The sequence below is a fragment of the Lethenteron reissneri genome, chromosome 13 (genome assembly GCF_015708825.2).
Source record: "Lethenteron reissneri isolate LAM-NWPU_2019-01 chromosome 13, ASM1570882v1, whole genome shotgun sequence".
NCBI lineage: Eukaryota > Metazoa > Chordata > Hyperoartia > Petromyzontiformes > Petromyzontidae > Lethenteron > Lethenteron reissneri.
The window spans coordinates 3,050,582-3,171,186 of NC_083791.1; the positions used below are offsets into that span (position 1 = coordinate 3,050,582).

General features: G+C 43.8%; 1 protein-coding gene across 1 annotated transcript; it reads left to right on the forward strand.

The window, feature by feature from the left end:
• The first annotated feature begins 44,153 nt into the window (after positions 1-44,153).
• Positions 44,154-107,433, forward strand: LOC133342004 (alkaline phosphatase-like). The gene is given in 11 exon segments (XM_061550863.1): positions 44,154-44,316; positions 53,123-53,371; positions 54,729-54,958; positions 70,655-70,832; positions 79,836-79,920; positions 79,922-80,006; positions 87,429-87,633; positions 90,323-90,457; positions 101,702-101,893; positions 104,325-104,429; positions 105,025-107,433. Coding segments are annotated over 11 exon segments (1,779 nt in total). The 5' UTR covers positions 44,154-44,213; the 3' UTR covers positions 105,237-107,433.
• Positions 107,434-120,605: the final 13,172 nt, after the last annotated feature.

A 120,605-nucleotide genomic window follows, 5' to 3' on the forward strand; every position in this document is an offset into this window, starting at 1 on the left:
CAAGTCGTGTCTGAAAATAACTAATAGCTCAGTGGGCTTTACCTGGTAAAATAAAAAATATAGTAAAAGTGTATTTTTTTTACTGATTTACTTTCCTTTCCTATACATTGCACTTCCATCTTGTTTTTGTATTGTTTGCTGTTGTAACTTTCTGACCCGTCCCACTCGACATCTCTTCTGAGCTCATCAGATTTCTTCAGGATACATTTTTTTAATTCTGATTCTGAGTGACACCTCACATGAAAATCAGAAAATTGAGAAAGTATTTAAAAGTGGCAGTTTGAGGGTACAACATGAGCCAGCAGTAGAGCATGTGACTCGAATTCTGAAGGTTGCGAGTCCAAATCCTGGATGGAGGTTGACTAAGCTCATCATGCCTCATTGACAGACAAAACATTTACTAATTTGTGGGGAAGTCAACAGTGATTATTCTACAAACTATCCCTAATCCTAACTCACACCATACAAATGTGGAATGTCTCCACCACTGGCTCAAGGCTGTGAAAAGGAAATGAGCGCTGCCTCAATGCTCATTTGAGCAGGAACTTACCCTGGACTATTTTTGAATGTAAATTAAATATATATTATCAATGAATCCATATCATGTGAAAGCTTTGCAATGCAATTTCCATCGTTATCCACGAGCTACTAACAATGATGATTGTCGCACAGTGCTTGTTAGACCAGGGATACATTTTGGTGTAACTTATATATATATTCTTATATTATAAGATGACTAAAATATCATGAAACATAATATTTCCTGTGAAAACCTATCCATAACAAAAAAAAACGATGCGCTTTGCACATCCAAATACGTAATCTACAGAATTCTGATTTGTAAAGCAAGTTATTACATTTGTTGAGTATGCTTTTATTGAAAGCGTGAAAGGAACATTTGAATTTAAGTAAAATGTTTTTTTTGTTGTTGCTTTTTTTTCCTAAGCACTATAGTTTTAATAAACACCAGGGAGTCTGTGATTCGAGCACTTTTTTTTCCTTTTTTAGATGGAGTCAGCGGGATACATTATGATTCTTAATCCCTTTAACTACTTGAACCATCTGGGATAATTTGGAGTGCAGCATTGAAGACTTCATCGAAAAATATTGCATCCTTTTTGCACAGATTTATCAAGCAGTTTTCCTTTCATATTAAACAAGCAATTTTAACCCTCTGCTGCCTCATTTTTCAATATAGCAGACATTTTTGTTAAATGTGGCATCCAACTTAACGTTTGTGTGTTTTGTCAGAAGGAATCTCGACATTGACATGGGTTAATTTGTTTCCTAGACCCAGAAGAAAATGTTATGTATTAAAACTGGCTTACACTGAATGGTATTGGAATTAGCAAGTGCATTATGGAGCAGAAAACTTACATGGAAAATGGATGCCCTATGCTCTTGGGGTTAATGCGTATAATCACACCAACAGTTCATTTGTAAATCGTATTATCATTAGATCAAATGGAGTCTGCATGGGGCCAGAAACAGCTTAGATGCATCAGCAAAATGAAAATGGCATAGTTCTTCATTATATACTTTAAACGATACTTATAATGAAGCTTTATCTATTCACTCTTGTATATATTAGATCAAGCTACTTGATGTTCTCAATTATCTGTGGCATAAATAAGATATAATATATAAAGCAATAATTTACACATTTTTTAATCCACTGCTGAATGAAGAACTTTCCATGCTGTATCATTCATGAGGGGTTATTTGAGTATACTTCACCATGCTGGTCAGTATGGGTTGGTGAAAGGGAAACCAGAACCAGTTTAGATGTCACTCACTCACATGAGTACTGCTTTGTGAGGACATCAACATTGGTTGTGCTATGGAAATCCATACTCTGGCCTTGGGAATATGGAATTTCACCACTAGCTTGGGTCTGTAAACAGAACATCAATGTACTACCCATGATCACTTCAGCAGGAAACCACTTTAAATTGTATATCTTGCCCAACTTTTATACGATACGTGAAGTCAGCGATGATGTTCATGATTCAGTTCAGTTTCATAAAAACATAACAACCTGCTCTTGTCTGGCTGTTTATTTCATGTTTATTCCGGTCAGCCTTCAAAGCTGGCCTGGTATGTATACACACGTGTACGTATGTGTTTTCCAGTGGTGCCCCTCAAACCAATTGTTGAGTGAACTTACTTCGTGTTATTTTTGTATCGCTCATATGCATTTTGAGCCCAACATTTGGGTTTTTTTTTTACTAAGGTGTAGTGTGTTATTTCAGAGACGTGCACACACTATTGTTTGAGGCAACGCATTTAATAAACAACCTCACTAATCACTGAGTTCTAAAGTCAAGTGTGGCGATACTGTTCCTAGACTATTCGCTATGTGTGTATGAGTTAGCTGAACGAACGGGCCAGCCAGCACATACGCTACCTGACCCACGATCCCCAGCTAAGACTCTACGGCGAACGAGGAGCGATGACCCCTTGAGTTGATCCACACGAACGAGCCCCGAATCCCCGAATGCGCTCCCCTTTATCCCCTGGCCCCAGCCCCGCCCCTTGCCGAATCAGGACCGGCGCCCCCGCTTCCGGCCAAGTGTCTTTAACTCCTCCAATCGAGACACCGCTTCAGGTCACGTGCCATTAGCTCGTCCAATCGGGGCACCTGGCGCTCCTCCAGCACTGTGGCTGGCGTGACCCACAGAGACATGTGTACTCTTTGTTTTTTTCGGTAAAGTCACGTAGGTAAAACAATCAATAAAATAAAAGAGATAAAAACAACTAAATTAAATCACGACGTTTCGGAGGCAACACAAGCTTCCTTCATCAGGTGTAAAAAAGGCACAGCAAAATAACTAGCGAGAGTTGTTTGTGATGAGACATTGTTATATAGGGTACTAGCGGTAAGTACCCGGCATTGCTCGGGCGAAAAAGGCAGACATACACATGGACTTACACACAGACATCGACCGACACACATAGAAACACATCGACTTAGACGCACACACATACATATGGTTAAACCCAGGATAGATCGTTAGCAGGCCAGCCTAAATGTTTGTAACCGGCGAAGATGTTCCATTAGGGGGGTGCACGCTTCGCAAGCGTAACGAAGGAAGGGAATTACCGTGGCCGAGAAGACCTGGAGCTTCATGCGCAGCGAGAGACCAGGTAGCTTCCACACAGCGTAACGCAGCCGATGAAAAGAGAATAGCGCTCGACTGATTTGGAGTGAGACCTCTGCTGTTAAACCAGAGCCGGTCATGAGCACACTGGCCAGGTATGGGAATCTCTCCGATCTCTCCATAGCAGTGAGCAGCAATCACCAGAGCATGGGCATACATAACATGGTTGAGCAATAGGGAGGCATCCCTTGACCGCACACGGGCATCGATCAGCCTCCCATTGTATCTGTACCTTATGGTAATTCCTGGGGTACAGCTATTGAAGGCTTCACGAACTACGTGGTCAAAATAGATGTTAAATAATGTGTAGCCAGAGGACATCCCTGTCACACCCCAAGGTGTAGAGGGAATGGCTCTGACTGACGGCCACGTAGTTTGACGTGGGGCCATTCACCATCATGAAGGTCCTTAAGGATCGTGAGCTAAGTTTGAGGGACTCCGAAAGCATGAAGAACAACCCAGAGGCCAGGCCTACTGATGATATCATAGGCCTTGAGCAGGTCAATAAAGCACATACATTCACTCACACGCACACATGGACCTACAGACACCGTAAGAAATGGACTTACACTGACTGACATGGATCCATGCACACAAAGCGACTAACACAGATGCCCATGGACTGACACACACACACATATGGACTCACACACGCATAGACATGCACTTTAGATACACACACATGGAGTTACACACACATATATCGACGTACACACATACAGCGATTCGCACACACATCGACTCACACACAGACATACGTGGACTCACACACACATTGACGTAAACACACATATGTACATACACACATCCATATCGACTAAGACGCACACATGGACTTACACACACATACATAGACTTGCACACACATTGCCCTACACACACATACACATATGGACTGTGACACACAGACATCTACTTTAGATACAGACACATGGATTAACACACATCGACTCACACACACGCATTGACTTACACACACACATCGAGTGATACACACATGTATGGACTTACACATGTGGACTAACACACACATATGTACTGACACACACATACACATCGACGTACACACATACACATCGACTGACACACATAGACACACAAACGCACATTGACTTACACACTCAGATGGAGCCATGCACACACATTGACTCACACACACGCATTGACTTACACACACACGCATCGAGTGAAACACACATGTATGGACTTACACACACATGTGAACACACACACTGCGACTGGTACGCACACAAATGGACTGACACACACACACACAAACACTTGTAAGTACACACATACACACGGGGCGTTGTCTGTTTGAAAAAGACAGGCACACACATGGACTTACACACAGACATGGACCCACACACATAGAAACCCATCGAATTACACGCACACAAACACATATGGACTCACACACACAGACATCGACTTTAGGCACACGCATGTAGTTTCTGCACGTGAACATTATAATAGTAATACAGTATTAGGCAACTTATTAGTTTCATAATAGAAAAGAATGAAGCAGAGTTATGTGCACACAAACATTATCATTGTCATATTTGTAAATTTATTTGTTTAATAATAGTAAACAATAAACCTGAGTTGATAGCGAAAGATTCAATACAATTGTACTTTACATTGGCGTGGTGACGCCTCCTCCCGTGCAGAGCCCGCGGCCTTGCCTAGATTGGCAAGCCGGAGGAGGTGAGACGTTGCCAGGCTGTGAGCTGGGCCGCTACCCCCGCCCCCCCCCACCACCACCCCCCCCCCGCCCGAGGCAGAATAATACTATGTAAGCGCTTAAATAATATTAAATTAATACATAAGGACTTTATATCAGTAATTGCACTCATTGGGATGGGGGGGGGGAAGAGGACATCACACTGTGAAGAGAAATCGGTAGCGTGATGTGTATATCTATTCCATGTTAAACGCGTACAATAAAATGTCCCCCGTGAGCTGGAGGCAACGCGCATCACTTGGCAGGGTCCGCCCCCCCCCCAGGCAATTGTCGTGAGTTTGTATGGTCGATGTTGCACAATATGTAAATAATTAAAATAAGAATGCCACTAATTCGTTAATTAAACGACTTTAAACTTTACGGACGTGAAAAAGGAATAGCCTATTGCCACCGCCGGTCTTAGGGCGTGCCGGCTGGCAAGTTATTTCGGTCTTAAACCCCAACGTCCGAGAGCCAAATCCCCCGCAAGCTCGAGCACGCGGAGACTTTTAGATAAAAAGAAAAAGAAAGAAAAGAAGAGGAGGGGGAGGAGCCAAGGAGGACGGGTGCAGAATGGGGGGGGTTGGGGTGTGGGTGGAGCCAGGAAGGTGAAGGTGGTACTACACGACGGAGCCACGGATGGGGGAGGGGGGACGCAGAGCGGGGGAGAGTAGCGGTTGAGGTTTAACATGGTTAATCACATCTTTCCAATGATTGTTCAATTTGAATCCATCTTCTTGGTTGAAGTTATGTCTATGTTTGTATATCTGTATGGCCTCATGAACAAATCTTTGGTGGTATCCAGACGGCTTGCAAAGTACCATAGCATCGGAGATAACAATATCATGATCACCCACAGCGTTGTAACAATGATCAGCAACGGCAGAATAATTCGTTCTGCCGTGTTTCAAATCTGATTTGTGCTCGCTAATTTGGTCCGAAATATGTCGTTACGTCTCCCCGATATAGTAGTCACCGCAGGTACAACTAAATTTGTAAACACCGGGATACTCTAAGTCCGGAATGACATCCTTTATGGATGGGATCAGATCACGGATTTTGTGTACTGTATTGAACCGGACCTGGATCTTGTGTTTGTTTAGAATTTTGGAAATATTTTTGGTAACGCCTGCTATGTATGGCAGCGTGATGATTTTGGTTGTTTCTGCATGGTGGGAGAAACAGCTTGGCAGATAGTAAGGTCTAAGTATCCATTCATCTTGAGGGCCAGATGTACATGTTTCAATTCACTGGTCAGGTGGTGTTGGTCAGAGATGCAATGAGCCCTATGGTATAGAGTTTTTATGAGGGAATTCTTTTGAGCTGGGTGGTGGTGGGTATCAGGCTTCAAGTAGGAATTTGTGTGGGTGACCTTCCTGTTAACAGAATGTCCCAAAGAACCATCAGGCCTCCTCTCAAACAAAACATCCAAGAATGGCAGCTTGCCATCTTTCTCCACTTCCATGGTGAATTTAATGGATGGGTATCTAGAATTGATGTGATTCTACTAACAGCCTAATGACAAAAACCAACAAGATCATCACTAGTTCGACTTCCCTAATCGAACCAACCAAACGTCCCTCCCTAAAACCCTTGGCTGCAAGACCTCCCAGATTCTATGGTCTTCCCAAGATCTATAAAGAAGGTACCCCACTATGGCCTATTGTGTCCACGATCAACTCTTCTACCTACAAGCTAGCCCATCTTTTATTGGATACTCTGTTTCCCTTCACTGGCAAGTCCACCTCAGCAGTACTTAGCCAATGTCTTCATGGAAAAGTTTGAATCAGACGCCATCCAGACATCCACCCTGCGTCCTTCCCTGTGGAAGAGATATGTGGATGATACTTTCGTCATTTGGCCACATGGCCTCCCAGCATTGAACCATTTCCTAGACCACATCAATTCTAGACACCCATCCATTAAATTCACCGTGGAAGTGGAGAAAGATGGCAAGCTGCCATTCTTGGATGTTCTGTTTGAGAGGAGGCCTGATGGTTCTTTGTGGGGAATAATAGCCATTTTCTATACTTTTTAAACATAAGCAATTATGAAATAACACTTACTACCCAGGAACAAAAATTGTGTTACATAGTGATATCAAATACCTATTATTCTTAGACTTAGTAGACTGAAACAACCAATTACTCAATGAAAATGTACGCTACCATCTGTTCATAAATATATAATAAAGTAAAAAATTTTAAATAGAACAATTATAATTACATAAAGTAACAAGATACATATTTGAAAATGAAAATCACTACAATATTATTGTACTGTTGTTTGCATCTCACTCTGCTCTCACTGTGCACTCTCACTCTCTCTTGCTGTCTCTCTCATGTGGTCTATTCTCTGCTATGTTTTTCTCTCGTAATAACCTATCTCTGCCACACTCCCATAGCGAATTGCACATCACTCTTTAAGCCAGAACGTACACCTGGATCACCCAGCATGGCTGGCGTAAAAACAGGAAGTGAATTCGGCATAGCAAGAAACACTACTACCCTTACCTTTCACCCCAATAAATGTTTATTTTCATTTGCTGGCAGATACATCCAATATATGAATAGGTCTCACATTTTCCTGGCAGACATAAGCTTAATTCAGGTCATTACGCATCAGTTTGCATGAGCACGATGGCTCAAGCCTCTTCCATCCCATCTGACCCCAACTCCCAGTCTCCATCTCACAATACCACACTCCTTAAAATGATTATTAAGACTTACAAAGTGACTACGGACTTCGCTCGTTTTCCTCAGCAAGAGTGTTTTTTACGTTGCAGTTTACCTTCATTCCCAAAATGGAAATCCACCTATCCAGGATGTAAATTCACGAGCATGCATTCATGAGCACAGTGCCATACTAAATTTTTAGTGGCCACGGCTGGCCACAAAATTAACATGGTACTGACCTACCACAAATTATTTGAAAATGGGTCAGACGTGTATTATCCCCAACCGCAATAAAAAAAAATTGCGATGTTTAGATAAGCGTGGTACTAGAGCTTTTGGCTCAACTATACACAGGAAATTAAAACAATGGTCTTGTATATGTGTGCCCAGCATTATTTCAACCAAACAATCACAGGTACATAGTTTATTTGCATGCCATCAAAATACATTGCCACCAAAATCCGGCGAGGGGAGAGAGGGGATGGGGTGGCATCGGTGGGCTAACGTACAATACTCAGTTGCATTGTATAACCATTACATACGGTGTCTCTGTTAAGTGACTTTCATTTGGCCTTCATAGAGAACGCCCTATTTATAGTGCTGGTCTCCACGACAGATAGCGGCTGGGCATCAAGGCTGCTTCTCAGAGACACTTTTGAGTGGCAGACTCAATACGGGCGACTTCCGACAGCTGGCAGGCACGAAGAGGTGGGGGGCTTCACTCTGCTGTCTGATGGGCTGCCTGGCAGAAAACGAAGGCAGAGAAAATTGAACCTATTTGTCAACACGCCACCGCCCTGAGCAGCTAAGTAACCGTGATGATGCGTGATGTATGTGGGAGGACTCGTGCGGTGATTTTGCGCCAAAGGAAAATGGCAGGTCTCGACGAATGACGTCCTTTACTTTCAGGATGGCACGGAACCGACCGCATGCGGCAATGTTGAGTTAACACTGAAAGAAAATTCACAAGCACGATTTCTTCATTAAAAGTTGAACTGACTTTGAAAGTTGTGTAATTGTGTATTTGGTATCACTCCTTTAGTCGCCTTATTTATATCATTTTAACCACTTAGTTGGAAGACAATGATAGTTTTCCTGATGAGAGACTGAATCACCAAAGTTATATGGATTTTACACAATTAAATTTCCAGTACCGATCTAAGGTATTGCTTTAATTGAAAATACGTTTTGATTGACATCTTAACTTTGTTCAATAGGTTATTATTATATCTCTTCTGAGAGCGACAGCAGAATTATTATTAACAAACATTTTACACAAAGTCTTATTCCTCCTCCCCCCCCTTTTGAGTATAGAAAGATTGTTTAATTTTCACCAAGTGAAAATGTATGCAGCCCACACCTCTGTACTCAAAGCTGTCCACTTTCACCCCAATTGCATAATAGTAATAGTTTGGAATCTGAAATAGCAATTATGTTGATAGGATTCACATCATAGCTAATAGAGGTCTGCTGCACTCAACTCATGTTGACCTTGTTATGTATGTATGTTAAATTTCGTTCGCACCGTACGTAGCCAACCATGCTAATTTGGAGGTGCGGGAAAGACATCAAACACAAAAATCAGTTTTGAATAAATTAGTTTCCAATCTAGTATTTAAAAGTGCCAAACTCCAGTGGATTCCTAATGTGGGAAAAAAGAGCATTCCAGATGGCCATAGAAGCGCATTTAAAAGCACGTAATTCAGTGACCATCTTTGTTAGATGGTTAGCCAAAAGCTTCTGCGAGGATGATCGGAGTTTGTGTGATGGTTTATACTCTTTGACGAGATTAGCAAGGTATTGTGAAACACAAGATTCATAGCTATTCCTGTAGGTGAGTGAGAGGCTCCGGGTATAATTCTGCACATGCAGCAGAACACTAAGTCATCAATGGCGACATGGTAAGTTGAAATCCTGGGCTTCCACCCAAGTTTTAATCAGCCTTGTCATGTGTAATGAGATTGATGGTTCTCAACCTTGTCACCAAAGTCTTTACAGGGAAAACATGTGTAAACAATGTGGTTGTACCTTTAATTTGCTTCAGTCCAGCAACAAGGGCTTAGGTACAACGGGAACAGCAGGCCTGTTTGGACCACTAAAGAAAGCTCAGTTGTGTGCAAAATTCTGTGTCGTTCTACTGATATCAGATATTGAATAAAGTAGTTAAATTGGTCTTGAATTCAACACTGGAGCTCGTGAGAACTATGGCCGAGGTTAAGGCCTGGTGCTAGAGGGTGGGAGCCAATGGCTAAGTCAAATGTATAATTTATGGATTTTAAATGCTTGCATATGTTAAGTTGCATGGCGCCTTTGTATTCGTCAATTGTTCTATCTCTAAGGATTATCCGATTAGATATTTTAACAAAATAGAGTTTCAAAGCCAGCCATGGCATGTGATGTCGTGGAATATCATCGGGAGTGGAGTGAACGTATGGCGTGTGACGTCATCGGCTTGGTCTGCAATGCTGATCGCTTAAGCACCGTTTTAAATCGCCAAGTTTTGGGAAGTCTTTAAATACATTTGCCTGGTTTTATCAAAGACAACGTTTGTGTATATCGGAGCATCTATGTGAGAGCCATAAGAACCCACCAATGTGACAAACAGACAGAGCTAATTCATAATACAACAAATGTTCGATTACATCATAATCACGATATAACCCAAAGAACCTCCTTGTGAATAATATTGGTCGCGAAAGCCTACGTGTTAAACAGACAGGGGATAATGTGTTCACGCTTTCAACTGTATTAATACACGACCAGTTAGAAACACCTAAGTCCTCAAAATCCTCAACCCGAGGACACTTAAGGCCAGATCCCTGACGCCAAAGTCAAACATGAGGCCAGGGTCAAAGGTGAGACCTTTAAAAAATGCCGTCGAGGTTATCTTCAGGCCAAGGATTGGTCCCAAGGACCCACTACTGATTGAAGAATGCTCTGCTTTCTGCCCACACGTGATTACAATATACCCAACAGTGTGACTTCTGAATAAAATACACTGGACATCAATTTTAGTGGAGAAGAAACAAACAATGTTTTATCTCAAGTTTTAGGTTTTATTAATATGGTTTAGATGACATGCCCAAGATCTATTTCCCCAAATATATGCCTTCATGTGCAGGCATTTACTATCTAAAATGTATACATTATAACACAACAGTGTGCTATTGATTATTTCTAATTGCTTATACACGATGTAACTATGAGTTAAAGGTATTGGATTATGGTTAGCTTAGTTACATAGTCGATAAACATTTCAAATTGACAAATCGATAAGCAAATGTTATATAGAATGTGGAAGCAATGTAAGCTACTCATTTCGGTAGATTTACATTGGACTTGTTTCACTAATACAAGGAACCCGTGCTGGTGCATGTGGCTCATGCATAACAATGGCGTGTTGTTTCAGGACAGCAGGATAAAATATGTTCCCTCCACCTGTATAAATTGGGAGTCTTTACTATAAACAACTTGGACGTATCCCTTTGGAGCGGTCTAAGGTTGTGAAAACAGTAACTCATTTCCATTTGCTGTAAGGGTTGCAAGCCCTGTTGTGCAGCATCACAAATGCACACATACACTATAGCCAGATGATCCATTCAGGAATTGCAATTAAATTCCTTCGGTTCCACCGTGAACAAATCCTGCAGGGATCACGATTTTTCAATGAGAGAATTCGCTCGTTAAAATATTCATACATATCTACATACATGAATGAGCATCCATGTATATACATTCGTTACATATGTGAGTGAGCGAGTGAGCAGCCAATTATTCGGTGGTCTGGTAGTCCCAGTAATATTAGTGGGCACAGTGATAGTTCTTGCGGTGTGAGTGGTAGTCCCATTGGTACCTGTTACAGTCCCAATAGTCGACCGAAATAAAAAACGGCCGACATTGGCCAGAATCGCCATTGAAATGTATTAAACTAACATCGGCCGTACGTTTAAATAGTGATATCACTAGGCCAGCCAGCCAGCCCCCACGGGTCGTACCTTCTTGCCGGAATGCTAAGCTGGAAAAAGGTGTGAATTCGGGTGAATTCTTCTACACAAGTGGTGCTCAACACCTGCGACCGTGGAGTGGAACAAACATTTGAGCACGTGGTCATCTGCTGACTGCCCATCAGGGCCAGTGAATAGCAGCATCAAAGCGATCCATTCACTCACAGGCAGCGCCGTTGAATGGCTAAAGATCATGAACGTCAATTGATAATTTTTGTTTCTATTCACAAAAATTGTTGTTCTACGCAATAATCCATGCAAAAGGAAATGGCCCATTCTGTACACTATGCACCAACAATAAGTTTCAATGGTGCCATTGTGTTCTGGCCAAAATGGTCCATATTTTCCAAATTTGACAAATTACATGCAAACTGCTGACTTGAGATTGCAAATAAAACAATGCTACCCACTGTGAAATTAATGCAGACTGTGTCTGTGAAACATAGCACCTTCTTGCTGTAAAAATGGGAAAATACCAACTATATACTAAATTATTATAATTATTATATATCGTAGGCGGTGACTGTTAAGGCTTAGTTGAAATCAAACTCAGCAACAGCGGAAAATCCAGATTAAGGGAATATTCTATTCCTTGTTTGAATGTTCTCATGTCACTGGGGAATACACATAACTCCAGCTGTGTATAGTACATACAATACATATATTTACATGTATGAATAGATGTATATTTTCCATTGCACTAAATTTTAACCATTAACGTTTAAAAGGGAGGTCTGGACCGCCCTACTCAAAATTCTGCCGCCGCGACCCTCACCAGGACAGGCCAACTGAGAAAACGAACGTTTAATGTTTTCAAACATTAATTTTAAATGTTTAAAATGCATTTTTTTTAAAGGTAGTTTTGAAAAAAGTTCTTATTAATGGTGTTTTAATGTGCAAGTTTTGTTTTTGCAATATATAATACACCGTTAAAACTGCTGTGTGAAGCTGTGGTGCAGTAATCGGCACACAATGAACCCGGCGACTTGAGTTTGATTTCTGGCCACGGCTATCATCAGTGGCGAGTGATGTCAGAACTATTACTGGGCCCCCCCATTTTACCATCATGGTTGAAGTATGGTCAAGCAAGCCCCATGACCAAAAGATAGGGGTGTCCTTCATCCAGCAGTGGATTGACAAAGGGTTGTACAGTTTTATTATGATGTAAACTGATGTTCGTTTCATATAAATTAGGAATAGAGGTGACGGTTCGGCAGTACATAAGTCTCTCATTTGCAAAGTGGATGAACACTTGGTGTATGAATACCTGTATAAATAAATGGCAAATTGCGCAAAAACAGAGACTGATTGATTTAACCATTGTCTCATAGAGTTTCGTGGCGAATCCCAGCTGATATCAAACCAGTTCAACACCCACTACTTACTGTCAAATGATAAGCATGACGTCTAGCGTATAATCATGTTGTTGCCATTAAATGTCGTTTTTTTTTCTTTCAAACAGCGCGGGATGAAATTGGTTCTTACACTAGTGTTGGACACTTTGAATAATGAACATGGAGTCTGCAGTGCATGCACTGCTCAAAGGGTAAACGAGAATATGGTCAGAATATATGTCTGTGCGTGTACATTTGTGTATGTATGTCAACACTTGACTCTGCACAAAGGCACTGCATTCATTCTAAGCTTCTGGATCATGTGGAAATTGCCAAAGGAATTTCAGATATCATACGGGAATTCGCAAAATAATTCACAGTGACCACATTGCTAAGACTTTTCCACGATCGAACAAATTCCCTATGCTGCCTAATAAGTGTGGCCTGTGACACTTGGGAATGAAGAATTTTCAATGGGCACTGGGAAATTTAAAAGACAGCAAATTTATTTTGTCAAGTCAAATTCCCAAGAGAATATTGATGGAATTCCTGATACCATGATGCAGTTTAGAATTTTTGTCACTTATTGAATTCCAATATGTCAATTGCGCTTATAATAATGCTTTTGGAAAGGGAGTCGAAAATGACAGCCACAAATTCCACGAGGACCGAAAGGTTGATTTTCTGCGCATTTGTGAATTCCCGCAGGTATTTTGAAAGAGGTTTAATGTGGAGAATTTAAATTCATCATATATGATAGGTGAATGGGTGGCTCAACAGTCGAATATCATTGTAAGGATATTCAGCCAGCCCCTCAAACGTCTTGCGGATCAAGACCCGAGTCACCCCCAGGGTTTAAAAAAAAAAGGTCCTCGTGTGTGTTGGCTTTGACGACCATGACCCAGTCGATGACTGTCACTTAAAAACTCGTGGTAAATCCCGAATTTGTGCATTGTTAGACTTCACCCGGCATTTGGGAGGCACAAACTGTTCGAGAAAGAGGCGGGTATGCACTTGAATAAATGGCTGCAGTGGCTGTATTCTACAGGGAAAGTAACAAAGGTTTACTGGGACATTAAAAGGTCATCCCACAGAAAATAGTCTCAAAATGAAACCCATTCATTCCGCATTATGTTAATAGTGGGCTCCCGTGCAAAGAAATTGGAATAAATAATTGCCAGGAATGTGCAAGGAGTCTGCAAAACATGATCTGAAAATTTTATTCAATTCAGTGCTCATTCAGATCAACAATCTCTTTTACAACAGCGATAGGGACACAAATACAATGTTTATCACCCAGTATTACTATTTTTATGATTATATCAAAATCGTCAACAATGACAAGGACACAAAGAAGTGGGGTATACATCCTTCAAGTGACCGATCCACAAGGACACAACCTTTATGATCAGCTGCGATCTGCGAAGCAGGAAAAAGACAGGACAGTATTATGGAAAGAGGAAGAAGAATATCAGCAAAATATATAAAGAGAAAAATATATCAAAACATAAAGGATGGGAGTAAATGAGTAGGGTGGTGAGGTGTTAACTACCTGGTATGCAGGAGGCCGTGGGTTTGATCCCGACCCTTATGCCTGTATATCTGGAATTTGCATGTTCTCCCGTGGTCAAGTGGACTTTTCGCCGGGTCTTCCGGTTTTTCCCTCCACATTTAGAAACATGCTTTTATAGTATTTTGCTGGTATCAATTTCCACATAATAGGGCACTTCATCGAGCTATCATTTATGGCCAGGTTTCTGAAAAATAGCTACGTAGCTCAGTGGACCTTACCTGATAAAATAAAACATAGTTTAGTTTAACAGTTTAATATGGCTGTTGAATTTCACTGCTGCTAATATGCAATGTTATGATCACGCGCCATGACTCTGAACGGGACATATTGACCTCTTGCAAATGATGTCACAAGATCTTTAATGCCATCATTACTGCTAACAGTGCACTCGGGCCATGCCTCTCAACGTTTGATATGTTTCTGTGATGAAAAAACTGCTGGTCACGTGCAAACTGCCTATGTGGTAAGCTAAGACAACCACTGTCAATACAATAATTCAGTGTTCGTAAAGCACCATTCACACAACAATCACAGGGCTTGCAAGGCATGAAGATAGCTATATTTACCAACACACAAAGGTGTGATGTGCATGTATAAAAGCTCTCAGCTTTTTTCAGACCACCAGCTTAAAGGAACTGAATGTGTGGCCGGTTTGTCATTAGATCACCAAATGAAAGAGTCGAGAAAATGTGGCCACCCCAACAACAGGCACAAGTGAAACAAAGCGACAAATGCAGACTGATATCGTCCTCGTTAGGAGTCATTAGTACGGTGCAGTCGTGAATGTTTGCTACTGCCCTATTGCCTCTGGGAGCCCTATATATGGAGAGAATATGTACCATCACACTATGGGCACCACCTTTAGCAATTGTATAAAGGCAACAATAACATACCTGTCAACGCATACGAATTATCCATAATGCAGCTTTTTGGGTTAGATCGTGTAAATATATAAATGTGTCGTTAAACCCGCCACCACCCGACACAGCCAATTAGTAAGGTTTGTCACGTAAACAAAATAATGACAATTCGTTACTAGTACAGCACATCGGTGTGTGGGAGAGCCAAGCCACAACATTTACAATCTGAGTACGACATTTCGCCAGTGATTACAACTAGCTTCATCGGGCGATAGCCATATTTGTGGAGAAGTCCACCTGTTTCGTTCCACGAATTTACAAAGTCGCGGGACCGTGTTTAGTGAATAAACAAGCCACTTATTTAAGCTATGACGAGTCTGACCGTGGCCGTGGTTCCCTTAATCCCCTATTTCCCAGAGACCCCCAAGAACCTAACCCCAGCGGTTGGCGAGGGATTTATGTACTTCCCAGGGGCGGTTTCTTCATTAGGGCGATTGGGCGACGCACCACCAATGTCATTCAACCACAGTCACGCTAGCCGTCACTGTCAGCCTCTAGATATAGTCCAATCAGCGTCATGTCACGTTCTGTGGAGTACCGCCTCTTTTGGGGCGATTTCACTCCGGCTGAGAATCGCCCCGAGTGGCCCCATAGACTTACATTCAAAGATCTTTTTTTTCGAACGGGGGCGCTCCCATGCATTCTCTATGGCTTCCGGGAGGGCGAGCCCTAACATGCTTACGTCATCATACGTGCTTACGTCATCATACGTGCTAACGTCATCATACGTAAGCACGTTTCATCCAACAATATAATTTATCGCTACCTAGTGGAATCTTTAATAAAATAAACTTGAGTGGTTTGTTTTAATAGTGAGTATATAAACAAACAAGATGTATTGTAAGAGTCACTTTATTTTTCATTAATATTAAAGAAGTAAAGTTGCCTTTACATGCTTAAGCTGTTAATTTATTCATTGCATGGGTGGACCTTATCCTTATCAATCATCCAGACATTTGCCCCCCCTGAGAGATTTTGCAGGAGCCGCCACTGGTACTTCCGATTAATCAATTACTGGATTATATTAATTATTTCAGTGCTAGTTAGACCATTTCAAATTTAAATCCCAGTTATCACTCAATGCAGTCTCCCCTCCATCCAGGTTAGATGAAATTAGTACTGCTTTCTGTAAGTCAGTCGTGCTTGTCCTTTGAAGTGACTTCCGACCACCATGCCAATGTGGAATTTCCACTCGTAGCTCAATACCTTCAAGCAATAGCGATGACCATTGTCCCACATTCACTTCAGCAGGCGTTGTCTTATACATGAGCATTGAGAAATAACTTTTAAAACCTTGCGGTCTATCCATCTACCCTCATTGTATGAGTGTGGTTAGAGTATGATATCTCTTGTTCAGGCATTGGTGCTCAATTTTAACCAAGACACATTAACATCGGCCCAATTACAATTTCCATTTATTTTGTTGAAGGCTTCACCACCGAAGCACCTGTGCCGAGTGCTTAAACCTCACGAAAATATATGGCTCTGTAATCACTGATAACGTGCAGCCAGCCATACGCGCCATAGTCTTCATGAAGCCAGACAGCTGTTTGCAATTAGCTGAAGCTCATTCCATCTCTATAGGGCTGTTTATTGTTGAGGCCCCCTCCATGGTCAGCGTTAAGTCAAGTTGACAGATATCACAACGTCGTTACACAAAGCAATACAGACCTCAATTTAACACGTAGTCTATGTCACACCAAGCGCTAGTTAGTTACTAGTCTATGTGACACCAAGTACTAGTTAGTTACTAGTCTATGTCACACCAAGTACTAGTCAGTTACTAGTCTATGTCATACCACGTATTAGAATTTCACAGGAGATCCGTAATCCCAAGTGAAGATGTTTTTCCCAGTTGGGCTGTGTGATGAGCGTTTCCTTTCGCAAACATTCGCCATGCACTACTGCGGTGATCTTCAGAAGTTGAATAGATGTATTTTAGACCTCTTTTCCCCGTAATGTTTCAGTCTAAAAATGCACTGTTGTCATGTCTGTCACTTAACGACCCCAGGTCAGCCTCTGCAAACGTTTCTCAATGGGTTCTCAAAAAGTCAGTGATTTCCTGCACAAATGAGTATTGAAGTGGTGCTCATCTCCTGGGTTTCCAGCCCTGAGCCAGTGACAAATTTTGCATTTCCGTGGTGAGAGTGATCCTATTTATAAGGCTATCACTGTTGACTTACTCTCAAAGTGGTACAAATTATGTCAACCCCAGAGGGATGATGGGCTAAGTCATCCACCAACCAGGATTTGAACTCGCAAACTTCCAGCTTAACTGCTGACTGAGCCATCTACAGTGAGGGAAAAAAGTATTTGATCCCCTGCTGATTTTGTATGTTTGCCCACTGACAAAGAAATAATCAGTCTATAATTTGAATGGTAGGTTTATTTGAACAGTGAGAGACAGAATAACAACAACAAAATCCAGAAAAACGCATGTCAAAAATGTTATAAATTGATTTGCATTTTAATGAGGGAAATAAGTATTTGACTCCTCTACAAAACATGACTTAGTACTTAGTGGCAAAACCCTTGTTGGCAATCACAGAGGTCAGACGTTTCTGGTAGTTGGCCACCAGGTTTGCACACATCTCAGGAGGGATTTTGTCCCACTCCTCTTTGCAGATCTTCTTCAAGTCATTAAGGTTTCGAGGCTGACGTTTGGTAACTCGAACCTTCAGCTCCCTCCACAGATTTTCTATGGGATTAAGGTCTGGAGACTGGCTAGGCCACTCCAGGACCTTAATGTGCTTCTTCTTGAGCCACTCCTTTGTTGCTTTGGCCGTGTGTTTTTGGTCATTGTCATGCTGGAATACCCATCCACGACCCATTTTCAATGCCCTGGCTGAGGGAAGGAGGTTCTCACCCAAGATTTGACGGTACATGGCCCCGTCCATCGTCTCTTTGATGCGGTGAAGTTGTCCTGTCCCCTTAGCAGAAAAACACCCCCAAAGCATAATGTTTCCACCTCCATGTTTGACGGTGGGGATGGTGTTCTTGGGGTCATAGGCAGCATTCCTCCTCCTCCAAACACGGCGAGTTGAGTTGATGACAAAGAGCTCCATTTTGGTCTCATCTGACCACAACACTTTCACCCAGTTGTCCTCTGAATCATTCAGATGTTCATTGGCAAACTTCAGACGGGCATGTATATGTGCTTTCTTGACCTTGCGGGCGCTGCAAGATTTCAGTCCTTCACGGCATAGTGTGTTACCAACTGTTTTCTTGGTGACTATGGTCCCAGCTGCCTTGAGATCATTGACAAGATCCTCCCGTGTAGTTCTGGGCTGATTCCTCACCGTTCTCATGAGCATTGCAACTCCACGAGGTGAGATCTTGCATGGAGCCCCAGGCCGAGGGAGATTGACAGTTCGTTTGTGTTTCTTCCATTTGCGAATAATCGCACCAACTGTTGTCACCTTCTCACCAAGCTGCTTGGCGATGGTCTTGTAGCCCATTCCAGCCTTGTGTAGGTCTATAATCTTGTCCCTGACATCCTTGGAGAGCTCTTTGGTCTTGGCCATGGTGGAGAGTTTGTAATTTGATTGATTGATTGCTTCTGTGAACAGGTGTCTTTTATACAGGTAAAAAGCTGAGATTAGGAGCACTCCCTTTAAGAGTGTGCTCCTAATCTCAGCTCGTTACCTGTATAAAAGATACCTGGGAGCCAGACATCTTTCTGATTGAGAGGGGTCAAATACTTATTTCCTTCATTAAAATGCAAATCAATTTATAACATTTTTGACATGCGTTTTTCTGGATTTTTTTGTCGTTATTCTGTCTCTCACTGTTCAAATAAACCTACCATTAAAATTATAGACTGATCATTTCTTTGTCAGTGGGCAAACATACAAAATCAGCAGGGGATTAAATACTTTTTTCCCTCACTGTAACCAAACATTGGGTTCTAAATGGGGAAATAATGCCAATGAATAAATAATGTACTCTAACAGTTTTCACTGCCAAACACAGGTGCGTAAGGACACAAGGTTAACCTTTATAGGCATGTTGAATCTTAGTTCGAATGGTTATAGCTGCAGAATGTGATTTATATTATTATTATATTACCTTGAATTGCACATTTGATTAAACTGTGTAGTCATGAGTCGTAAAAAATACAAATATTTGCTATTTATAGCTCACTTAACTTTTAGATCATCCTCAAGTAAGGCCCACTGAGCTATGTTGCTCTTTTTCAGAAGCGACCTGGCCATAAAAGATAGCTCAACAGCATGGCTTATCATGTTGAAATTTATAGCAGCCAAATACTCTGATCAACATATCAAAATTGTGAAACGACTGAGAAGCTATACTAATGAAATCCACCTGACATGCTTCAACTGCCTATCTTAAATACACATGCAGAAAACACTCGCCTTGGCTGTCAGCAATTAACTCACTGTCGTGGTAGCTTCCTGCCAAATAAACTCTGAGAACTGGGTTCAATGAATCGATTGGACGTTTTTTTAGCAATAGATGCTTCCTCCAAATTATTTAATCGCCTGCTGTTTACCAAACTTCTGCAGCTGTCCTACCCCAAGTCGCCAAACTCTTAAAATAAATAAATACGAATATAACACAGCCTCACAGCAACGCATTTCAAATCCTTCACCTCAATGACCAATTATTTACACAATGGCTAATAGGGCAGTCATAACAAAAATCGCATTTCAAATCATCATGGAAAGCCTGTAATAAAACCATAAATACGTTAAGAGGGACTAAGCTGGATGCCTTCCCATCAATTGCAAGTCTTCAGCGACAGCTGTGGTATTTGAGTTGGTGTGTGAAAGTGAGGGTGACTTTCAGACCGCAGTCCACTCACTGGCATTGACTATATATCTTGTATTCTCCGCAGGGAATGGATTCTTTGCTCCGCTGCAAGTTTCCTACCACCACTCTCCCATTGACATATTTAGTTGCTTCCTCTTAGTATCTTTCACGCGACGGTCAATGGTATAGTGTATAGCACAATGGTTCTTAACCTGGGTTCGATCGAACCCCAGGGGTTCGGTGAGTCAATCTCAGGGGTTCGGCGGAGGTTAAGACACACACCCGACTCGTATGATTCGTGATGACACGTCCGGCTTGGCCATCATTGGCTGCAAGTGATCACGCTACATCGCTTGGCCTATCTGTGCTATAGGGAATTTGGTGCGCTCGGTAATCGACTTGTGACTGTCGTGATGGTACGTCGTGTGATTTCTTTCTTAATATTTTAATCCCTTCATACTAACTATGTCGAGCAAAAAAAGAAAGTGGTCGGACGAATATGTACAATATGGATTCACATGTATAACGGAACGTGATGGGAGTCAGCGTCCTAACTGCATGATATGCAATGCCAAGTTGAGCAATTCTAGTCTAGCACCAGCAAAACTAAGGGAACACTTCCTTAAGCTGCATGGAGATGGGGAATACAAGACCACAACGCTCGCTGAATTCAAGGGGAAGAGAGCCAGATTCGATGAAAAGGCTACTCTGCCTGTTCTCGGCTTTGTACCCATCAACAAACCGATCCTCACAGCATCGTACGAAGTTGCTTACCTGATCGCAAAGCAGGGCAAACCACACACCATTGGCGAAACACTCATAAAACCAGCTGTGTTGAAGATGGCGAATATCATGCTGGGAAAAGCGGCTGAAGTTAAGTTATCCCAAATTCCTCTTTCAAATTACACCATCAGCGACAGAATAGAGGACATGAGCAAAGACATCTTGGCTCAAGTAGTTGCAGATCTGATTTCAAGCCCGGTAAAATTCAGCCTGCAACTCGACGAGACCACAGACGTTTCCAATCTAAGCCAGCTTGCTGTATTCGTGCGCTATGTGAAAGACGACATGATAAAGGAAGATTTTTTATTTTGTAAGCCTCTTGCAACAACAACTAAGGCAGCCGATGTGAAGAAACTTGTGGATGACTTCTTCAAAGACAACAATCTTTCGTGGGATATGGTTTCTGCAGTTTGTTCGGACGGAGCTCCAGTCATGCTGGGAAGAAAGTCTGGTTTTGGTGCGCTAGTGAAAGCCGATGCACCACACATCATTGTTACGCATTGTATTCTGCACAGGCATGCATTGGCAACAAAAACCTTGCCTCCATAACTGACAGAAGTATTAAAAATTGTAGTGGAATGCGTGAACTATGTGCGAAATAGTGCTCTGAGGCACCGCATCTTCAGTGAGCTGTGTAAAGAAATGGGCTCTGAATTTGAGGTACTTCTGTACCATTCTAACGTTTGGTGGTTATCCCGGGGACAGGTGCTGAATCGTGTTTTTGCCATGCGTGTGGAATTAGCCCTGTTTTTGCAAGAGCACCAACATTGTCATGCAGATTGCTTCAAAAATTCTGAGTTCATTCTCATTTTAGCGTACATGGCTGATATCTTCGCATCTCTCAATCATCTCAATCAGCAGATGCAGGGCGGTGGAGTCAACATCATTGAAGCGAAAGAAAACCTGAAAGCTTTTCAAAAAAGCTACCGTTATGGAAACGACGAACAGAGAACGATAACTTCGCAAACTTTCCCCTGCTGGACGACTATGTAAGTAAGATCGAAGATGTATCTGGAATCAGAGACATTTCTGTACCCGCGGAACTGAAGCAAGCAATTGCCACGCACTTAGATGAGCTTGCAAAGTCTCTCGACGGATACTTCCCTACAAGAGAGTCATATCCAGCATAGGTGAGACAGCCGTTCACGTTTAGTGTTGAGACAGCAGATGTCAATGATGAATACCTCGACGAAATAATTGAAATTCAGCAGAGCCAGGTTCAACAGCAACTCTTCAGAACAACAACGCTCTCAACGTTTTGGTGTCAACAAATGGTAACGTACCCTGTTATTGCTAAGAAAGCCCTGGAGATTTTCATACCGTTTGTTACAACATCTTTACGAGCAATCCCTTTCGAGGATGCTGGACATAAAAACGAAGAAAAGGAACAGACTTTGTTGCGAAAATGACATGAGAGTGGCACTTGCCAAGGTGAAGCCGCGCATTTCTGAACTGGTCTCTGAAAGGCAACAGCAGAAGTCACACTGATTTGCAGTAAGTATTCATTATTATTTTTTTGTTTTTGTGTGAAAATCATGTTTTGCTGGTTTTGTTCTTTGAACACAGTGATGTTGATGCACGGTTCATTTTGTGCACCAGTAAAACATATTCCTATGTTTTGAATTTGAAAAAATCATATTTTATTTTTCCAATTAAGAAGGGTTCGGTGAATGCGCATATGAAACTGGTGGGGTTCAGTACCTCCAACAAGGTTAAGAACCACTGGTATAGCAGATTGTATAATAATAAATAGTATAAAATTGTAATGTTTAATACAATGTATAAGGTAATATATAGTATCTTAATTGTATAGTGAATATACAGCAGTGTGATATACAGTAGGATGGGTAGAATAATACATAGTGTAATATTACAATGTATAGTCGAAGGTATAGGGTGGTGTATAGTAATACAGTATGTAATTTAATGTTGGGTTTGTCTATGGCAGTATATAGTACGGGGTAGACCCGTGTGATGTAAGAGAAAAAAGTTTAGCTGGAAGCATATTATATTTTTGCGACGTAGAATTGTAATGTATTACTTACTGTTAGTAGCTCAGCTTATTGGAGAGTATATTTAGTATACTGATGATACTATGTATTTTATACTTTAGTTTTTTACGTGGTGGTTTAGTTAATGCAGCTACATACTATTAACATTCCTTCCCTTTATTAATGCTACCCCTATCCCCTCCCTTTGATGCTGCTAATCCTTCATTATGCACGGGCATAATATAACTTTGAAACCCCCCGCCCACCTCCTACGCATTTCACAAGTAGTACTAATCCAATATCTGCATTTACCATTGATATGCTAAATTCTATTGATATGCAAATTATTTTGTCAAGGCGCTCTTCCCCCTCCAACCCAGCTTAAATATACGCTCCATACCTGGGGTGTTTCATTCAGACGCTTTCTTCCCGACAGACATGTTCTTCACCTGAGGACGGCTGCTTGCGTTGTGGCCGAAACGTCGTGCGAATTATTTAATTATGTTTAATTTTTATTATTTTATTATTTCCCTTCTACGTGACTTTACCGAAAGAACCAAGAAGATGAATCCCTGCAGTCACGAAAGCTTTAAATCGAAAATTGAGGTGTGATATATTGGATAAAACATTGAATGAAACCTACAACTGAAAATGAACACACTTCAGGCTTATCAGAGTGTTATGCCAATTTTTAAAAGCTTATTTTATTTATCTGCATTAAAACTTTTTTAGTAAAATATTTTTTTTGCGAAGTTTCAGGTGCACCACGGAGAAAGTGAAATTAAAGCCGGGACGTGTGACATTACGAAATGTGTCATGTTTAGGATTTCAAACGAATGCGGATTACGGAAGCGAATGGCGACAGGGTTTCCTGCTGCGATAACAGCGAAGTCAACAGCAGGACGTAATCACTTTGGGCGCATGCCGCAGAGCTTCCAATTACCTATTGTAGTGTGCAGAGGCTGCTTTTTTTGAGAGCCACACTGCAAGCGAGGACTGATCTCCTCGATGTTATAATTACTATCAATGCTGCGCTTGGCCGTGCCTAATTAACTCTCTCACCTACAATTCCCCGAACTGGAGGATGAAATAAAGTTTCCGTAAAGTAGCGTTGTACCTGTTTTCACGCCAATGATTATGCAACTTCAATGTGCAACTCAGTGTGTGGTGAGCCTCGCCTCCCGGAGGAAAAGCTCACGCGAGCGTGGGCACTCAATTTATTCTGGAGCCTTCTTCACACGGACACAAAAGTCGGTTGCACATGGGAAATATTGCACGCGCAACTTCATTGCCTCAAGGGTTAAGTAGCCAATGGAAGGAGAAAAAATCGTGTGCAGGGGTCTGGCTGTGAAAATACATTTCTCCCCCCGTATGTGGCCAAAGCATTCTTGAACTAGTGTACAAACAGATGTCACTTAGTTTCGAGTAGAAATGGATGTAATACCACAAGAAAGGGATTGTGAATAAATAATTAAAACGTTTCAGTTATTGATAAACCTGACATGAAACAAATAGTGCAAGCATGCCCATCGTACGATCAAAGTTGTCACCAGCATGGCCATTGCAGTCGTGTTATTTCACATCAAAACGTAATGCCATCATTGGAAATTAACACATTCGCGGTAGTACATTTAGAAGTTTTTTTTTTTTTGCATATTTGTGCTGTATTAGCGTCCTTCGGATTTTTGTGCTGTCCATTTTACTAAGGACACAACACCTTTTTCACAAAGCTGCAAAATCCGTTTGCACCATTTGCTACAAGGCGAACTTGTAGAAATGCCCAGAACTGTATTGTCAGGACAACATTGGCCTTAGAATGCATTTTAAATAGTTCTTTGGAATAATAATAAAAATACGCTTTTACAGCACTTCTTTGTGTGCATGCTTTACAATGAAAGCATGCATGTGTAATCAGCGACTTCCGAGACACAACGTGTAGAGGGCTTCTTATTTATTTCTCACACTTGGGCACAAACACTGGGCGATATATAAACACGTATCTACATAGCTACACACAGCCGACCTTTCTACATAGCCCCATCGTCAGCAGTATAACTACATAGCTGGCTGACTAATGTAGCGATGACAATGATGGGAGCATTGCAGAGGATCGGCCATGTAGCCGGACGATGAAGACAGATGACGGCGAGCAACGACGCAGCCAGGACCCGGGACCCCGCGAAAGCCCCGAACCTTCGGGTTACGTCCCCCCTATATACTTCCTGGCGTGGCCAAATTCCGCCTCCGGCCATGCCTCCTTCTAGAACCTTCGAGCAGGTTTCTGGAGCTTTTACCTTTAACCCAGTTATGCCCCCCTTCTAGTTGGTTATTATATAACGCGCCCATACCCGTAATTACCCATCCTGGCCTGTGATTACACATGCATAAACTCTGCACATAGGTGTGTGAACAGCTGTGCACATACAGTGAGGGAAAACAAGTATTTGATCCCCTGCTGATTTTGTACGTTTGCCCACTGACAAAGAAATGATCAGTCTATAATTTTAATTGTAGGTTTATTTGAACAGTGAGAGACAGAATAACAACAACAAAATCCAGAAAAACGCATGTCAAAAATGTTATAAATTGATTTGTATTTTAATGAGGGAAATAAGTATTTGACCCCCTCACAATCAGAAAGAATTCTGGCTCCCAGGTGTATTTTATACAGGTAACGAGCTGAGATTAGGAGCACACTCTTAAAGGGAGTGATCCTAATCTCAGCTTGTTACCTGTATAAAAGACACCAGTTCACAGAAGCAATCAATCAATCAGATTCCAAACTCTCCACCATGTCCAAGACCAAAGAGCTCTCCATGGATGTCAGGGACAAGATTGTAGACCTACACAAGACTGGAATGGGCTACAAGACCATTGCCAAGCAGCTTGGTGAGAAGGTGACAACAGTTGGTGCGATTATTCGCAAATGGAAGAAACACAAAAGAACTGTCAATCTCCCTCGGCCTGGGGCTCCATGCAAGATCTCACCTCGTGGAGTTGCAATGATCATGAGAACGGTGAGGAATCAACCCAGAACTACACGGGAGGATCTTGTCAATGATCTCAAGGCAGCTGGGACCATAGTCACCAAGAAAACAGTTGGTAACACACTACGCCGTGAAGGACTGAAATCCTGCAGCGCCCGCAAGGTCCCCCTGCTCAAGAAAGCACATATACATGCCCGTCTGAAGTTTGCCAATGAACATGTGAATGATTCAGAGGACAACTGGGTGAAAGTGTTGTGGTCAGATGAGACCAAAGTGGAGCTCTTTGGCATAAACTCAACTCGCCGTGTTTGCAGGAGGAGGAATGCTACCTATGACTCTAAGAACACCATCCCCACCGTCAAACATGGAGGTGAAAACATTATGCTTTGGGGGTGTTTTTCTGCTAAGGGGACAGGACAACTTCACCGCATCAAAGGGACGATGGACTGGGCCATGTACCGTCAAATCTTGAGTGAGAACCTCCTTCCCTCAGCCAGGGCATTGAAAATGGGTCGTGGATGGGTATTCAAGCCTGACAATGACCCAAAACAAACGGCCAAGGCAACAAAGGAGTGGCTCAAGAAGAAGCACATTAAGGTCCTGGAGTGGCCTAGCCAGTCTCCAGACCTTAATCCCATAGAAAATCTGTTGAGGAAGCTGAAGGCTCGAGTTGCCAAACGTCAGCCTCGAAACCTTAATGACTTGAAGAAGATCTGCAAAGAGGAGTGGGACCAAATCCTTCCTGAGATGTGTGCAAACCTGGTGGCCAACTACAAGAAACGTCTGACCTCTGTGATTGCCAACAAGGGTTTTGCCACCAAGTACTAAGTCATGTTTTGCAGAGGGGTCAAATACTTATTTCCCTCAATAAAATGCAAATCAATTTATAACATTTTTGAGATGCGTTTTTCTGGATTTGTTGTTGTTATTCTGTCTCTCACTGTTCAAATAAACCTATACCATTAAAATTATAGACTGATAATTTCTTTGTCAGTGGGCAAACGTACAAAATTAGCAACTTCCCTCACTGAGTGAGGGAAAAAAGGTATTTGAGGAATCAGCCCAGAACTACACGGGAGGATCTTGTCAATGATCTCAAGGCAGCTGGGACCATAGTCACCAAGAAAACAGTTGGTAACACACTACGCCGTGAAGGACTGAAATCCTGCAGCACCCGCAAGGTCCCCCTGCTCAAGACAGCACATATACTGTAGGTGCAACTTTGCAATTTCTTGCTCACACCACGACTGGTGGAAAGGCCTTCACTCAAGGGAACAGTACCATCACTTTACTCCACCACACGTGACCTGCCAATTGACTAAATGTGGTGCACCCACGTGCACTGCCGGGTGCATCGTGGCGGAGCAGCGATTAAAGAAACCTGCACCATTGTTTCAACTGCCGTGCCGGGAGATCGATTCGAACCAGCGACCTCTGGGTTGCAAGTCCAGGGTGCTCACAATTACACCACTGTGGCAGAATTCCTAAAATATAATTGACCTAAACGAAAATCTTCGAAAAATACTGTATTACAAAAGTTAATACGTGGTATAGTCTGCCAGGTGGCACTGTGACAGCGTGCTCAACTCGCAATAAAAAGATGTTGGGTATACATCCTTGTTGGGGATCAGCCCAGTCCCACTCATCCCTATGGAGTTTATCAATGTGTAACACTTTTTTGGAAGGAAATAATGATTGTCATATGGAGGGACTGGCCCCCACCAGAGGATCAAGGTTAACCTTTGTAGAAGAGTGTCCCACCCTACACTCGTTTGAGCAGGGAGTAATTTTGACTATTTTTTAATATTTGGCAGGATGATTGATCACAGTGATGATGGTTGCAAAAATATCGCGTGTCGAATGCAAATAAACGGGTTGTTGACACTATTGATAGAAAATGCAGTGTTTTTTGTATTTATCACAGGCAAGCATTTGCAGAGTACTTGGAGTAATGCGTTACTAAGCTGCTCTTGAAGAGAAGTATGAGGATGTTTAATGCTACGATTCAGACAAGGGGGGTAATAGGTGGTTTTATATTTGCACATGAAAGTGCACATTAAATAAGTTTGGACACAAATTGGATCGAAAAGTTACCAAGACTTTGCCTTACTGAGTTCATTTTCCAGGGAAGAGAGCTGTAGGGTATTATTAGGTGTGGTCACAGGAACCAATCACGCTCTGTTCCACGCTCATTCCGAGATTGATTACTTGGCATTTAGAAGAAATTGAGGGAGACGGCAGCAGATTAATGGCACACAGTTTACATCAGACACTCTCGGTGACACTGATTACCGTGGATTCTCAAGTTCCAGCTGCCAAGGTCATGGATAACAAAGATTGTGAGAAACCGGTGAGTGATATCCTTGTCACTCTTGCATTAGGCATTCTTACATGTATTTTAAATGTCTTGTGTTTCCCCCTCGGGGGCTTCATTTGTGTCGAAGTAAGTGGCACTGAGTGATCAGGCTGGAGATGTAAGATGCTACTAATGTACTCCCATTAATCATCGCTTTTTATACCAAAACTTAACAGATAAAAAAATACAATTAAACTTTAAAAATAGTGTAACGGCACTATTTTTCAGTTTACAATCCCATTGTAATGCTCGATACAGCATTATATGCTTAGGTACAAGTAGAAACGGAATTATCTGATAGTGTACATGCCTAATACTGTGAGGTGTAAGATTACAATGATTAACCAGGATTAATAACTCCCACTTGCCGTGGTGCCAGTGCAGAGCACCCTAAAGAAGCTGTGATAGTTTCTCAAGAGCTTCTCTATTCGTGTGTCGGTGTTAAGTAGCAATTTTGGTAAAACAAAAATATTCTGCATATTTTCAGTACAATATATTAGATCTATAACCAATATTTACGAGGCAAACCCAATTGAGAACTTTGATTTTTGCAAGGGATATGACATCACATTCACAATTTATAATGTCGCTATAATCTATTTGCAGTCGTTAATACAATTTACTTTGTAAGTAGTTTTTAAAAATATATTTGATCCGAGGCTTTTGCATTTGTATCCAATGACCTAGTGTTACAAACGATGACACCACATGTTAGTCGATGTTCACTTTTGAGTAGGCAATTTACTTGTACTAACATCCAAATTATTGGCACTGTTTTCAGAGCATTGGGCTCACATTTGCAGTGTTGGAAGTTTAAACGAACTTCAATGGTTGACATGAGCCTATAACCCAGTCGAGGTTGGTAAAATAAGTACAACTTTATGGAGAGCTAGTGGTTATGTTCAGAGACTGCCAGATGAATGCAGACTTAGTTTTTTTTACCACTGATTCAGGGTCCCCAATAGAAAATAAAAAGTCAGTGATTTCTGGTCTAAATGAAGATGGAGGCATTTCTCATCTTCAGTTTACAGTCTTGATCCAGTGGTAGAAATTCCTCATTCTTATGCCATGGGCAGGTCGATCTCTATGGAAAGAAAACCGTTCACTTCGTTAAGAAAAAAACGCGTAAAACCACTAGCAGAGCCAGTGGGGATGGGGGGGGGGTGGCACGTGCCCCCCCAATGATCCGATCGAAATCCCTAATTTCGATCGGATCATTGGGGTTTATTAGTAATAAATCGGCATTTTGTGACCCCCCACTGCCACTATGAAGCATATTATTACGTGCCAGGGACTCTATGAGATGATAGGACAAAAGTCTGAGTCCATAATTGGCAATAAGTAACGGCAAAGCAGTTATAAGTGACTCAGAATTGTGCGCAGTTGCGTATACAGTACACGACTTCCCTGAAGGCATCAACACCTTCAGCGAGCGCGATGCCGATCACACAGGTTCGAATTCGACCCTCGATCGATGGCTGCACCATCGCGGCACAAGCGTCGAATTAAAAGCAAGGGACAAGTCCGTACTTACTAACAACTCCTTTATCATTTTTTTATTGCTGGAGGGGTTGCCCCCCCTACCTGAAAATCCTGGCTCTGCCATTGCGTAAAGCGATGGACTGAGTTAATCCTCAAGCAGGCTTTGTTGTCGCATCCTTCCGATTGCAAGCTACTCGCTCTGCTGTTGAGCCACCTGGCTGATTAGATAGCATGGCCCAAATGTTTGAGCGTAGATACATTTTTACTTTTGATGTTGAATACTAATAATAAAATAGATCCTTGGTCAAGCTGCTGAGATATAGTGATGACTGTATGGAGATGAGTCATTCATTAATTATTTCGATATTAAATTAAGTGATGTCCATCACCAGAAATTACGTGACAAGAACCTTGATTGCATTGGAATACATGAAATGACTGCTGGCCCATTCTGAGCAAGCACTTACATCAATCAGGCATGCACTGTCACTCCATTGTGGAGTGCACAGCCACGCACACAACTCAATTAAAACTTTTTTTTTTTATGGGAAACAGTGGTTAGCACACTTCGCTCAGGACTATATGCCCAGTGTTCTATTCCCAATACAGTAGAACCTCGGAGATCGAACGCACTAGAACTCGAACAAATCGGTGTTCGAACGATATTTCCGAAGAAATATTGCCCCGGAAACTGAACGAAATACGGGGGTCGAACGGGCAATCGCGACTTGAAAGAACCTGTATGGCTGAGACGCGTATGGCCAGCGTGCATGACGCTTGCCCAGATATGTATTCATTTATTCCATGTATTTATTGTGTTTCTTATTTTTTTTGTATGATTTTATGCATGGAATTACTGTAAACTTCGTGTAAAAATGCTTTATAATGAGATATTTCTTGTGTCTGGAACCAATTAATGTCGTTTACATGAATTATTATGGGGAAAATTTGTTCGGTGTTCGAACAAATCGGTGTTAGAATGACCTTCTGAAACGAATTAAGTTCGATCTCTGGGGTACCACTGTATACGATTGTAGCTCGCTGCTTATTGCCAAAGGCAGTTGGATGGTGGTGGTGTTTGCCTGTGTAGTGATGCCAACACACGTTCTTGCTTCTGGACACAACGCGATTCCTAGGCCCGGGCTTCGCTTATTGCAGCTTGAACTTCGTCTTCTCTCCACCCTGTGCTCTCCCCTTTTATATCCCTCGAGCCCTCTTTCTCGAAGGTTCGCTCACCCCATTTCCCTCAGCCAATCATCGTCCTCCTTCTGTAACGGTTGTTACCCTGACAGTCCACCCTCGTTTTCCCGCCTTTTACGTTTGAATTTTTCAACCAAATCAGTTCAAACAGGTCCCTGCGGGGTGGGCTGGTAGGAACGAATAACCAAAGAATATAAACATAATGTATTATTACACTTGTTTAGCCAGGAAAGCCTCACTGAGTGTAAAGGTTTTTGTAGGGTCCTGCCAAGTGTTTGCAGTAGGGGGCGATGTTGCTACACCTAATCGGACGATACGAAGGGAGAGTTTGAGGCCTAGTTCTAGGCTTTAGGCCTAGCTGTAGGCTTTAGGCCACTGTGAGTTAATTTATAATTAAAATGTTTTAATTAAAAGCTATCTCAGGGAATTATAAGGGAATGTTACACTTGTTTAGCCAGGAAAGCATCACTGAGTCTAAAGGTTTTTGTAGGGTCCTGCCAAGTGTTTGCAGTAGGGGGCGATGTTGCTACATGGACGGACGGACGATATAATCTATTGTAGGCTGGTTCACTTCGTTCCTACCAGTATTATCTGGTCTTACTCTTTGGTTATTTCGGTAAAGTCACGTAGGTATAAAATAAAAATAAATCACGACGTTTCGGGCGCAACACAAGCGTCCGTCATCAGGTGGGACAACCACAGCAAGAAACAATTGCCGAATTTAATTTATTTTATACCTACATGACTTTACCGAAAGAACCAAAGAGTATGGATCCCTGCAGTCACGAAAACTTCAAATATCTGGTCTTAACCAATCCTCGTTGAAGCCTCTCTGCACCAATCAGAGCATTGACACACTTCCAGACTGTCTGTTTTGTACGCGTAACGTGTCAGGTAAGTGGTCTGTTATTTTCGATCTTTACACCTGTAATGCAGCACTGTGGAGGTGAGGGCTGGGGAATAACACGATTGTTGCGAAAATCATTTCCCAAAAGGCATCAATATGCCATGCCCTGACTTGCCGGGAGAATGTGGCATGGCAAAAATGTGGACTGTTCTCTATTTGTTCTATCGGTATGGTTAAAGGATGTTGCACCATCCAATATGTGGGTTTCTCTGGATGCGCTGTTTCTTCCCACACATACTGTTTTATTGACTGAAAACAACGTAATTTATAGAGGACTGCAGAGCTTGGGCCATTGTCATCCCAATTATCTGTCTTCTCCTCGTGCCTCTTGAGTCATTTTCTCCATTCCAGAGCGAGTTAATACCGTGCAACGAATTAAAAGTTGAAATTATCATTATAGCTGTGCACGGTTTATAGACTGAGTAAGATTAACCATTATTTGCATAATTAGAGTCATCATTCCATGGTCTATCCACTGCTGAGTGAAGGCCTCTCCAAGTCACCGTCACCTCATGATTCTGGGACGTAGCAATCCACTTGGCACCTGAACATGAATTGATTTTATCGCCCCATCTCCTCGGTGGAAGGCCACTGTATTCATTTATTGGCTGAAAAATACAGAATTACAGTATAATAAATATGCAAAGTTCAATATAGTTGGAAATTGTGTACATTATTTGTAAGTTCTTCAACTGTGCACTTGTATATACACATATGGGTGGTACTGTAGTTATCGTGCTTGATTCACAATCGGAAGGACACGAGTTATGATACTGGCTGACGTCACACTCATCATCTCTCTGGAATTAAAAATGATAAACATTGTTTTGAGAAGTTAATAGCAGTGCTGTAGATGGAGAGGCTGACTCAAAACGTAGGAATGTGGAATGTCCACATCTGGCTGAAGGCTGCCAATGCAGATGTTTAATAGCCATTGTTAATTTTAGCAGCGATACACTTTTATGTTACTAAAAGTAAGAATGTAAGGTTCGACACACCAAAAGTTCTAAAATTATTGCATGAATTCTGCTTTTTGAATTATGTTATGGGTTTTAGTTTTTTTCAAATAACTGGTCGAAATATGAAATGTGCAAACGGTCATTGTTTTGGCTTGCATCTGTCTTATGGAAGAAAACAAATCCAACCCAATCATATTTTATTTTCTATCTCCTATAATACAAGGTATTTTGAGGAGCCAAGCCACAATGCAATATAGACTTTTAGCAATCAAATACCTAAAATATGTGTGATCGTAATTTTCAAATAGCGTACTGTCATGCCTTTTCACAACCAGGGCACCAGCCTGCTGCGGTGAAGGGTCCCAATCTGGTAATCGTCCGTCTTGATGTATGGAATTCTTGTCAAGTGATAGATGGAAAATTCTAAAATTATCCACTGTGGCTGAAGGATAATGTTTTAGCAGTCACATTTTAGCCCAGCCTTTCATTCAAGGAAGCCTCTTCACATTATTAGGACCATTGGGCCCACAGTAAATTATGCCTTTGTTGACTTCTGGAAACAGACCCGGGTGGATGTTTAAATGTTCAATCATCAATAATCACGTGGACCCTGAGTCCTGAGATTTTGCTCAAAAGGATCAACCAAATCAGTGACTTCCTCCAGCAAAGATGTTGTCAGTCTGTATCTGCCACATTGAGTATTATCAGTAAGATAATATCATTGTGGAATGTCACAATGAGGACTGCAGATATGCCTCATTATTTTAGCTTCTAATATAATGCAGCAGCTTCATATCCATTTTATTTTTAGAAAATTCCCAGATTTACCCAAAATCCGAAATACAACCTACCATTGCCAAGAGTAAGATTAACCATTATTTGGCCAAAAAAAGAATTCCATGAGCATGTTCTGTTCCGTCGAATAATAATAATGTGCTCCCTCTTGAATGTCATCCATTAGTATTTGGTAAAACAAAGGGTGTGCTTGAGAGACAGAGATAACATTTGCATCATGAAATGTTGCCTATGATGCGTAGACCTACATGAAATTGCCTGCCTCATTAAATCACCTGTCTAATTAGATGCAGTTTTTATTTTAATTTGTCATTGCCAAGTTCTCTCTGCCAGACCAAGACCTCCTGCATCTAAAGTTGATAATGCAAAAAATACGTTATTTTCTGAAATCGTTGTGCGACAGAGAGCCTCAGTTATTAGACATCATTGAAGTGAACCTCGGCAAGGCAGCCAATTCAAAGTGTGTCCCTGCTCAAGAACATATGGGGCAATAAATCACCTCCATTGGCAGCCCTGATCCAGTGGTGAAAATTCCACATTTCTCTGGCAAGAGGGATTCTCTCGATCGATCACTCCTGCAAACTCCCCATGAAGTGGTCGTCTGCGAATGTACACAGAGGCACATCCATTAATATATAGTGGTGTGCCGTCCTTCGTTCCCAAACATTCTCATTTCCTAGAGGCCACACTCCGCCCACCGCACCTTCTCATTAGCTGCCCCCCCCCCTTCACGTCCAACGCGTGACGTCAGGGGGGAATGGGCCCAGCACACGATGGGGAAGGGACCGTGTGGGTGCTCGGCGCAAGGGGTTGTGCACGTGCGCAGGCGAGCACTCGGAGAAGGGGTTGCGGGTGGGTGGGGCCCGCTGAGGGTGGGGGGACGTTGTCACGCACGAGGGGTGGGGGGGGGAGCACATGAGAGTGGGGAGATGAGGATGTGCGAGAGGGGTCACTGTGCAACTGGTGTTTCCTATAGTGTGTATATGGTAAGTCCTCGCTTGACGCGTGTTCACACTACACGTTTTCGCTGTAACGTGATTATTCGATTCGGGAACACGTTTAGCACATTGTGGAACGCACACCGTCGTATCGGGCAGAACACGCCTGTTTCTGAGCGGTCGATGACAAACTAGTTTCTTGAAGTGTACGGCTGAGAGGTATGATATAGAACGCGGTGGTGTACCCTCAGTTATTTGTCCCACCATTCTGGTCTAGGCGAGGCCGGGGGCTCTGCACGGGACTAGGCCTCACCACTACACTCTGTGAAGTGAGTACTATTATAGAGTCAGTATATATGACTATAGAGTGGGTAGATTCTACTGTACAGTTTGTAGGTACTGCTACTGTAGAGCGGGCGGTGGGTGGGTGCCGGTATAGCAGCCCAGCCACAGCCTGCCAAGGTGCCATCTTGGCCGGCTGGGCAATCTAGGCGAGGCCGGGGGCTCTGGATGAAACTAGGCCTCACCACGGCACTGTTAAGTACTATTTTCTTGCTTCCTTCACTAAACTCACCTAGATAGAAAACTAATATTTCAAAATGAAGTGAGGAAATATTCAAATAATAATGTGTAGACAACTAATCTTTAAAAATTAAGTTAGTTAATATTAAAATAATAACGTGTGTGTCTAGGTCCATTTGTGTATGTGAGTCGATGTGCATTTGTGCGTTGTTGTGTGTGTGTAAGTCGATGTGTCTGTGTGTGAGTCGATGTGTGTGTGAGTCGATGTGTGCGTGTGAGCCTATGTGTGTTTGTAAGTCGCTATGTGTATGTGTAAGTTGCTGTGTGTCTACGTCGATGTGTGTGTAAGTCGATGTGTGTGCGAGTCTTATGTGTGTATGAGTCACTGTGTGTAAGTCTGTGTGTGTGTGTAGGTCAATGTGTGTCAGTCTATTGTGTGTGTATGTCTATATGTGTGTATAAGTCCATATGTGTGTGTAGGTCGACGTGTGTGTAGGTCGATGTGTGTGTAGGTCGACGTGTGTGTGAGTCTATGTGTGTGTGTGGGTCGATGCCTGTGTGTGTCCGGCAAAACAATCCCCTATCTTCACGTCATGCCGGACGGGCAACGCTGTCATGGGCAGTGCTTTTCCCCTCATGGTGTTTGTGACACAGCGGCCAAAAGGGTGCTCTGGAAGGTTGCGAGGGGTTGGGAACCGCTCCACCTTCAATTAATTACCGCTAAACCACGACGGAAAATTTTAATTAATAAGCTTGTGCCGGAGGCCCCGGGGGGACGTGTCCACAACGTCTCCTGGCCAAACCCCATTTGGTGGAGCCAGGAGACTGAATCCTTACCCTCGGGGCTCCTCCAGAAACAGCAAAAAACCACTACGTGTGGCCACGTAGAATGTTTCAACACTCACTGCGGAGGAGAGGCTGCCACTCCTCTGTCGGGAACTGGACCGGTAACGCCTGGATCTCTGTGGTATTCAGGAGGTTTGTATTCAGGAGGTCCGGTGGATAGGCTCTGACTCCTGCCACCATGAGGGGTGGACAGTCCTCGTCTCCAAACAACAGGGAGTGGCTCTTCTTCTGAACAAAAGGATGAAGCGGGCGTGGGAGCGTGGCGGTGAGATGTGGGAAGCTGTAAGCTCCAGGCTATTTTTGGGCTCGCCTTCCCATCAACCAGAGGTGAGGAATGGTGGTCGTGGTTACTTATGCCCCCACTGAAGACGAACATCCGTGGAGGGATGCAGGCAAGGCTGATGAGTCAGATGCCTTCTATGACCTCCTGTCACAGGTACTAGCTAAAGTGGCCCCTTGGGATAGAGTCATCTTGTTGGGTGATTTCAATGCCTGAGTTGGTCATGATGCTAGCACATGGTCTGGAGTGATTGGAAGGCATGGGCCAGATCAGCTCAATAACAATGGCAGGAGGCTGCTAGATTTGTGTGCAGCCCATGGGCTTGTAATTACCAACACGCTGTTCCGGCATCGGTACATCCACACGACATCATGGATGCATGCCGGGCCCAAGCAAGAACATCTGCTGGACTGCATAGTGATGGAACAGCAGATGCGGGCCCATGTCCTTGACACCAGGACCTACCGTGGAGCTGATTTGCCCACTGACCATCATCTGTAAGATGTGCCTGTCATTCTTCCACTCCATTGCTAGGTGTACAACTAGGACCCCATTCAAACCCTTAATGGCATGGTCTCAGCTAGCTGATGAAAGTTGCAAGGGAGAATTTAATCATCGCTTGCGGCTGGGGTTGGCATCGTCCCCCACTCCTCCTGATGTCGAGGGGAAATGGGCGAGGTTTAGGACTGTGCCTCATGCAGCTGCAATGGCTGCTTTGGGTACACGGTCCAGACCTCCCCAGAGACCCTGGCTGACAGAGGATGTGTTCAAGCTGGCTGAGAAAAAGCGACAGCCTGCTCTCATCGGCTACAGCATCCCACGTCAGAGAATGAGGAGGCTTACCGCAGCCTTCGCTCGGAGGTTCGGAGAGCCATGAGGCGCTGCAAGGATGGGTGGTGGCCGCGGGTTGCTGAGGAGATGGAGTCTGCCTCAATGGCCCGCAATCACAAATCGCTCTTTATTTCCATCAAAAAAGTAACCTGCAGCACCACACTTATTACCATAATTAGGGGAAAGAATGGTGATACAATCGGCGACCCCCAGGAACAGGTTTGCAGACTTGCTGAGCATTTCTGTGAGGTATTGGGGGAGGGGACATCCCTCAGCCTGGATAACAACGTGGGGCAAAGTGGGAATGACCTTGCCGAGGCTGTGGTGCCTCAAATATTGGAAGAAGTCACCCCCTGCGAATGGCTGGCTGAGGTGCCATATGTTGAGGAAGTATTTAAGGCGATCCAGAGTCTGATCAGGAAAGGCACCGGGCAGAGGTGATCTCCAAGTGAAATGCTGAGGAAGAGTGGCGTTTGTGCACAGACTGTCCTACATGACATCATAACAACAGTCTGGACCAATGGACGGGTTCAGCAGGACGGAAAGGATGCCCTGGTGGTCCCCCTCTTTAAGAAGGGGGACCACACAGACTGTCCTGGCAAGGATTATTCAACATCGCCTTGCTAGGCACGCTGAGGAGAGGCTTGCGGAGCCTCAATGCGGTTTCAGGAAAGGGCGATCCTGCACAGATGCCATATTTTCTGTCCGTCTGCTACAGCAGAGGTTTAGGGAATTCCAACAAGACCTACATCTCTGCTTTATTGACCTGGTCAAGGCCTATGATACCATCATTAGGCCTGGGCTCTGGGTAGTTCTTCGTGCTTTCGGATCACGATCATTAAGGACCTTCATGATGGTGAGCGGGCCCGGGTATAACTACGTGGGCGGGAGTCAGAGCCATTCCCTGTACACCTTGGGGTGCGACAGGGATGTCCTCTGGGTCCCACATTATTTAACATCTATTTTGACCACGTCGTTCGTGAAGCCTTCAATAGCTATACCGGGGGAATTTTCATTTGGTACAGATATAATGGGAGGCTGATCAATGCCCGGGTGCGATCAAGGGATGGCTCCCTATTGCACAACCATGTTATATATGCCGATGATCTGGTAATTGCTGCTCACTAAGAAGAGTTGGAGGCGCTGAACCTGGAGCTTACAACTAAGAGGTGTGGCCTTACCATCAGCCCCACCAAAACTAAGCACCTGCCTGGGTATGTTGTAACATCGTACACTCCACTCCCACAACTCCCAATTGGTGATAGGACAGTTGTGGAGAGAGTGGAGAGGTTCCCATACCTGGGCAGTGTGCTCATGACCAGCTCCAGTTTAACAGCAGAGGTCTCACTCAGAATCAGTCGAGTTTTCATTGGTTGCGTAATGCTGTGTGGAAGCTACCTGGTCTGTCGCTCCGCACGAAGCTTTAGGTCTTCTCGGCCACGGTCATTCCTCTCCCTTCTCTACGCTTGCAAAACGTGGACCCCCCTAATGGAACATCTTCACCGGTTAGAAACATTTAGGCTGGCCTGCCTACGATCCATCCTGGGATCAACCAGGCTGGATTGTGTGAGGAGCTCACAAATCCCTGAAAGATCTGGGCAAAGTCCCATCGGTGAGCTCCTCCGGCAGGCAAGGTTGCGTCGGCTGGGCCATGTAGCCCGCATGCCCAGCCACCGCATGCCTAAACAGCTTTTGTTCGGCCGGATCGAGAGGGCGAAACGGGCATGGCACAGGCTAGAGAAGAGATTGAGTGATGTGGTACAGGAGGATGTGGAGCTGAGTGGACTTGCCGATGACTGGTACCAGCGGTGTCAAGATCGGCCTCTGTGGAGTAGGCTCTTGAAGGACGCTACTGGGCAGTTGGAGGCAGTCACCCTCCAACAACAATGGAGGGTGGAGGAGCGACGCTCACAACAACGAGCGGAGCGCCGCGTTGCGAAAGCACAACAAGTTGGCACGGTACAGGGCAAAGGTGTTGCATCAGCCAGTCGTCTCAGTCGACCTGTGGCATCTGGGTCTGCCCTGTGACCTCCTGCCAGCGGGCATTCGACACTTCACGTGGCCTCAAGGTGCACATAGCCTGGCACAACCGTCGTGGTGATGTTACCGCCACTTAGTGGCCAATGGCGGTTGTTGTTGTGTGTATGGCGATGTGTGTGTGTGTCTTTTTCGCCCGGGCAACGCCAGATACAGTAGAACCTTTGGTCACGACCATAATTCGTTCCATAACTTTGGTCGCAACCCGATTTGGTCGTGACTCGAACCTAATTTCCCCATTGGATTGTATGTAAATACGATTAATCCGTTCCAGACTCCTACGAACTGTATATAAATATTATTTTTTTAAAGATTTTTAAGCACAAAAATAGTTAATTATGCCATATAATTCACAGTGTAATAGTAAAGTAAATGTAAAAACATTGAATAACACTGAGAAAACCTTGAACAACAGAGAAAACTAACATTGTCGCATCAAGGTTTAGAATCGTTCAACAAGATGATTGTTTCGTCTGCTACATCAGTCGGTCGATTCTGAGAGAGAGAGAGAGAATATTCGTATGAGCAATTCATGTTTCTATTGAAAGTAAGTTAACAGTAATATTTGGGTACAGTATTGTTTTTGGAAGCATTCACCGTAATATCGTATGAACGTTTACTTCACCGCATCATCGTATGAATGATGCGAGAAGAGATTAACGGGTTCTTATGTTAGCGATTTACGTACTCAGCGCTTTCGCTCTCTAAATTACGGCTTGAATGAGGGGGGAGGGGTATGACTACACTCACAAAATGAATATCTTACTAGGAATTTTATATAACAAAAGTTATATATATAATATAGTAAACTAAATGTAATATATATGGCGCGGAAGGGGAAATCGGCCGCGGCCGTGTTTGATCGTCACCCGAGTTTGTGTTCGTGACCAGATTAAAAAATGTTGTTAATTTTTTGGTCGTAACCCGATTTGGTCGTGGTCAGAAGCGTTCGTGACCAGAGGTTCTACTGTACTTCTAAAATAAGAAAAGGGGGTGGCAGGGGGAAGTGGAGCTGGGGGGAGGGGTGACCCCTGGTTCCTGGCTCAGTTCTTGGAGCTGTGGTTGTGGTTCGATGATGCCTGAGCACACGGGAACTCAGGACTCACATCTTTGTGGGCTGTGTAGAGCACGGGTCCTCACGTTTGTGAGGCGTTGACGTCATCACGTCCATTACGGCTGTGACGCCTTTGCCCATGACGTCATGACGTCACAGGTACCAACCAATCAGGAATACCGGGGCGCGCGATAAATCATGGGACTATGAGGGGGATTTAAGTGGGAGAGGACGATCATTTTGTCTCTGGGCTACAGAGGAGGAGGCTGCATGGAGAAATCTGTCTGCCTGCGTATGTGGCGTCTTATCAACGCCTAAACGGGCGGTGTATTCACACTACTCGCATACCTGCTTAGAATAGACAGAATTGTTAACTGGGAATGGTGAGGCTGCGGGTTTGCACAAAGGATAGGAAGTCCGTTAAAATGCCACGCTTCATATTAGGATTATTTAAAAATATATATGATACATACAGAAGCTGTGTGAAGCCGTGTGTGCGTTAGTTGCTGCCTCTGCGTGTTCTGTGTTGACTGTTTCGGTTACAGTTTTGTGCTGTAACAAACTAAACTGTCAATGCTGTTGATAATTGGTTTTTTACCCTTCTATCTGGCAACAAAACTGTCAAACTGACACCTTTTTACAAGGAGTCATGTTTGCATAGACCGCAATACCTGCAGTCATAATACAGACAAAAGAACATAACTCTGATAATGTGCACTGTCCTTGAAGTTGATTGGTTCACACCCGAGACAGCTTTCCTTAAAGCCTAGTCTCACATGGGTTGGACCAGATGACGCCAAAAGGCTTTAAGGAAAGCTGTCTCGGGTGTGGACCAATCAACTTCAAGGACAGTGCACATCAGAGTTATGTTCTTTTGTTTGTATTATGACTGCAGGTATTGCGGTCTATGCAAACATGACTCCTTGTAAAAAGGTGTCAGTTTTGTTTCCAGATAGAAGGGTAAAAAACCAATTATCATTTTTACTGGCAAATGAGGTTCCCATAGTGTCAATGCTGTTGTTTTATATTTAATAAATTCGTGAAGCTAGTCCACTGCGTGAGTCAGATTGTCCCACAGACGCGTCTCGCTAAGATGATCAACCCATGCCACAATGACGAAAAATTTAATTAGATTTTAAAAAACTCTACGAGATTATTTTAGAGGAATAGTACTGGTAAAACACGTCACTGTGAACCGATACGGTGAGCACTCAGAGGAAGATATAATTTAATAAATGTAATTATCTTCTTGGTTCTTTCGGTAAAGTCACGTAGAAGGGAAATAATAAAATAATACAAATAAAACATAATAAAACAATTCTCACGACGTTTCGGCCACAATGCAAGCAGCCGTCCTCTGGTGAAAACCAGGTCTGTCGAGGCGACAGCGTCTGAATGAAACAGCACACGTGCTTGGAGCATATATATAAGCTGGGTTGGAATGGGGGAAAAGAGCGCCTTGACAAAAGAATATGCATATCAAGAGGCGTTTAGCATATTTATGGGAAATGCAGGTATGTGATTAGTACTACTCATGCCCGTGCATTATGCAGGATTAGCAGCATCAAAGGGAGGGGATAGGGGTAGCATTAATAAAGGGAAGGAGTGTTAATAGTATGTAGCTGCAGTAACTAAAACTACCACGTAAACAACTAAAGTATAAACTACATAGTATCATCAGTATACTAAATATACTCTACAATAAGCTGAGTTACTAACAGTAAGTAATACATTACAATTCTACGTCGTAAAATATATATAATATGCTTCCATCTAAACTTTATATATTGTGTTTTATTTATTTTTATTATTTTATAACTTCCCTTCTACGTGACTTTACCGAAAGAACCAAGAAGATGAATCCCTGCAGTCACGAAAGATTTAAATCGAAACTCCTTCCCTTTATTAATGCTACCCCTATCTCCCTCCCTTTGATGCTGCTAATCCTGCATAATGCACGGGCATAAGTAGTACTAATCACATACCTGCATTTCCCATATCCCTTCCCTTTGATGCTGCAAATCCTGCATAATGCACGGGCATGAGTAGTACTACTTACATACCTGCATTTACCATAAATATGCTAAATGCCTCTTGATATGCATATTCTTTTGTCAAGGCGCTCTTTTCCCCCCTTCCAACCCAGCTTATATATATGCTCCAAGCACGTGTGCTGTTTCATTCAGATGCTGTCGCCTCGACAGACCTGGTTTTCACCTGAGGACGGCTGCTTGCGTTGTGGCCGAAACGTCGTGAGAATTGTTTTATTATGTTTTATTATTTTATTACTTCCCTTCTACGTGACTTTACCGAAATAACCAAGAAGATGAATCCCTGCAGTCACGAAAGCTTTAAATCGAAATGTAATTATCTCATGGTTATATCACGTTATAATTATCTGCAACAGTCCTATAACTATAGTTTATAGTCAAGCATAACGCTGATGAAGGTGAAGTAGCGAATTAAAGTTACAGCAATTATAAACAAGAATAGCAAGAGGTTAATCAATTTCCTGCATTCCTTCCCTCAGTCTGGCAAACCATGCAAATATCTCTATTCCAGCCATGTAGTCATGCAGCTTAACAGACCCTGGGAATGACCCAGCTGTCTGCACGAGCTAAAATTTGGCATTCAACTCTCACTATTCATGTCCCTTACATTTTGTGACAGGCTTAATTTCCGTCGTCGGCCGTCAGTTTTCTTGCTGAAAACTCAGCTTTTGTGCATTTGCTGAGCTTTCTTTGAATTGCCATTTTGATACCTGGCCATTACCCGGGAGAGTCATATAAAGAGCCACACTCCCGTGTGGAATTGTAGAACTTTGTGCTGTGTCAGTTGTTGCCTGTCACAGTCATGTTTCAAAGTTCAATGCAGAACACCTGATGTCGCATACCATATGCGATGTACAGATGCTTCGCGTTACCGCTTTGGAACAACTCGCAACTCCAACACAATGCCATCTGCATTTCTGAAAGTAACCTTTTATAGAGGCTGTTGCTGAATTTTCCATATGCTGTATCAACGACAGCGATGTTTGCAGAAAAATGGGTAGTCACAACACTGTGAACCCCTGCCCTTTCTACTAAACCACTCACGGACTGCTCAATAGCCCTAGTGGTCAACATTGCTAGCCACTGTGACACTTTCATGGATTCAGTGGCTTTACCCTTGTAAAAGCCCAGAAAGGTATAGCTTTCCCAATATATGTCTTCTGTTGTAAACTGGGCTTAGAGATCATGTGATGAGAAATAATAATAGGTTATACCCTTTCTGGAAATGCAACGGTGATGTTCAAACACCAAATAGATACATTTTTCAAGGAATCAAGTCTGCATTAACCACACGTATTTGTGGCGAAAATGCAAACAAACATGATCTGATAATATTCTATGGTTCTTTCGGTAAAGTCACATAGATATAAAAAAAAAGAATAACAATAAAATTACGAAAATAAAGTGAAGATTCGTATTCTTTGGGTCTTTCGGTAAAGTCATGTAGATAGTTTCAAAGAAAATAACAAAATACTATGATATTTCGATCGCAACACAAGCGTTCGTCACCAGGAAGAAAATAAATGACGATTGCTTGTGTTGTGATCGAAACTTTGTGATATTTGTATTATTTTTTATTCACTTTATTTTTATAAATTTTTATTATTTTATTGTTCCATCGACGTGACTTTACCGAAAGATCCAAATAATATCCTGTTTAAAATAAATGTTCTCTGTCGCAGAAAAACAAACAAATATTCGTGATTTCATGAATGTAATGTAAATAACTTTTTTCATTATATTAAATGTACCCCCCATAAATACGCTTCAAAGCATGTTTACCAGTGGATTTTGAGATTGTGTTAATCCGGGGAACATTTCAACAATAACAAAGTTGCTTCTGAAGGAAAATAGAAACAATCTACGAATATTGCATAATGGACCATGTGACACGATGGAATGCTTCACCCGGTGAACTTTCACTGTGACGTTTGAACTGTGAATGGTGCTGTTTGTTTCGAGTGGGTCAGCGTTTGAGCGGAAAAACAATCCTTCACAGCATTTTTTGCGGGAGAATAGGAGTGCTGAAAAATGAATTTAATGCGCTTCTTCACTCTGTTAACTTCTGCTCTCTCCCCGATGGGAAACAACTCTTCATTTGAAGTCGACCCAGACACCCTTGAAGATATCGATGGTGGGTGAACATTTTAATTAAATTCTATATTCATATCGGTTGACGCTTTGGCTTTGGTAAACAATCACATGGTTAGAGAGTTAAAATGTTTAATACCGTGCAGTTACAAACACAACTTCGTCGAACTTGTCAGAGATCTTTATTAACATCTGCGTTGTGTGTGTGACATAGGCGGTGCTGTTTGTGGTGCATGAGATCTGCCATCTCGGATGTTTTGTGTCGAATCGAAGCTTCAATGAGGGCATATCAAATTGCTGTTTGTCATTCCCTGTATCCACAAGAGTCTTGAAGGTGATTATAAAATTTGTCATTGGAGAAAGCAGGCATTTTTAAGTGCTAGCATGCTATTGCAAACACTGTACTTGTTTATATACGATCTGGGCTTTAAAACAAGTAGCCACCAAGCAGCGTTTGACCGTAATGGCCTTGAGAAGGAGAAAATCGATATCAGTGCTGATGTTTCTGCTTTTCTAACAGCTGAATAAGCCTTTTCTAGCATTCTTCAATAGACAACCCTGCAAGGATGACAGCTTGTATACATTCGTCTATTTATTGTTATTAGAACCCAAAATTGCCTCTTGACACTTTGGCGATAATTTGCACACATATAATCACTCTTATTGTACCACTTTGATGTCCATTGGAAGGGTAACTTATCAATAAGGTGGAGGAACGTAATTTTCATAAAGCCTTGTTATGTGCCTCTCACCTTTCTCATCCAAAGATAAGGAGGGGCAAAGGAGGGGCAGACAACCGATTGAAATCCTACGTTCTCTAGGTTATTTTGGACATAGGCCACTGGGTGTCTCAATTTGCCTCCATCTCTCTTAATCTTCATTCGTAATACTCTGTTCTATAAATTGTGTTAAATTGTGTTAAATAGCCAAAAGCCACCCTGCATAGATTGTTTGAATGAAACGTGCACAATTTGTACATTTACTCATTGAATTATATTAATGTTTTTTTTTTACTGGTATCACTGTGTACAATGTATATAAATTGTGCTACACCAGTTGAATAATGGCATATGTCAAAGCTTCCAGTATGTCTAAATAACAAATTAACACAACCCACCATTTGAAACACCTATCTCTGAGTGGTACACCAACCCGATTTCGAATTTGGTGGATTAGAGGCATGAGCCACTGCAACGTCAGGGTGAAGAGGTGTCATCACATCGCATCATCACGACCTTCTATCTGCTAGATCCCACAGCTGGTGCAGAAGTGATAACAAATCTATTAGAATATCCACCAATAGCCGGGTGGCGGTGGAACATGCTTGTAATCCAGCACTCTGGCGTCGAGGGTTGGTGGGTCACAAACATGTTGTGAAACTCCCTTCCCGTGGACATGAAGGTGCCATACCCTGGATTGCCTCGACAAGGCGATACATAAAATGTGGACTCCACCTGTCCCTTCTGGGAAACTTCTGGGTGCTGCAGTTTTCTTCAACGTGTAAATGCTCATTCATTGACCAATAACACCTTAATATCTAGAGGACTGCAGAGCTTGCAGGAGATTTGCGACAAGCTCACCGCATTGTTGCTTTTCCCACTTGTCCGTGGTCCCTTGCACCTCTGAGTCATTATCTTTGTTTGACATTGAGGGAATACTGTGCAGAGCATGATAAGTTGAAATCATTATAACCTGGCTTTTGGTCTTACCCTCTGTTTCTGAATGCCTGGATGTGATGCCACTGTCTCCCACACTAGCATGCTCTGTTCAACACGTAACCACCAAATGCAACTTAATGTTTTGTTATTTCTCTCCATAGCAGTTAATTTAGAACAGTGGTGGCGCTAGGCATACGTGAGCTAATCAAAAGTGCAAAGCCCCCAATTGCTCAAGGGGCCTCAGATTTATAAAAAAAAATTATTAGGCATGCCCCAAATATCAGCTCATTATCATGATATTTAAAATGATTGAAATTGCTATTAATTAGTACATTGGCTCCATTATTTTATGCAACTGTGATGCAAACTTAGTGATGAAATTTGTCCGGCAAATAATGTGTGTGATCATATAATTCGCTCAGAAAATAATTTCTGGTTAGGGCCCTCAGTGGGCTAGACCACCACTGCTGGTGTGGAGCATTGCTCTCTCTCTCTCAGCTGCAGACAGATGGCCTTTCCGCAGATTTCTGTGACTGCTACTTAAAAATCTGTGCAAATGCATCCCTTTCCCTAACTTTGTATGCTTTTATATGTTTCATCAAATGGACCTCCTTTGCCAGTACCAAATTATGATAATAGGTTTTTCACCTTTTATCTGGCAACAAAACAGGTGTTAGGATGTTAAAACACCAAACTGAAACCTTTCACAAGGAATCATGTCTACATTAACCACAATGCTTGTGGTCAGAATGCGATCGAAATGTCATGATTTTTTATTGTTTTTCTATCTACGTGACTTTACCGAAAGACCCAAAGAGTATGATTTCCTGCAGTCACGACAGCTTTAAGTCAAAATCTTAACACCTGTTTTGTTGCCAGATTAAAGGGGAAAAGCCTATTATCTTTTATATGTTCTTAAGTGCATTCCTTTCTTATGATAACTGCCCGGCGTCCCAGCATGCCTGCTGTCCAATGCAGTGGTACAGCTACTTTCCTAATCGGCATGAGAGGGAGTAGTGTAGATGGGAGACAACATTGATCCTCCGCTATGCCTTCACACCAGGTGCATTGATTGCAGGTAGTTGCTTCTATTGTGTTCAGAGTTATGTTCTTCACCACATGCGGTGCATAGAAATTGAATATTTTCTGCAGCAGATTTCCCTCATCTGTTCTAAATGCTGCCATGTGGGACGAACTATACTTTATGCCCAAATAAAATCTCAGTTGTAAAAGTGAACTGGATGTACTCTTTGGTGGGATTTAGATCCGAGGTGTATTGAGTCGTATATTTCACTAAAATTAACTACAATGGCTAAAATTTAATGATAACATCTCAAAGTAACACTCTCTGAAACTTTAACTTATTTGTTATCACATTTTGGAAGACACATTTTACTTCTACCCACTCGTTGTGCTATGCATTGTGTCAAATGTATTGTTATCAAAGCACTGTGTTATTCACAATAGTTTCACACGTTCAAAAATAACTTCGCGATTAAACCAGGCGGCATGTGTTTGGTATAGCATGTTTTCTGAAATGTTTCGGTCAAATTAAAGACTTTACCTCAGCTGACATAGGAACGTGTAATTCTACCACTGGCTGAGGCTGCTAAGATGAGCTCTGCCCCTCCCCCAGTAGTTACTTGAGAAGGGGAGCAACTTTGAATTTGTTTTGTTGCTTTAATAAAAAAAACTAAAGAATATCGAGCTTGTAAAAGTTTCCAGCAACCTCACTTTTCTATGTAGCACAAGTGGGGCAACGGTGGCATGCAATACGTTTTATTTGCCAATTAGGTAGGACCATATGTGCCCGTGTGCGCCCGTGTGCCTGGATTTGTCACCCCATTGTAAGCTCAGGAAATTACGTTCCAGGAAAGATTAATGGGAACAAACATTGCATTGAAAGTTTAATTAAGATAGAGTTAGGTTTGCTGACTTTTGAAGATGTGTTATACTGATTATTAATACGTTCAATTGATCGTATTAGATTAAAATAGTACATATATATAGGGACAGACAATCTCGATGAAGTTGTACAAGGGCACTGGATATATGTACAGAATTCACTTTAGACATCAAAATATGCCTTATAAGCTATATGTTGTATTCTTCCTGCCATTGTATGATGTGGTTACAGTGCTTCATTCACAGTTGTAAGATTATGAGTTAAAATCCCAGTCAAGATTCAGTCGAGCCCATTTTCCCTCTGGGGTTAATACACTCCTATCTACGTGGAAAGTCAACAGTGGCTAATTCATGAAATGACCGGCCCCTCTCATATGAATATGTAATCTCCACTACTGGCTGAGAGCCACCAATAGTATGTAGTACTGCACTACAATCAATTGTGCAGAGACACATTTAGAATTTGACTTGAATGGACACGCGTGTTTTCACTAATTGTCATTTATTGACGATTGCAGTCGCCACTGCCGGGACTGTGTGCTTTGGGAATGGGAACATTGTGGGGACATTATATTCTCAAGTCCCCTGTACTCTGATGGTTTGTTTAACCACTGATATCAACTAAGCCAATGCCCCTGTACTATGACCTGGGGCTAGGTTACAGTTGTGTTTTTTTAGTGGTGCTGTACCCTACACATGGATTCAGCCACAGGCAAAATATATCAATTACAATTAAACAAAGAACTGGCTCATTAATGGATTATTTGACCAAAATTCCGTTGGTCAACGTGAAGCAAAGATATATAACAGGATGCAATATTTCAGTGTATCTGTTTGGCAGCGTCTGTACTGTATATTGATGAAGCTGTATATGAAGGAGATTCTCATATATGTCCGTGGGCTCTTGCGGTGAGAGATGATAATTGGCTTGCCTGATAGTGCAGGTCGTGGGTTCGATCCCAACCCTGATGCCTGTATATTTGGAGTTTGCATGTTGTCCCCATGGTCGTGTGCATTTTTCTCCGGGTCTTCCGGTTTTTCCCTCCACATTTAGAAACATGCGTGTTAAAGTAGTTGGCTGCTATAAATTTCCACATGATAACCACTTCGTTGAGCTATCATTTGTGGCCAGGTCGCTTCTGAAAAAGAGCTACATAGCTCAGTGGGCCTTACCTCGTAAAATAAAAAAAGAGTTTAGTTTAAACGTGAAACATTCTCAATAAGGAAAACTCAATTCAACTCATGTGGATTGGGAGTAAGAATAACAAGTATCTATCACTTCACATTAACATTAAATAATATTTATTCCATCAATGTATGTGCATTTTGGACCAATGTTTTCAGCAGTATTTGTTTAACCAGGTAAATTCTGTACCAGTTTCAACTTTTTGAGTCTCATCAACAGAATTATTCAGGGCTGTTAAACGAAAAGTTTGTGGGCTGCCTAATAAGACATCGTGTAAATTATTTACTCCCATGGTGGAAGCAAGTCCTTCTTTAGAGTCATTACTGTTGACTTCTTATAAAGTATTACTCCGTTTGTATGGAAAATTATATTGACTGGGTTAATGTAGATTTTAATGTATGACCTTACAATTGAGTCAGGGAGGTACTTTAACTACAGAGATGCCCTACTGAATAGAAACAGTTTGAACCAAGACTGCTTGTGGGTAATGGAGGACTTTATTATTATCAAGTCACGCGACACAATTACGCTGACAATATATACTAGCGCTATAGTCCTAAGCACTGCTTTCGCATGGAGTGTTTGACAAGTCTATATTTACTGAACCATTGCCCTGCTCTCTTGTGGTGTAAGCATGTTTACAAAGTGCTGTTCATTAACTCATAAATGTCCTTGTGTAAACAGGACAGCAACAAGATTTTAATTTGAGTCCATCATATGTTGTTGCCCATCTGCAACGGATAACTTTGCATGATTAATAATGTCTTGAGTTTCAGAGCCGTTTGATTTCCCATGGGGAAATGTTGTGTTAATAGTTAACCAATCATGTGAAATGCTGCTACGAAACTTATGTAAATCATACAGGCCATTGTAACGTCAATTATAACCGTGTTCCTGTCGGCTGCATGAGTATTTTGGGGCTGCTGAGGCCAAGTAAATTACAACTTTTGGAATTTGACCACACCTCGGTTAATATCAGCATGCCAATATGATTATTCTAAACATAAAAAAATTAATGTTGTACTTAGCAGAATTTCAGATCATACAAATTAGATTGTCAAAGCAAATATTGTTCGCTTAGTGGGGCCTCAGTCACCAGAGTATTAATGTAGGATACTGTGGTGGGAAATTACATAACAACACTATTTCTCGACTCACTCCAATTGGTCTCTATTACCCATCACTATGTGCTGTCCCTTTATGCACTGTCATTGGTGATTCGCCACATGCGTAAAATGTTAAATATTTTTAAATGCACGTTAATCCTGAGTTCAAAATCAAATGAGGGACACGACCTCGAGCTGAAGATAGCTTATCGCTCTGCGTATTATGGAGGTGCGTTGAGAGCAGCTGTGCATATTCAGTAGAACGGTCAATATGCCAAGCACTGATGAAATCTCCACTGCAACAGCTGACAAAGCATCATTACCGTGCACAGGGGTCAGTGTTCCAAGGAACATTCTGGTCATTGTGCTGGGCACTGGTGGTCTATATTGATCACGTTCGACTGAACCATAAATAATGCATATCTAATTTCAATATGCTTTTCCCTGGATATTGAATTTATTAAGAGGTATAAACTCAGGCAATTTGTTACCTTTTTGTATCGTGCATTTTTAAAGGTAATGTGAGCATGATGTATCGTGGAATGTGCACTCGTGTACACATTTAAATGTTTCACCACACACGCATTTCACAATTAATAAATAATTACTAAATAGTCCCCCCTTTTTAAATGTCCCAGTGACAGCCCTGAGCCAGTGGTGGTCATTCTCTAATCCCATGGTCAGAAGAGTAACAAAATGATTATCTTCTCATATGGAAATACACTTTATTATACATTTTTTTAAATCATGCACTTTGGAAGATCATGTGTAGTTGTCAGGGCAACATTAATTTGCATATCCACGAATAATTTTCTTTTCTTTGGTTTGTTTCCACATTTTTGGAAACTTTTTGATCAATTTTAGCCAGTTTTAAATCGAGTGAGCCCCTCATATGAGCACAACTTTATACTACATCTTGGTACACTATTTGATCATCTTTATCAGAGTTATGCCCCCCTGTTATGGGAAGGACAGGCAGGCTTACAAATGGATGGACATAACCACTGCACACTTTCACCCTTAGTTGGACAGCCCTACAAAACATACATCTATAAAAAAACACGACCTATTTAAACCATCCCCCAACATTACCAATACTGACTTAATGGATAACTAATAATGTATAACCCTGATGGGAATGGTGTGGTGGATCAGTGAGGCAATGGTTAGCACACTGCAGTATGAAACTCGTAGCCTGAGTTCGATAGCTGGTCACGGCTCACATCAGTGGAGTAACATCTGAACTGGTCCTGGCCCCTCCTTCACCAACCTGCATTGACCAGCATGGCCAAGCATGGTCAAACAAGTGCCGTGGCTAAATGGCACGGGGATGACTTTTCCTGGCAGTGGATTGACAAAGGCACAGGAAAACACAGCGATTCCGTTTTGTAAATGGTGAAAAAATTACTTTATTTAAATGGTGCCGTCTGTTACGAGCCTTGATTATGAGCACGTCACCATTGTGCATTGGTTGCACAGCATATGAGTACTAGAGACAGAAGAGTTCAAATCCTTCCCCCACACATAGCGCGTGTCTCAATGTAAGGTGTAATGTTCCTTTATATGTTTCATTGGCTTATAAAAGTTTTCAAAAATGATGTGAAGATAATAATGTGCGCCACAGTATTCCGTGAAAATGGAACACTCACGGTGACATATTTCACACCTGTGTAGCTTCGCTTGCCATTTTGAAGTGACGCACGTATGAGACATCTCATCCAAAGTGTTTGCTTTTGTGGTAATCTGTCACTGGGGTCTTGATTGCAGAATGTCACTCACGAAACACTCGCCCAACTGCACACACAAAAATGCAAGATCCCCCCCATTTAGCCTGATAGACCATAGGTACAATTGCTGTCGGTGAGCAATACATCCACCTGTCTTTTCCTACCCCGTGTTTATCTTTACATGCTACACCATGTACACAGTTCTTATATTGCATTGAAACACACATGATAAGTAATGTTACCCATGTGCTAAGTACCAAAACAACAATGTGGGGCTGCACATTTTGATTGGCAACTGAGATGCGGGCCACCCTGACTCATGGATTTTCCACCACTCCTTCAGGGCCACCAATGGAGACAAAGTAAAGGTGCAGCTCTGCAATTGCTTGCTTATGCCACTGCTTGCAAAAGGGTCTCCACTATATGTGACGTACATTCTTATATTTTCTCGTCAAGGAGCATAAATAATCACGCAAACTCCGGTCATCCTCGCAGTGGCTTTTGCCCAGCCTTTGAACAATAATGATCACTGCATCACACGCTTTCAGATGTGCTTCTGCAGCTGTCTGGAACGCTCTTCCTTCAAATTTAGGAAGCCACTGGAGCTATGCACTTTTTTGTGATTTTATTGCGATAAAACGGGCGCCCGGCCCAATATGCCGATTGACATTGGAGGAGAACAGAAACCTCGCGAAGGAGCTATGCACTTTTAAATCTAGATTGAAAATCTATTTATTTATAACTGTTTTTTGTGTTTAGTTTGTTATCCTTCCCCCGCACCTTCGATTAGCATGGTTGGCTACATACGGTGCAAAATAAGTTCAACATACATATACATACACATGAAGCTCAAGAATGTATCTGGGCTACTCTTCCATGTTGACCAGACATGTTGGAAGAGGTGGGTGTACCCACACCTTACCCCACCATACACCACCTACAAATTGACGAACTTTTGAACCCATTTATATTGCTGGGTGGACAGAGGTGGTGGGAGGTGGTGGTAGGATTTAAGAAGCTTCCACCATTGTTTCAACTGCTACACCAAACGTTTTTATTTAACCAAAGACCTCTGGATGGAAAATACATTTCGCTAACCATTACCCTATGGCAGTTCACTAATGAAGACTATCACCACCCAAAAGCTTGTTTGAAAACACACTTTGACTTGGTTCAACGGAGAACATAACCACGGCAATCTTGTTTCAGCAGGTCGGGCACTTTAATGCACCCAAGCACCCTCTATGTCCTTTCCACCCCTACACAGATGCCTTCCCTCTGTCCAGAGGTCGTGACAGCAGCCGGGCCATGGCCATCGAAGCATCAGGTGAGATCCTGGGGGAGGAGCTCTCTGCCGGTGCGGTGAGCGCGTGCACCCTGGATCCAGACGCGGTGCGCACAGGCTGCGGGGGCGGCCCCAACCTTACGCAGGCTGAGTGCCACACGAGTGGATGCTGCTGGGAGCCCCAAGGTGACCTGGAGCCGGCGTGCTACCAGAGGCACGGCCTCCCATCGGGTACGATTAATGCACAATCTATTACCCACATAAATGGTTTCAACGTAGCAATTCATTATATTATAGTTCTGGAATTGTCTAACCACAATCTAGGCTCATTTTAACTCTGAAATTTCCTAGGAAGGTTCAGTATCAAATTTGTAAGAAAGACCTGGGTATAATACATTTTACTTTCTATTTTACCAGTTAAGGCCCACTGAGCTATATAGCTCTTTTTCAGAAGCAACCTGACCACACATAATAACTCAACGAAGTGGCTTATCACGTGAAAATGTAGAGCAGACAAATACTCTTAAAGCATGTTTCTAAATGTGGAGGTAAAAACCGGAGGACGCGGAGAAAAATCCATGCAAACTCCAAATATGCAGGCATCAGGGTCTGAATCAAACCCATGACCTGCATACCAGACAAGGAAGTTAATATCTCGCCACCGTGGCGCCCATGACCATTGGTGGTTTGTGGGAGTGGAGGAAGGAGGTGGGTGGAGTGCTGTGGATGCAATTGGAAATCTTTATAATGAGCAGGTAATAATAATTGTCTTTTTTTTCTTTTACATTATTTTTTTTCGAGCGGGGCCCTGCCTCACTGGCCTCTGGTCACCACAGCTCTGTAAAGTCAATGACATTTTGACACTCTATTCAGGCGACTATATTTAATTCTGACAATCAATTGCTTTATTGATTGGAAGCTTGTTATGCGCCACAATATCAAGTGGATATTTCCACAACGTAAACAGTGAACGCCTCGGTGCCTGTTGATATTGTGCTTGTTAATAGTTTGTGAAAATGTTGACCATTTACTGACTGCAAAAGATAAATCGATAGTAGTTCGATTCCAGGCCGTGCACAATACCAGTGGAAATTGGTATCTGAACTTTTTTCAAGTATTCCATTGGGTGGCCTGGTATGGTGTGACCAACGTTGGCACTGGTGAGGTAATGAGGGTCAGTTGTGGTCTAGCAAACACCATCATATTGCGTCAAAGAGTGTAAAGTCATGATGACGATGATTTCCCGCTCAACTGAGCATTGAGGAGGCGCTCTTGTCCTCTTTACAGGGGTTGGCTACGATTAGTGCGGCTGGCCACATGCGGCGCGATATAAGTTCAATGTACATTCATATAGCTGTTCGCCAGCGGTGGAAACTCCTTAATTGGAGTAACCGGTAGCAACATTCGTCCCCTGCTTACAGACAATTTCCCACTTGCGGTCAAGTGCCTTATTTATCTTGTTACATACAGGGACAAATTACCATAAGTGGGTCCCCTCGGCAACAACAAAAAACTTTGCGCCTTCAAAACATTTAATTCTCTAACAGGTGCAATGTACATGCGAGTGACATTGTTATTATAATTACAGTGGTGGAGGATGCAGCGTATTGGCAGCAAATCGGCATCACAGCCTTAAACCAAGCCCTCCTGACCCAACCGATTGTGAGGACAGCAAAGAATATCATCCTGTTCATAGGGGACGGCATGAGCCTTTCCACAGTCAGCGCAGCCCGCATCCTCAAGGGTCAGATGGCTGGACACACGGGAGAGGAATCCCACCTCTCCTTTGAAGACTTCCCACACACCGCACTGCTGAAGGTAAGAAAAGTGACAAGTTAAATTCGTGCATGTGGAATGCGTATATTGAGAGATGAAGCCCTTTACAACAGAAAGATATGGCAGGCTGACAATCCATGAGTTTCAAACAAACAAATTTACTTTGTTTTACATTTTCAAGCAAACGCAGTGACTTTAGCAGGACTTTGATATTTTTCAACTTCATAATGCCCTAAAACCTGGCCCTGAACAGCTAAAAAGTTATGTTATTATCTGGCCCAAACTTGTCTCGCCACCTATCCACACTGTGGCTCCGGACTCACACCTGATTGAGCAGCTTGTCAACTTTAAATATCGAGGCATTATACAGGGCTTGAAAATGCCTTCTTTCAAGACCCACATTGACCACATGGCCAACAATAAAAAAAAAGTTTTATTATTTTACAGAAGCAAACACCGTATTCCACATCGACTCCATCTTTATATAGTTAAATCCACCATCTCGCCCATATTTTATTACTGTGACAACGCCTAGCTTTTTAATCTACCTTAAAACGTCTCACTCCATTTTACTAATCCACTCTGCGTTTTGCCCTTTTGTCACCTCCTACGGACCTCATCATTGAAACCTGTAAATGTACTCAAAAATGTCCCCCTAGATATCTGGAGAGACCATCATCACTTTGCTGTCTTCATCCTAAAGGTATTCTTAAACAAATCCCGCTAATTACCTGAAGGACCACTTAGTTCCTCGAACTCCCTCCCGTAGCCTCAGAAGTGCCTCCTTATTAATACTAAATATCCTATTTGACAAATCTTTGGTAAAAGGTATGTCCACGTTGCTGCTCATCTACATATTTGTTCCCTCCCTCACACCACCGCTTTACTTCCCTATTAAACCAAAACATAGGGGGTACTTGCACCTGTACCTAACTTTTTATGGCACTTCTTGCATTCAAAATACATTTGCAATGATTTTGTATTTGCATGTGTTTCACTTATGACAGTTAGGTACCTCATATGTTAGTGGTGCAATATTCCTTTAGGACCCTCTACTCGTTTACTGCAATATTGATCCTTTGCCTTTGTTGCCACTGTGCTCACGCAACACGGATCTCCCATGTACAATAGCTGGACACCTGGTCTCAACTGGATCATCCGTACAATAAATAAAATAAACTAGACTTAAACTTCAAACACTGAATAAACCCGGAAAAGAGGGGGATTAGGGGAAGTAGGCTCGGTTAGCTCCTAGGTCACTTGCTAGGATTGTTTGTTTTGCCCCACTGGACCGTTTCCACCATCCTGGGAGTTGAAAGTCTCCCCCTCCTTGCATAGACAATCCTCTCTGAGGGCAAACCCATCCCTAAAAAATTAACCCGTGGGTTACTAAATATAATTTATTTTTTCCTAAAAAGTGTAAAATTTAGGAAAAAGAAATTCACGAAAATAAATTGTCACGCACAACGAGTCTGTGTGCAAAATGTCAGCTCGATTGGACCACGGGAAGTGGGTTAAAAAACGACCGAAAGATTTGCACGGTCGTAAGCGTGCAAGCAAGCAAGTGAACTTAATATAAAGGATTTAAAAATAGAGGGCACGGGAATGAATTGGCCTGCATGGAAAGCAACCGATATGGAAAAGACAGGGGGACATGCTTACCAAGAAAGGGAAAATGGGCTCTTTTTTTTCAAGCAGATACTGGCATGACATGATATCCCGCAGTCGCACTTCTACAAGTATCTACACGTTAGGGACGCCGTTGCCAAAGCCCCAAACAAGAACTTTGCCCACATCACTCAGCCCGTTATGGACTGGCTGGTAGAGGGAAAAGGAGAAGTACACATTGGCGAACACGTATTATCTTCCCGACATATTAGACAAAAAATCAAGAAAGTGTGGAAAAAGTTTCTAGGACAAGACATCCCTTGCAACTCAGTTTATAGACTCCAGGGTATTGCAAGTTAGGGATGACATTCTTCACAGATGGAATTCTTTCACAGATGGAACTGAGTTGCAGCTGTAGTGATTGTTACATTGGGGAAACGAAACATCATGTCTCTGATCGTGTCCGCGAGCACAAGTCACATCTGAAACACGGCAAAATTGAGTCTTCCGCCGTTTCCGATCATTGCTACAACGCTGTAGGCTCTCATAATATTGTTTTTTTCTGAGACCAAGCTGCTCTGCAAACCCTCTGGCTACCATGAAAGGTTTGTACACGAAGCCATCCAGATTTACAAACACAGACATAACTTCAACCGTGATGATGGGTACAAACTGAGTAATCATTGGAAAGATGTTATTAACCACGCAAAAAATATTTAACTACACATATTTGTACCATCTTATTTGCCAGGTACTATTCTACTTTACCGAGTGTTGACATCCCCAGCGTTTAACACCTACTGCTTTTTTGTATTTGGATTCTCAACCCACACCGGTTTAGGTCGAGGTACACCGATTGTTCTCTTGCACATTGACGACGTTGGCCAATTTCTCTTGTAGCCCCGCCCACCACCCCCACGTGCCATTCCCTGGTTACCACATTCAGATAAGCCCCTCCCCCCTTAACTTGTATTTAAGGGCTGGTCTCTTGGAATTTTGCCTCACTTAATGCAGTAATTTTAGCTGTGACGGTCCCACCTGATGACGGAAACTTGTGTTGCCTCCGAAACGTCGTGATTTATTATTTTATTTTATTTCTATTATTACTTTTAGTAATTTCATTTTTTACCTACGTGACTTTACCGAAAAAACCTAAGAGTAAGGAAAATAAATCTGGATACCTTGGCATAGATCCCTGTACTGTCTTGGAAGCGACGGAGCACCTTAGCTACAAGCTGAAGGGAAAATAACGAGAATAGGAGGACACGATATTCCCCCCCCCCCCCCCATTTCCTTGGGAACCCCGCATAATAAGCAATACCAGAACGACAGGAGGAAAGAATGAGTGGTGAGTGCGAAGTGGAGGACCGGGCCATAAACACTATGCTACGACTATCACATTCTGAGTGATTGTTGTTCCCACGAACAAAAAAGGCAGAACCGGGCACTGTGCTTGTTATTTTTCTTGTTTTATTTGCTCTATTTGGTTATTTATCCCCCCTCCCACCCCCATCCGCACCCCCCTCCTCTAATCTTCCTCTCCTGATCTTCGACCCTACTGTTTGTAGGGAAGAGAACCCGGTGAACTTTAAACCTGGCCCCAATTAGGGGAGAATCGCTCAGAGAGCCCGGCTTCCATTCACATGTTCACTGCGCCATGAGTTTGTTGACCCTCTGTTGTGTTCGTGTTGCGGGTTCAGTAAATAATAAATTAATCAAATACATTTCCCTTTGAGCGTGTTAGGCCTGTTTGTCGAAACTCTATGCGAGTACAACATAGAAAGATTGAGTAGAATGAATATGTTAGCCAGCTGGATTTTAGTGGACTCGTTCAGCAGGATGGCGTGTACAGTAGCCTTGCTCTCGTTCTTGTCAGTCCATCATACACGAAGTGCACAATTTCTTAAGCATTGGAAAGTGATCAATATCTATGATGCCATTCGTCACGCTGAGAATATCACCTATTACAAAGGCCGAAAAGAATGTGCTCACACCTTATATTACACCGTGGTCATCACATGGGTAGCTGGATAAAGGTTAGCGGCAAGTGTGTTTGCCACTCAGAATATGTGTATGGTGGTGACAGTTCCATGCCTGGGGCTGCAAATAATTTCTGTACAGATTTACTAACACATCCTAGCCTCCGTAAAATAGACATTAAAGACCTTTTGACATCATTTGTACAACTAGGCCATGTGTGCCAGTGTCAGGACCCAATATCCTAAATGTGAAATGGCACTGCTCCAATTTGTTAAATAGTAACAGTGCTGTAGTAATGACGACCACTGTATTCCTATGGCTGCAGTGTCCTTGCAAAATAAACAATTGACCTCCAAGTTAAATACGTAAGATATATCAAGTGATATTCAGTCGTACCAGCTGATGATAATAATACTATTCAGACTGTTGCTCATACCCTTTTATGAGCTCAATACGTGTTTTTGTGAGTGTATAGATATTTATTTTCCTCCCCTGTCCCCTCATTCCCCTCTGCAAACCTTTACTCAAAACTCATCAAACAATTATTGGCAGGGCACAAGAGAATGTTTCTAAATAGGAATTCTTTTTACCTTTGTGTATTTGCAAATGTATTTGCATAGTTTTAGCACTTGACCACCCTGCCGCTACATTGGTTATGAACCAAGTAACAAAGATACATTTTCATTGGATGTATTTATGTACGTGATTTTGCACTGTTTTTGATTCAATATATAATTAAAATAGGCTGGAACATTGCTATATCAATAATATAAATTTGTAGCATGGAAGAATGCAGTTCCTGAATTTGCTCATTGGGTGAAACGTTCATCAATGCAAAATGCCAAACAGAATGAGAAACAACTTTAAAACACAGTTGTAGAAGCGAACATGGTTTTGTCTGTGCTTCCAAAGAACAATATCCTTTTGGGCAGTTTTTAAGTGGTGATTTTATATATTTTAAAAAATGCTTTGATATTAGTAAATACAAATAACGCATGTACCTTTTGTTAATTCATGTCATTTTAGATTGTAATGTTTTATCAACATGATTTTCTATAATGCTGTTTATGAAACAAGTAAGGCTACAATTTATGACCTCTATAAAGTAAATAAATAAGCAACTATAATCGACAACGTGCGGAGAGACACGGGGATATAGATGGACACACAGGGTGACGCGTGAGAAGAAAGACAAGAGGAGGAACGAGTGAGGGAGAGAACCAAGAGGAGAGACAGAAAGGAAAGACGTCAAGAGAGACTAACGAGAGAATATTCTATAAGAGACATGAGCAGTGAAAAAATTTGAAAAGGTAGATTGTGAGAAATAGGAGAGAGAAAGAGACTTGGAGCAACAGACAGAGAGATAGAACACAAGGCTAGAGAGACATAGTGAGAGCTAGAGTGATAGGGCTAGAGATGCGACAATAGAAAGGCATGGGGAGAGGAAGACAGAGACATGCACGAGATTGGAGACATACATGAGGAGAGAGAAAGACATGGAAGACACATACCTCAAGTGACCCCCTTGATTGGGGATTATGACCCAGCGTTTGATTGACACTAGCCTATACCATGAATGATTGACACTTGCCTATACTGTGAATGATTGACACTGGCCTATACTATGAATGATGGACACTGGCCTATACTATGAATGATTGACACTGGCCTCTACTGTGAATGATTGACACTGGCCTATACTATGAATGATTGACACTGGCCTCTACTGTGAATGATTGACACTGGCTTATACTGTGAATGATTGACGCTGGCCTATACTGTGAATGATTGACACTGACCTATACCGTGAATGATTGACACTGGCCTATACTGTGAATGATTGACGCTGGCCTATACTGTGAATGATTGATGCTGGCCTATACTGTGAATGATTGACACTGGCCTATACTGTGAATGATTGACGCTGGCCTCTACTTTGAATGATTGACACTGACCTCCACTGTGAATGATTGACACTGGCCTATACTGTGAATGATTGACACTGGCCTATACTGTGAATGATTGAAACTGGCCTATACTGTGAATGATTGACGCTGGCCTATACTGTGAATGATTGACACTGGCCTATACTGTGAATGATTGACACTGGCCAATACTGTGAATGATTGATGCTGGCCTATACTGTGAATGATTGACACTGGCCTCTACTGTGAATGATTGACACTGGCCTATACTATGAATGATTGACACTGGCCTCTACTGTGAATGATTGACACTGGCTTATACTGTGAATGATTGACGCTGGCCTATACTGTGAATGATTGACACTGACCTATACTGTGAATGATTGACACTGGCCTATACTGTGAATGATTGACGCTGGCCTATACTGTGAATGATTGATGCTGGCCTATACTGTGAATGATTGACACTGGCCTATACTGTGAATGATTGACGCTGGCCTCTACTGTGAATGATTGACACTGACCTCCACTGTGAATGATTGACACTGGCCTATACTGTGAATGATTGACACTGGCCTATACTGTGAATGATTGACACTGGCCTATACTGTGAATGATTGACGCTGGCCTCTACTGTGAATGATTGACACTGGCCTATACTGTGAATAATTGACACTGACCTATACTGTGAATGATTGACACTGGCCTATACTGTGAATGATTGACACTGACCTATACTGTGAATGATTGACGCTGACCTATACTGTGAATGATTGACACTGGCCTATACTTGAATGATTGACACTGGCCTATACTGTGAATGATTGCCACTGGCCTATACTGTGAATGATTGACACTGGCCTATACTGTGAATGATTGACACTGGCCTATACTGTGAATGATTGACACTGGCCTATACTGTGAATGATTGACACTGACCTATACTGTGAATGATTGACACTGACCTATACTGTGAATGATTGACGCTGGCCTATACTGTGAATGATTGACGCTGGCCTATACTGTGAATGATTGATGCTGGCCTATACTGTGAATGATTGACACTGGCCTATACTGTGAATGATTGACGCTGGCCTATACTGTGAATGATTGACACTGGACTATACTGTGAATGATTGACACTGGCCTATACTGTGAATGATTGACACTGGCCAATACTGTGAATGATTGATGCTGGCCTATACTGTGAATGATTGACACTGGCCTCTACTGTGAATGATTGACACTGGCCTATACTATGAATGATTGACACTGGCCTCTACTGTGAATGATTGACACTGGCTTATACTGTGAATGATTGACGCTGGCCTATACTGTGAATGATTGACACTGACCTATACTGTGAATGATTGACACTGGCCTATACTGTGAATGATTGACGCTGGCCTATACTGTGAATGATTGATGCTGGCCTATACTGTGAATGATTGACACTGGCCTATACTGTGAATGATTGACGCTGGCCTCTACTGTGAATGATTGACACTGACCTCCACTGTGAATGATTGACACTGGCCTATACTGTGAATGATTGACACTGGCCTATACTGTGAATGATTGACACTGGCCTATACTGTGAATGATTGACGCTGGCCTATACTGTGAATGATTGACACTGGCCTATACTGTGAATGATTGACACTGGCCAATACTGTGAATGATTGATGCTGGCCTATACTGTGAATGATTGACACTGGCCTCTACTGTGAATGATTGACACTGGCCTATACTATGAATGATTGACACTGGCCTCTACTGTGAATGATTGACACTGGCTTATACTGTGAATGATTGACGCTGGCCTATACTGTGAATGATTGACACTGACCTATACTGTGAATGATTGACACTGGCCTATACTGTGAATGATTGACGCTGGCCTATACTGTGAATGATTGATGCTGGCCTATACTGTGAATGATTGACACTGGCCTATACTGTGAATGATTGACGCTGGCCTCTACTGTGAATGATTGACACTGACCTCCACTGTGAATGATTGACACTGGCCTATACTGTGAATGATTGACACTGGCCTATACTGTGAATGATTGACACTGGCCTATACTGTGAATGATTGACGCTGGCCTCTACTGTGAATGATTGACACTGGCCTATACTGTGAATAATTGACACTGACCTATACTGTGAATGATTGACACTGGCCTATACTGTGAATGATTGACACTGACCTATACTGTGAATGATTGACGCTGACCTATACTGTGAATGATTGACACTGGCCTATACTTGAATGATTGACACTGGCCTATACTGTTAATGATTGCCACTGGCCTATACTGTGAATGATTGACACTGGCCTATACTGTGAATGATTGACACTGGCCTATACTGTGAATGATTGACACTGGCCTATACTGTGAATGATTGACACTGACCTATACTGTGAATGATTGACACTGACCTATACTGTGAATGATTGACGCTGGCCTATACTGTGAATGATTGACGCTGGCCTATACTGTGAATGATTGATGCTGGCCTATACTGTGAATGATTGACACTGGCCTATACTGTGAATGATTGACGCTGGCCTATACTGTGAATGATTGACACTGGCCTATACTGTGAATGATTGACACTGGCCTATACTGTGAATGATTGACACTGACCTATACTGTGAATGATTGACGCTGGCCTATACTGTGAATGATTGCCACTGGCCTATACTGTGAATGATTGACACTGGCCTATACTGTGAATGATTGACACTGGCCTCTACTGTGAATGATTGACACTGGCCTATACTGTGAATGATTGACACTGGCCTATACTGTGAATGATTGACACTGGCCTCTACTGTGAATGATTGACACTGGCCTATACTGTGAATGATTGACACTGGCCTATACTGTGAATGATTGACACTGGCCTATACTGTGAATGATTGACACTGACCTATACTGTGAATTGGTAAACTGAGGCGCATCTTAGGTATGTGCAACTTTGTTAAAAAAGTGGAAACGAAACTAAAACTTAACTATATTTTTATGTTACTAGGGAAGGCCGACTGAGCTATATAGCTCTTTTTTAGAAGCGACCTGGCCATAAATCATAGCTCAATAAAGTGGCTTATCACGTGGAAATTGACAGCAGCCAAATGCTCGAATGAAAGAAACGTACAAATGTATGTTTAACACGTAGGCTTTCGCGACCAATATTATTCATAATAGAGGTTTTTTGGTTAGATCGCGTTATTGATACATGTGTAGTAAGTATATGGAGGCTTGACGACAGGATCGGAGGCACACTTATTTATTACACCAACACAGTTATTTACAGGTCACTGGGCTACAGGGATTTCTCGACAGCTAACCCCTCTAACCTATACCAATTCCTCCACTACGGGACTAGGGGAGGCTATCTGTCCCAGCTTGGTTAAGCTGGGATCCCGGCTCCCTGAGTCACCAGACCAGCTTCGTCTGGGCTCTCGGGGCCACGCCACCGGCTTGCCCTGGTCGGCCCTTATAAGGACAGCGAGCCAGGGGAGCTCTGGGGCCTACACTAGCTGGTCTTCCGTCTTCTCTGGTTATAGCTGAGTCCCGACTCCCGAGCCTTTCGGCTCATCACCTTTTATAGGACTTGCCCCCAAGGGGGGGGCCCGTGGGGGATACACATGCGGACGTCGGTGCGAGCGCCACCCTTGTGTACGGCCGTAACCCCGCCCCTTGTGTTTGTTGGCCATCCGTGGCCATGCATAATCACACCTCAACATTCGTAGACATGCGCAATTACACCTCTACATCACCCCCCCCTGTACAGCTCGCAGCCGTCCCCGGCTGCAAAAAAAAATCAGAATAAAGGTGCATCCCTCACAAAAACCCCGTGTGTGCCTCGCGTAATTTTTAACAAGAACAAGAACAACGAGAGGAAGAGAGAGAGAGAGAAAAAAATAACCCGACGCACCCCCCCCGGATAACACCCCAAAACCAACATATATATACACTCCGGACGTCACCTTTCCCATCGTCCGCAAGGCCCCCCAACGGCCGACCTCACAACACCCCTCCCCTTTTGTCCGCAAGGCCCCCCAACGGCCGACCTCACAAAAGTCTGCGCGTTTTGGCGCGCGTTCTCGCGGCGGGTCCGTCACAAGGGTCCGGCCCGGCACGCTCAGTGACGGTCGTTGACGGTCCGGGTGCAAGAGGGTCAGGCTCCGCTGCCGAGTGACCCCCGACCCCTCCGGGAGGGGTTGGTGGGCGTGGGCCCGTCACTCCTGTTTCACCTGGGGGCGGAACAGTTGGCGTCAGGTTAGGCGAGTGCAGCGACGACGGGGAGTCGGCGACACCCTCACACGTTTGGCCATGCGTGTGTGTGTGTGAACCCCGGGGCGGCGTGACGAATGGTTTTAACCTTGAGGGGTGCACATACCACCGGCGCCTCCCCCATTTGACGCGAACACATTGCGGCCGCAAAACCTGCACGACCTCCACTGGCCCCCGCCACGGCCGTACCAATTTCGACGAGGTTGCCAGCGGCACCTGAGGACAGTGCAACCACGCCCTGTCCCCTGGTACCCATTTGACCACCTGCACCCGCCCCAACCGAAGCCTCTCGTTCGCCTTCTGGCGGAGTTCAGAATTTTGCACGGCCGCTTCCCGCGCCTCAGACAATTGAGCGATGTTAAATTTAACGTGTTCGGACAACTTAGACTTCGCCTGGAGCGCCGAGAGCTTCAGCTGGGTCGCCACAGGAGGGTTAACTTCGCGCCCATACATTAAAAAGAAAGGGGAAAATCCGGTGGCCGCATGGGGAGCCATTCTGTAGGCCTGCAACACACCGGCTATGCGGAGGTCCCAATCCGTCTGGGATACCGACACCTGCTGGGACAGCATGGACGTGATGGTCCGATGCAGCCGTTCCACCATCCCGTCAGTTTGTGGGTGATACGGAGAGGTCCGAACCTTCTCCGTACCCAAGAGGTCGCACACCTCACGTAGGAGTTTACCAGAAAAATTCCTACCCTGGTCAGTAAGCAGCCGTTCCGGAGCACCCTTGTCGAGGACATAGCCCTGGACAAAGGCCTCCGCGATGGCTGCTGCCGATTGGTTCGCCAGGGGCCAGGCCATAGGCCATCTCGTGAAGTATTCAACCCCCGTTAGTAAATACCTATTGCCCCTGGGTGTAGCGGGAAATGGGCCAAGTATGTCCAGAGCGACGAGCTCGTTAACCCTGGAAACTTTTATGGACTGCAGCGGAGGGTTGGATCCCCTAGCAGGTGGCTTCCTCTGCGCGCATTGCGTGCACGACCCCAAGAGGTCCCCCACGTCCTTTTCCATGCCCGGCCAGAAGAAATCTAGCTGGAGCGTGGCAAAGGTCTTATGAACCCCCAAGTGCAGAAGCCGCTCATGAACAGCCCATACCACCTTACCCCTTAAAGCAGCAGGCACCACGAGCCGCTGGCGCCGGGTTTTACCATTCCAGTGCATCAAAAGTCCCTGGAACAACCCCCACGAGTCAACGTTTTCCACCCCCTGGCCAATCCCCCCGGCGCGACGGCGCAGAGCGAGGAGGGAGGTGTCCTCCATTTGGAGGCGACCCCATTCCGCGACTGACAACCCCAGCAACGAATCCCTCCCTTCTTGCTCGATAGGACCCGAAACCGAAGGTGCATCGGCAGCGGCCACGAGGACCGAATCGGTGGTGACGTTCGGAGACCTACAACGCCCCGAACCCAAGAGGCACGCGCACTCCGAAGTGGGTGGCAATCGCGACAGGGCGTCAGCGTTCGTGTGGCGGAGACCCTTACGATATGTGGTGACAAAGTCATAGTCTTGGAGAATCTCCAACCATCGAGACAACTGGCCCGATGGTTGTTGAACCCGCAGGGCGTATTGTAGGGCCGCATGATCTGTACGGACGGTGAACCGCCGACCGTACAGATACGGGCGGTACTGCTGAATGAAATAAACAATCGCCAATAATTCCCGACGGGTAACGCAGTACCGCTGTTCGGCTGGAGACAGTACCCGACTACCGTAAGCCACCACATGCTCTACGCCCCCAATGAGCTGGGACAGCACGCCCCCGATGCCCGTGTTACTTGCATCTGTATCGAGCAAGAAGGGTTGTGAAAAATCCGGGTAATTCAACGGCGGCGCCCCCACCAAAGCATTCCGGAGGGCGCGAAAAGAAGCCTCCTCCTCCGGCCCCCAATGAAACCTGACTCCCTTGGACGTCAAGGCATGCAAAGGTTTCGCAATCGTAGCGAAGTCAGCCACAAATCGCCGATAATACGACGCGAACCCAATGAAACTCCTGACCTCTCCCACAGAGGTGGGAGTCGGCCAGGAGCTGACGCATTCCGTTTTGGCGGGATCAGTGGATATCCCCGAGCGCCCAACAATGTGACCCAAATATCGCACCGATTCGCGGAGTAAATGGCACTTCTGTGGTTTAAATTTCAAATTGGCAGCCCGCATTTTGAGAAAAACAGCACGCAACCTCTGGAGGTGTTCCTCGAAGGATTTGCTAAAGACGATGACATCGTCTAAGTAAATCAAACACGAATCCCATTGCAACCCTGCCAAGACCAATTCCATTAACCGCTGAAAAGTTGCCGGCGCAGAATGTAAACCCATCGGCAAGCGGTTAAATTGGAAGAGACCCTGCGGTGTCCGAAAAGCAGTCTTAGGTTTTGATTCGTCATCCAGAGGAAGCTGCCAGAATCCAGATAGCAAATCGAGGGTGGAAAAGAATCGCGCCCCCGCCAAGGCATCGAGCGACTCATCCATTCGAGGAAGCGGGTACGCATCTGCCACAGAGATTTTGTTCAGACGCCGAAAGTCGACACAAAACCGCAGTGATCCGTCGTGTTTTTTCACCAAAACGATCGGCGCGCCCCACGGGCTATTGGAAGGGGAAATGATATCGGCGGCTAGCATGTCATCAATAGCCGATTTGACATGATCCTTTTCGGCGGGACTCAACCGAAAGGGATTTTGGCGGATTGGCGCGCTGTCACCCGTGTCAATATGGTGTCGCAGCAATTTAGTACAACCAATATCAAATTTGTGTTGACTAAAAACGTCAGCAAATTCGCTCAGAAGAACTCGCAGCTGCGCGCGCTGCGAGTCGGACAGGTCCACTGAACCCGCGCAAAGCGCATCCAGCCAACCGTCATCACAGTCCGAATGCGGTCGCGACGGAGGATCGGTGGATACCTGACCCACGAGTGGTTCCTCATAGGGTACCGGCGTTGCGTGTGCAAGCACGGTCCCTTGAGGAACCACGGCCGTTCGCGATCCCACATTAAGGACTGCAATGAAGGGGTCCCCATCCCCCCTCACCATGGTCTGAGCCGCGAGCAAATCTGGTCCATTTACCCCGGCCCGAGATGGTCCCAACAAGACCCCCCGATCCGCAACCCCTTCATTAAACGGCCGACGCAATCTAAGAGGGACGAGCATCTGAGCCCCCGGAGGCACGCGCACAGTTTTTGTGACGAGCGCCTGCACGGTGGCAAACGCCCGACGCTCCGTGGTGGGGGAAGACAGAAATGTAACGCGTCGGCCCGATGGGAGCTCAATGCACCCTTGGTCAATAAGGATGCGGATGGGCATTTTGGCCAGAAAATCTGTCCCCAACAGGCACGGAACCGCGAGTGAGGAGGAAACCAAAACAGGCCCGGATAATTTAATGTCCCCAATGCAGATAGTGGCGCGGATTTGGCCAATAATGCCCAGAGAGCCCCCGTTAGCGGCATAGCACGGCACGTCAACAGGGAGCAAGGGACGACTTTGAACGGGAAGGATGTTATAAATTAAATCAGATATAATGGTCGCCGATGCCCCTGTGTCAATTAAAATCCGCACCTCTACCCCATCAATGTGACCGACCACGACCGAAGATCCCGCCGACGCAGCAACGACACGATGGGCGAGCTCCGACCACTGACCCGGTTGGAGCGCCCGCCGCATTACCGAACGATCGCGCGCGACGGATGGGGAATTTGGAGCCTTGTTTAGTTGGGCGCGTGAGTGTGTGTCGGATGTGTGCGTGGGCCAAACGTGTGAGGTGCCGCGACTCGCCGTATTTCTCTGCTGGAGCTTGGGAGGAGACGGCGTGGCGTCCTGGCGAGGTGTCGCCCCGCGCTGACGGGGAGCCCGGCATCCTGACGCAACGTGGCCTTGCAGGCCACAGTTGTAGCAGCGTGTGAGCGCCCCCGATGTCCTGGGCTGCTCCTGGCGGCTCGGTCCATTCCGAGCCTGTGGTACTGCCGCTCTCCATTCCCCTCGCCGCTCCACCCCGCAGACCTCCTCCGATGGGAGGGCGGTAGCCGCCATGGCATGGCTGGCCGCCCCCTTTGCCGCCTTTCGACGAAGGGACCGCAAGCCCCCGTGGATGTGGCGCGCGACCAGCAGGGACGACATCTCTGAGTCGTCTTGAGCCAGGACGTTGACGTCCAGCTCATCAGCGAGTAGCAGCAGCTTCTCAGCCACCATGGCATCCACTCCTTCCTCGTCCATCCTTGGGAAAGCAGCCTTCGCTAGAGCCAGGAGAGCAGTCCGGAAGGCCAGAGGTGATTCGTTGGTGCCCCGACGCCGATCGTGGAAAAGCTGCCTGCAGTCCGAAGGCGGCCCATAGACGGCTGACAGCAGCTGCAACGCCAGGTGTAGGGTGGCGCGCTTTTCCCTCGGCGCCGAGGTGAGGGTAGCCAGGGCGTCGTTGTCCAGCATCGCTGGCAGCGCGCGTAGAGCCTCGGCGTCCGTCCAGTTCGCCATCTCCTGATGAGCGATGAACCGTCTCTTGAAGCCGCCCCAGTCTCCGTCTGCGCCTACGAATTCTTTCAGAGGTGGCAGACGCTGCTGCAAGGCGACGTCCGTGGCTGTAGATCGCTCTCCGTCGCTCCCCGCCGATGATACAGTGTGGGCGGGCTGTGCACATGGCATCGCCGGTCGCTCCGATGTTGACGCGCCGGCCGGTGTTGATGATGTCACGGCTTGTGCTTGGCGCTCAGCAGTCACGTGACGCGGGCCGGCCCCGCCGTCCGCTCGCACTGTAGAGATGGCGGGAAATTTAACCGCCAGCCGCGTCGGGGTGGCGGGAAACGTTGCCGCGCGCCGGCTGCTGTCGTCGACCCGCGCTGCCCCTCCAGCCCCCAGCCGCGTGATCTCCTCCAACGCAGCGGCGGCGGCGTAGAGCAGTTCCGCCAGGCGGGAGTGGGCCAGCCGGAGTCCTTCAGCCGACGCATCCCCCCCCTCTTGTCGTAGCGGCACGGGCGTACTTGGCCCCGGCTGCTCCGATCCGACCCCGGCCATCTCTGGTGTTGAATCGGCCGCGGCGTCTTCCATCTCCGACTCCTTGGTACGTGTCGTCCCTCGTGTGTCCATCGTTTGGACGTTTTACTTCTGACACCAGATGTAGTAAGTATATGGAGGCTTGACGACAGGATCGGAGGCACACTTATTTATTACACCAACACAGTTATTTACAGGTCACTGGGCTACAGGGATTTCTCGACAGCTAACCCCTCTAACCTATACCAATTCCTCCACTACGGGACTAGGGGAGGCTATCTGTCCCAGCTTGGTTAAGCTGGGATCCCGGCTCCCTGAGTCACCAGACCAGCTTCGTCTGGGCTCTCGGGGCCACGCCACCGGCTTGCCCTGGTCGGCCCTTATAAGGACAGCGAGCCAGGGGAGCTCTGGGGCCTACACTAGCTGGTCTTCCGTCTTCTCTGGTTATAGCTGAGTCCCGACTCCCGAGCCTTTCGGCTCATCACCTTTTATAGGACTTGCCCCCAAGGGGGGGGCCCGTGGGGGATACACATGCGGACGTCGGTGCGAGCGCCACCCTTGTGTACGGCCGTAACCCCGCCCCTTGTGTTTGTTGGCCATCCGTGGCCATGCATAATCACACCTCAACATTCGTAGACATGCGCAATTACACCTCTACACATGTGTCGTAACTCTCCATCACCCGACACGGCCAAACAGTAAAAAATGTGTCACGTTAACAAAAGACAAATAGTTCACTACTTTAGCCCACCGGTGTGTTGAAGAGTGAATCAACACATTTATGTTGTTGAAAATACAGTGTTGCATAACATTTAAAGAATCCACAAAACTGTATGTAACTGAGATGTGCCCTGTAACGTCACGTTTATACTTTCTGTTTTAAACAAAAAAATTTCTTCATATAAGAAATATAGCATTTGTATTCATCAATTATTTCCTCGCAGACATACTGTGTGGACAGGCAAGTTCCCGAGTCTGCGTGTACGGCCACAGCCTTGCTGTGTGGGATAAAGAGCAACGCCAACACCATCGGGGTGTCCCACAGTGTGCAGTTCGAAGACTGTGGCACAATGAGCCCCCAGACCCAGGCCGACTCCATCCTCAAATTGGCGGCTCAAACAGGTACCGCTGCGCGGCAAAGGCGCACCCGAGATGCAAACATGCACGAGCGAGGAAATACGTGAATGTGTGAATGCACGCCCCTTGGTCCCTTATGGGAAAAATGCAGGGCACGGCCAAAAAACTACGCTTTTACTTCCTTATGGAAATGTCAAGAAAATAATTAAATGCATTAACTGGTGTTATTTGTTATTATCATCGGTCGGTAACCATATGAAATAAACTCACTGAAGCACATGAAGTATTGCCTCTTGCAAAGGGCGACTTGGGTTACATCTTGTCATTTTATATATCTGCAAGCTATAAAACAAAAACATTTAAATGTAATATGTAATGCTTGCCCTGAATATGGACTCGGTCTGACACTAGGCATTTCAATTCTGGCAACAGATGAGCACTACTCTACATCTTCCCTGATAAAGCAGCCAAACACTAGAACTATTTGACTCAATTATGTTTTGATTACCCTATGAGACTGATCCCCACCATAGGAATCAGGAATTTCTACCAATCACTCAGGAACATCCAACTTTCATTTGAGCACGGTGCATGGAGACACGTTCACCTTTCATCATTATTGTATTATTTGGAGAATATACCAGATGTAATGTCCACACCAAAAAATGTCACATCAGCTCATTCTAATTCATGGTTGTCTCATGTTATCCAACACTCATTTGATACATGTAATATTTTAAAAAGTTACTAAAGTTTTGCTTATGCAATATTCTGAAGTAACCAGCTCCAAGCAATGCAAGTGTTGTGTCTGCATGTCCAGTGTGCTCACCATTACATAGCTGGGTGGTATTATTTTAGTGTGCACAAACCTGAATAAAAATCTGTGTGTTTACAGAGCTGTCTCGTCCTAACTCAAGATATCATATTATGCTACTGTTTAGCCCTGAATCATGTGCACAGTCGTACACTTTTTAAAGAACGTCTCAGAATATTCAATGTTTGCTGGCGAATGGAATAGCATGTGCAATTTCCCATGAAACTAAACATTCATTTATGAATGTATGCTTCATATTAAAGAAAATAACTGCTCAAAGTTAACCCTTCACCCCACAGTAGGGGTGTACATTTTTTTTTATTGAAACGCTACACAGTAACAATTTGGCATGTTCCCTACCTTTGAACAATGCCATTCACATGGATAAAGTGTCAAGCGTTCGCAATGAACGAGTGCAATTTAGTGCACATTTATACAGAGGAATCTGATGAGCTCTGAAGCTCTTTTTTCACAGATATCCAAATATTGAAGAGACAGCACTATTTGCAAACATAAACCGAAAATAAATAACCGTCCTTTTTAACACCAACTTCATCATTATCAGCAGTAGCCATGATCTATCCACTTTTGGGTGATGGTCTTCCACATCGTTGCTATCCCTATCGGTCCCTACAATGCCACATTATATATTGTACCTCCGATTAGCATTGTTGTTAAAAATACATATGCATCATCACTCTGTCCCCAAAGTGGTCATCCTCTTAATGTGTGTTCTCTCTTTTGGCTGCCATTCTGCCACCACTCCCATCTATAAGCCATCACTCCTTACAGCAATGTACCCGAGCAAAGCACGCTCAGCATTTTCGCAATCAACATTTTCTCTAATTTGCATGTGCTCCTTTTTCAGTGTCATTTCCAGCACACGTCTCTTTGAAAACCTTTCCGATGTCTGCCCGTGTTCTCTGTCAGAGTTCATGTTTCCGATTTATATGTCAGAGCACACAATTTCGATTTAAAGCTTTCGTGACTGCAGGGATTCATCTTCTTGGTTCTTTCGGTAAAGTCACGTAGAAGGGAAATAATAAAATAATAAAAATAAAACATAATAAAATAATTCTCACGACGTTTCGGCCACAACGCAAGCAGCCGTCCTCAGGTGAAGACCAGGTCTGTCGGGGAGACAGCATTCAGACGCTGTCTCCCGTAACCTCGTGAGAATTATTTTATTATGTTTTATTTTTATTATTTTATTATTTCCCTTCTACATAACTTTACCGAAAGAACCAAGAAGAAGAGCACACAATATTCACTGATTGAAAAGCATTTTCACCAGGCACATCAGTCTGTTTCTGTTAATTATCAAATAAATAAATAAAAGTTCCCAAACCACTCTATCCTGCGCTCGATTATCTACTTATTCATACATTTTATTGTTTTACCTCATAATTGATTGAGCTATACATGCTTTCTCGCCCCAATTATTTATTTTTTTCCAGTGCTTTTGTACGTAACTTTTGTTTTGCTCATACTCGATCTTCGGCTCCACTTTGTTGCTGTTAAGGTTTTTTTTTCAATCAATGCCTTTAGTTCATCACCTTTTGTTGTAAAATGTGTCATCAGCGTATCGGAAATATGTATTACTTTTGTAGTGGTAATGATGGAGACTCAGTCTTGTCTGGCGGCAACACGTTAATTTGTAACGATAACACAAGGTTCCTGACACAAAGGGGTATAGCCTCCAGGCTAGCGTGTCCTACTCACTGGGACGATCCTTATATATCTCAGCCCTCCGGCTAGGGGGACCTTGGGGAGGCTAGCTTGACCCGACCCAGCCAAGGTCCTCGGGTCCCAGCCACTGGCCCACTCAGTCCCGCCCTTTAGAAGGACGTCGTGTCCGGGGGTTCCCAGGGTCCTATTCTAGGCTGGCTCTTCAGATCTTCAGCTTGACGACGACTGGCAAACCCGTTCAGAGGTCCGGCTTTTCTACAGTTCCCAGGGTCACTCTGCCCTTGGCCACGCCTACTCTCTAGAACCTTCTGGAGGGAGCTGGACTATTGCATAATCCGGTTCTCAACCACCCTCTGGGTTCCCTGGCCTAACGGCATAACTTAGTACAGGCCGGACTCGCTGTTGCTCCCTGTTGACCCATGGCTGGCGCTACACCAGGTCAGTAGTGGTGACGGCTGATTACGCTAACAATACCCACTCCACTTTTACCACTTATTTGCCTTTATTTCTCCAATCCAATTATAGCCTTCGTAGGAGGGTATCATCACCTTCCTTGACTGCTCTTTTATATTTGGTTAATTTATTCAATCTCAGTAAAACTGTTCAATGTTTAATATTTTTTATTATTATTATAAAGCCTTCAGTTTGTGAGAACCTGGATGACTGCATGAATATCCACTGAAAAAAAAATGCCTTTTCCTAGTCTGCTATACCAGGCATAATTGCATTTGAACACAAACTTATAATGGATAAAATATAAAATTGGCGAGTGTTTCCTGTGATTGTTTTTGCTTCAGAGCAGAAGGCAAGTCCATGGAAATAAATAAAATTGTATCTTGTGGGGAATTAAAAATAATATTTACTTTCACCTATGGACCAGAACATCAACCCCTTTCAAAATTCCGCAGCCACAAAGCATCCTTGAAGCGTTTGTTGGGAGTGGATTAAATAAATATCGTGACAACAAAACTAAAATACAAGCAAATGGCACAAATATTAATTCGATATTTAGCCGATGACCTTTTGAAGCCATTTCAGGTGAAATAGTGGTTATATATTTTTTTAAAGGATGCTTCAAAACCACGGAGGTGACGCGAATCCAGCGACCATGCTGGTTATTACTGCGGCTGTAACAACCATAATACTGCACGCCGTCTGCTTCAAAGTGAAAGTCAAAGAGCCCCTGATGTAATTCGCAAGAGCAGGGCCATTGTGTGCTGGCTGTGTGCCGGAATCGAGGTCCAAATTTGCCAAATTTCCAAAATTACACCGCAAATTACTCAATCGCCCCTTACTTGCATATTAATGCCACAGGTTCATTCTTACCAATGAGACATCCTGGTATCTTGAGTTCTTAGTTGGTTAAAATAAACTTTAATTAACATATCCTTTTTCATTAGCAGTGGTGTTTGAACGTCAGGCTACTTTTACTTTACGACTACTTTATACAATATGTAAAATGTTAACATTTTAAGGCTATTTAAATATACTGATTTATTCATTTTCTGACATAAACTTAGCGCTCTGACAATTCTATTACCCTCCTGAGCCACTTCCCCATCTGCCTGTGGAATTGTTTCTTCAGCAGTGGAGACAGTGGTGCCACTAACCCATCTGGGGCCCTAAGTATAAATTATGTTTGGAGGGCTCCCTCCTATTTAAATGTAGCATGTGCTTGCATGTGTAGTGCAATAGTGCCAGCTGGTGGACAGCAGTAGCAACTGTGGTGGACAGACCATACACACGCCAGTGAGGGTGTGAAACGGTGTGTTGGCAGAGAGGAGGAACTAGGGTAAGGGTCTTGGAGGACCCTATCTGGAGGCCCCTGGAACCTGCTAGCGGGTTCGAGAAGGGAGGCGTGGTCAGGGCGGAGCCAGGCCGCGCTGGTAGCATAAAAAGAGCCGAGAGCGGGGGGCTCGAGGCTGCCGGTTCTGGGAGTAGACTCGTCTCGTCGTTGTTGTCGTCTCGTCACCTGTCGTCGCTTAACGTCTCCGCTAGATTTTGCGCTACGAAGATAGAAGTTGGCTATCTCAGTCAGCGCCGTCAGTGTTAGACGGCTAGTGTTGTGTACAGGCTAGGCTAAGCTACTGTGGAGAGTGTGTGGACGAGACCGTGGGAGTTGGTAATGAAGAAAGTGCCTCATGGAAACTCTGTCTCTAAATCGTTGACACTACACATATATTATGTTCAACTTCATTCTCTCCATACATAGCCAACCATGCTAATCAGAGGTGCGGGGAAAGGACAACAAAGTAAACACAACAAGCAGTTAAACAAATTTGTTTTCAATCTTAATTTGAAAGTGCATACCTCAAGTGGCTTCCTAATATCGGAAGGAAGAGCATTCCAGATGGCCACAGGAGCGCATTTTGTAGGTGGTAGATTCTAGTATGTGGCGTGTGCACGTATGTGATGCGCGCTAGTATGTGAAGTGTGTGCTTGTATGTGACATGCCGCTAGTATGCGATGTGTGCTCGCCTGTAACATTTCAGTTTCATTTATTTCAGTTTTCAGTTTCATTTATTTGGTATAGCCCTGTGAGCCATTCGGCTCCTGAATTGGGTGCAACCGCAACAAACAAAAACATGAACAAGAAACATCTTAAAGTGACTATGCGCAAACAGAAAAATCCAGGAAAAAACAGCAAAGTCTTCCAGAAAAAGCACCGTATATCAATGCTGTGTGCAAAAATCACAGTGCGATGTAAGTAAAACAATAACAACCATAAGACAATTTAGATTAAATATGGCTAAACCAAAAAGTTTTCGAAATCACCCAATAATAACTATCAAAGCAACGTAACAGTGATCATAGGAACTGTGATTGAAATTTTACAATAAACGATATACATAAAATGTACTACTAGACTTTGCAGCCATAGCTGGCTGTATGAGTCACTCCATAACAGCAGGAGTATCACCATTGGAACCTCATTTGCCAGTAAAAAATATGATAATTGTTTTTTTACCCTTTTATCTGGCAACAAAACTGACACCTTATTTACAAGGAGTCGCCTTTTGGCGTCATCTGGTCCAACACCATGTGAGACTAGGCTCTAAGGAAAGCTGTCTCGGGTGTGGACCAATCAACTTCAAGGACAGTGCATACATTATCAGAGTTATGTTTTTTGTTTGCATTATGATTGCAGGTATTGTGGTCTATGCAAACATGACTCCTTGTAAAGAAGGTGTCAGTTTTGTTGCCAGATAAAAGGGTAAAACACCAATTAGCAGGAGTATCTGTAGGAGTATCAAAAATTTGCAATGCACCTTTAAGATCAGCACACTATAATCAAAACACAAGATCATACTTTGCAGTGGTCATCCGGAGTGAAACATTTGATTTTACATGCTGCTAGTATGCGACATGGAGAAGAAGATGACAACCTGCTCTCGGTCTTCCCTGCTACGTGCAAAAGCACAATGAATGTCATCACACCGACGGCTGAATGCCTGACAAAGGTATCCCGGCCTGAAAAGCAACAGTCCAGAGATCATTTCACAAGGTCAGAGCAATGTGAATGTCGGTCCGTCGCTGCAAATCATGCATCTTAACATCGAGGGCTTCTCCAGTGCGAAATACGATTACATCGCGAAGATTCTCCAGTTTCAAGACGTTGACGTCCTTGCACTGGAAGATGCGCATCTGAATTGACAATGCCCTCGATCAAAGATAATCGGATACACTCTCATTTCTGCAAGCCACCATCCGAAACATGGCCTTGCAATATGTGTAAAGAACGACCTGAAGAACACGGTCGAGGTCGTGCCACACACCTCACCACACTACATCGCCATCAAGATCAATGACGTGACAGTGGTCAATGTCTATAAGCCTCCAGGTATGGAATGGCCGTGTCTGGCATTACTGCAGCCAAGCCACCCTATCATCCACATAGGCGACTTCAACAGCCACCACACTTTGTGGGGCTATAATGCCAACGATAGAGCTGGTGAGCAACTGACATCATGGGCAGCGGCAGAAGACCAACACTTGCTCTATGACGCAAAAGATTGCAGTTCTTTCAAGTCGGCGAGGTGGAAAAAATTCTATACGCCCGATTTATGTTTTGTGTCTCGGGACCAGAACGGAAATCCGATGCCGTTGAAGAGAACAATCCTAGACGACTTTCCAAATAGCCATCATAGACCTGCAGTGATCCATATCGGTCTTCAGATTCCGCTCTTCCACTGCGTACCAAACCCGTGTTGGAATCTGAGATCAGCGGAATGGGTGAATTTCACTGCGGACTTGGAAGAATCAGTTGGAATGATACCTCCACGTGCAGTCAATTACCTTCGCTTCGTTGGTCTCATCAAGGCAGTTGCCAAGGCCAACATCGCAAGAGGCTTCAGAAAGGTCTTCACTCCATGTTGGACTCCAGAAAGCGAACAGCTTTTCCGGAAATTCCATGCTGATAAGAAGCAGGAGACTGCAAAAGCCTTACTCAAGTCACTGAATTTGCAAAAAAGAGAAAGGTGGCACGAAATAGTCGAGGCACTTGGCTTTGCAAAGTCGAGCCGAAAAGCCTGGCGCCTCCTGAGGTTGATGGGAGTTGCCGCGATGCCAGCCTGTCAACTTCTGCAAGTCAGTCCTGCCGAGATTGCTAGGCAACTTATAAACAATTCACGAACTTCAATCGACAAAAGCATAAGATGGCAAGTCTACAAATAACTTTATTGCATCTTGACTTAAAGCATTCGTGACTGCAGGAATTCACATTTTTTGGTTCCCCCCCCCCCCCCTTTTCCTGATGACGACCACTTGTGTTGCGATCGAATTGTCGTATTTTTTGTTATTTTGTTATTTTATTTGAACCTATCTACATGCCTTTACCGAAAGACCCAAATAATAACTTTGTTGCACGCTAGATAACTGCCAAGAAACCTCTGAATTCTTCCGTCCATTCTCAGTGGAAGTAGGTGCCGGTATTGCCCAGTTGAAATGCAAGAAAGCCTCAGGTCTTGACGATATGTATCCAGAATTTATCAATAACTTGAGACCAAGAGCAAGAAAATGGCTAGCCACATTCTTCACTAACATCCATTCCACAAGCATCGTTCTGAAGGAGTGCAAATAGTCAAGAATAATAGCCATTCTGAAACCAGGCAAGGACGCATTGGATGCTCAAAACTCCCTCCCTACTTAGCGTCTGCGACAAACTAATGGAGCTGCTTCTGCTCAAAAGGCTGATGCCCACGCTTGAGGAAATAGTTCCCAGGAACAAGCATGATTTATAACTGGTCGAAATTGTTGCAACCAGGTGCTTGCCTTAACAAGTAACAGCTTTCATCGACCTCTCTTCAGCTTACGATACCGTATGGTGGAAGGGACTCCCGCTGAAGCTTGCGAAAGCCGTGCCTTTCCACCCGACAATTAGACGAATCACCGAAATGCTGAGCAACCGATGGTTCACCTTGGTGAAGCTGCCAGCAGCTCACGAAGAGTGAAAATGGACTCCCGACGGGGTCAGTTATGGCACTGGCGCTGTTCAATCTCTTTACTAGCGACATTCCAGCGACATCTTGTCGTAAGTTCACAAAAGCGGATGATATCGCACTCGCAACTCAAGCACGGAAAATGGAGGACATTGAGGCTGTCCTCGAAAAAGATCTGAAGACTCTGGAAGAAATTCTTCAAGAATTGGCACCTTAAGCCTAACCCATCGACGAGCGTCATCTCCGCCTTCCACCTGAACAACAGACAAGCTTCGAAAACGTTGAACGTTAACTTCTGTGGGGCGAAGCTAAAGCAGGATGACCACCCTCGGTATCTAGGAGTTACCCTGAATCGGACGCTTAACTCTCATCACCACCCCAAACAAGCTAAAGGTAAAACGAAAGCACGAGTGAATATTATTCACAAACTTGCAGGAACAACATGGGCAAGCGATGCCAGCACGTTGAAGATATCGACACAGGCGCTTGTTCACTCCACTGCAGAGTACTGTGCCCTGGTGTAGGGTGCACGCCCTCACACGAACCTTGTCGATGCCTAAATTAACAACGTGCTTCGTATCATCAACGGTTCCCTAAAGTCGACTCTACTCCCGTGTATTCCTGTGCTGGCGAATATCACTCCAGCCAACATCCGACCGCCACTCGGTGGTTTGAATCATGGGCGGCTATGGACTAGGCAAACAAAAACATCATTCATGATCTGACGGTGGAAGTACCGGGATTCTCTCTTCCACGACAACTATGGACCACGCTGAACCGTGCTCAAACACAACAAGGCAGATACGTTCCATGAATGGAAGATCAAAGAATCGCCCAATTGCGACTGTGAAGAAGTTCAAACCATCAAGCACACCACCGATGAATGCTCCATCCATGTACATCCTGGTGGTATCGGTGAAATCCACACTGCATCAACCACATCATTGGACTGGATGAGGAACCTTTGCGTTCATTTATGACGATTATTAAGAAAAAAATAAAAACTGTTGCTTTTCACAATGCCATAAGAAAGAAGAAGTATTCGACGTGCGCTCGTATGTTACATGCCGCTAGTGTGTAGCGTGTGCTTGTACGTGGCATGTTCAGGGAAGACAACGGGGCTAATCAGCACGGCACGGGTGACGCACGCAACCCCGGCACCGCTGTACGGGCACTCGCCCAGCCGCGCATGGGAGCACCACGTACCGGCCCTCTGCACGTGACCTCGGCTGCCAGGACTTGGCCACACAGCTGCTGCAGCACAGCGAGCACATTCAGGTGATGGAGCTGTTTCTGCATACACTGCCTTAGAACTGAAATAAATATACACACTCGGATTGCGTTCATAATTTCTAATGAATAAAAAAAATACTGAAAATTGAGCCGAGATACTAAATTTCTTACAATAAAAAAAAGTATTCAACCAGAAAAGTTTAACTCACACAACGTGAATTTCACATCCAAACACATCACTCATGTATACAGTAAGGATGAATTTCAAATTAAAATATTTCCGATTTGGGATGTTAAGGGCAATTTTCGATAGTTTTCTTAGTTTTGGAGTTTTGGATAATTTAGAAGAATATAATGTCCTGTATCTTCATGTTTGCAGAGGTAAAATGTACCGTGTGATCTTATGTTTTCAGAAAAAACAATCTAATCATCTGAAATTTCGCATCTATGCCTGCTTTGTGTATTTTCAGATCTTACAGAGCAATCAGATTAATCTGAAAATCAGTATCACATCCTTAATATATAGAAATGTCCTGATGCTTCAGGCAATGGATATAATCCAAACAATTACATATGTTTTAATTATTAGACAGCTAGTGATAAGTGTTGCGTTGATTATGTGTGAATTGTTTTTAAAGCCTGTCTATGATTTAAACACGGTATGAACAGAATATCAAGTGATTAACAAAAAGCACGTGAGCAGCTCATGATGGACAAATGTACAAATATAGATTCTGTAACCTTAATCGTAGCTCTGCTCTGTATGTTATTGTATAGCGCAACATTTCAGTCACATTGATATTGCTATGTTGATTCAATGAAGATGAGACAACTGCATCCATTGGATTTCCACCACTGATCACTCCTGGTAGGGAGGGTTTTAAAGACTCGTAAATAAAATATACCATCACATGCTCTTTGGTTCTTTCGGTATAGTCACGTAGGTTCAAAAAAAAATCACGACGTTTCAGACTCAACACAAGCATCCGTCATCAGGTGGGACAACCACAGCAAAAACAGTTGCTGAAGTAGGCTGCCGAAACGTCGCGATTTTTTTTTACCTACGTAACTTTACCGAAAGAACCAAAGAGTATGGATCCTTGCAGTCACGAAAACTTCAAATCTAGAAATACCATCACATGGTCTGCTACAGGTCTTACAGAGCCATCAATAGACATGGAACCAAACTTAGGGCGAACTACATGCAGTGTTGTATAATGTCCCCCCAATATTGGTAAGTACAGTATTGATTACAGTATATGTGCCTGATTTTATGGGCATAGTGGTGCATGCCTGTGCTTTTGAGAGATGGTTGGTGGACCCGACGTAGGTTATCATGTACCCAACATCCTCAGTTGGAAGAAGACCAGGAGATGGCATAACGGCAAGTGAGTTTTGGCTCATCTGTACAGATGGGATAGGAGGGGGGTATCTTCTCATCCACTTGAGTTTCACAACATTCATTCCACGTATAAAAAAAACTCCTTGGAAAAATAATTTACCAAATATCCCAATACCGAACCCAATTGCATGATGACATAATTACAGCATGCGATACAGACCCCGATAATCACACAATGTAATATAAGCATCATTTGGGCTTTTCTAGTTTGTTAATGTGGTTTCAGAGCAGGTTGCTGTGACATGTAAACGATCCCAATATATGTTTGTGCTGTTCTTGTAATTCCATTCTCCATCACCCTTATGTATACTTATTGATAGTTTTTTTTCCCATTATTCCATTCGCATGGATTTGTTTTTTTCTGACAAACAAATCACTTTGGCAGAGTCTTTCGGTCACTTCTAGTCAGCTCATCAGACTTTGATCAGAGTTGTCGTTAAGCTGTGGAGTTTTAAATGCATTGTTGTCGCAAGTGCTTCCAATGCCTGTTTGGCACCGTAATTACTGAGCAGGTCTGAACCACTGGAATGTTTGTCTCGTCATCAGTTAATCGGCTGAGCCAATCAAAATCGGTGTTAATGGAACACATTTTCATAACATGCAGAAACCTGGGAATTGAACAATAATTTCACAAATTTAGGTACACAAAGCCACATTACTTCTGATCCATCTTAATTAGAGTAATTATTGTGAAAGGTAACTGAAGGATTCCAATACCTACCTACCAGCTGGTACGTGTTATATGCAATGAGCTAGGTGTATTTTTTTTAGTAAACTGTAGTATATATAAGATTAAATAATACAACTATATCAAATAAATAAAACATTCAAAATGACATGTGTGTGCTTACATCTGTCAAAACTTCACCATACTTGCAGTTGCTAATTTATAACTATCAATTTTTAAATTCAAAGCTGTCTGTTTGGGATTTTCGCCGTTTTTAAGCCGCAGGCTTGTCACAGTTTGTGAGTAAGTGGAGATTTACGCACGCAATTCAACTCTGCAGATATCAATTTTAAAGTGAGAAAACATGTGTATGGAATATGGCATAATAAGCTACATTGTATTTAAATGTAACAGTAAACTTTTGAAACACAGGTGGAATAGACCAGACCCTGATAATTGTTTTAATGGGTTTGGTAAATGGATATATTAACATTCATCAGACGAAAATATTTATCAGTCTTCATCGAGTTGCCAGTTTTGTTCTGGTAGCCACCTGGTAATATATTTGCGATAAATGTATTGACAAAACTCCTTATACAAGGTGGATGGGTGGCTCAGGTGTCTGGGTTCAAATCCAGATAGCTGCCAATGAATAAACTGGGTTCTCAAATGTAGAAAGTTAATGGTCACAGCCTGGTCACCAATGACTTGTAAAAAAAAAAAATAGTTGACTTATTTATCCAAGAAAGCCAAACTGAGACGTAGGACTCTTTTTTTGGGAGGGTCGTACATTGGGTTTGTATTTTAACATGTTTATACATGTAGGAGGAAATAAGAGCATCCAGAGAAAAGCCATGCGCACAAGGGGGCAACACGATCCCCCTACAATAGTGGCTCTCAACATTTGCTGCAGCCTGCACCCCTTTGGTTCTGAATCGTTAGTTTATTTTTGTTATAATGTGAATAATACATAGGTTTGATGAAATAAAGTAGCTGTACTTACGTGCCCGTGCTATATTTGTTTCGCACTCCCAGAAAGGGCATATCGTACCCCCAGGGGTGCGAGAGGCTAAATTACAGCTTTGATACTTGACCATTTCATGGAATCTGATTTCCTGAAGCTTAATTCGATGCCAATGATCCTGCAAAAAGTTAACCTCCTTTTGCTGGCTTTGAAGCAACAACAACAAGCGCCACCACGCTGGTGGCCAGGTGCCTCTGAAGCTCACATCCCATGCCAAGCACTCTAACAACACCGCTGTGTTCCAGGGTTTAAATCTGGGCAGGCAAAATACTGTTCTCAAAATTATAGTCATCTGGTGGTCTGATCATAGTCATCAGTAACTGCCTCGATGAACACGTATTTTTTAATTTCATTTACACGTGACAGTCCTGGCAGAGCATATGTAGATTGTGCCCCTAGTGTGGATATTGAGGTCTATTGGAGTAAATGCAGATATACCGTAGTGTTGGGGGTGTCGTCATGTCGAAAGAGGTATTCTCTGATACAAGGCGATCCACTGCTTCATGTAATAATTTCTTCATAAAATGTCTTCATCTCCCGTTGTGATGCTGATAAGCACAATTACAATACAATTTGGAGTTATGAAAAATGTTAACTACATTCATACTGGTATATTAGCTATTGATATATAATATGCTCCAGATATTTTTACACATTGCGATATCCGTACTTTATTGGGCGTCATTAATTACAAAATGTTCGGGTGTCTGCCCAGTCATGCATTTGTTCATTAAGTTGCGACATATTCTCCGGGTCATATTATCACATTTTGAAATAATGCTACAGATTTTAACATGAAAAACTCTGTGACATTACGGTGTCACGTAAAATGACAATATGATGAATACCATTTGTTTGTTTAAAGAGACTTATCAAAGTATCACGGAAACCTAGCATTTCACATAGTTAATTAAGAATGTATTATATTTTGGGAAAGAAACGTTATTAAACATTTTAAGATGTCTTGTAACTAATCATGATTAATGAATGCCAATGTGATAAAAAAAATGCAATTCTTGAATTTTCAGTGCTCAACTCAAGTGTGGCAGATATATTTAATACATTAACGTAAATTTCACATACAGAACCATCCATCATTAATTTCACCATGTAATTTACTATTGAAGGCAGATAAAATTATTATTTTTAACGGGGGTACCACATTCTCTCATTAAGGGCGGGTTTCATTAGCTTTATATATTACAATTATGAAACTACAATTTACGTGATATTATAATTTTCTAATGTAAATGAGAGTCATTTAGCTAAAGTGTGATAAACAAGGCTAATCTGGATTAGACAAACCCCGCCATGAGAAGGGTGGGGCATTTAACTGTGCATCTCATTTCAGCAGCACATATTGTACATTTGAGGGAAAAAAAGTATTTGATCCCCTGCTGATTTTGTACGTTTGCCCACTGACAAAGAAGTGATCAGTCTATAATTTTATAGGTAGGTTTATTTGAACAGTGAGAGACGGAATAACAACAAAAAAAATCCATAAAAACGCATGTCAAAAATGTTATAAATTGATTTGCATTTTAATGAGGGAAATACGTATTTGACCCCTCTGCAAAACATGACTTGGTGCTTGGTGGCAAAACTCTTGTTGGCAATGACAGAGGTCAGACGTTTCTTGTAGTTGGCCACCAGGTTTGCACACATCTCAGGAGGGATTTTGTCCCACTCCTCTTTGCAGATCTTCTCCAAGTCATTAAGGTTTTGAGGCTGATGTTTGGCAACTCGAACCTTCAGCTCCCTCCACAGATTTTCTATGGAATTAAGGTCTGGAAACTGGCTAGGCCACTCCAGGACCTAAATGTGCTTCTTCTTGAGCCACTCCTTTGTTGCCTTGGCCGTGTGCTTTGGGTCATTGTCATGCTGGAATACCCATCCACGACCCATTTTCAATGCCCTGGCTGAGGGAAGGAGGTTTTCACCCAAAATTTGACGGTACATGGCCCCGTCCATCATCCCTTTGATGCGGTGAAGTTGTCCTGTCCCCTTAGCAGAAAAACACCCCCAAAGCATAATGTTTCCACCTCCATGTTTGACGGTGGGGATGGTGTTCTTGGGGTCATAGGCAGCATTCCTCCTCCACCAAACACGGCGAGTTGAGTTGATGCCAAAGAGCTCCGTTTTGGTCTCATCTGACCCCAACACTTTCACCCAGTTGTTCTCTGAATCATTCAGATGTTCATTGGCAAACTTCAGACGGGCATGTATATGTGCTTTCTTGAGCAGGGGGACCTTGCGGGCACTGCAGGATTTCAGTCCTTCACGGCGTAGTGTGTTACCAACTGTTTTCTTGGTGACTATGGTCCCAGCTGCCTTGAGATCATTGACAAGATCCTCCCGTGTAGTTCTGGGCTGATTCCTCACCGTTCTCATGATCAATGCAACTCCACGAGGTGAGATCTTGCATGGAGCCCCAAGCCGAGGGAGATTGACAGTTCTTTTGTGTTTCTTCCATTTGTGAATAATCGCACCAGCTGTTGTCACCTTCTCACCAAGCTGCTTGGCGATGGTCTTGTAGCCCATTCCAGCCTTGTGTAGGTCTACAATCTTGTCCCTGACATCCTTGGAGAGCTCTTTGACCTTGGCCATGGTGGAGAGTTTGGAATCTGATTGATTGATTGCTTCTGTGAACAGGTGTCTTTTATACAGGTAACAAACTGAAATAAGGAGCACTCCCTTTAAGAGTGTGCTCCTAATCTCAGCTCGTTACCTGTATAAAAGACACCTGGGAGCCAGAAATCTTTCTGATTGAGAGGGGGTCAAATACATATTTCCCTCATTAAAATGCAAATCAATTTATAACATTTTTGACATGCGTTTTTCTGGATTTTGTTGTTGTTATTCTCTCTCTCACTATTCAAATAAACCTACCATTAAAATTATAGGCTGATCATTTCTTTGTCAGTGGGCAAACGTACAAAATCAGCAGGGGATCACTGTATGTGTCGTTGTGCAATCATTATGGGTCACCTGTAGATGCTCTACATAAGCCATGCAAAATAATACAATGGGTTGTCGAGGGTAAATGTGGACGATGGCCATACACAATACAGTTATATGATCCATTTAGAGACTTATCTCTCTGAAGTTTCAGAGAGGGGTCTCTGAATTAGGCGCCGCGGTGGTGAAATGTTAACTACCTCTCCTAGATTGCAGGAGGTCGTGGGTTTGAATCTGGCTAATCGCCTAATGAAACTGGTTGTAATCGCGAGCAAAACTTCGTTCTCGAATTGTATATGGTGTGGGTTTACTCTCCAACACACCGGTGTGCTGAAGTAGTAACTGATTGGCATGTTTTGTATACGTCGCAAATCTTACTAATTGTCTGTGTTGGGTGGTGGCGGGTTTAACGATACATTTACAGTTATGCGATCTAACCTAAAAAAAAACTTTATTGTGAATATCAAACTTACGTTTGATTCTTACTTATCATACTTTCTTAGAACAAAGCTTTAATTTTTCTGGCTCGATAATCTGGTTGGACTCCTGTCCGTCTGGGTGACGCTCGCCCAGCTGCGCGTGCACGGTAGGTACGGTCTACGGTCGTGTCTGTGTGATGGTGTCACCCACAGCGTGCTAACGTCACGCATCTCCCCCCCCCATCCACCCGTGGATCCCGTGCAAATGCAAGAGAATAGAGGGGGAGGGTTGAAGGAGCAGGATAGAGGCATGGGGGAGGGAGGAGAGGGAGATAGATGAGGAAGACAGAGGAGAGATGGGGGGTGGGAGGATAGGGATATAGAGGAGGAAGAGACGGATATGAGTAGGGCGGAGAGAGGGTGAAAGGGCATGAATTGGTGAGAAGAGAGAGCAAAACGGAAAGTCGACGAGGGAACGTGGCAAGCATTGGGAGAGAGGATTAGTAGGGGTGAGAAAGATTGAGATAGAAAAGGGAGAGATGTGAATTAGGAGAGTGAGGGCGAGAGATATAAACAGGCAGAGAGAGAGGGGAAGGGGGTGAGATAGAGTGGAGTTAGAAGAGGGGGCAGGGGAATAGAGAAACAGAGACAGCTAGAAATTGATATAAATTGCGACATACAATATAGAAGGCAAGATAAAGGTGGAGAGACAGGGCTCTATGTACATTTTACATTTTGCTGGCTGGCTGGGAGGGTCGGGCAGACGGACACGTCCAAAGGACGTGCGGGTTCCGTTTTTACTGCATTATAATTATTCGTTATTTGACATGGGGTGGTGACATACCCCAGTGATAGTGGGATCAATGGACATACAATTTCACAAAATTTGTCTTCTGTTTGTGGTGTGATACACCTTCTTCAAGGGTCGCTTATGCATGCTTCTTTAGAGCGCAACATGCACGCAGTGTATTAACTCGCATCCATTGTGCGTTCGCAGGTCATTCTTGGTGGCGGTCGGAGTAATTTTTTCCCGAGCTCTGTGAAGGATCCTGAATACCCAGAGACGCACGTGGGAAAGAGGCAGGATGGACGGAACCTCGTGCATGAGTGGCTTGCTCGCACGTGGGGTAAAAAATCTGACTACGTTTGGACAAAGAAGGACTTTGAAAATATTAACCCCGAGGACACGAATTACCTGCTTGGTATGTATTCAAACATATTGGTCAGTTACACCAAAGCTTAACAAATCTATGCAGAAGAGTCAGTTATTTTTATTTTGCAAGCCTAGAATTGTTAAAGCAGTCGTTTTAATCTGGTCAATTTGGTAAAAAAAACATTGCACAAATTATTGCTGGAAATGCAATGAATTGCATTGACATTTAAAGTGCATTTGTACTAAATATAGATGTGTATTTAATCAACACATCTAAATGTAAATTATCTTTGCAAGTAAAAATCAAACTCGTCTTTAAATTTTTCTCAATTAATGTGATTTGGTTCGGAAAGTAGTGGAGAATAAAAACACATGCCAGTGTGATTAATGCAAAATAAAGCCGGCGGTGTATAACCTTACAAATAGTTTCCTTTATCTATTAAGCCAATAATGAAACATCTGCTACATCCTGCTAACCTAATACGAGCGTGGTAATATTAATTCCCAATTCCAAATAAATCTGTCGCATGGAGATTTATTGTACGCAAAAGTGTCACGAGAAGAACTCTTTTTCATTAATAATGGCCCTACGCGCGTCATATTGCTCTGCAATCAGCAGTTATGCCGCTCACATGTGAAGTCGCTGCCTTTGTGAATTGGCACAGCTGTTGGCAATAATCCGCAGAGTATTCCCCTTCCTCTGGGATGTCGTCTATTGTTTAGTGTGTCCGCGCGATGGTGATATCTTCCTGAATTTGAATAGCCCTCCGTGAAAGAAAAAAAAGTCAAGCCTCGTGAAAAAGCATTTCAAAACCATGATCTAGGTTGTTTCATGTCATTGGTAACTTCAGGGCAGACAGCTCCCTTGTCGCGTTTACAATGTCTCCTTGCCTCCTGGAGAGCCTAGACATGATCACATTTGAATTCATGCTTAATTTCGTTTTTTTACTCTTGACCAGAAGTGTGAAAATAATGTAAGCAGATGCTTCTCATTTAATCTATAGCCAACACCTGCCATGGGGAAACTTTAATCCATATTACTCATTCTTTTGCCAACAATTGTAAATTATCCTTAAGCCAAATTATTTCCCTTGACATGGATCACAAAAGCTGCACATACATTTGTATTTTTTCCTCTCTTCTCATTGAACCGAGAGTTAAAGAGTAACGTATTAGATGTTATCAGTTATATTGAATGTCTTTGTTTAACCATAATTAACAATGTAATCAGTATTTAAGCCTTAGTAAGTGGTCTCTGTGTGTCTATGTTGTGTGTCTCTCTCTGTGTGTCTCTGTGTTGTCTCTCTCTGCTTGTGTGTGTGTCTGTCTGTGTGTCTCCGTTTCTGTGTTTTGTCTCTCTCTCAAATTTAGTTCTACCTGATGACGACTGCTTGTGTTGCAATCGAAACGTCGTATTCTATTGTTTTATTTATTTTCTTTCTACGTGATTTTACCGAAAGAACCAAAGAGTAAGCCTTAGTATATAACAAAAAATGTAAGTCTTCTTGGTTCTTTCGGTAAAGTCACGTAGAAGGGAAGTAATAAAATAATAAAAATAAAACATAATAAAATAATTCTCACGACGTTTCGGCTACAACGCAAGCAGCCGTCTTCAGGTGAAGAATGAAAAACAAAATGTAAGTGTAAAATATTTAACAACGATACCAATCAAGTCAAGTCAAATGGTTCAAATGTTCAATTTAACATTGGAGCTATGTCATGTACATTGGCAATCCTGAGCCAGCTGTAGAAATTCCACATCATAGCAGGGATGCATTCACAAATTACTACCTATTTTATCGACCATAGTAGGATTGTTGGCTGAGCTGAGCTATGAATGGAATTTTAACTTGGAACTTTTCAATTGTGATATGACCAGACTTGCCGCAGAGCCTTTTGTAGCCAGATTAAATCACCGCACACATTCACCCACATAAATAAACTGCCATCAACAACGCCACAATCCCTCTGGCTTCTAACCCATGACCTGATCTCATCCCTCCATCTCTGAGGTAGTTGTGCTCTAGGACATGTTCCCTCCTTTGGCCACCAATCAATCACTATTCTCGTCCATTGGCTAACATCCTTAATAGCAATGTGTTCTAGCCATTCACACATGTTTTCACCAGTCGACATGGCATGTCGAATTTGCAGTTTTCTGTCTATTCTCCTCTCCCCTTTCACAACTATTCTCACATTTTGATCTGTCAAGAGCACTACACCAATCTGACTAGAGAATATTTTGTGATGAAAAAGGTGAGATTAGGATTTGTGAAGTTAACAAATGTATTTTTGGAAAAATAAACTCGTCTAAAGCTGGCCCATGCTTTCTATATAGTATACACACACAGCAGGACTTTATCTTTTATTTTAGGCTTTTAAGCAACAAAAACATATAAAAGTCTGGTGGAACAGTAATACGAGTGAGAGGACACAAGTAAGATATATCAATCTGTAGTCCCTAAACATATGTGGAAATGCAAGAGGAACTAGAGAGCTATGCAAGGTAGGTGGAGAAAGAGCGGAGAACAGAAGATGATGGCAAAGAAGAAAGGAAGGAGGAATGAGAGAAATCAGTTTTGGCTAAAGCATGCATAATGGTGACCATATGTTGGTATACATCGCCAATGATCTCTGCAACAGATCTCCCAGATGTCCCAGTGTGGGAATTTATTGAGTTGCCTTAACTTGTCATAATGTCAATAATGGAAAGGAGTGTTGTGCGTTTCCCTTTCCAGGGCTCTTTGAGCCGGGACATATGGGATGGGCTCCCAGCCACCTCGAGCGGAATGACCCGTCCCTGGTAGAAATGGTGGAAAAGAGTCTGAAGATCCTGCAGAAGAACAAGCATGGCTTTTTCCTCTTTGTTGAAGGTTTTATTTTCTTTATTATTTTGAATATGTATTAATACTATTTGTTTTCATTACTTATACACAGTGCTTTACTGTATGCAACAATAACATACATTCAGACAGGCCATCTCACAGGCAATTCCATATTGTGCAATAAGTTAGTGGCAAATATGTTTATAATAACTAGCAGGAACAGGAAGTCATCACACCTCTCCTCACCTCCCCAGTGCCTCTTGACGTCATCACACTTCTCTGCCACCTTGCCTCCCCTCCTCACAACATTACCCCAATCTTGCGTGACATAAGTACTCCTCTGCCCAACACCCCAGTGTCTCTGAGGTCATCAGCTCCTCCATCTCCATCTCAGCCCAATCAACCCCTTCTGTCCATCTCATATCCCCCCCCCCCCAACATCCCCCTCCAACCCCCGACCCTTTCGGCCACCCGGCCAAACTTGTTTTTCTTTTCCTGCATATCCTGGTGCGTTGACAGACAGGCGAACAGGCATATTATTACATAGAGAAATAAATAAATAATATTATATAAATAACAAACTAATTAACCTAATGATGTTTTTAAATGATGGTTTAGAAATCCGATGTAATTAGTGTTGTTGCACTGCCAATTATCTGTTGATATTTCTAATCCTTCATGACAATTTGCCATGCAATGTATAAATTAGCTGAGTGCATCAAGTTCAAAGATATATTCGTTCAAGTTAAAGTATTTCTCTACTAAAAAAATCAAGGGCGGGGGTGCTCATCTCGACTGGTGGATCCTGTGCCAGTCGTAAAACAACTCCACATTACCATGGTAGGAGCAGTATATCCATAGGATACCTGCTTTTGATTTTAAACAAAACAATTATTATTTTTAGCAAATCCAGGGGGATTTAGTTCAAAACGGACCTAAATTTAAAATCACCACCACCAATTTTGATTATACCCAGTTTCTGAGAATAGATACGGAAGGTCATGTCACAGAAGGACTGTGTTCTGAATTGCGATGACATTTATACACTAAACAAATCCAAGTTGTATTGTTTTGTATTTCTCATGTCTCTTCAAGGAACCTCTTTCATCAACAGTAGGGGCACACTGCTCTTTTGCATATGCCCAGCTCAGGAGAAATGTTTGTAGTGTGGCAGGCAAACTCAAAAAACATTTTTAGACCTGGACTTTAGCTCAATTAAGTGAGAAAACAACTTTAACAAAATGGGCTTTTTTAGTAGTCATTAGAGACCAGACCTCGACAATCAATTCATTAAACTAGAGAACCCATTGTCTTTTTAAATCCTTTATATTAAGTTCACTTGCTTGCTTGCGTGCTTGCGTGCTTGCTTGCTTACGACTGTGCAAATCTTTTGGTCGTTTTTTAACACACTTCCCGTGATCCAATCGAGCTGACATTTTCCACACAGACTCGTTGTGCGTGACAATTAATTTTCGTGAACATTTTTTTCAAAATGTTACACTGTTTAGGGAAAAAATTTTAAATATTTAATTACCAATTGCTTAATGGTGGCAGGCAATCATCTGACCCATAGGTGGCAGCCATCTCAAGCCAGAGGACGACAGGACTCGAGCCGCCACGTATATAAAGGATTTATAGTGAAAAACTTAGTTTTTACGGGTTAATTTTTTAAATCCTTTATATTAAGTTCACTTGCTTGCTTGCTTGCGTGTTTGCGTGCTTGCTTGGTTACGACCATGCAAATCTTTCGGTCGTTTTTAACCCACTTCCCGTCATCCAATCGAGCTGACATTTTGCACACAGACTCGTTGTGCGTGACAATTAATTTTAGTGAAAATGTTTTCCAAAATTTTACACTGTTTAGGGAAAATGTTTTGAATATTTAATTACCAATTGCTTAATGGTGGCAGACAATCATCTGACCCATAGGTGGCAGCCATCTCAAGCCAGAGGACGAGATGACTCTAGCCGCCACGCATATAAAGGATTTATAGTGAAAAACTTTGTTTTTACGGGTTAATTTTTTATGGGTGGATTTCCATATTTGAACCCATGAACCACCGGCCTACCTCTATATAATTTTTCGTATTAATATTTGACATTTGAAGTGATAAATGAAATCATATATCATGAGCACAGTTTATTTTTAATATTGTAATACTTTGGTGATGTACTCCTGTATATATAATACATCATCTTCATCATTATCGTCAATATAGAGTACTGCTTAATGCAAGCCTTCCTTACAAGTATCATTGCTTGCAGACTCTGCTGAAGTGCCTTAACATGTATTTAATTATAACCCTATATGTATTTTTTTATTTGGCTTAAAGATAATGAACGCGTAACTTTGTAAATGTTTTCCAATATTTAGCATTTGGATCATCATCAGCATCGGCCACGAAACATCCACTGCTGGGTGAAGGCCTTGACAAATCGTTAGCATATTTCACGATCGTTGAATTCCCACCACTGGCTTAGCAGTGCTGTTATCAGGAGATGAGCGCCAATGCCTCAATGCTCATTTGCAGCAGGAAATCACTTTCATTTTTGAGTCAATTTTAATTCATTTAAAAACCCAGAACAATTGATTGAAACTCGATGCTGTTTTGGACGTTATTAATTTGCTTCCACGTCATAGCAGGGGTATATCTCTGCTGCATTTTTAAGGATACAGAGACACATCCACAATATATGTATATAACAACAAATTTAAACACGATGAAAAAAATGTATTCAATGAGAAGACGTTATTTTGTAAAAACAATTTTAATTAAATGCGAAATACACATACGTATTGTGTCAAAGGCATACAAAAGCGGTCATTTAAGGATTTTAATTCATCCAATTTTAATCCATTGCCCTGCTTAAATATGCATGAGCACGCTGCTCAATTTATAAAAAGCCATAATTATACTTGAGATCAAAATGCACGTTTGAACACCTTAACCCTAAGTTAATCCTTCAGTGTAATTATAGTAATTATTATTATTATGAAGAGCACACATCAAAATTACGTGCTTTTTTAAGAGCTTAAACCTTAGACATGTATTGGAGTTTGCTCTATGTGGTTAATCAATTGTGGCGCGGTGCATTCTATTCTATCCGTGCATGTGGAAATATGTTCAGGAGCTAAATGCCAATGTCGAGGTCTGCTAGCCACGAGAGGGTTTCAAAAGAGAGTTACGTAGTTTTGCTATTCCTGCATTGAAGGGACACAGACTACACACAGTGCATTGAGTTGAATGGCCACAGTCACACTGGCTTGTCTTTAAGTTTCCATTTATTCAAGAGATATATGCATCGGCCTCTTGATGTTCTGATGCGGTTGATGGTTCCACCAGTGTCTTTGAGGAATGTCTACACCAGGAGGTGCGATGCTTGGGTCTCGGATCAGGTGTTTATTCTGTGTATTCCTTGTTGTTCCACTCTGTTCGCCAGCATTCTGGAGCTCAATACTCTGCCACCGAGTTGATCAGTGAGAGGGCGACAGTTTGGAGCACATCAGCTGAAGTGCCCCAGGTCGTTCCTGCTAGTTTCTCTCACAGGTCAATTATTGATTTGGTCTTTTCACCGATCTGTTTTGTGTGGGGCTTGAAGGTTCGGGCTTCTGTCTATGATAAGCCCTACATATTTTTGAGTGGGGGTCATAGTGCACTAGGCTACCGAAAGACCTATCAAGGATGGCATCTGCAGCATGATTCTTCAAGTGGAAAGCGCTGGTGGTGGTATTGTAAGGATTTGGTCAGGGTCACCAGCGATCAGCTGTTAAGAGTATTGGCAATCTTGACTTAAAGCTTTCGTGACTGCAGGAATTCATATTATAGGGGCCTTTCGGTAAAGTCACGTAGATGGATTCAAAGAAAATAACAAAATAACAAAAACTACGACGTTTTGATCGCAACACAAGCGGTCATCATCGAAATGTCGTAGTTTTTTGGTATTTTACTTGAACCTATCTACGTGACTTTACCAAAAGACCCATAGAATAGTATTGGCAACGTTTTTGAGGAGGTTCGTGCCCCGTGCAGCAAGGGCTATGTCATCTGCACACATCAGGCTGAGTGAAACGTGCCTGGCTGTGTAGGGTCGTATATAAGGAACTTGGCTTGTGCTGACTACTATTCCTCGAGTTTCCCTCTGGCTTCATTCTCTGAGTAGCCCTATTGTATGTGGTGTCTAATGAAGTCACCCACATATTTGCTGGCTGAGTGGCTGCTGATAGATGTGTTGATAGACATTCCTTATTTAGGGGCTTTGATGAAAGTGGTGAGGCCATGTTTAGGATGGTAGATGGGTGCAGCAGCAGCAACAACAAGGGTGTTCCAATTTATTGTGTAATTTTCCTTCCGTGTGCTGTCATCAGCCTGTGTCTCCTGCAAGGTGACGTCAGTGTTGTTTCCCTTTTGGTTTCTGGCCAGGAAGTCACGTTTATGTCTCAACATTTCTACATTGTTTAGTTGGTATACTCGAAGGCTCATCCGATCAGTTTCTGGCCCTTAAAGGGGTCATTGTTTCGGTTATGTATCTCTACTGATCATATCTAAAGTCGAATTAACTATGCCATTTTCACCTAGATGATTGGTATTAGCAGTGTTCAAGATAACACGAAAACACGTAACAGGTGGGCCGCAAAAAGGCTACCGTCTCCAACCCAATGCATGCATCGGGTTCATGCATATATGAATGTTTTGTATTGAAGTAACCTGGAGACAACTGAATGTGCCTCCAGTATTGAATTGTAACATTTGGTGTCCGTATTCCTCTTCTAGGAATAGTCTTCATATCTGTCTTAGCACAACATTAGACTGACGATTACACATCTATTAAAACCTTTTGAAGCTGTCCTAATTGTGATCTTTGACATCATCCAACCACTAACCCATTCCTACTGATTATTTTTCTTCTGTACAGGATGAGGATAACCAGAAGTCATTTTTCACTGCTTACTATCCTTGAGAAGTGAAAGATATACTAAACGCACGAAAGTCGTGAATCGGGGAGGTAATTTAAAGGTGATTTACACATATAGTTGATTCGCCAATAGCACTGCACTAGGGCTCTTGTATGTATGTTGAATTTATTTCGCACCGTACATAGTCAACCATGCTATTCGGAGGTGGACAGCATGTGTCTGTGTATGTGTTTGGAGCACAGAGACGGTGGTTAGTGTAATGTGCTACAAGCCCACATTCTTGGGTTCAATTCCTGACCTTCAATATCATCAGTTGCAAGTGATATTGGAACCTGTCCTGGGCCTCCTCCCTTTCGTAAATAATGTATAGCCGTACTGTAACTCGTGCAGTGTGTAGATAACATCATTTGGGAAACAAACAAAGGTGGCAGGCCATGGAGCTGGTCAAACCGCCCCATAATTCGTACTTCCAGCCGTAACAGGTGTTTTCTTACATAATTTGTCCCTGGAGATTTGTGTCCAACCATATGATATCAAATATGAATTATTCTGGTTAAACAAAGGTCAGCAATTTGAATCTTAGAATGTATATGCATGGCATATTCTTCCAATCACACATTTCCACCACAAATACAAACCATATATATGTGACATGGTAGAAGCAACGAGGCATGCAATCATTGCATGTCTATGTAATTTAATCATCGGCCACTTCAATGTTCTCAACGATTGAGGTTTTCTCCAATACGTGATTTCAACAGGTGCACATGTGACTACACTGGCCAATGTTGAGAATGTGATAGCAGTAGCAGCTCTCTGACTAAATGTTCCTCATACAGGATTTCAAACTACAGTGAGAGGTAGGTGATAGACGTATAGCCCGGAGAAGGCTAAGGGAACTCCTATTTCCCGGCGACATGTCGAACGATAAGCCATCCTCTTCTCGTGGAGTGCTGCTGTGTCAAAAATAAATAAATCCTCGTCATTTCTGAAGCCCTCCAACAATACGATTGAATGATTTCTTAAGTGTCATTAAATTATTACATCAATCAAGCGTATTGTGCGTACATTTCATCCATTTAAGTGACTTGTATTGCACTCTTGCAACAAAGGGTGGCTCTCCAAGTCAATTTGGCAAAATCAGTGACTGTTAACTAATGCCACACCTCTCTTCTGCCTGATTTTTTTCTTCAAATTGCTCAGTCACATTAAAGGAGATACATTTGTGAACATGATGTGCAAATAACAATGGATGCAAATCTGCCGCAGTGATTAATTATATCTCGGTCTCTTAATTACTGCCCTGTTACACCAGGATGGTCATTGGCCATTTTTCACTCACGTGTGACGAAAAGAAAGGCCATTGCCTGAAATTTCACGTTACATATTTTATTTTTAAGGATGTATTATTTACAAATGTGTATAGTTTTTGTTATTTGTGCTTATGCTCCACAGCTAGCACAGTATCACAAAAAAACATGTTTCATGTGTTTATGGTAATTGTAATTCCTTCTACATATCCAGCAAAGTGTCATTAAGTCTAAATGCTCGTCCGTGTCCTCATGTAGGACTCGTACTCGGGTTGTCTTTCCGTTCGCTCTATTCACACTTAGAGTTCACCTCCTCATCGTCACCGCTCCGTGTCTCCCCGTTCGCTCCGTTCCACCGTCCGTCATTAACGACACTCCCTGTCTCCCCGTTCGCTCGCTCCGCTCCGCGATTCTGCTCCGCTCTCTCTCCGTCTCTCCCAAGGTCCGTACACTTCTCTTCTATCCTACTCTCTTCTCTCTCTATCACTGTTACCGTACTCTCTGCTCTATCTATCACCGGCCACCATCACTCCAACTTCAACCAAGACTCCCGTCTCTACGTTTTACTCTATACTTTTATATCCACACCAATCAGTCCCAATCAATTATCTCCCCCCCCCCCCCCCCCGCTTTACCACTCGCCCCCAGGCCCCCAGCCTCACGTGACTTTGTTATTCCCGCCTGAGCGGCGCCAGTCATTAAGCACTCACCCTCTTAACCAATCACCGGCCTGTGTCCCCCGGTTACCCCTAACACCTGTCGTGCCTCTTAACGGCGTCTCCCTCACGCCCAACAACAACAACACCATCCTCAAATACCCCCCACTGTACACTGCTCTCTTGCATAGCAACAGTACAAGAGAACGCGTGGCGCGCCATATTTCAAGTCCTACACTTATATGTGAGCATAGTAAAACACCATTACATAGAAACCCCATACAAATATGTGGATTACACCAAGGCCGTAATTATAATATATATTGGGTGGGACACAGTATCACAAAACAACATTGGGGGGGACACATCCCCCCAATATTCAAATATGCTCAAAATGTCGTCGTCCCCAATATATTGCTATGAAAAAATTGCTATTCTATGTAAATAAAGATAACAATTTGCTAAACCTTGGCCACAATTACTTCATTACACATTCCTGCGGAGGGAACTGGTAGAAACGTTGGGTTACTCGGTCAATGGCCAGGATCAACGGCGGCGTGGTGTATTCCGCAAATATGGCCGACTGTGAGAGCGGGCACAAGCCGGCGTGAGCAGGTTAAACGTTGAGTTTTATAAGGGCACCACGGGGTGACCAGCCCCTCCCCACCCAGCCCCACCCCTCCCAACCCCCACCCAGCCCCACCCTCCCCACCCAGCCCCTCCCCACCCTCCCCACCCAGCCCCTCCCCACCCAGCCCCTCCCCACCCAGCCCCACTCTCCTCCCTGCACGACGGACGGACACAATAATCCCCTGTGGGCTGGTGTAACCAGGAGGTTCCTACCAGTGTAAACCAATGCATAGATGTATGTTTATATGATTGTGGTTATGGTTGTACTTTATTAATCCCTAATTTCTGCCATTACATAGAATCAAATAAGAAATGGTAAAAAAGTAAAAACAGAGCAATGTAATACAATACACTATTAGACATTATTGTAAAAATAAAATAAAAGTCCATTCCATGTGTTACTGCCTTTTTTATATTTTAGGCAGGAAATGAGTTTTCAAATTTAGATATTTTTCTGGGTTGGGACCCTCAGACACCCTGGAAGATTTTGTCCCCCCCAATGTTGACTCCATGGCTATGGCCTTGGATTACACACTCAGAGGCATACACATAGATCATCAACGTGCTTGGTGTACTTCCATCCACTGGTTACCTCAAATCCTTGCAGGTTGAATGTCTCAGTCTAATCCATCAACCCACAGCATCGACACTGGATTTCAAGCCCGCACAAATGCACCTAAGTAAAATTAACCTAAAAATTGGCAGCATGACGAATTAAAATAAGGAGTGGTATTTGACAGCAATTAGAGATTAATTATGTAGAATGTTGCTTTTGTTTGTATTAAAGGTGCCATACTTAATAGTAATCTGCAGTAGTTGTTTGCAAATGACAATTACGATTATAGCGTATAAAGTAGCGTATAAAGTATTACAGAGGAACGCTACGTTTACATGCATATACATTTGGGATAATAAATATTTGGTAATTTTTAACCGGCATATACCTGCAATGAATGAGATGATGAAGGTTTTGTTGTGCAAGATTTGAGTATTTGAAGTTATTATTTCACAGCATAATTTACGTTGTTCTTGCCTTCTTGTATACGGCAGGGTGGAAAAGCCACAATTTTGACATACTGTATAGTATAGTTCAATGCTAAGTTTATAACATATACAAGGAGGTAGTAGATGCTGTGTGGGTCACAGCAACACCGTTAGGATGCGCAGGGCGCCATGGTGGCAAGATGTTAACTACCTCACCCAGTATACAAGATATCATGGATTTGATTCCAACCCTCACGCCTGTATTTGGAGTTTGCATGTTCTCTCTGTGGTTGCGTCGATTTTTTCTCCAGGTCCTCCGGTTTTTTCCTCCATATTTAGAAACATGCGTCTCGAGTATTCGACTGCTATACATTTCCACGTGGTAAGCCACTTTGTTGAGCTATCATTTGTGGCCAGGTCGCTTCTGAAAAAGAGCAATAGCAAAACAATGTTTAGTTTAATTTAGGATGGCGCATTCGTCGGTGACGCGTTTGATGATTTGGACTTCACCATAGTCGTAGTGCGGCAATTCATTGATCTTCCATGTGTGAAAAGTGGACTAAAATCTCCCATGATTCAAGGTTTAGCGTGATCCACAGTTGTCGTGGGAGAGAGAAGACCGGTACTTCTAGAGTCAGGTCCTCAATGAGGTTTTTGGTTGCTCCATCCATTGCCGCCCACAATTCTGTCCAGCGAGCCTTCTTTCTCATGGCTGATGAAGATGCAGAGCAACAACTACAATTTCACATTCAGATGGTCAAGCCAGATAACAGCTTCAGGAGCAGCGGAGTGTATCTCTGTGATGTCTCCTTTGTATTTGTGGATCGGGCACTACGACCATGAGCTTCGTGGATATCAAACCCAGGGGTTCTTTACGTTGGAGCAGTGCTAGAGCGGAGGTACACATCCAGAAAGGCTTCCTGCATTTCAGCATATGGCGTGAGGGTTCTTTTAGATCTTGTTGAAAGGCAGATGTTCACACCGGGCGGGCCTCATGGGCATTCAGGAAAAACGCAGAAGAGGCAAACGGGCCAGACTCTCGTACTGACCTGGTTACTGGAAGTCGTATATTGGCAAAATCAATTATGGCTTTCAATAATACATGTTTTCCGACAGAATGACAACTGCAGAACAATCTCGACATCCTGTATTCCCCAAGCATTGAGAATGTAACAGCAAGCATATTTATATTAACTTGCTGTGAAATATATGTTGTGGGATGTTTTGTAATTTAACACATCCCATGGCTAAGCATCGACAGACTATGAATGTAATTATGTTATCAGGTGACAATCCTTAAAGATGCATGATTTTATTTAGCAAACCAGATATTGATATACATTAATGATATGGTTACAGTTAATATGGATTCTGTATATATAGAGAATAAAACTGCCTTAAATGCATTGGCCTATGGGCTTGGGAGATGCATTATTTGCATTTGTTCATTAGCACGGTGTGGTCCGTTTTAGAAATATGAGCATATACCCTCGTGTTATGGACACAAGCCATCAATGAATAAATATGGGGTGCAATATTTAAACTAAGTGCAATTTATGATGTGCACAACACATTATTATTTTAACTATTAAATATAACCACCTAGGTTAGGGTAGCATCACCCTAACCCAAATTATGTCCTGCCAAGTCCATGTTCCAGTAATCTGAATATATCAGCCTGACTTCCAGCCTTGGCAAGACACTTTTTTATTGCTTACGTTTTTTCCAAGACTCAACCAATGAAGAACTTTCTCAGCCTTCTTCCCACTCAAAGCTCAGCGAACTTGACATTCATTTCAAAATAGTGTTCTGTTATGCAGGTCCCTGCATTGGGTTGACTTTATCTGCTGAGCATTGTGGAATCGGCTAAATATTCATGAACCCTGATCTATTGTGCCAAGGTTCAGAAATTACATCCTTTCTGATCCCAATGTTAAATGTCAGCCCGACATGCACGCTCATAAAACCTCTTATCATCCTGGCCCATAAGGCCTTTACTGACTGTCAACACTCAGACTACTTATTGAACATAACCAACTGTATGTCAGCACTATCCAGCAATCACTGTAAAATTCGAATTTAATGCCGTTTATGTCTGATAATATATTTAAAATGTTATTTATGTAAGGCACATGTGGGTAGCCGTTGTTGCTTAGGGATGTATTATTATTGTTATAAATTATTAACTGCCTATCATCTCCCACCATTGTCAGGATCGATAAAGTGACTCACACTTTGTGAGGAATCAACAATGGTTATCCTGTGGAGGCAACGACCCACACTTTTGAAATGTGGGATTTCAGCCGTTGTCTCTGAACCACCAACAGAGATGAACACCGTCCATTGATCATTTGACACTGTGGAGACAATTTAAATGTGCTTTGTTTCGAAATTAAAAAGGTTTGTGGAGCAGGAGGGCTCTTTATGTTACGATATGGATCAGAGAGTCAGGCCCGAACTCAGCCGCTTGAAAGCCGTTTTCATTTGAGCAGAGGTGCTTAAGATGGATTATGGCAATACAGGATAAGCAAAGCAGAAATCTGGAAGAGAGCATTGCAGTAAATTGTTATGATTCGTCAACGAATGGTTGCATTGGGGAGGTTACGTGTGCATGATGGGGGAGTCATGCTTGTACTGTACAGCATCCGCAGGATCTTATGGAACATAGAAAGCGTTGGCGAGGTGTGTGTGTGTTTATCACACACTGCTTTGGTCATGGTAACATTGATCTTTATCCTGAATTGTGACTATATATGTAAATAAAGCCCTAATGTGTCCCGTGTGTTGCTGGGCATAGGTGGGCTGATTGACAAAGGCCACCATGAGGGTCGAGCATCGCGGGCGCTGCACGAGGTGCTGGCTCTGGACAAGGCGGTGCAGCGCGCCCACGAGCTCACCGACCCAGCCAACACGCTGATCGTTGTCACGGCAGACCACGGCCACACGCTCACCATCGGGGGGCACCCCAGCAGAGGCAACCCCATCCTGGGTGAGTGCAGCTTGCTCAAATGAACAACGAGGCAGTGCGCATTTCCTCTTTAAGAATTTGGCAAAACAGACGATATCATGGGACCTCCTTTGCCAGTGCCAAAATATGAGAATAGGTTTTCCCCTTTTTTCTGGCAAAAATACAGGTGTTAAGATGTTAAAACACCAATCTGAAACCTTTTACAAGGAATCATGTCGGCATTAACCACAATACTTATGGTCAGAATGGAAAAAAAACTCTGATAATATATGCATTATCTTTGAAACTGATTGTTAGACCAGAGGACCAATGAGTTTCTGGCACCAAAACAGGTGTTTTTTTGCCAGAAAAAAAGGGAAAACCTATTCTCAAAACAGACGATGTTTGAGAGTGGCGGGGCTCTCCCATCGCCGTTGAGCATAGGGTCCCGCATCGCAACGTTCCGGCACACCTAGCACCATTCTATATCGGACGCCTAGGAGTTGAGATTCATGGAGCGAGGCTAACCGCCTTGATTTCAAGGTGCTTCCCGCTGGCGGTGGAATTCCACCCTTCACTACCACTGTTGGGGCTTTACACTAGCATCCAGGTTATTTGAACTCATGCCACTCCACGAGCGAAGAACCGGGTTTTACTCCAAATTCTTCATGCTCGAAAAACGATCCGGTAGGTACAGGGAATACTCGATCTGAGGAAACTTGCTTCTCGACATATAGCATTTACAGGTGGAGTTTCTTTAGTCCACCACAGGAGTGCTCCAGCCAGGGGATTGGCTTGCCACCATAGAGTTCGCCAAGGGTGTTCACCTAGGTGTTGGCAACCCTCATTGTGGCCCTATCTTGACGACTTTCTCTGAGGGCGCCATTGGTGACCAGGCTTCAGAGGGATATATCCACGGTCATCTCACTATTGGAGACACACAGCTGAGTCATCAACCGGGTGAAGCGTTTTCTGTTGCCGAACCCAGCAGCTTTACCATCTGGGCGCTGATATTTGAACGGACCAGCAGATGATGTGGCTTCTGGATCAGAAGGAGCTCCTGAAAACTGGGCTGGCCCATTCTATTGCCACCAATGCAGTTGTCCATGCAAGAGTAATTGTGGTTCTGCTGGGGCACACGTCATGAACCACAGAGGTTATTCTCTGGGCGAAGTACCGAATGAAACATTTACAAAAAGCTCTGCTACGCTGCTGCGACCCGTGGGGTGGCAACCTCCAACAGGTGGTGCGGCTGCCACTGATCTGCAGAGCCTTCAATTGGGACGCCAGCTCTTGGGGCTGGAGTGCTCACCTCATCTCCAGGGGGAAAATCAGTGCAGGCGAGCTGGCCGACCCTTGCAAAGGGCAGCACCAACCTGCTCGAAGTGCACGTTATACATCTAGCGCTGTGGCATTTCACACCACAGTTGATTGGCAGGTCAGTCCTGGTCCACTGCAACGACATCATGGATCCCCCCCCCCCCCCGATTCTGTCCTCTTATGGAGGAGGCCTAGATCCTGCTGAGTTGGGATAGAGGCCATGCGCTTGACTCTGGAGGATGACCCACGTGGTCGGGGGTCAACTTGCTCGGCCGCAGCTGGCTCGATCCACGAGTGGCAGCTGCACCCCGAGGTGTTCACCTCCCTTCTGGATCACTTCGGCCCCCTTTATCGCCTCTGCGAAAGGCTGCCTGCTCACGAGGTTGTCCGTGACCTCTGCACCTCGATCGCTTTCTCACCGAAACCTGTGGGTCCGTGACCTGTGTAGCCCTGCTCAGATTGTGTTTACGATCAGCAAGTTTGTAACCTCGGTGGCCTGTGTTAAGGACCTGAGAGCGTAGGATCACACCCCTGCCTTCATGACTAAGTACTGGAGTCTGGACCGTCATTACTAACTATTAGGACTGTGTTTATGTTGCTATAACAAGTACTTCTTATTGTCATTACCTTTGATCTGGTTGATGTGACTTGTGTTTTCTCATTGCCCTGTAACCCCTTGGAAACCCTTGCATATTACCTGGTGTTGTTCTTTGCTAATCCTTGTTACTTCTTTTCTCTTTACCTAGAGCCTTGCCCAGGTATCTGGTTATCTTGATAGCACTGTGGTTTGAGACGAATGCGACTGAGACTTTGTATACTTGGACCGTGGTTTATTTTACATTTGGACAGTGGCATTCAGGAGTTGAGGTTAATAATACATAAAAAAAAGCTGTGACTGGGCTCCATCTCATATTCATTGATCGCTCTATGCTTGTGAACACTCTTTAGATACGTTTTGGTTTGAGCCTTTTGGAGTTTCTCAAAAGTTGCCTTTTAAAGGTGATAAACCCTCCCTTCCAAACCCCCAACCCTACCCTCATGAGCATGGTGAAATCTGGACTGTGGACTTGTGGTGGTGATGGTGGTGGAGGATTATGCCATCCATGTGCCAAAATGCAAGACATTTCCCAATGCAACAATGTGCTTATTGCAGGGCTAGTTGACACGGAAGTGAGCGATGTGGACTACCTACCCTTCACCACGCTCGCCTATGCCAATGGGCCTGGGCACAGCACACGTCGGGACATTGTGGATACAGGTAAATTGCTGAATCATGGATGATTCATTGTGATCCTACTGAATCGCACGAGGCGTCAATTTGTTAATTGATAGGCACAATGTATTAAGTCTGCCATGAAGGCACAATTATGCTGTAAACAGTAATATACGCAAGTTCACGTTTGTTTAACCAGATAATAACTCAAGAGATCAGAATAATTTCGTTGTCAAGAATGACTTGGGTCACCAAAATTACAACTAATATATAAATCGGAGCAAAACAACCAAATATAAATTAAAGCAGAAGCAACCGTGTTACAAAGGAAATCCAAAAACTGCACAAACATGATATTAAATAAAATTCGCAGCCTGCATGTGTTTTGAGTGGGACCATCCCCCCCTCCTTTCATGCATCCCTCCCTCTCAGAGTACCCAGAGAAAACCCATGCGAGGGGAGATAACACTCAATCTCGATACAGATGGTAATTAATCCACTTTCTGTCCTGTTGTACCCTGGAGAGCTAGAAGGTTACCTTAACGTCCATGGGGAGTTTCAGAAGTTTGAGTGATCTAATAACCCTTACCTCCAGAGTGCATGATTACAGGCACTCATCTATGTGCTTTCCCCTTATTAGCTGCGGACGACTACAGAGTGAAGAGCGCGGTGCCACGGACAAGAGAGACGCACAGCGGGGAGGACGTCCCCGTGTTTGCGAGCGGTCCCATGGCCCACCTCCTGCGTGGAGTGCAGGAGCAGACTTACGTGGCCCACGTTATACGCTATGCCGCATGCCTGGGCAGCTATCGTGAGAGCCACTGCACCCCAGAGGGCAGGACGTCCAGTTAAAAGGCCTTGGCATTCTCTTCTTCTTTGTTGATGTATGGAGAAACAACTTTGAATTTACGTTGCTGCCTTAGCATTTGGTGTTTGGGTAGCGTTCAATGGTCAGTTCTGGATGACCGTAGTCGCACACTGTAGATTTTTACATTTTCCATTCGTGCATCACGTATCCGTATCTGTATCCGTATCTGTAATAGTTTGTGCCGATGCGGTTTAAGGTTGCCCATAAACTACGTTGAAGATCGTAGCTGTTAGCTCTTTGTGCTCTTTAATGAGGTGTTTGTGACTTAGTCGCCTTTGTGCACAGCAGTGCATCTGCTGTAGAACATTTCCCTACTACATAGCAGCCACCCATTTGTACAGGGGCGGTTTCTTCATTAGGGCGATTGGGCGACGCACCACCAATGTCATTCAACCACAGTCACGCTAGCCGTCACTGTGCAGCCTCTGGATATAGTCCAATCAGCGTCATGTCACGTTCTGTGGAGTACCACCTCTTTTGGGGCGATTTCACTCCGGCTGAGAATCGCCCCGAGTGGCCCCATAGACTTACATTCAAAGATGTTTTTTTTCGAACGGGGGCGCTCCAATGCATTATCTATGGCTTCCGGGAGGGCGAGCCCCAACGTGCTTACGTCATCATACGTGCTAACGTCATCATACGTGCTAACGTCATCATACGTGCTTACGTCATCATACGTAAGCACGTTTCATCCAACAATATAATTTATCGCTACCTAGTGGAATCTTTAATAAAATAAACTTGAGTGGTTTGTTTTAATAGTGAGTATATAAACAAACAAGATGTATTGTAAGAGTCACTTTATTTTGCATTAATATTAAAGAAGTGAATTTGCCTTTACATGCTTAAGCTGTTAATTTATTCATTGCATGGGTGGACCTTATCCTTATCAATCATCCAGACATTTGCCCCCCCTGAGAGATTTTGCAGGAGCCGCCACTGCATTTGTATACTTTAGGGATGAGATTGGGATTCTAAAACGTCAAATACAGGATACCCTGAATATTCGCGGGAGCACTTTCCTGGAGAATATTAAAACTCAAAGCTTAAAAAATAGGTTTAGGGAGATTAAAGATATTGCATTTAAACATAAACTGTATGTATATATTAATGAATAAATTGTATGATATTTTGTGTTATTTAACATACCTTTAATAATGATGAATATAAATATTTTAAATATTAGAGTTAAATAAATTAATAGTGCACGGTATTCCCCCCCCCCTTCTCTCTCCCCCCCTACTACCGAGTCCTATATAACCTCATGCCACGGCAGATCTCTCGCCTACTTCAGCAGTTTTTTCTTGCTGTTGTTGTCCTACCTGATGACGATTGCTTGTGTTGCGATCGAAACGTCGTGATCTATTATTTTTCTACCTACGTGACTTTACCGAAAGAACCGAAGAGTATGGATTCCTGCAGTCACAAAAGCTTCAAATCAAGATTGCACGGTATTATTTTAAACTTACCTTTTAAAACGTCACTTTGCTTAGGGGCCATGGTCAACGGTAGCACAGCATGTAATTAAAACCAAAACATTTGCAAAGGAACACCACCTGCGTGTGAATGGTTCGGCAGACAAAGTCTTGGGAGAGCGGCGTTGCTGGGGCAAACGTTCTCACTCTCGCCATTTACGCTGCTGCCTTTCGTCACTTCAGTACCTCCTGTCGGGCAGTTATGTGCTACGGCCGTGAATGTTTCAAGCGCAACCCCGCAAATTTCACAGAGCACTGCAATAAAGTTGTCGCGAATACGCAAACACCGCGATTAAAAAAAGTTGTATTGTATTTTCTTTGAAACATTTCGGATATTTTTTCGTAATTTTGGGATTTCGTATAATGTTTTCTTAAGTACTTAGTAAAATGTCCTCGTACTAACAATAGTGGCGTCACCTGATACCACGTGACATCCCTTTTATTCGGAAAAGCTTCGAAGTGATGGCATGAAAGTCACATCATTTCCGTTTGACGTGTTTTTGAATCAATATTGTCCGAAATTTCGTGTACACTCGATTTTCATATTTTTTGTACTAATCTGATAAGGTGTACCTGTATTTTTTTACTTGCTTTGAGCAGCACACTGCACATTGGGTTCCATTTCATTAGGCGTATAGATAACATCAACAGCAGAGCAGGTTTCCCCTGGCTCTTTGAACCCTTGATAAGTGTGGGGGGGGGGGGGGGGGGGAAAGTTGGTCAAGGTGCAACCCTGCAATTTCTGGCTCACGCCACTCCTGGCAGAAGGGCCTCTATTTAGATGGAGCTCTGGAGGGGCCTACACTCGAGGGTATTTGGCCTTCTCTTCCACACTGGCCAGACGTTTTTTTGACCCTGGATTCATGCACTTAGGTTTGTAAAAAAAAAAGGGGGAAAACCATTTCAATGAAAATTGCGTAAGTACTATACAGTAAGTGTATTTTCAACAGCTCTAAAGTGAAATTAAGATTTAAAGCTTTCGTGACTACAGGGATTCATATTCTTGGTTCTTTCGGTAAAGTCACGTAGAAGGAAAATAATAAAAGAATTAAAATAAAACAATAACATTTTCACGACGTTTCGATTGCAACACAAGCAATCATCATCAGGTGTGAAACCCACAGCAAGAACATTTGAAAAAAGTGGCGTTTTTTACGTGAGCACCACGGACAGCAACTGGCGGTTGTTCAGACACGTCGTGAGAATTGTATTGTTTTATTTTGTATTATTTCCCTTCTATGTGACTTTACCGAAAGAACCAAGAATATAGCTCTAAAGTGTTAATCGTTTAAGTCATTGTGCTTAAAGTAACGTAGCTGTTTTAAAACAGCCCTCATAATAATGCCAATGTTTGTCGGAAAATATAAAATACGGTAAAACCCTCTGATCCACTATGCGATTGTGGGCGATTCTCCGTATGATAAATGTCCTTTTTAGTGATACCGTGTTGGCACTAATAACAAAATGCAACAAAAGTTGTCAATAACGCTGTTTGAAAAGTTTCTACTGTAAGATGCAACGTTTCTAGTCCTGTGTAGCAAAACGGAATTGCCATGGCTTTGCAGGTTGTTTTATGTTCGCACACTAAAATACAATTTAACAGCCGAAGATGGCTGTTAATTACGGGCACAGATTTTATTGATGTATATATATAATTATTTTAAAATTAAATGCCAATTCTTCACGGCTGTGCTCTAATTCAATGTTATCATATTCGTGAAATTGATAATGTGCATTCAAATGCCAGTATTCATTCTCAGTCAATTAACTCTCTCACATTTTGTGGCATTAAAATCAAACTTTTAACTAACACCATGAGGTGACATTTTCTTATTAATGTTGACTTTTCGATTTTTATGCTTTGGGCAATTTACTTTTTAAAAGCATAACAAGTTCATATGCAGTTTGTGTGGTTATTTGCCCTACACATGTAACCGTATTACAATTGCATATATCGTCATGGTCCTGTGATAAATTCGAAATCTGAATAAACTTGATTTATTGATGAACAAATTGTACACTGTCGGTGGAGATATTTAAATACCGTTAAACTATTAATTCATATTTATATAGCATCATAAATATGACTCCATCTCAAGACACTGTATAAAAAGTGGGCAACTTTATATAGAATTAGGCAGTTATTCAAAGATGGGGGGAAAAAGGTATTGGATGGCTGGGGAAAGGGGGTTCAGGATTGAGGGCAGAAGGAGGAAAATAAGCAAATCCCTACTGAAGTAAGATGTCTTAAATGCTGGAGCAGAGAGGGCACAACGAGGAGTAGAGAGATGAGAGGGGGGTGCATGGTGGGGGGGGGGGGGGAAGAGTTAGATCAGAGGGTAGGCTGGAATGAAACCAAGGAGGACCTCGAAAATTTCGGAGTGCGAACTTAAAAGATTTGTCTGGATATGGAGTCGGTATAGAGAATGGCGTTAGTGGTGTCATGTGGTGCTGCGAGGTTGAGATATGTGGACAGAGAAGTACCTATGTTTTGATCAACATTTCCATATCAATATGTTTAATGTGAACCAAATTCAGTTCCATGCTACAGAAGGTTAAGATATGCTACATCAATAAAGATGTTGGGTGTATTACATGTTCTTTAATTAACCAAGCATACATTTTTTCTAGTGCTTAATTATACCGTTGATAATTTTTTTATCATTTACGGTTGGAAATTTCTGAGGACTGACATGTTAAAATATTGTCATGCATTAATATTTTTGTCTTATTCTTTGTGACAGGCATAGCCAGCATAACTAATCTGAATTGCAGGGAAAGTATCAATCATTCACTTAAAAGTGCTGATCGACATGAATTAGCCCGTTGTCCAATGAGCACGCTGCGCACACTTGACCCCCCCCTCAAGACCACAAACTGCCTTCAACATCCAATCGGAAAATTACGAGTTCAAATACTGGTTAGGGGTTGACTTAGCGCATCAACCCTCCGGGGTCAATTAAATTGAGCAGAACTTTGTGGAGAAGATTTGCCCACCCAATCCGAATCTGCACTTTTAATAACGTATTTGTATGTATGGGGGTGGAATAGTGCTGCAGGTGTGAGCGCATGAGACTGTGAACCTGGCGACACCTACAGTGAGGGAACAAAGTATTTGATCCCCTGCTGATTTTGTACGTTTGCCCACTGACAAAGAAATTATCAGTCTATAATTTTAATGTTAGGTTTATTTGAACAGTGAGAGACAGAATAACAACAAAAAATCCAGAAAAACGCATGTCAAAAATGTTATACATTGATTTACATTTTAATGAGGGAAATAAGTATTTGACCCCTCTGCAAAACATGACTTAGTACTTGGTGGCAAAACCCTTGTTGGCAATCACAGAGGTCAGACGTTTCTTGTAGTTGTAATTAAGGACTCCTTCACACGATGTCACTCTCCGTTGGTCCTTTATTGATGTTCTTCTCCTCCGCACCCCACTGGCCTCCTCCTCGGCCCAGCGTCGTCTCTCCTCGCGCCCCGCGCACTCTGCAGCCACCCTGCTGCTACGTGTGCTCCCGCACACTCTGCAGCCACTCTGCTGCTCCGTGTGCTCCCGCACACTCTGCAGCCACTCTGCTGCCCGTGCACTCCGCACGCTCCGTGCAACCTCGCACGCTCCGCTAGCCACTCTGCTAGCCCCGTGCAACCTCGCACGCTCTGCTAGCACTCTGCTAGCCCCGTGCAACCCCGCACGGCTCCACTCTCTCTCCGCACACCGCTAGCTGGCGGTGTGCCAAGCCCTATCAGCCTCGCGGCTGATGGCACGGCGGCCACCCGACGTGATCTCGCCTCTTCACTCCCCCGACTGCCTAGATCTCTTCCGGGCTCCCTCCTATAACCTCTCACCCACGTGACCCTGACTCCTCTCTCTCGGATCGTCACATCCGGCCTTCCCATTTACGCTCGCATTACATGACCCCCCCCCCCCCCTAAAGAAAAAATCCAGCCATCCTCGGCTAAAACAGGACAAAATAATGCGAGCGAAGGCATTACAATCAAGAATCACCCCAGACACAACGGAGATTATAACAACAGATGTAACGAAAGGGAAGGGATCAGGATCCGGAACAGAACACCGGCCCGTCCTCCGCGCAACAAGCAACAATAATTAAGAATGGAACAATGCACAACAACGGCAACCGACACACAAGAACGGCCGATGCGCATAACCCAGGAATGCGGTGTCTTAGAGCGTGTCCGTGTTGCTGTTCCATCCGCTCGGCTCAAGTCCAACGTCAGAGAGCAACTGGTAGAGCAGGAGTGACGAACGGGCGCTCAATTCCCCCTTCAAGTCCACATACGGTTAGCACGCCCGGTAACACCCAGTGTGGCAGGCGCCGAAGATCTGTGACGAGAAAGAGAATCCAACCCCCTGAGGCACAACACAACAAACGCACATCCGCATGTCGTACACGACAGCCACCCGGCCCCAGGGTAGTGGAGATGATTGAAATGCGGCCCGCATAAAGAAAACCCCAATAAATACCCAAAATAGACGCGATGGATGCCCCAGTATTTACATTTTAACAACAATATTATTTACACGTGACAACAACAAAAAATATTTCCTGCTCTTGCCCACCAGCAGTCCTCCCTTGAGGACCAGCAAAGACATCTCACGTACACAGCATGTACCCACTGTCACTCTCAACAAAGCCCCCAGCCACACACCCTCGCGTGGAGAGAGCCACGCTCCCCAGCGGTAACATTTAACCCGCCTTCACCCTCACCGTGGTCGTCCAACCACAGCAACATCCACTGACCATATACTCGGCTAGTGCAATTTCGGGGACGAGCAACAACTCAGCCATGCTCCTCCCTTACTATCCCATCAGCGATGAACACACACCAGCATCTTATAGTCTGACGCTTTATAGCCAAGGGAAGGTTCATCCCTCGGCAAGGCCAGACCCCATCAACCTCCCCACGGGCAATGTTCCCTTACACATTCAATAACGCCCTAACCCAGAGCGGAACAAGTCCGCGGCCCTTCCCGCTGGAGGACCCGCAAGGGGAATCCCCGCCCCATGCCAGCCAGGTCACCCCGTTCGCTGCCACGTAACGGAACCTCTACTCCTGAATCCCGTGAGCCCCTGGCACACCAGGTTCAGTCTGCCACCGCACAACTGAACCACGACTCCCCGAGCCATATGAGCCCACGGCCCATTAGTTTGAGACATACCACGGAGTGTCTCGCCTCCGGGCTGTCAGGTCAGCCATCGGCCATAGGCCGATGTGACCACAACTCGTGCATCACCCACTCAACAATGGCAGGCATATACTGATGAAATATTTGCCCCAGAATAGTACCCAGCCAGCATCTCCGTCCCAAAATGCTGGTGCAATGACACGCCCCCCTAAGTCAGCCACGTGCCACTATGCTCCTGTTACCCCGATGGGCGCCAACACGCCAGCATTGCACACAACACGCAATGCACGCACACAAGTTAGAGCGTAACACGAGAGTCAAGGGATGCTATCCATAACCACATCCCCGCGGCTCGACGTGTATACTCAAAATGGTGGCGGCCTGCGCGAAGCGCCCCACCGAGGTTTTTCCCGCGCGCTCAAAATGGCAGCCCTCTGCGGCAAGCGCATCCCCGCGATAATCCGGCGCGCACACAAAATGGCGGCCACCTTGCGCCAAGCGCATCCCCGCAATTCCCTGCGCGCGCTGAAAATGGCGGGCCAACGTGCGAACACGTCGCCAGTTTTCCCCGTGCATACACAACACACATCCCCCGTCACGTTTTCACAACCCCCCAACGATAGGACGCACAGCCGCAGCTCGCTGCGCACAGCAGTCGTATCGGGGGAATTTTTACCCATATTTGACCAAGACACATTGCTTACACACACCAACTCGCAATGCAACCCCTGGCCGCATGCAATCAACAGAATGAGCGACGCCACTTGGCGGCAATTTACGGCCCCATCTCTCAACACTCGCAATTTGCTTAACACACACACAATCTCGTGTGCATGAACCATACGACCAAATTTTTGGGTCCCCCCCGAATTTACCAATTTCCGAACAGGTACGCACAATTAATAACAATCCCGAACCCAATGGTCAACCAATGCACCGCACTCCGTATGCAGCACATGCAGTCAGCATATCGCGATCACAAGCGTACATTTATGCACAATAGGAAGCACAGCTGCAGGCAGACACACCATTAACTCAGTCGTACCATGCAGCAACAACACCCAAAATTTTTTTTATTTTTATCAATTAACCACGTCGAACACGGCAACCCACGGGATGGTACAGCGCGGGATACACGACGCAACCGAATTAATAATTAACTTCGCCATCAAGATAACAACTCCACACTGCAACGCACACACACTATTTGACACTGAGCAAACAAGCAGATAGCGCGTCCATCGTCAACACACACACACACAGCCCGAACCGCACTCCGCACGCTCAAGACATGACAACAATCGCCCCCCCCCAGGCACACGCTAGATGGGTGAGGTATGTGTTAGGGCCGGGTGCATATCGTTACGACGCGCCCGGGCTGCAGCGAGCAGAGGACGGCAGGGTGGTAACTTGAGATGCCTCGCAGAACTCGAACGGTAAGCGCGGCGTCCTCCCTTGACTGCTCCGGTGTCTCGCACACGAGCCAGGACGGGAGAGCTCCCGCCCCAGCAGCAGCAGCGTCGGCGTCCTCTCCTTGCAGCTCCTCCCCGCAAAACAGCAGCTCAGCAGCAGGCTGCACACCACGCGGCGCCTCCAAGATGGCAGCGCACGGCCGCCTCTACGCCGCGATGTTGAAGATGAAGGCGGCTTCCCGCCGCGGCGACGACAAGATGGCGGCTTCCCGCCGTTCCTCCCCGACCACACCCAAGATGGCGGCGCCCTGCCGCATGTCGGAGAGGGCGGGAATCGTGGACCAGGCCCCAATGGCGGACGGCTCAGCCCCACTCGAAGGCTCACCGCTTTCAGGCCCGCCGCGTGGCCAATCAAGCCTCTTCGCCGGCGCCACAAGGGTGACAAAATCCAGCAGAACGGCCCGAAGCGATTCAAGTTGGACCGCCACGTGGCCGCTGGAGGACGTGCGCCGGCGGCCGTTTCTTCGTCGTCGGAAGACGTAACAAGTGGGTTACGCTTTTTCAAGTTCTCGGCCCTCTTCCTCGATGTTATTTAGCCTTAAAAAAGTCAACTTCTGACTCCAATGTAATAAAGGACTCCTTCACACGATGTCACTCTCCGTTGGTCCTTTATTGATGTTCTTCTCCTCCGCACCCCGCTGGCCTCCTCCTCGGCCAAGCGTCGTCTCTCCTCGTGCCCCTCGCACTCTGCAGCCACCTTGCTGCTCCGTGTGCTCCCTCAAACTCTGCAACCACTCTGCTGCTACGTGTGCTCCGCATGCTCCGTGCAACCTCGCACGCTCCGCTAGCCCTCCGCTAGCCCCATGCAACCCGCACGGTCCCGCTAGGCACTCTGCTAGCCCCGTGCAACCTCGCACGCTCTGCTAGCACTCTGCTAGCCCCGTGCAACCTTGCACGGCTCCGCTCTCTCTCCGCACACCGCTAGCTGGCGGTGTGCCAAGCCCTATCAGTTTCGCGGCTGATGGCCACCCGATGTGGTCTCGCCTCTTCACTCCCCCGACTGCCTAGATCTCTTCCGGGCTCCCTCCTATAACCTCTCACCCACGTGACCCTTACGCTCGCATTACAAAGTTGGCCACCAGGTTTGCACACATCTCAAGAGGCATTTTGTCCCACTCCTCTTTGCAGATCTTCTCCAAGTCATTAAGGTTTCGAGGCTGACGTTTGGCAACTCTAACCTTCAGCTCGCTCCACAGATTTTCTATGGGATTAAGGTCTGGAGACTGGCTAGGCCACTCCAGGACCTTAATTTGCTTCTTCTTGAGCCAATCCTTTGTTGCCTTGGCCGTGTGTTTTGGGTCATTGTCATGCTAGAATACCCATCCACGACCCATTTTCAATGCCCTGGCTGAGGGAAGGAGGTTCTCACTCAAGATTTGACGGTACATGGCCCCGTCCATCGTCCCATTGATGTGGTGAAGTTGTCCTGTCCCCTTAGCAGAAAAACACCCCCAAAGCATGTTTCCACCTCCATGTTTGACGGTGGGGATGATGTTCTTGGGGTCATAGGCAGCATTCCTCCTCCTCCAAACACAGCGAGTTCAGTTGATGCCAAAGAGCTCCATTTTGGTCTCATTTGACCACAACACTTTCACCCAGTTGTCCTCTGAATAATTCAGATGTTCATTGGCAAACTTCAGACGGGCATGTATATGTGCTTTCTAGAGCAGGGGGACCTTGCGGGCGCTGCAGGATTTCAGTCCTTCACGGCGTAGTTTGTTACCAACTGTTTTCTTAGTGACTATGGTCCCAGCTGCCTTGAGATCATTGACCAGATCCTCCCGTGTAGTTCTAGGCTGATTCCTCACCGTTCTCATGATCATTGCAACTCCACGAGGTGAGATCTTGCATGGAGCCCCAGGCCGAGGGAGATTGACAGTTCTTTTGTGTTTCTTCCATTTGCGAATAATCGCACCAACTGTTGTCACCTTTCACCAAGGTGCTTGGCGATGGTCTTGTAGCCCATTCCAGCCTTGTGTAGGTCTACAATCTTGTCCCTGACATCCTTGGAGAGCTCTTTGGTCTTGGTCATGGTGGAGAGTTTGGAATCTGATGTATTGTTTCTGTGAACAGGTGTCTTTTATACAGGTAACAAAGCTGAGATTAGGAGCACTCCCTTTAAGAGTGTGCTCCTAATCTCAGCTCGTTACCTGTATAAAAGACACCTGGGAGCCAGAAATCTTTCTGATTGAGAGGGGGTAAAATACTTATTTCTCTCATTAAAATGCAAATCAATTTATAACATTTTTGACATGCATTTTTCTGGATTCTTTTGTTGTTATTATGTCTCTCACTGTTCAAATACACGTACCATTAAAATTATAGACTGATCATTTCTTTGTCAGTGGGCAAATTTGCACATTTGCAAATTGCACTGTTTTTGAGTTGTACGCCTTTTGGAGTCATCTGGTCCAACACCAATGGAGACTAGGCTCTAAGAAAAGCTGTCTCGGGTGTGGACCAATCAACTTCAAGGACAGTGCATATCATTATCAGAGTTGTTTCTTTTTGTTTGCATTTTGACTGCTTGTGTTGTGGTTATTGCAAACATGATGCCTTGTATAAAGGTGTCAGTTTTGTACCAGTTTAAAGGGTAAAAACCTACTACGATGACAGTTTGGTTCAGATTAAAAGTGCTGGAAATGTTTAAATGGGAGTTGTAAAAATTAACAGGGAGTTGGGATTGTGGGAAAGATGTTTTGTGTGGAAGCCAGTCACTACAGTGGGTGCATGTATCACAATCCGTTGCAAACATAACATTGATTTATCCATTGCATACATTACAGAAGAAATTCATTGAACAATCAAACCTTTAAAAACATTGATAATTTTTTTTTACCCTTTTATCTGGCAACAAAACTGACACCTTTTTTACAAGGAGTCATGTTTGCATTGACCACAATACCTGCAGTCGGAATGCAAACAAAAAACATAACTCTGATAATCTATGCACTGTCCTTGAAATTGATTGGTCCACACCCGAGACAGCTTTCTTTAGAGCCTAGTCTCACATGGTGTTGGACCAGATGACGCCAAAAGGCGCACAACTCAAGGACAATGAACCATCAGAGTATGAGAGTGCGGAATAAGCATTTACACCATGGGAACCTCGTTTGCCAGTAATAAAATATGATAATTGTTTTTTTACCCTTTTAAACATTATGTTTTTTGTTTGCATTCCAACTGTAGGTATTGTGGTCAATGCAAACATGACTCCTTGTATAAAAGGTGTCAGTTTTGTTGCCAGATAAAAGGGTAAAAAAACAATTATCATATTTTGTTACTGCAAATGAGGTTCCAATGGTGTTAAAAAACATTATCAAGAAAAAAAGCATCCTGTTACATTTGTAATTACAGGGTAAGGGTCAAGGGTGGTGTCAGTCGGGAAGCTCCGAGAACCATCCCGAGGGGTCTAGCAGGTTCTAGAAAGGGGGCGTGGCCAGAGGTGGAGCTTGGGCACGCCGAGCGAGATATAAGGAGCACCGAACCCTTGGTTCGGGGCTGTTAAGCGTGGGTTCTGGGTCCTGAGTGCATCGTTGCTCGCCGTCATCTTCGTTGTCGACTACGTGGCTCTTCGTCTGCGTCTTCGCTGCTATGCTCGTCATCCAGCCAGCATAACGCAGGACGGAGAGGGGCCGCGTGTTAGAGCAGCCTGGGTGTAGCTGCGTTACTAGGTGAATCGCCTTGTGTGCTCTTAATTAACAAGAAGCCTTCTACTAAGATGTGTGTCGGGGGTCGCTCACTACACATTTATGGTTGTAATCAGTTTGCCCTGTCTCCTGATGTCCAACCCTAAAAGCACTGACGATGCAGGTGCCATCTACCAAAGGATATCATTAATCCGGTTAATGGAGAACCATCAGGCATCTGAAATATTGTTCACAGACTCATTATCAGGTCTCATTACCTACTATATTTTTTGGCAGCTTTCAGCATTTTCGCAAGAACAATGCCTTGGCAAAATAATGTTACATGATACTGTAGATATCCAATACGTTATTTTGTTTCAAAGGCTAAAGCGACATGAAAACTATAGTTAATTTAAACACCCGTGGGGTTTTTTAAGACCGTTTTACAAAAGCCCTGCTCTGGATGCATTTGTACAATATAGGCGAAAACCAGAGTTCACCACAATAGCCACTCACGTGGGGCCAAGGGCACGTGGCTCTGCACGACACATCACAGGCATTGCCCAGTGTCTTGTGAGCATCACAGCTCCATCCCCATGTTATGGGAGAGCGTTGGCCTTGCAATTCAGTGTCAAGGGCGAGTGTTGGGCTGACAATTCAATGTTTCGGGCGAGTGTTGGGCATGCGTGCCACTGCGTGGGAAAAGTTAAAGAGGCAGGCGGGGGAGGCGGGTTAAATAGTGTACACACAGACATTAGTATAGTAAAAACGACTTGGCATCTTTTTAGTACAATAACAAAGGTGGAAATCATGCAAAAATTAATGAAATAAAAAGGAATTTTAGCGATAATTTAGGACCCTAGAACGCAACCATCTTTCCCAAAAGGTGTCGTAATTCTCCAGAAACTGTCAGGTTTTTGGTTAAAAAAAAAAACAATCGTTCAGCCTCAATACATTTGGGTAATTGAGACAAGCCCCGGACAGATGGAACAGCGTTATTCATATCGATTTAAAATATTTTTCTCGTGTAAAGTAAAAAAAAAATACATGACTTCATTTTTGTAATTTAAATCAAGTCAATCAGTTTGGATGATTGTCTTCAAATTTAAGTTCGAGTCCATAATAGAGGTTTTTTTTGGGTTATATCGCGTATACATATATATAAATGTGTCGTTAAAACCCGCCACCACTCGACACAGACAAGTAGTAAGGGTTGTTACGTAATCAGAACATGCCAATTCGTCACTAGTACAGCACACCGGTGTGTTGGAACGCCAAGACACAACACTTACAATGATGAAGCTAGTTGTATTCTTTGGGTCTTTCGGTAAAGTCACGTAGATAGGTTCAGATATTTGTTTTGTTATTTTCTTTGAACCTACGTGACTTTACCGAAAGACCCAAAGAATATTAATTCCTGCAGTCATGAAAGCTTTAAGTCAAGATTTAAACTAGTTTTAGTTACTGGCGAAACGTCGTACTCAGTTTGTAAATGTTGTGGCTTGGCTCTCCAACACACCGGTGTGCTGTACTAGTGACGAATTTGCATGTTCTGTTTACATGACAACCCTTACTAGTTGGCTGTGTCGGGTGGTGGGGGTTTTAACGACACATATTTACGCGATCTAACCCAAAAAACCTCTATTATGGATGATATTGGTCGCGAAAGCCTACGTGTTAAACTGTAAGTTCGAGTGTTATAGATGATTTCCAGTGTAATTATATTTGAAATAATGCATTTCAGCCCCGTTGAATTGCTGTTTACCTTGCCGATTGTGTTTAATCTTCAGGCTAACTATTATACATATATATCTTGCGCCCATAGTAGTAGTTTATTTAGAATTACTCTGTGAGCCAAGAAGCTCTTACATCGGGTTTCATCAACAAAAAACATCAACAAAACACCACTGGCTCAGCTTTCGATGTCAACATAGCGCAATTCAAATGTTAATTACGTTACTATTCATATGTAAATCGAGCAATATTGCATGTGTTTATTTATTGAGAACTGATATGGAAAGGTAGACTGATATGGAAATGTAGACTGATATGGAAAGGGTCACATGTTGTGCTTCAGTCAGTAAATATGGCCCTGTTATTGGGGGGGGGGGGGGGGGTGAGGATACGTAATGTCCTTATATTTAGCACAATTCTCCATTATTGCTGCTGGATGAAACGATACTACAACGGCCACCAAATTTATTAGTAACGGTTTTCATTTGCAATGGACTAATTCAAAATAGGACTGAGCAGAAAAGGACCTCATAACATGAGGCCATAGTGTGGCTTTGGGTGGGTATGAGCTGTGTCTCTGTGTCCTTCTGTGTGTATATATTTATATTTTTTTGTTCGTCTTTTTTTTACAGCTGCATATTTTTTTACTAAGTTTATTTAATTCATTTTTTTATTATCTTACCTATCGTACAATAAAGAAGTGTGTTGCTCCCCGAGCTGGAGGAACCTGGAACAAAAAAAATCACGTTCATATACTCACCAGTGAGACAGGTGCCCTGAATAAAGCTGAAAAAAATAGTAAGTGGTGAACCCTACCTCTGAACAAGGAGCAGGCTGGGCATTCGGCCGAGCATCCCAAGAATCGTCAAACGTGCCGTGGCGAGGCCTGTTCGCCACGTGGCCGGCCTGCCGTTTGTCTTGGACACCCAGCCTCGGAGACGTCTTCCTTCGGGGTTCATCTCAACGGCCAGGAGCCGCTCCCTCTAGGCTGCTCTACTCGACACTGCGCCACTTGGTGCGGTCTCCATGGAGACCGATTGGGTGGCACAATCGTGGGGACTGCTCCCCTGAGAGACAGAGGAGCAGTCCCTAAGAAGTCGATGTACTCGCCTAGTAAGATACGCAAAATGTTCATACTATTGTAGTGACATAGAATGGGTCACTACGGCACGTAGGGCAGGTGAAGAGTGCCACTGGAGCGCATAGCACTGGTTGCTGGCAGAGAAGGGGCATTTGAGGATATAGCAGCCAGTCTGCCAGTAGGGCACGTGATCGGCCGGGGTAATGGATGTAGGGTAAAGGTGACAGAGGGGACACGTAGGGCAGAGCCCAAAACCTCCTGGTAGATTCCAGAATGTGACATGGCCGAGGGAGGAGCCAGGCCACGCTGGGGAGGATAAAAGGGAGGCCCTGATACTGGGTCGGGGCTGCTGAGGTTTGGGAATGGAGCCTGTCATCTATGTAGTCTTTGTCCTCCTCGTCGGTGTTGGGTCAGGCAGTGTGCTGGCTGTTCTGACCCGTCTATAATTATCCCCTGTACTGTGTAAAGTGTAGAATAAACGTGTATGCATCCTACGACTAGTGTCTCTAAAGTAACCCACTACAATATCATTATAACTATTCTAAATTTACAGAGCCTTTTACTCTGTACAAGTGGAGATATAAGGTGGGTCAGTTGGCAATACTATATTATAATATTAATTGCTGCCCATCTATGGCCGGTGAAGATTTAGAATAAACAAATCAGCTATGATGGCATTAAATGTCGGGATTTTTACAGAAACTTTAAGACCTCTGATTTGTGGACCTACGGTTGAAAATTAGGTCTTTTGGAGGTGGCCGTGTGACTCAAGGGGTCAGAGCGCCACTCTGCCAGGACTTAAATTC